Raw genomic sequence first — 118,003 nt, 5'->3', positions numbered from 1 at the left:
ATAAAAAAATACAATGGTTATGTCATTAAAAAACAGAAAAATGAAAAAGGAGATCGAATGGAACCTAAGCAGACATGAGTAATTTGCTCAGGAGATCTTCAGGGAGATCAATGCAATGCAGACAACCAAACGAGTAATGACATGCCAAATCCAAACAAAATCCCGACTGCTGCCGGAATTTTGTGTGGCAAAACACAACACAAAGATTGAGAAACAAAGCCTCAACCATTGAGCTACGGCCCAACACTCGCGGATGTCAAGCTTAGAGAACAAAACCCCGACAAATTGAGCTAAGGCTAAAATTCCTATAATAAAATATCAATATAAGGTGGACCGCATTTTATAGCCAATCATTGGGCGTCTATTTTTTTTTTTGTAGTCTGACCGTATCTCGTTCCCTCTGGCTACAACGGCTAGTAACCGTTCCTGGCGGGTTGGATAACAAAAGCAGTTCCTCGTTCCACGTGTCAAACAGCCAGAACTCCACGTGGCACTCGACTCTCCTCCTTTTTAACTCACTAAAACAAAAAGTAACTGCTATTTTCAGCTCTAATGGCGCTTCAAGTTGCGAGATTAGGGTTTCCTTGGATCTTTTCTCATCCATCCACACCATTTTCTCAAAGGAATCAACAAAATTTTCCCAAACCCTTCGAATCTAGTCGCCGGAATCTGACAACTCGACGGATTTCGTCACCGTCCGTCGAGGAACAGCAGCCGGCCTTCACTGAACCGGAAAGCATCCTTCTAGAAGGTCTTCTTGGGATCCAGGGAAGAGGCCGCTCTGCTTCTCCCCACCAACTCATGGTACAAATTTTCCATCTTCCCTGTTTGGATTGCAAAAATAAAAAAAATTATTGAAGAAATTATTGAACAATTTAGGTGGAAATGATAAATTGTAAGGATATCCTTACAAATTAAAGGTGCCTGCAAATAAAATTTGAATTCTGGTGGTTCAAATTACTTATTTTCATGTGTAATCAAATCAAACAATGGAAAAGCATGAAAATTTCTTTCCCAAAAAAATTCCTCCAATCTAAACAGGCCCTTTGAGTTATTTACGTATTTACGCAGGATGTAGAACGTGCTGTGCAAAAATTGGAAGATTTGAAAGGTTTACCGGATCCTGTGAGTTATTTATGTATTTTAATTTTCACAGATTTGGTTGCTGAATGTGAAAATATTTAATTATCTGCACTGTGGTTACAGAGTAAGGGAAATTGTGATTCTTGATAAATTCATCACCATTAAATATACAAAAGTCTTTTGATTCAGTGATTTTATGCTTCTTTGTAGGAGCTGCTTACTAACCTCACAAGTGTATAAGAGGTTACACACAGCTGATATGTTTTTTTCCCCTTTTTGAATGATAACAGTTGATAGGGTTTTTACAGCAAATTAAAGTAAACATATTTGCAAACAAGTATCAATTTTTGTGGCATCCAAAGAGGCGAGTGGCTTCTAAGTTCACTGTGATAGATAGATGAAAAATGCTAGTCTTTGCCCACCAGCTTCAAAGAAGTGGGTATCTGTTATCTGTAATTCTGTGTTCGCGGATTAGTGAGTTGGATTCTAATAGTTTTCCTTCTTGTTCTTTTTTTTTTTTTTTACCACTGCTAAGTGCTAATAATCCATGTGTTATCTTTATTAGGTGTGAATTTATCCTATTTGGATGTGCACCTTGCAATGATATATAGTTCATAGACCTAATTTCCAACTTCCATATGGACCCTTTTTTTTTTTTGGATATATATATACTAATACAAGTTCTACAATGCCTACATCCATTTTGAAAGTCTTCAATTGAAAAGGAAAATGGCTTTTATCTGTTTTACTCTATTGGAAACTGATTAGGGAAACAAGAAAACAATTGTTCTTTATCTGGTAGGGCGTGAAATTATAAGGTGTTTTCGGTTTCATGCGCGTAATTATGGTATGACATAGCTGCTGCCCTTGATATTTGATCCGATGACAGACTCTGAAAAAAGTCGGGCTGTCGCTGGATCAAATATCAAGGGCGGCATCCCCATTACGTGCATTCACGCGCGAACACCATATAAATACTCATGGTAGTTCTGGTGTCAGAATTAGGTGGCCTTTGTTGCTGAATTATTTATGAATCTATCTGTGTTTGTACTGACTACTGAACACAAAGCAGATAAGAGGCAAATCAATATTCGTAGTCACAAACTTTTGAACAAAATTGTGGTGAAAATATGCACCAAAAATCTGCATTTTATAGGATAACAAAGCATTTGTGCTCATTATATTTATGAATCTACTGCAGACAAGTTCCAGTTTGATCGAAGGTTGCTGGCAATTAATGTTCACGACAAGACCTGGAACAGCATCACCAATTCAAGTAAGAACCTTGCTATTTTATTAACAAATTCCATTATTTTAGATATCTTACTGATTTTTATTTATTTTTATATGTCTTGCATGAGTCCTCATATTTATCATTACTTTTGAGGGATGCTCATGTTGGGACTTGAGGCCAAATGCAAACCCAAACGATTTCTAGTGTTAAGCATTTCCTTTGAGATAAGGGTACCACATATATTGTAAAAGTATGACCAATTTAGTCCATTCCGATATCACCGAGCTTCCAGGTTCCACATATGTGTGGTGACTTCTTTTAATAGGTCTTGTGGTTCTATCACCAGCACCAGATCATTCTGTGGGGCTCACTTGGTCCCAGTGTGGAGTAGGTGGGGATAACAAAGACAGAAATAAGATGCATGGGGCCCTCCCATTACTTAAAGCTAAACGTGGTGAGTGCAATTAAGAAAATCTGGGGGTGTGACTACATGAGTGATTGTGGTGTTATTTGAAGGTCACATAAAAATCATCATTTTGCACAAAGATTTCTTTGTGGGTTGAAGAGTTGCACCCACAAAATCTTTTTGTGGGTAGATCCCATAGTCTAAGTCTCTTTTCCTATGTTAACTGTGGGTAGAAATGTGGAATAGTTCCATCAAACGACATATACTGGTTAATATTTAAGCATCTTCATAATGTTTTACAGTCTACATTGCATTTTTTCTAGAATTCTGATTAATTAGCCCGGTGTCTTTTTCCTTTTATATGTAATAGAAGGGAAATGTTATGTTAAGTTGTCCCGTGTTTATCTCTATAGGGGTGTTTTCTCTTAAAAACGGTCAGTAATGCATTGTTGGGTTAGTGGCATAACTGGGAAGATGTAAGCAAGCTCCCTGTAATGGGTGCCTTCCTAGCCGCTTTCATAATACATTTTCTTTTTCATGGTAAAAAGTAAATTAAACAACAGTTGGATAGCTTAACTGAGTTTTTCGACTTTTTTTCTCTTTGATTGTGTGGGAATATGAGCTAATATTTGTTCCCCTTGTATTGACATAGGCAACCCTGTCTTTATTAAGGTTCTCTCATTTGCTGTTGACAGCTTGTTGAGAATAGTAACAATTAATAAGATAAATTTCAAATAAATAAAGGATTCCGATATCAGAGAAAGGGAGAAGTTTCAAATAAATAAAGGATTGTGATATCAGAGAAAAGGGGTTACAAATATATGTTTCAATTGTATAATTACATTATACTTACATGATATGATGGGATGCTGCCTTTCATAGTTCAAGCAAGAAGTTTAGGATGTTTTTCGTTTGCATGTTGACAAGCTTGTCATTTTCACCTCCTAAATCTTCTTTTTTTTTTTGAATGGTCACCTAAATCTTATTTTACTTACCCATTTGTGTATTAAGATGATGTTTGCTTCACTGTTTTACATGTGTTCACAGAGAACATTCGTAGGAATTGATTTTTTCAATGTCTTTCAAGAGGTCTGTCTAAGGACAGATGATCCAAGGGTATCCAACATTGTGAGATTCTCAGATGCAGTAGGTGAGCTAAAAGTAGAGGTATGCCGTGGCTATCTCAAACTCTTATGTTAATCAGTTTTTTTCTAACTACTCCATCTGCTTACAGATGGACATGTTTCTCAACTTCCAATTTACATATAATATGATTTGAGCTTTGACAATATTATTTGGAGTTGAACAAGCATGTCTTTATTTCTCCCATCATGTAAATAATTTTCATATCCTCTACAGACTACAGAGTAGCTAAACTCAGTAGATCCACATTGTCTCACACTAGTATTGTTTGTTTCTACAGAGACTAACACAATTTTCTACTCCATAAAAAATAAGAAAAGCAAAAGAAATTTCTAGAAGAGATCCCAAGCTTCATTCTAGGGATTCGATTATCCAATTATAAATAGGCATTCCTAAATGTCTGCAAGATTGATTTGTGTCATGCAGTTATATCAATAACGCTCATCATTTGCCACCTTGCATTTCAGCATTGAGTTTTCTTAGGGACACAATTAGTGTTTGTAATGTTTTTTAAGTCAACGGGCTTGTCAGCTGGAGAACTGCTCAGAAAAGCATCGAAATGGACCGGCTTTTCAACATCCATGGAGTCTTGGAAGAGAAGAAAGAGAAGAGATAAGAGAGAGAAAAGGGGAAACTCAAAATTCCATGGTCTTCACCCTTTCACAAACTGATTGCCTGGATCACCTTTGGCTCTAATACCATGCAAAATCTATAGTCTCGGAAGTGAGAAGAAAGAGGAGAAAAGAGAGAAAAGGGAGAAAAAACCAACCACATGAATTCTGGAATTGGAGTTCAAGTCTTGCGCACGATTTATCTCCTCCCATATTTATATCAATGTAGATTACTAACATGGCCTTAAGTAAGATACAAGCTTACAAAGTGATACAAGGGCATAATAGGAAATATATCCCAACATTTAAGAGATAATGACAAATAACTTAAAGTTACATGATATACAAAGTCTACTATCTTGCACAGGCCTATCAGCTAGACAATGGTCGTGTGGGCTGGAGAATGGTCTAGAATGGCTCTGTAAGCTTGATAATGGTGCATAATGGACTCATAACATGCAAAAAAACCACTGAAGTCCTTACATATGCACATCCTTCTATCGGCATGTGCATACCGAAGGAATGGAACAGTTCGATTCAGCAATTCAATATCTCAGGCTTACAAAAAAACGCACAGTTCCTTGGTGGTTGGCGCATATTCTACATGGAATTTGGTATTCATATAGTAGTTAAAGGTGTCTTTCCTTTATGTTATGAGGGAGACAAATGAATTAGTGAATCCTTTAGCTAGGTATTAGTTTAGGGAAGTGGGTATCCCAATTGGTATTTAGCTATATCTGCCCCTTCTATAGCTTCTTCTCTTTCCATATTTTAATGTAAGGTATATTTATTCATAAAAAAGAAAGAGAAAAGTTTTCAAGTATCAGAATTTTATTTTTTTGTTTCATGCCTAGTTGATGGGGACCATCCTAAGGTCCAAATTTTAATTTTAGGTGTCTTCTATGTCCCTTAGTGCAATTTGTTCCTTTAGTAAAAGGCACCCACCTCTTTTTTTTATAAAGATTTATGTTCTCTCACATGATGCATCTTTATTTTCTATCCAGGCAGCTGCAACAATCAAGGATGGAAAACGCATTCTTTTCCAGTTTGATAGAGCGGCCTTCTCTTTCAAATTTTTTCCATTTAAGGTTCCATATCCAGTGCCATTCAGGCTTCTTGGAGATGAAGCAAAGGGTTGGTTGGACACCACATATTTGTCTCCTACTGGCAATATCCGTATTTCGAGAGGAAATAAGGTATATGCAATAATTTTATGTATGCTCACTTACCTTGGTATACCCACACATTAGTGTCTTGGGGAGCAACATAAGAATTATTGTGACTCTTAAGAAATATAATAATACTTAATTGCTGCTAAATTTTCTGTCCTGTTCCATATTCAACTTTTCACTCCTAAGAAATCTCGGTGCTCAATGCCCCAACAATGAGGTCATGGGTTCAATCCCAGTTTACCTATCAAAAAACAAAAGGTTGTCACTGGCTAAGGACAAACAGAAACTTCTCTATAGTGCAGGGCACCACATTTGTGCTACAAAAGAAAACTGAACCAAGACAAAGATTACTATCTGCCATTTCAGTTGGGACGGGAGTAAGAGAGGTTAGGTTCTTTAAAAAAACATTATGCATATACTTTTCATTTAATGATGAGTTCCCCCTCTGACATGCTTTCTGTGATATCAACAGGTTATAGATGAGATCATCTCCCTAAATCAGAGTGAAGTAAAAAGAGAACCAGAAATTTTAATCGGGGAATGGAAATTACTGTGGAGTTCACAGGTACTTTTTACTTGAATGAGAACCATTTTATTATGTTGTGATGTTGAAAAATAAAATTATATTTACTCAAGTCAATGATGTTGATGTTTAAAGAATTACAGATAGGTTAGTTTCTTGTTGCGCTAATTAGAATTGGGTATTGAGAATGTTTAGTAAATAATTTCTTCTCCATCTTCTTTGCTGTTTACTTAAACAGAGGTATTGTCTTGTTCATTTTGTTTGTTCACATGCATATTTTTCTGCCCCAGCTAAAATGTTGCTTATTTCTGAAAATTATAAGAATTTAGAATTGACATGAACATTAGACCATAAAAATATCAATTATATGTAAAATGGAATTACCATTCCCTCATAATGAATGAATCATTTCTTTTTTGGTCAGATATGGTTAGATATGTATTACTCCGATTCTCTAATGAAGTTTTCTTCGTTGGAGACTCCTTCCGTATAATGATTTGTCACTGACAGCTTCCATTCTTTTACTTATCTTAAATAGTTTTTTTTTTCGGGTATACCAAGCCATTTTTTTTCTTCTTTTGCATTTGTATTTCCTTTGTCATTGACTGTAGAAAGTACCCTATCTTTGTAAGCTGTGTCAATTTTACATTCATATGGAAGGCATGCATGCCTCTTGGGAGATTACTTACTTTTTATGTGTTATTTTATATTATACTTATAGCTTTATGAAAGATTATCTGACTAGAGTATTTTTATGTTTCAGTCAGAGGCTGAAAGTTGGTTAGACGTAGCATCTAATGGCCTTGAAGGTTTGCAGGTAAAATCTAGGAATCAAACTGATATTAACCTCCCATCAGTAATCTGCAAACCTCATGTCTTTCTTGTTTTAAAAAACTATGTTTCTCTTCTCTTAATGATCCATGTTGATTTAGTTTCTCATTGGATCAATGTTGCTCTTTTAGATAGTGAAAGAAAATGGACGACTGGAGAATCTGGTTGACTTCTTGCCAGGGCTCAGTCTTAGTGTGTTGGGACGTTTGACGTGAGTCTTCTATATCTTTGTGTTCTATATTTCCTATCAGGGCGATGATATTTTCAACCCCCCCACCCCCCCGCATTATGCATGCCCCCCCTTATAATGTGATTTGACATCAAAAAGTGTTAAAGTTGCCCACTTTTCACGTCAAATCACATTATAAGGGGAGCGCATGCATAATGCAGGGGGAGTGAAAATATCATCTCCCTTCCTATAAATTGGTTTTCATAACCGGAAAAGAAGAGCCACTAATATCTGATAAACAGATGACCTTTCTTTTGTGTAGTTTGCACATCATAAAAAATAAGATACCCCTCCAGTGGTATTTTCTGTCTGGAGGACAGTGATTATTATTTTCATGTTGATCTTCTTGTGTTAATAATACAAGAAATCTTTCGCCGGGCTTGTGGATGTCACACTTTTAAGTTAAAGTTTGGTTCCATTTCCACGAGGCTTGCTCCATTTGGCTGTTATATTGTACCTACCATATAATTACATGATACTTTAACTTACTTACCAGAAAAAACACAAAAATGATACAATAATGGCTATATCTTCTCATCCAAGCTTGTAAGAGTACAATTCATGGTTCTACATTCAGGCACATATGAAGCCATTTAGTTATATAATTTGAACCAAAACCACTTGAACACTAGGTTTGATATATCAAGATTCCTCTGTTCTTCAAGGTTTGGCTTCTCTATCTTAAATGTCAGGGTAGTGAATGTGTGTTTCTCAAAAGTGACACGAGGCTACCTTGAAGCGACAATTTTTCACCTGGGCTTTCCAATGTGTGGTTAGAAAATGGTTTACTGTTTTTATTGTACTTGTTATACCAGGTAAGTTGGTTTTCTACTTGGATAGAGTGATTTTCCGTGTGATCATGCAAATCATGGGTCCTTTCATATTAATGAAATGGAGTATACTAACTCTTGGCAGTCACAATTAAATCTCCAATTGTAACCATGATTGGTTCTGGAAGATTTCTCTTGATTGCTTCCAATCTGTGTATATCAATAGAGAAACTTTGCGATTCAATCAATTTTATCCATTGTTAGTTTTTATCCTTTCGCTTTGATTTTGACTGAACCCATGTAGCACTTAATAATTTCCATATTCAGCATATGCTTTTGTCTTAACCACAATCTTACTGTTAAAGTACAAAAAATTAAATAACGCCTTCTCCAATAGCTTAAGCTTTTGGAGTCATCGGTTGTTTCACATGGTATCAGAGCCCAAGAGCCAATGGTCCTGAGTTCAAACCTCCTTGATAGCAAAAATCCACATGCAATGGACAAACCTCAAAAAGAGGGGCCACATGTGCCACGTGTAGGCCAGCCTAAAAAGAGGGGGCCTCACGTGAGGGGGAGTGTTAAAGTACAAAAGATTAAATAACGCCTTCTCCAATAGCTTATGACCTGTTCATTTAAGATTGTGACAACCTATGGTGAGTGCCAAACTGATTATTGGACTCAAATTTAAATGTAATTTTGATTACAATAATCGGTTGGCAGTCACAATCGGTTGCCATAATCTTAAACGAACAGGGCCTTATGCTTTTGGGGTAACTGGTTGTTTCACACTTACCTCAATGAGTTACATTAAATACAATGGGATCAATGCAATATAACTACTCAACGCATGTTTCTGACTAGTTTATGTGTTCAACTCAAAATTATGGCTGTACTTCGAAAGTTGGATTAACATCATCTTTTTCTGTGGACTATCACTTGGTATCTCCTGTCCAAAGAATGAGTTAGAGTTTCACTTCTTAGCTTTCTAATGACATGTTTTGTAGTTTCTACTGATACTGCATTTGTGTATATTGCATTTTGGCAGAGAGTCTGATAATAACATCTACGATGTTACAATGAATGACGCGGCTTTCCTGATTGGTATATTCGCAGTTCCCGTTGAGATCGTAAGCAAGTTCAGTCTGGAACTGCTGTAAGTCCTCTGCAAATGAAATCTGCATCTTTGCAAATTTATTAGAACACGCTGTTGAAGTATAAATGATTAAATAACAAGATCTAACAGGTTAAGCTTTTGGAGTAATTGGTTGTTTCACATGGTATCAGAGCTACTGTCTCACGGCAGGTCAACAACTCCTTGATATTAAAAATCCATGTGTGCGTACGGCCTACCCAAAAGAGGAGACATGTACCGTGTGTACTGCCAACCCAAAAAAGTGGGGCCACACGAGAGGGCGAGTGTTGAAGTATTAATGATTAAATAACACCAACTCCAATAGCTTAAGCTTTTGGAGTAATTGGTTGTTTCACCCACCTTTTCCAAGTAAATTGTCATCCTCATACATTCAAGCTTTGTTTTTACTGTAACTATCCTGATACTAGACTTTGAATTATAGCACAACTTAAATTCCTTGAACCCATTGCAGGTATGTAGATAACAAGATCAGAATAACCAGAGGTTTTCGAGGGATAATATTTGTCCATTTGCGCGTTGGCCAGCCCAAAAAGAAATAGAAGATGAGAAATCAACCAGAGATCAGGAAAATGAATCCAGCAAAACTTGTTTCCTGTTAGTCACACATGTCCACATGCACAACAAATTGCTTATTGATTGATTTGCATGTGATCATATGTATTACGGTTATATTTCATGAAATTGGTCTGCTTTAAGTTACAAAGTACAATATTCCAGTGATGCTTGACCTTCACTGTAATACAACCAGGTATGCCTCAGTCACCCACTATTGTATAGAGGGTTCCACCTTTGGTCAATGTGGATTCTAGACCGTCGATCTGAGGAGCCCCAGGATCTCAGTTGGACGAAAAGGATCTGATCAGATGATTCTAATTGTTCAATCAAGGGCCGACAAATGGAGGATCGAAAACTATAATCAAGTCACAGAGCATATTCAATAGCCAAAAATACAATCAATTGGATGGTTAAGATTGTCTAATCAAGTCCGCATCTTCTCCGAGCAAATAAAAAAAGAAACCAAAAAGAGCTCATCCACCCTGGATAACCTTCAATGCTTGTAGCAAGCTGATACTGATATAAGCCCCATTTGTTTTGATATTGAACTGTTTTATTTAGGATACTGATATTGGCACTATCATGTTTTGATATTTGCAGTAACTCCTCTTATCTTTTCTTTCTTAATTTGGTTGTGCGGCATATGCTCGGAGAGTAGGGAATAAGTAGGTGCTGTCATTACCAATAAAGAGAGGATAGAGAGAAAAAGAAAAACATCCAAATGCCAAGCAAAATCCTGGCTTTTGTGCAACAAAACACATCCCCACTGAGCACAGAAGAGCAGATTAACACAATTCTAACAGCTAAACTTCTGGCTAGCAGAGGGAGTTGGAATCATATAAATTTGTCCAATTTCAAGGGATGGGAAATCCAGTGTGGGTCCAAAATTTTAAGGGTAATGGATCAACAAAGACCAAATTTAACATAATAGCTCTTCTATAAATCCCAGCAAGTTACAGTACTAATCATAACACAGTTTGATAATAGTTGTAGCAAATTCAACAGAGACTAACTAGTAATAAAAGAGAAACAGAATGTATAGCGACTAAAGTTCAAGCTAAAACAACCCAAGAAACAATTGGTTTTTCAAGGGAGCTGAGCAGAGAAGTCCAAAAACGAAATGGCCTAAGGACGCGCCCCCCTTGCCGAGAAAAATGATTTTAAGCAACAGCGTTTAAAAACGCACTTCCTGCCGGACGTGCAGAGAGTCGACCATGGCATCCGAGAAGCTGTATCAAAAGGCAAAGTATATCATGAGAATTTTTACATAAAGGCCATGTTTGACAAACATGATTTTTTTTTCGAGAAATCTTAGTTTGCCAATTGGAGAGAAGAGGGTAGAAAGAGTAGGAGGGGGAAAGAATTTTGAGTAAAGAGATGGTGCTAAGTGGCTGAAAAATAGGAAAAATAAAACTCTTTTGATTAGAGTTTTTCTGTTCTTTGCTTTTTCAGCTACTTCTCACCCTCCGCCTCACCTCATACCCTCTCAATTCTCACCCTCACTGACCCCCCTCTCCCCACGCTGGGTAAACTAATATTCTGTTGAAAAATTTTCCATGGCTTCCAAACATGGCCAAAAAAAACTCTAGAATCAAGGATATGAGAAATCATATGTAAGAGGGAACAGAACAAGAAGGCAACACTGCAAAGAGAACAAACCTTGGCATTCACTCCATCTGGGACAATACGGTTCTCTTCCTTCCATTTCAGATAATCGGTGCGGTTGTATTTAGTAAAGCCCCTGAAAGGAATTACAAGACAATGAGGTTCAGCAACATTCAAGATGAGTTCCAACACAAGGGAAGTTACAATGAGAATTACCATCCTACAGGTTCTCCACTGAAGTCCATCTTTTGATTTTATAAAGATTAAGAAGAGTTACTGAATAACCTAGACAATAAATTTTGGAAAATGATATCAGCACAACCACTCTTTTATAATTGCACAGACTTAGCATGTCTTTTCCTTTGTAATTGGCTTGTCAGAGCTTTTTGGAAACTGTAATAACCTTTGACAACTCGTTAACTAATAAAAGACAACAAGAGTCAGTGCAATTATTTAAACAAGGTTGTGCTGATATCATTTCCTTAAGTTTATAAAATAGTTTTTTCATTCACTGTTGTTCTGCCTCAGAAATCAAGAGACCAATTCCCAAATTTAGTCTCAGTTCCCAAATGCATTACCAAAGCACAAAAAATCTCTATCTTTTTCAGTCTCAAAGAAAGTTTTTATCTTTTTAATTTAAAGAATGAGTTTAAAGACGAGGAGGAAATGTTCATCATACCACTTCCTGCTGACTATGATCTTTTGGCGGCCAGGGAACTTGAACTTGGCACGACGAAGGGCCTCTTGAGCGTGAACTCCGTTGTTATCCTTGCAGCGAACGGATAACAGAACTTGACCAATGCTGACCCTAGCACAAGTCCCTTGAGGCTTTCCGAAAGCTCCCCTCATACCAGTCTGGAGCCTATCAGCTCCGGCACATGATAACATCTTGTTGATTCGGAGGACATGGAATGGATGAACCCTAACTCTCAGATGGAAGGCATCCTTTCCGGCAAACTTGGTCATGTACTTGTTGCAGGCAATACGAGCAGCTTCCAGAGCCTCACTTGAGACATTCTCCTTCTCCCAACTGACAAGGTGAACACAATATGGGAACTCATCAACTCCCTTCCTCTTCATCCCCACATCATAGATCCTGATCTTTGAGTCGGGGACACCACGACAGTAACGTGATTTTGGGTACGGCTTGTTCTTAATCTGCCGATAACACCTAGCCGGCCCTGCAATTAGAAGGGAAATGGAACCATGTCAAAACACATATTATATCATGTATGAAGGAACAAATTATTGTCTGAATAAGTTCTTCATTAAATAAAAAAATGCTCAGTAAGCTGGTAGTTAAGGAGCCAGGAGTAATAGTAACCTAAACAAAATCATATTGGGTTATAATTTTTGAACTAATCAGTTCAAATTAAGTCAACCATTACATTGTAAATAATAGAAGTGTTGATAAGTTTTTAAGAAAACCCACATAAATTTTTTAAAAATATATAAAATGGACTAAAAAGACAAAATAAGTTTTAAAATGCTATGATCAGATGATCATATTAAAAAATCGGAATGTAGAATTTAAAAGAGTTTTCAAAACTTTAATAAATTAAAAACAGGCAAATATGAGAAAATAGAGATGAGGCTACATCAATATATTGTAACATTCCAAAGGAATAAATACTAACTGATTACAATATTTAATGCACTTCCTCTATTGCACTGCATATATAGGCATATAGCATCCAGAGTCCAGATTAATCAGACTTTGGGCAAAAATCTAAGACAACATGCAATCACAATACCCAACACCATTCTTACTCTGCACCATAAAATTCAGGTACAATTTTCACCAAAAAGGTTTCTAGCTGAACCGTGTATCATTTTGTACGTTATCAACACAGGGAATGAATGCCAAACCGTCAGAGATCAACAGTCAATAGCCCATCTCCACAACTAATCACAACTATCGGTGATTTAACTACTATTGATGTTTTTCACCAGTATTTTCACTAGAATTAAGCAATATATAATTAGATTTATAGTGTAGAAGTTTTTGAAAACCTACAGCCAGTCTCTAGACTCCTCCGCTAATATCTAAAACAATAATTCCATGTAATTGGTTTTTGTAGTCAAAATATGTTCACAAGCAAAACAATAGCACAAAAGAATATGTAAAATCCGAAGACATCAACACTACAACCAAAAACAAATGCTCTTGGGAACAACACACTCAGAGCAGATATGAACATAAGCCCATTTTGCTCAACAGATCTTTCTTGTATTGAAAATTATGAACATAACATAGCATATGATTTGTAGTTCCAGCTTGTCAACAAAACCTAGCTGTATTGAAAAGCTCAACTCAGCAAGCATGCAGCAACTTATATCATGCATACAAGCGCCAAGTCAGCTTCAAACTGTAGCAGTAAATCAATATCTGTTTTTTTATTTTTGTTTAGGGTCGGTTTATAACTAGATATGTTCCAAGATCTGTTTATACCTAGATCTGTTAATTAGGGTTTCTCATCTTGAATGGTATCTCCTTGCCAGTTGTCTTTCCTGATTTAGTTCTTTTATTATTAATTATTTTGTTGGTTCTCTGTTTATACCTAGATTTATTTTTTATTAGGGTTTGATTTGGTAACAGCTTTGGGATTACGATGCTGGATTTGTGGTTCATGACTGATCCAATTTATTCACTGCCTAATATTTATGTAATGATGCATTTAATATCAGCATAACACTTAGACATTTTGGTGTTTCCAAAAAAAAACATACCTTCAAACAAATATTGTCACATGCAGAATCGAGATAAAAAAGAAACACGGTTCAAGGAAATAAACCAAATTATTAGAAACCTAAAACCTAATCATCAAAACAAACTAATTAAAAAAATATTCATTTGCAGTCATTTTCTGAATCGGGATCAACAACAAATATAAAAGCATCGGAAACTAATAAATATCGGGAAATGATATTCCCCCTGCCCCCTAAACAGATAAAATCCTCCCCTTTTAATGGTTTCTGTGAGAATGGTTCACTGCTTGAGGATAAATTCACCCCCTTTGAGGTTTTTCTTTGTCTTTAAAACTTAACGAATAACGTTAAAGGGGGGATTTTATCCTTCAGAGGAGTGGGGTATCATTCCCCTAAATATAAATACAGAGATCTCATCGTGTTTTCTCCCTTGTTCTATACCAAACGAATGCAACAAACAATCAAAGCTCATTGAGATTGAGATACGACAGATAAAATGGTTCAAAGATAAAATCAAATCAAATCAAACTAATATCCTCACACAATGAAATCATTCATATCTAAAAGATGTTATTTCAAACCTAAAACTTAATCATCAAAACGTACTGATAAAAAGATATTCCTTCTCAGTCATTTTCCAAATCAAGATCAACAACACAACAAAAATAAAAGCATCGGAAACTAATAAATATAAACACAGATATATGAACAATCCAAGCACTTTCAGATCATAATAAGACAAAGAAAACGGTTCGGAGATAAAATCAAATCACATCAAGCTAATATCCTCACTCGAAATTAGAAATCTAATAAAAATAAAGAGATCTCATCGTTGTTTTCTCCCTTATTCTATATCAAAAGACTGAAACAAAAAATCAAAGCACTTTAAGGACGAAATGCAGCAGAGAAAACGATTTGAAGATAAAATCAAATCACATCAAGCTAATATCCTCATCCGATGAAATCAAGTGAGGATATTAGAGAGCGATTAACAGGATTTAAAATGAAGAGGATCTAAGTTCTACGAGACAACAAATCGAAGAGAGAGAGAGAGAGAGAGAGAGAGAGAGAGAGAGATCCTTACTTCTTCCCATGGCGTTCTTCTTGGGGTGACAAATTAGGGATTTGGAGAAGAATAAAACGGAACCCTAGATATGAGAATTGGGGGTATGGGGGTTTATATATATATAGGGGGAGATGAGAAACAGACCTAATTCGGTACGCATCATCAATTATCAATACAGCAAGAAATGATGTCATTGAATGCGTATAGGGTCGGTGTCCAATTGTCAATCCTGACCGTTGAATCTATTGGTTTGATGAGAAATTATATGGTGGCCGGCCGTGCATGCACGTGCAGCCCCAAAATACTATTGGGACTACATTGTTTGGGTGACCTAAACCATTCATTTCATGGGCCCATGACATCTGACATAGATAGTGTGTGCCCAAAATAATCTTCTCCTATGGATCATCCTAACCCTCCGAATCGATCTAGGTTTCTATATCGTGCCGTCTGTTTTCAAACTCCACAAATCATAAGGTTAGGATGATCCTACAGAGGAGATTTTTTGGGCACACCCTATCTCTGTCAAGGCCCATCAAATGAATGGTTTGGGTCACCCAAACAATGTTAGCCCCACAGTTTTTAGGCTGCAAGTGAATGCACGTGCCCTCTCTTCTTCTTTTTTGAAAGATTACATTTTTATTGATAATATGGGAATTACAATGGGGACCAGAAGTCCCAACCTGCAATACATAGAATCAATTAAGGAAGGCCAGGAGCATACTCCTAGGCCAACTGAAAACAAGAAGAAAATCTACAAGAACGTTCGCTCCGAGAAGGACCATGCTTCCATTCGCCACCATCATGCCAAGGAACTTTTCTACTTCCCTGTCAAGTATTCTCCTAAAATCACAAACTGGAATGTCCTCACCCACCCCTCCCTCAAAAGCCAAGACACCACCCCCAAACCTTGATTAAGTAGAGTCCAACATGAATACCATATTGGAGAGCCTCTCCTGCAAGGCTTTCCTCAAAATAGACTTGTCATCGCCATTTAAATAGTCATTTAATTTGGTCTTCTAGAAAGCCATCAAATCCGGAAGAGACTCCTCCATTCTATGTTGGGTCTAAGTTCCTAGTAGATATACAACCCCAGAACATAGGACTAAGAATTCCAGAGAAACGCTAATCAACGACCACTCCTCCAACAGACGGCCACCCCCACCGAGATCTGGAACTGTTTTTTATTCCAACCAAACTTTAACACAGAAGATGTCTACAAGAGGAGGGAGGGGCAGTATTAATAACAAAATGAAAGTCTTAGAAGCCTTGAGACCTCCGCACCTAGGAAGGAGAGCTAGGAGCCAGATTGTATGATTCCCCAGCAACCAACAACATATTATGACAAAAAGCTTTGAAGCCAAAGGCTTTACAATCCTAGGGGCCCCAGCTGTAGCTTCAGCTATTTATAGGGCCAAAACCATGGGGTCTAGAATAGAACTTTAGGAGCCTAAACAATCTGCTAAATTTCTTTTTAGCGCCCAGCTTGGAACCCAAGATATAACTCAATTTGTTCATAATGAATTGATCTTGGGAACTTAACCCCCTGACTAGGGAACCTTTGTGATAACTGCCAGGGGGCGTGATTGGCGAGATTCTTTCTAGCAGATGGAACATGCTTTTGCCGATTGTCAGGGGTAGGTTTCTTGGGGCTCGTCACCAAACCCAAAAAACCTACATTTCTCTCTCCAGGTCCCTTCACATCAATATCGAGAGTAGCTAACGGCTCAATTTCTGACTTTCCAACGAAGAAGTTTGAATTTGAATTCCTAGAAGGCCCCAACGGCTCACCGGATAAGGGCCTTGATGTTGTCGGAGGCCGGTCCGACGCTAAAGGGGAACCCGAGACTTGGATGGCCGACTCAGGGATTTCCTCCAAGAGCTCAACCCCAATGGGATAGAACTGGTCAAAACTTTTGAGCTTTACACCAAAATTAGGGAAGAGCCATCGGGGGGCTAAGATCTTAGCCGAGACAAAGCTCATACAGTTCTGATGGCTGCCCTCCATTTTGGTTTCTACAACTTTACCAAAGAGGCTCCCTAACGCCTCCACAGTAGAAATAGCCCAGGCATGCAAGGGGATGCCATAAAAACGAACCCATAGCGCCTCCTCTCCTTGTACAAAGTCCCATTTCCTTGGTGAAAAGGACAGAAGATGGTTATCCAAGGCCGCTGATCCCTTAGCGAGGACCTATGAGGCCTGCAATTCTAAATCAAACATAAACAGGACTTCGTCTCTTGCCAGTGCAGATGGGCAGTGTAACGAAGGGATTTCCCAGGACAGTTGTGCCCAATCCCACAACTTCTGCAATGGCTCATTATGATATTTCTTTTTTCCAATGAGGCAGGATCTGAGAAAGCCTAATCGCACATCTAATTCCATACCTGAGATAGATAAAAACTGGGATCGCTGAGTTTTTTTTGTGATAGATATTACCCGCGTCAGGCCAAGGGTTATCTGCGACATCCTTAGATTGAGCCCTAAAAGATCAAGGAACCCATTTTAATGAAGGTCTGGTCGAATGGCACCAGCGGCAATCAACCTGCCATTTAAAATGTAGGTATTGACAAGGGGAGCAAAACCATGCCCCGAACCTTTTATCTCGGACATGATTGGTTTCTCTTAAAGGTACACATTCCCCATCCCAAGGAGGCAAAGGGGAGGGAGACAATCTGGCCTGTGAGCACCTCCTGCATCTAAAACGCCATCCAAAGTTCTGATAACGACAATCGGGGCATTGCCAATCCTTCTTCATCCTTTCTTACCTATGCATTTTGTGTTGAGACATTGCGATATAATTGTAATGTTCTCATTTTCTTTCTATTCTTAGGTTTTTTTCGTAGATCTTCTTGATGTGGTTTCGGGCTTACGATAACTTAAAAACAACAAAACAGTTTCGAACAACTGATTTTTTGACAGTATCAAAACAGTCGTGCAATAGCTCTGAAACATTAATCTTTCAAATACTCACATGCACTCTTTGTTTTCTTTTCTAGCTTTTTTTAAGGAAATGATTTCAGCACTCCAATGTTTTGATAAACATGTGCTCACTTGTTTCTCGTGTAGTATTTAAAGGGCTTTAAGAGCTTTTTGAGAACCGTAATATCCTCCGACATCCCTTTTAAATACTATATGACAAACAAGTGGAGCGCATGTTTATACTCAAGCTCAGAAATCATTTCCCTTTTTTTAATCTCCATCTTATTCGTTAAAAAAAAGGGCAATGATATTTTCACTCCCCCTAGAGTACCCATTCGCTCCCCTTTTAACATGATTTGACGTCAAAAAGCGCTAATGAGGGTAGCGAATGCGTACTGTAGGGGGAGTGAAAATATAATCGCCCATTTACTAGGGGGGAAAAGGAACATCAACGATGAAAAAATGGAAATAAAGAAACACATTTGCAAATCAGTTAGATTTGTCAAATTTTGGAAAAATTATTTAAAAAATCATCAAAATTTGAAATTGCCTGTAAAAAAAAAATGGTGAATATGACAAAAAATCACATTGACTCAATAAAATGTAGTTGAGCTGAAATAATAATGTCAAAGCAAAAAAATTAGGGGTGCAACCCTTAAAAACTTAGGGGTCTGATTGGGTTGAGCTTTTGCTAAAAAAATGAATAAGAACCAACCTGACCCAATTTTAAAGTAAAAGGTCAGCCCGAAAAAATGGGGATAGTGATGGGACCATCCATCCAATGGCCAAATGAATATCTCTATTGTCATCCCTTTGTCTCTCCCTTTTAACTCTAAGCGCTTGTGTACAACGTAACGAGTATCTAAGACACTTCAATTCAATGGACCGGACTTACCAGTGGATGGTCCACGGATTGTGACCCAAACTCAAAAAGCTAATTCAAAAATAAAATAGTTTCCAAGACATAATGAATTCGCTCAGCCCCTATCCACAAGGTGAACGACTTCCTTGAATTCAACATATGACACTACTAAATTAGGCATCTTTTAGAAATATATAAATGCGCCCCTTTTCATTACTTCGAACACCCAGATGCAGTGTATGTGGCAATCAGGTCGGTCGAATCCCTCCTTCCCATGTGAAGTACATCAGCCCCTCCAGAGTCATAGATACACTGGAGCTAGGTGTCCCAAGTAATGAATAGGGGCGCATTTATCACTTCCCTTTTATTTATTTATTTATTTATTTATTTTGTTGGGCAAGGTGACCCTGATGAGGGTGTCTTTGGAGAATAAAAAATAGGAATTGACAGTTTAGTAAGAAAACCAAATAAAATAGTTAGAACTTGCAATATGTTTTTAAGAGTAATGGTAGGGAGACCGAGAGTACGACCAGCAGGAGACCGAAGAAATGAGTTCTTGCCACATTACCACAAGTTTGCTTTCATGTCTTATGTGCCAGATGACGCTTTTATCCGAGAAGCATTAAGGAACATTTATATAGAACATGTACTCAAGGGGATAAAGACAAGATTTAGGAAAATAATCATAGTCAACTAGACAAGATTTGGGGAGATAATCCCAATCAAAGCTAGCTACTTAATATACCATAATTGCCTAATCTACACCCAAAACAATCCAAGGATCAGATCTTATTTTAACAGTGTAAGCATTTGGATGTACACCCAACTTGTAATTTGGGGCTTCCATATTGCAGTTTAGCACTTCATTGTACATTCAAATCTGCAATTTGGGTGTACATGCTCCACATGTAGATAGTTGTTCATTGACTATCCTTATGGTGAAATGTTCTAAATGCAAGGAGATTGGGTTGTTGATATATAAGAGGGCCAAGTGAGGCGGCCACTCCAAGAATGAAATAGAACCGGTGCTTTTGTATCACTGTTAGGGTGTGCAATGGATTGGGTTTCTTTCCCGTCCATGTAAAAGTGCCTCTAAAAGTAATCTTATGTTCACTACATCAGAAATTTTCATAATTAATCATGATTAAAGTAACATGCATATTGCCAACCTTTATTTTAAGGGTGCCTATATCGGGTGTTATATTAGAATTTCTATCATTGTTCCCCACTAAACAAGTTTTACTGCTAAAGTTAATTTTAAAAAGGGTTCTTGCTATAAGAAAATTATTTTTAAGGAGAGGAATGACCTAAGAATGTTTATGCTACTTAAAACCTCCAATGATGAACAACTATGTGCAATTACTAGTAGACCTGGCAAATGGGACCCGGAAATTTTTACGGGTCACTATGCTTGGACCCGGGCCGACCCACGGGTCACTTTTTTTTAATAGGGATTCGCTAGCCACCTTTCCCGAGTCTACTTTTCGGCTTGTCTGCATCCTTTGCTGCAAAGATCCGACAGAAGTACGAGTTGCCCAAAGGTGGCTAGCAATAAAATAATAGCAATTTATAATAATCATATGGTTACTAAGTCTTAAATGAAAAATTACCGAAAAAGGGAAGCAAAGTAGAAAAATTATCAAAAAAATACCAAAAGAATGTAATAAAATATGACAATTACCAAAAAAACTGCAAAGAAAATTAAAAAAATATGACAATTACGGGAAAAAAGGCCAAAATAAAACTTTTGTAATTCTCTACGGGCACCCGCGGGTCCTCCCGGCCTGGCCCAGTTTTGACGGGCCGGGTGGACCCGCGGGTCAATTTTAAACAGGTCACAAATTGGTGGCCCGGACCCTGAATTTACAGGCGGGCCGGGTGGACCCGCGGGTCCGGGTCACTTTTTGCTAGGTCTAATTACTAGGGCGTACCACACACCCTACATACCAACTTGAGTGGGTCCCAAATCTATCCAACGGCCATTGACGCCTGTCATCATCACCGTGTAACCGTGATCAGATGATCCCCAATTTGTCATTTTTTCGGATTTTTTGGTTCTTTGCTGTTGTACTTTCCTTATTTATGATTTATTTTGGCTAATTGCATCTTACCATATTTAATCTCAATGTAAATTATGGAGGCAAAGAAGGAATTAAAATAAAAATTTTAATTCAAATAATTCAATTTCCATTGGGGTGGAATCCATTCTATTTTTTTCCTTCCACAATTTAGAAGGGAATGATATCATTAATTTCGAAGGATATTATTATAAATTGAAGATCACTCTAAGTAAAAATTGAATAAGGTTGGCTCTCAAGCTATCATGTTTATTATGTAAAAAAAGTAGGAATTTTTTTTTTACCGCAATCCAAAATGGCGCAAGGGCATGTTTGGATTTACATTTTTTTTTTTTTTACCTTAGAAAATACTTTTCCTAAAAATAGAAAATCCAAGGTCATCGGATTCTAGGATAAATAAATCCATGTGAGGAAAGGATATACCTGACCTGTTAATGATGTGCATTAGGGGTAAATTAGTCTTTTTGAGAAGTTATAAATCCGCCTCTTTTGATTACTTGGGACACCCACCAGCAGCAGTGTACGTGGCAATCAGCCCCGTTGAGGTGAAGTACATCAGGCCCCTCTACTCCTCTAGAGTCATTGATATACTACTGCTGCTGGGTGAGTAATCAGAAGGAAGGGGCGGATTTATTTTCTTTTTTATTTCTCTTTTATAATGGTAAGGTGATGGGGTGTAAGTAAACGTAATAATTTGGAGGAATGATGGAAAGGAAAATGGCAGCTAAAGTTCCAACAACCTGAAGATCCTCATGTGGACTGTTTCATGTCACGTGCCAAAACGACCTCCAGCAAGTGCGGAGGGCCCCTCGATCTTTAGCAAAGACTCCCCCTTAATTAATTTTTAAGGCGAGATTTCATTTTCTAAACAAAATTAGATAGAGAGGGAAAAAAGAGATTCTCAAGAAGTTTAGGGCACGGCCTTCGCAGATCGATCCGTGGAAGAACCTACGGATCGGTTTTTTCTTTGTATTTTAGGGTTTAGAATGAGGAGGATTCTGGAGGTAATTTAGGTGTTAGATTGAGGAGGATTTCAAGACAAAATCTAAATCTAGGATTTGAAAGGTATCTGATCTCTCTGATTTTTAGGTTTTTGTTCTGTTTTGTGTTGATTATGAAATACGGATTTGCGTCTAAATTTAGGTCTTAAATCATTATCTATGCTTTAGGTTTTCCATTACTCTGATTTGTTTTGCGATCTGGTGTAGGATTTATGATTAAAAATTGAGTCTAAGATCTGATGAGTTAAAATGTATATGAAATACCAATCAAATTTGTTTGATAGGATTATATATTTATGATTTTATGCCTTTGCTTCTCTTAAGGAGAGATTTTCTCTCTGATTACTAGTTCCGCTTTACCTGCTCTCTGTCTCATATTTATTGGTATGAATTTCTTTTTTTTTTTTTGCCAATTCAAATATTTTAATAGTTTAGAAAAATGTTTTCACTAATTATTAATTTGTTAAAAAATTGTAATCACCCTAAAAATATTTTCAATTCAGACCAATATCCTTTTTTTATTGTAATTTTTTTTCGTTTAAAAGGACTATATAGCTTTTCAATATATTTTCACAACCACTTACTCATGGTTTTAAATTTCGACCGAAATCTGAAGACCGACACCGAAATCAATAAAAACCGAAACGGTATTTTATTTCGGTTTTTCCAAAATTTGAGCCAAAAAATCTGTTTTTTTTTTTAATTAATTAAATATTTCAACGAAATTTCAGTAATTTCGGCCGAAATTTAATATTGAAAAAAAATATTGATTTCTGTTTTTGTACCAGATTTCGACCGAAAATTTGAAATTTAGGTCGAAATTTCAAAATTTCAGGGTCCAAAACCGGTACCGAAACTGAAATTTTAAACCTTGCTCTTACTTACCTCTTTTAACTGTTTGACATATTTGTGTTGTATTGTAGCCATTATGGTTTTCTCTGTTCTTTGTAATACTTCATTTTTTGCTAGATTTCTTGGATGCTTGGCATGAGTAAAATGAAACTGAATCGACTGATATTGAAAATTAATTGTAGAAACTGGCCATATTGTTGCTTCATATCCAAAAACAAGATATTTCTGATGGATAGTCATCAAATGTTTTCTTCTCAGTGAGTGATGCTTGGTCAGCTGTATCAAATTTGTGACTGTTACTCAGCAAATTCCATAATGGCCGAGTAATTTCTAATAATTTGGTTGCTAATGAAATTTGTAATTTGTATATTTAGGACCAGAAGAGGCTATTTTTTTTCTCATTTTCCCTTCATCTGCTTATTGCTCTATTCTCAACTTCATATTTTTTTTTCCTGCAAGGTGCTAGAAGATGGCAGACACTGAGGATATTCAGCCTCTCGTTTGTGATAATGGAACAGGAATGGTTAAGGTAATATTATGAGATTCTGTTACCGAGAATTAAAACTTCTCCTTGAGCCATATTTCACATGAGATGCGATAACAGTAATGGCCAAATAGTTATGTTGTTTGGCATTCTGTTACGTTGTGTCCTGCTTTGTCCCCATTATTTCACTCTCCCCTATATTACCCACTTTTAGGTAACAATTGCCTAAACATTTGATTATAATGCTAAATTTGTTTTTTCCAGGCTGGATTTGCTGGAGATGATGCTCCAAGGGCTGTGTTTCCTAGCATTGTGGGCCGCCCGCGTCACACAGGTGTGATGGTTGGCATGGGCCAGAAAGATGCATATGTTGGTGATGAAGCTCAGTCCAAGCGTGGTATTTTAACTCTGAAATACCCAATTGAGCATGGTATTGTGAGCAATTGGGATGACATGGAGAAGATCTGGCATCACACCTTCTACAATGAGCTGCGAGTGGCCCCAGAAGAACACCCAGTTCTTCTCACCGAGGCACCTCTCAACCCGAAGGCTAATCGTGAGAAGATGACTCAAATCATGTTTGAGACCTTCAACACTCCTGCTATGTATGTTGCTATTCAGGCTGTTCTCTCCCTTTATGCCAGCGGCCGTACGACTGGTAAGCACACACAGTAATGCCTATTTTGATCTCTCTATTATAATCCCACAACAATTAGTCAGCACTGGAAAAGTTTGATTCATTTTAATACATAAATATACCAGCAGTGATGATTACAGCATTTCCGTAGACATGTTTTATGCTCTTTCGTTCAAATTTTCACAGTTTTGCTTATTTATCTATTAAAGTGTGTACATGTGTGTGCTTCTCTAGGTATCGTGCTGGACTCTGGGGATGGTGTCAGTCACACAGTTCCCATTTACGAAGGCTATGCCCTCCCACATGCAATCCTGCGTCTTGACCTTGCAGGCCGTGATCTGACCGACGCTCTAATGAAAATCCTGACAGAACGTGGCTACTCTTTCACCACCACTGCCGAGCGTGAAATTGTAAGAGACATGAAGGAGAAGCTGGCCTACATTGCCCTTGACTACGAGCAGGAGCTCGAGACAGCCAATACCTCTTCTTCTGTGGAGAAGAGCTATGAGCTGCCCGACGGGCAGGTGATCACCATTGGGGCCGAGCGTTTCCGTTGCCCTGAGGTGCTCTTCCAACCATCTATGATTGGGATGGAGGCTGCAGGAATTCACGAGACTACTTACAATTCTATTATGAAGTGTGATGTGGATATTAGGAAGGATTTATACGGGAACATTGTTCTTAGTGGTGGGTCCACCATGTTCCCTGGTATTGCTGATAGGATGAGCAAGGAGATCACAGCATTAGCGCCGAGCAGCATGAAGATCAAGGTTGTGGCTCCCCCTGAGAGGAAGTACAGTGTTTGGATTGGAGGCTCCATCTTGGCATCCCTCAGCACTTTCCAGCAGGTACTCTGTTACCTAAATCCTTTCTTTTCATCTATTAAATACATGCGTTCATAAGTGATACACCTTCCTATTTGGAAACGCAGACACACTGGCTTGACTGATGCATTCACCAAAGATCTAACCTGTATTCATTCTGTTATAGCAAAACATTACAAACTTTCTTTCTTTTTTTAATGGAACATTCCAAACATTTCCTCATTATTGTTTGCCTGACTTCAAGAACATCCTTCCAACGGACTTTTTTTTGCAATTGCTTTATGATTGTCTCAATTTTCAGTTTGTATCACTGTTACTTATTGCTTTCTGTACTATTGCTTTGCTGTATGATACACGGATCCTCCAGAAACCCCTGAGTATCCAAGTATCGGATAAGGATAGTTGGGTAAGGATAAGATATAACCATGGTTTAAAATTTCGGTTACGGTAACCGTTTCGGACCCCACCGAAAACCGAAATTTCAATCTGAAATTTGGTATTCTGGTTCGAAATTCCCGACCGAATTTTCAATTTCGGCCGAAATTTTGTAACACTTTTTAAATAAAATAAAATGATGGCTTTTAATCGAAATTTCGGACCAAAATTACCGAAATTTCGGTCCGGCGAAAAATGAAATTTCGGCAAATTTCGGTTTCGGTCCCCACCGGTCGAAATTTAAAACCATGTATCTAAGTACCATAAGTTTTCCTTTTAAAGATTCCGTGGTCTTAATATGACGAGAGATTTTGTATGTTGCGCAGATGTGGATTGCAAAGGCAGAGTATGATGAATCTGGTCCGTCAATTGTTCATAGGAAATGCTTCTAATCTTGTGAGGGTGAGAAGTACTAGTTTTTCATCTGGAAATGCTGCTGCTTGTTTTTTTTTTTTTTTCTTTAATTTGTTTCCGACAATGACCTCGATGTGCCTGTAAACCTGTACCCATTTTTTCATTATTATTCTTGTGAAGTTGTGGAACTGTGTAATCTGAGGCGCAGCCTATTAACACTGCTTTTGATTTGGGTTATATTGGATTTACTTTGTGTTTAGTGATGTTGTAATGGAAGGCAATAAGAATATTTGTTGCATATTTGAAATCCTCTGATATCATATTTTTCACTGGAATGTTACGTCTTATCTACTGATGGTGAAATTTGAAAGAGACCCTATTTGGAATTCAGCTTTGTTATCATCAGATTCAATCTGAAAGACCCTATTTGAAAGAACCACATCTGTTTCCACTGTAAGTTTCACATAACTAAGCAATTCTCAAATTTATGTCTGTTTTTCTTCTGCTTGTTAGCTTTCCCCCTTTCCTGCCCGCTTTCAATAGATTTTGTTGGATTGTAGAAAGCAAAACCTAAGGTTTTGATCAGCGGTGTTAATGTGCTAATGGACTTAAATGTTGTCTAAAGTCTGATGATCCAAACCATTCATTCAAGAGGCTATTGTCTATGGATCGACTGCATCCTAAAACTCCCCTCTTCCTGACCTGGTGATTATATGATTTTATCCATCCGTTTAAAACAGGTAGAATGCCCAAATCTGTTTTACACCCAAGAGGTGGTATTCTGATTCCATCGAGCTCGGAATGAAATTTTTATTGAAATTGTTTTTTAATTAATTTTTTTTAAAACAGGTAGAATGCATTCCATCGGGCCTGAGACCCATTTGAATGTGGCGGCCAACAGCGGTGCTCGAGAATTTATGTGTATTCGAATCATCAGATCTAGTAATCGCCAAGAATTTATGTGTATTCGAATCATCAGATCTAGTAATCGCCAATATACTCATATCGGTGATGTTATTGTTGCTGTAATCAAAGACTAAAATTTCTACAGGTAATTTCTGTTCACGAACCAGCGAAGTTCACAGTAAGTACTTTGGATGTTAAAACAAAGCAATAAATAACAGAGGATACTCTGCTCTGGGTTCGCTAATGGTGTTGAAAACGAATGTAGCAGAAAATTAAGAGTGAGACCCCATCAAAATTTCATAGTTAATAATGCCATCATAACTCCACAAGTATGCTTAGGCAAGCGGTATTTGCAGGGATGGATTTCTCCTGGGTAATTGTTGTGTTCATCTCTTGGGAGAAATCCAACAAAATTAGAACAAACAGAGAAGATAGACATGGTCAATATGCAAAGGATGACATGAACATTCAAGGAAATAGTAGTTTTTTTACAAAAAAATTTAAAAAAAATGGCTTTCTGATTTTGTTTTGTGCTCTGGGTTTCATCATTTTGTGTTTGTTGTTGGATAAGACTAAAGGTGTTTTTCTTCTTTGTATATCACTTGGGCCCTGTTAGGATTGCAGGAATTTTCTGGAAAAAAAATTTTATTCCAAAATATAATGCTTTTCCATTATTAGATTACACATGAAAAAATAACTAGAACCGCTGCAGTTCAAGTTTTATTTACAGCAGCCTTTAATTGATAATGATATCTGTAAAATTTATCATTTGCCCCCAAATTGTGAAATCAAAAAGATCCTAGGGAAACTTTTTCCTAAAGAAATGTTCCTCCTGCGATCCAAACATGGCCTTTCGCGATCTTCATTGCAGAGATTTTAATCCAGCCATGATTTGTGGTTTCTAGGACACTATGTTAGGTTTGTCTGTCTGCATAGAAAGCTCCTTTGGTTATACAAGAGTTTCAAAACACAGATGCGGGTGAAAATACAGACTTGGGTAAGAACGCGGCCAAGGTAAAAGAAAGTTCACGATGACATGGGGGAGTTTCGAAACTATGGGTCATACAAGATATTTAAACAATGGTTGGTTGTATGCATTATCATGTCATATATATTAGAATTATCAGCAGCTGGATGAACTCAGTAGTGTAAGGTGAGAGAGATCTGTACTCAAAACTCAAAACTGAAATGAAATGGTTAAGAAAGCTAAAGGCCTCTGCTGAAAGATATGAGATTTATAGAAACACTTCTGAGTACACACTTCTGTTCATAAATTATCAGACTATTGCTAACAAAATCAAAAGAGAAGACATCCATAGAGATAGATGTCTTCTCACAGTCATAACTTTTACAACTGGTTTGCAATGTCTATATATACGAACAGATATGGTAGAAACATTGAATGAAGCAATCTGACAATTAGACAACAAATGTGGATAATAAAGCATTTTGGGGGGCTAATTTTACTCTTGGTTGCTGGACAAACGATCCTTCTTTTGCCCACCAAGAATACGTCGAATCTGTAGACCTCTGCTGAAGGCCTGGTTGAAAAGCATACGGGTTTGAAACTCTGAAACAAACGGAAACCACGCCAGGAACGCAACTGGGGTGAACAAAAGCAGGCCCATTATAATTTCATAACCTCGAGCCAGCGTGCGGACTGATCCCCAGAACCCAGCTTTTTGAACAACAGGCTTACAAGCTTGTGCAATCTGAAAGATAAAAATCATGAATAAGAACTAAAAGAGAAGGGAAAATATTATCATGATTTAAAATTTCCACATCATTTTGGCTGAAATATTTCAGTTTCAGCCAAGACCGAAATAAAATACACATTGAATAGTATTTTTTTCTAAAATTTCACCAAAATTTCGTTTTCATGCATTTTTACAAGATTTCCACCGAAATACCGAAATTTTAAAAATAACAAAATTTTTCGCTGAATTCTACAAGATTTCAGCCAAAATTTCAAGGGAAACCGAAATATTTCGATTTCGGTGGTGGTCGAGACCGAAATTTAAAACCTTGCATATTATAGATGATTTTGAATGCTGGTATTAATTAGAGAGCTGGAATGAATTTACTGACCAGAAGCAACCCCCATCCACTTGGCAGGAACGCGAGAAAGCATACTACGATGTCTTGAATTGTCATATGGGCAAGTGCTATCAAGGTGATCAGAATGGCGACAAACAGCAGGAAAAGAAGACCCTTGAATAGCCTAAATACAAGCTGAAACTCTGCGCTTAATTTTAGCCTCCCCATGGACACAACCTAAAGAAGGCCAAAATACCCCATCAAAACAAGCACATTGCACAAGATATTAGCCATAAAGAAATTGGCAAGAAAGGAAACCATAAAACGAACAGCCAAAACAAGTTTGTTTCTTGTTTAAAACATCTAAGAAAACCATCCAAAATCATATCTTTATATCTCTTGAGATTATCTGCTATCTGTCGCCAAACAAGAAAATGGTCATCTAGTCTACCAACATTAATTAGTCAGCTTTGCTAGGGACGAGTTTCAGAATAGGTACTTGCAAAAACATCTCACACCTCTTCTTCTTTTTTTTGAATGGCCATCTCACACCCTTGTTCCTATTATTTCAGGATATAATAGTTTCGGAATCAAACCCATGTTCCTGTTATTTCTGGAATCTGGATATAACAGCTGGGGAATTGCAAATTATTAATTTACCTTCATCACAAGCAATACCGCAAAGATCACAAGCCATGAAATGCCATAAACCTGCAACGCAGCAAGCAAATGCTATTATCATTGTAACACATCCCATGTCATGGTAAATACAACAGAAAACAAGAGGAAACATACTAGAATACTTTTGTTCTGGTTTGATATATTCAAGTGATAGACAAGCCCATATTGATAGATGAAGAAGCGGAACGCTAATAATATCTCGACAATGGTCCCACGTGTTCCAGAAAAATGTAGATGCTCTTGCTCTTTCTCCCACCATGATTCCCAACTTTTCACTGGGGGCACACCAATCCCTCCGTGGTTGTTGATCCATTTATGCCAATCAGTCCAATCATCCACAATCTTTTGCCACTCAAAGCCTGAAGGATTGAAAAGGAAAGGAGCAAAAAGCCATGTGCCCACCAGGAACCACATAGAAACCGTGATCAAGATGTACGCAACAGGGTCTCTATATTTATGACCAAAAATATGATACACAATAAGAAGGATCATAAGTTCAATTCCCTTAACAAAGTGACTCCGGGAGTATAACCTATAGTTTTCGGCAAACTTGGCATGGAAGACAACAAATCCACGACCAGTAGCTCTATATTCTGCACCACCATGAAGCAATGTCCTTCCATAGTAATGGGTCTTGGTCCCAAGAGAAAACGTAAAAAACACAGGTGCCAATTGTAGTTGCATTAGTATGAAATCACTTAGTGCAGTGCGAAATCCTCTTTCTAAGCCAATTTCCATCATCATAGGCAGTGCCATAAGAAATCCAAGTTGCACAAAAGACTGAGAAGCAAGAGCCACTTGAAGAGACTTGTTGTGTTTAAGTTGCTTAGCCAGTCCTTCTTCAAGTCCACTAAGAACAAGATAGAGACGCCCATATAGAAATACATATACAGTGAGCACAGTCACCTGAGAGATGAAAATAAAACAATTCAACATCAAACGGGATAATCAGGCCCATAGTTGTCAACCTGTGACTTGATTTCTTAATTTTGACTCGTGTGACTCGAAAGAGTTTTTGACAAGAACAAAAAATTAGTTGAAAAAAAAGCATAATTATATATCAAAATATAAAGGATGCAGAAAATATAACCCAATAGCATATAGATAAAGCACTAAGCAAAAAATATAAATGAATACATGCTTGTAACTAGCATGCACAAAAATAATTAAGTTGTAAGTTCCAACTTCCAAGTTTTCAACCATCAAAACAAGAAAGCTCAAGCCCAGCAACTCGACTCGACTAGTAAGAGTCTTATTTTTTCGAGTTGACTCCCAGCGACTCGAACGAGTCTTCAACAGAGGCAAGTCGCTCATGCAACTCGCCTCGAAAGCCCAGCAAGTCGACTTGGCTCGGGAGTTGACTCGTACGAGTCGTAAGAGTTTGTCAACTATGATCAGGCCCATAAAGCATTACAGGGTAGTGTTTGTATAATACCATGGTGCTGAAATAAAAGCCCACGGTGGTGAAATAGCACGATAACATCCGGAAGAAATCAAAACGATGTCCAAGCCTGTAAATGTCACGACTCAATGTCTGTTCCCCATTGCCATTAGCTATCTTTGCCTCAAATTGTGAGATCTGGTTAAGACCCACATCCCTCCCTTTGCCAACTTGCATGTATTCATGATGAGTAACATTTCCTTCCCGAAGTGTAGAATTGAAACCTGTCATATCGTTGGCACACAGAAGGATATAAATGAGAACGAGTTTCATGAGAAATCCAATGACCAGGAAATTTAAGTATCAAACATGCCTGCAAATATATCCTCGCTTAAATTGATGATTTTGGAAGCTTTACTCACGCCACCTCTCGTGAGATGAAATAGTCTATCAAACACGTCTGGATGGCCATAGTGAAAGCGGACCCTTGGTGGGAGAAAAAAAATGGAGGTAACATAATTAAAAAAAAATATTTCACTACATTGATCATCCTTAAAATTAACAAACGGTAACAACAGAAAGACATGAAACACAAAATAAATGGTGAAAATAATAAATATTATATCATCATATTGAGAAGTTAATAGTCAACAACAAACAGGCATTAGCTATGCAATAAGACAAATTTCATGGGAGAGCATCAATGACACACAAGGCTCATGGTTTCAGAGCTATGTAGGATCACCATTAGTTACCTCGCCTAAAATTTAAGAGAACATAGAGTTGTGACTTGTGACCTTTGGGTATGAATATAAACTAAAAAAAATGCTTGGAAATATTATGATATCAATGTTCCAATTCTGAAAACTAGAATACTCACTTCAATGGGTTGGCCAACAATCTCTGTCCAATAGTCACAAAACTATTCTCTTGATTTGACATAAACCACGCAAGAGAAGAAATACTGCACAGATAATGAATAGGATGAAAGACCCTATATAAATGTCCAGAAATAATAAAATCAAAATGCACTAATTATCTATTACAATCAACTTATTTCCAATTTAAATCCAAGTGAAGAACAACAGCATCAAGTTACCTTCCAGTAAATATATGTTCCCTAAGCCCAAGAATTGTTGGATACCTCACGCCATCATGTTTTTTAAGAAATTCCTCCAGCAAATTCCTCATTTTGAAGGCTTCTTCCATGTAATTATCCTGTAAAAATGGATCCACTCAACACGGTAACATTATCCTAAGAGCTATGATTTGGCCGACACTTCAAATTTGTTGCTGACACACGTGTCGAGGCATGTCCGACACGACACGACACCCGTGTCCACACATGTCGACACTCCTTTAGACACTTTTAGATGTACTGCTAGAAATGTTAGCAACTTTATATGTATGTATATGTATGAGTGTGACACTACTCCTAGTTTTTTAGGGGTTTCCATGTCAGATACCTCGTATCTGTGTCGAAACTTGGTTGAAACTCGGCACACGAATCCGTGTCCACAAATCATGAGTATATGTACTCTCTATTTTAGCTGTGCCCCCGTTTCTAAATTTTGGGAGTTTGCCGTGTCCGACACCCCGTGTCCGAATACACAAATCATAGCCTAAGAGAATGGGATCAACATGGCAACCAAGCAAACATCCATAATTTACCTGATTCATGTCAATGGTCTGCAATCCTTCCCCACGAGTGAAAATAATGGCATGATTTTGATTTTCTGGTTTTCCTCCACCCAAAGTAGCAGGACCTGGAAGCTTTATTCGATAAATAACCTGTTCACAGAAACCGAAGAAAATGAAAAAGCAGTAAAATTTTATAACAGGAAGATAAAATTTCTGCTCACGTAGATCAAAGAGAAAGAAAAAGGAGTAAATTTCATAACGGGCAGATAAATCAAAGGAAGCTAATGAACGTAGTGAGAGGCTAGCCTTGGTCATGTTATGGGGTGCAAGAAAACTATTAAGAACCCACCAAAGTAGAAAACTTGCAAGTGAGTTGAACGGATAACAAATTTTTAGAAGAATACAAGGAAAATTACAAGGTAATATCAGATAGCAGCAACTATCCAAAATACATTTCATATCTTCCTACACCCAACTTTCTTGAGCTTATTAGCCAGCTCATTAGCAATCCTTCGGATGTGATCCAAATCCATATTCTGACCCCTACATGCCTCCAAAATCTCGCTCAAATATGGGTGAGTCCCCATGGACCCAGGTTCTCATCCTTCACCCATGATATCATGTTTGATGTTCCCATTCCACCACCAAGTTCCTATTCAGCTCTCTAAGGAACACAAGCAACCCAATGTGAAAAGTGAGAGCCTCCGCATGAGTAAGCATGACCAATGGGGCCTGAAAACGACATCAGAACAGTCCCAATCTCATCATGAACGACTCCAATTCCAACCGGACTGGGGTTGCCAATGGAGCAACAATTGAAGTGAACCAGAAAACCAACTACTAGACTTATATAACTACTAAAATTAGACTCCTTGCTTGCTAATAAAATTAAGAACTTCCAATATACAAGCTACTAATCCCAGCCTCAAAATACCACTCCCCCATCTAGAAACTTTTTCAAATTGGAATGAATTCAAGGTCTGATAGACAAATACTGACAACAATTTCCATTCACAGAGCGTCCAAATTAAACAAAAACTGCTAGCCCTCATAAATCATACCCCAACTTGCCAATTTGCATGACGAATGGAGTCATGTAGGGCCCAACACTAACGTTAACATTGTTTCGGTGTCCACAGGGCCTACTTTCAGATCATGGGTAACCTTATTCCTTGCTTGAATCATCTTTGCTGGAATCAGAGGGGAGGGATCGGGTGAACAAAGTTAATATAAAGGCGTTTTTGTCATTTAATAGAGAAGATGGAGATGACTAATTTTAAGGGTGGCAATACCAGTCCCCTCATTCATCTTTTCTTTAGCATTTTATTTGTTTCTTCAACTTCTTTTTCCTGTTGTTTTTTTAGAACCAACGGTGATTTATTAGAATGGGCAAGGAATACAAAAGGGGGGGGGGTCAGTTGACCCCAAAAGAAGAACAAAGAAGAAAGATGAAAAAAAGAAGAAGAAAACAATAACATTATTATATGAAGTCATATTCAGACCGATCCGATATTAAAAAAAAACATTATTATATGTCCAAACCATTTTGTATGGACAAATCCAAATGCTCATTACCTGATCTAGATTTTGTACTTTATCAGCAGGATCACCCTTTGCTATATTAGCCCTCACCAAAGCAGAATAATAGACCTTCTCATTCATCTTTTTGGACTTATCTTTGCTTGGTTCTTCAACTTCATCAATATAAGCCACACGAAGAGAAGGATATCTGCGACATGAAAGTAGTTTCACAAAGTTTAATCTACGATGGAAAAAGTGATCAAATGCATATTTCATTTGGTACTTTGGAGACATACGTTGTCATAAGCTGCAAAATGTCTTGTGCACGGGGATGGCCAGATCGTTTGTCAATCCCATATTGCTGACATGACACCACATATGAGAACTTCATATCGGCTACAGCTTGCCCTTGGGCCCACAAGGATCTTTCCATCTTTGCATTCACTTCTGATGATAATTCAGCTGCCTTATAGCCATCCAGTAGATCTGAAAGAAAGCATTAAAAAAAAAATCATTACCGTACAACTGGTGAACCAAAGACAATCAAGAAAATTTTGGGCAAGGAATTCTAGTCACCTTCCTCTTTGGCCATATCAAGGAAAGCCTGAAGTTCCAAAGCTTTCCGGTAATACATCATACCTCTGACTAGCGTAAGTCAAGGAGGAGAAGAATATTAAGGGTAAAGTTAATAAATGCAATTAACAGTGTGCCATGTGTGTGTGTGTGGTCAGGTCGTGTACCAGTTCTGCTCAAGGTTTGGCCTCTATATGATGCCCAAAGACGTAGTTTATCTTCCAGATCCTCTCTTGCTCTCAGTTCATCCTCTGTTTTGCACTTCATCCGCTCAAGAAAATTGGTCCATTCATCTGCACATTGGGAAGAGGATTAAAGTAACTTTCAAATTTTTTAAAATCAAAAGTAACTTTCAAATTATAATCAAGAAATTCTCCTTGTTACTAGACATTGGAAGACAATATTATTCAGATCCACATCCTTATATTCGTAAATCGTAATAAATAATGTTTTTTTTGTGGTTTTTTTGGGGGGGAAGGGTTTCTATTGTTATATTTTTTTTTTTTGTAACTGGATGGGTTAGAGGCAAGGTTCTATGTACTCCTCTTGTAATTTCATTTCCTATTAGTAAAGTTTGAGGTGCCACCCTAGGTTCTTAGATAAATTGCGGGTTTAAAAAAATTTTTATTCAGATCCACATTGGCTTGTAAATTCTGTGCAGCAAGAGGAAACAAAAACCTGGGTAGATATTTTTTCTTTTTCTATTTTTTTTTTTTTTTGGAATGGTACCTGGGTAGATTTTCTGTAAGTAGAAAAGAATAGAAACACCATCTTCATTCTGCTCTTCTAGATCACTTAGGGAGAAAACAACCTCTTCCGTGTAGTAGGGGGTCAAAACACTGCAACAAAAAAGGGATTCTGCATTAAGCAATAGCTTAAATCACATAATAACATACTGCAAGGAAACATGACACTACATTATCTCGATAAAAAAATAAATAGATTAACTGAACGAGAAAGAAACCAATAACGGAACCAGAATACGAAGCAAATCGGTTACTAATGGCACAATGTTAATAATACATGTAGCTTCCAGATCAAATGTGATAGAATTGTCATTTACTATATGATTTTTTTTTAAAAAAAACAGACAATTTCATTGATGCTATGAAGATTACATTGGGGACCAGGGGTCCCTACTTGCATTACATAGAATCAATTAAGGGTGGCCAGGACAATACTCCTAGGCCAGTAAAAAACCAAAAGAAATTATCTTCTGGGTCAACCGCTACAGTGAGGTCTACACTTCCATGCGTTGCCGCATGTCGAAAAACTATTTCATTTCCCTTTCGAATTATTCATCTACTACCGCAGTCGAGAGTGCCTTCACCATTCCCCCTTCCTTTACATTGCCCAGTGGTCTCAATTGAATCGAATCCAACAAAAAGTGCCATATTTGTGGGCCTCATCAAGTCATATGTGTGACCTGACACGTCACACGGACTTCTCCGCCACTTTCTAGATGGCGAATTCGATTTTCAAAAATCCCGCTCAAAGGCCTGAAGCTATTATGCGCCCCTAACCGTGCACGATAGCCAACCCATCGAATCCGATCTTCGGCGGCCTCCACCTTGCGCCACCGCCTGTCCCGGAGGATCCACATTAAACCACCAAGCCAAAAAACCCTAGTCTAACCCTAGACACCACCATTGTTCACCCTAACTTCTTCCTCTTCACCTCCACCATAACCTAAAACCCTAACCCTACCCTTCCTTTCACCTAACCTAAGAGACCACCACTGTTCACCCTAGCATTCTTCCTCTTCACTTCCACCAAACCCTAAATCCCTAACCCTATCCTACCTTGCACCTAACCCTAGTCTTACCTTCTTCCTCCACCACTACCTCTCTAGCCACCGCCTTCCACCACTCCAGCTAACTACCTGCAGCCCAAAACACCTATCCTAACTTAACACCCCGGCCCTTCTAGCCCCAACCTCGCACCTCAATCAAACCTATCTTTCCCCCCAATCTCCAGACAGCAACCCCAATGCTATCTCCGGCTATCCATCGCCTACGCCACTCAACATGGCCCCCAAATCCGGCTTCCCAAAGCCCTTTGCCGGTCCTCCGCCGCATCATTTACGACAACTCACGTGCCTTCCGCGTTTCACGAGGGAGACGTGGGTTTGGAATAACCGGCCGTCTCAATACTGCCGTCTTCATCCTCCATACTTTTTCTCCACCACCACCATCACCTCCACATCCAACCTCCTCCTTTTTCCCCCTGAATCCGGCCACCCTTTTTCATACTCCTGCCACGTCCACCATTTCCGACGACTCATCAGCCCACTTTCTCTATCCACCCTACCCAGTTCCGATCCTTTCCCCATTAAATCCAGCCCACTCGACCCAATTCCGGCCATTCCGCACCTCCAGCCGCCATTGTTGCATCCCCTGCGAGATCTGCCCAACTCCGTACATCATCCGACCACCAACACCTCCCTTGCCCATCAAGGGAGAGAGGGAGAGATCAGAAACTAGGAGAGATAGATCTAAGAGAAAGAGAGACCAGAGAGAAAGAAAGAGGAGGATCAGAAAAAGCAGAAAGAGAGATCAGAAAGATGAAAGAAAAGGAGATAGGGGGAGAGAAAGAGAGATCAGGAAAGGAGAGAGGGAGAGAGGGAGAGATCGGAGAGAGGGAGAGAGAGAAAGGGGAGAAAAAACGCTAAAAATGAGAGAGAGAGAGATGAGATCGCCTCCCTCCCTCGAGTTTCCATCGACCTAGGGAGGGAGCCCCCATTTTTTGGCCCTTTTTTTCTCCCACAGTTGAGTTAAATTCAAATTAATTCTTGAATAATCATTTACTATATGAATAACTTTTAGCTTTCACGAATAGAACCTTATAAAAGAACTTTAAACAAAAACACCCGAGTGTCCACATTGGAAACCATACATGATTTTGGTAAGACGGATGATATTCTTTCATTAGGTCAGTAGGAAATGAAGTAACATTTTGAGCGCACACCAAATTTATATAATTTTGGCAAGACAGATGATATTCTCTTATTAGGTCTGTAGAAAATGAAGTAATATTTTGAGGAGTGCACACAAAATCCAGTCATTATTTTGGCTATATGCCAATATTCTCTCACGGGTCAGCATATACAAAATGACGTAAATGCTTCGCTCGAAATGTTGTCAAATTAGCGTGCTTATAGCACCATTGCGAGAATTTGGGACATCCCTCTCCCAAAGAATGCTTAAGCATCCAAACAGAGCCTAAAAGTGAAATTGAATACCTTCCAAAGGATTAAACTCCATCGGGGAAATGAAATACCAATATAAGTCCCTCGAGTAAATGACTGAAAAACATTTAAGGTCAGAATACATGGAGGTGATAGTGGTCGGCCGTTTAAAGGTTTACTCCCAAAATGAGCGATGTGTCTTTATTTAGTGAAAGGTCCAAAGTTGATTCCGTGGGTACACATCCATCCACATGGATCTGATAGAATTCCCTTCAATAGTGGAGGATTGGTTAAAATTTCTACAAAAATAAATTCGAAGGTATATGGCTATATGCACCCCAAAGCAAAACAAGTAATTGACAGCAAAAAAGGGTGGTTCGGAATTTGGAAACCATATTTTAAAGAGATTCTACCTCGTTTTTAGGTGCGGAGAATTAGAAAAGCAAAAAGATCTTACAAATCCCGTTCGGCTACACGAATCACAAGGCCCGTTTCCAAATTTTCACCTTATTTTTCGACTAAATAATGAGATTTTTCGGAGCTACTTGGAGTCGCTTCCGAAGATTGTTATTAATCCGTTTCCACCCATTTGATACAGCGAGAATAAGAAGCCTTACCGAACACGCTGAAGTTTATGAAGCGAGGTTTTGGGCTAATGGTCTTGAGGAGACATAAATGAAAGGCTTGCTGCAAGTAATGGACACGAGCAAGGAATAGAATATGATGAGAAATGTGACTGTGGACAATTACTTTGCAGAAGATGTCATTTCTTTAGTTTTGTGAGTTGTCCTGCCTTTTCAGGCTTCTTGTTCAAAATTGGGTAATTTCAAAAAATTATTCGTCCAAATTGATTCCTCTTATCAAGAGCATGAACAGCATGGAAAGGAGTTTGCCCATGTCATATGTTTTCTACATTAAATAAGCCAACCATTATAAACAGCTGCCAGCATATATGCAAATTTGACAAACAGAAAATATATTCATTTTCCCCTAAAACTACAAGCGAACCCAACCATAGATGCATTTTGAACCTACATATACAAAATAAAAAGAACTTTGGGATTCTAAATATGAGTTATAGATTGGGAAAACTTACGAGAATGAAAGCATGTTACGAACTTTGGGGGCAGGTGGCATACTCATGAACAAGGAATTTGTGAAGAAAGAAATCCGCCTTCTGGCTTCTAGATTGGATGGTACATCCATCGCAGATTCCTTCACAGTGAGCAATAGATAGAGCCTTTTGATCTGTGGGACCAAAAAAATTCAACGAATCAGCAAGTGGCCAAATTTGATGCATGAAACTACCATTATGATAATCAGCTTCACAAATGTAATTAACCTTCTCTTGCCAAGCGTCCGTGAATTCTTCTTGTGGTAATGGAAACTTGATTGCTCCAGACGAAGCAAATAGGATAGGTTGATCAGCAAGAGGTATCATAACCTCAGGCCTTCTATAAGAGCCTCCACCATGGCTTGAATCTAATAGGCTGCCCAAGAAAAAGTTTAGTGCATTAGAATAGTGACAATAATACCATTAAAAAAAGAACAGTAACAAAATAATATACATAAGTAGAGAATCACATCAAAATGCTTCACCTAGAAAACTGTTCGTCCATTATATCTCTAGTCACAACCTCCAACATGTCCTGTAAAAGAATGACGACCTGATCCCTGTCTTCAGGTTTATTGTTCATCTGTAATGATTAAACACACAGATAGTTTTAAAAACTTACCCCCAAACTTTTCTATATTGCTCTGTTTGGTTGCTTGTAGATGGCTGGGAGATTAGGTGAAGAAGTAGTCAAAGAGAAAAAGACAAGCATGGAAGATGGGGAGAAGATTAGGAGGAAGATTTGTGAGTAGTGTTTGGTTGCGCGAGAAAATTAGCGGAAGATGTAGGGTGTCGTTATCAAAATATAGGGAGGAAGAGAGAGAAAGGGAAGAGAGAGAAAGGGAGAAAAAGAATAAGACAAGAATCTTCTCCTACTTCCCCACACAAATTTCTCCATTTTGGTGAAAAAAGGGGAGAAAATTATGGGGGGAAACATCTCCGCCACGTAGGCGCCACCTAGGATAAAATGCAATAATGATGTCTAAAAGTTGTCTAGTGGTCAAAGGTCTAAATGACAACCAAACATACTTTGGGGAGATCTTTGGAAGATCTCAAGCATTTGAAACTCCTACAATGCCCCCAAAATGAGCAACCAAACAGAGCATAAGAGAAATAGAAATATGAATCTTTCTGCTGGATACCTACCAAATAATTCATCAGATTAACAAAATGGTCGTAAAGGATGGGGAGAGCACTCATCTTCAGTTCGCTTATCAAAGTGTCCTCGCTTATATGTTTGTCAACTTCTTCAAATATTTTATTTATAACCCTGAAAATTAAGTGCAATTAACAAGAATTATCAAATTATGGCAAAATGCATAGAAAAGATAGAGGGAAACAATCATATCAGAAGGCACACGCCGCCATATTTGTTTATATACAATAAAAATAAACATTCAAATCTTGTAATTAGACGCATTAATTACTCTTTCTCATGCGGTCCGTCAACTAAGTGCTTAATAACGTTTCTAAATGATGCATAACACTCGCAGACAGCACAAAACATGTAACTCTCAGCACTGATTCTCTTTTTCAGCTCACTGTCCTTTCCTTTGCTGTCTTTGGCCATATCCAATGCAATTGGGATCTAAACAACAAACAAAGACCAAACATGCGAGTAGATGGGTTTAATAGTTTATGACTAAACCAGGGACAAAAGAAAAGAAAGACCCACAAACCATGCTAGCCAGTAAGAATGGAGGCCATTGGATGAGATCCAAATCCCGATCTGCCGAGTATGGAACAAGCAACAAGTCCCTCTCCCTGAAGTTTCAAGTGAACATAGCAACTATGACAGCCCAGCAAAAAAAAGAAAGAACCAATTGCCACCACGTACCCAAAGCATAAATATTTGCTGCTCAGTATATAAAAATACCTGTCATTTATTAGATCTTCATCTCTGAAACTACTAATAATTTGGTTCCATAATTGAGCAAATTTTGCAGCCTCCTTCCCTTTACTAGCAGGGATCTGAGATAATTAATAATCTCCATGTCATTTCAACTTCAAAATTACAACTGGAGTTCTTGATCAATCCATAACAAATAGTTGCATGCACATCATAATAATAAAAAAGAATGTCAAAGTCTAATAGTTCAGAAAAAACAAGAGAAAACTTCAACCTCCTCAAACTTGCGAGAAAAAGTGGCCTTCAATCCTTTCTTCTTAGTCTCAGTCTTGTCAGCGGGAATCAAGCGAGCATTAAAAGCACCGGGCAACGATTGAAATCGGGACCTGAGCATTTCTAGTGTCCGTATCTGGAACCAGTAGTATCACAATAATATTAACAAAGCATCAAGTGATGACTACTTGTACAAAACCATCTAAAAAAATCCAATTTATTGAAGATATATAGTATTTGAAAGAATAAAAAGTCTAAGAAACACCAACAGTGGCAACAAAGAGGAGAACCCACCAGCAAAATGACAAAATGCATGGATCCATTATGAGTAAGTTGCATAAACGAAAGCATGCAAGGACATGAAAAAACAAATGCGAGCGAGACACAACAAAGTGCCAGTATGGTGACAGAGGACATAATTATACATATGCATGCTGGTGACCTGTCACAAATATCATTCTCGGGAATTTCTCAGAAAGGGAAAATATTGGGATATATTAAAAAAATTTATTTTTTCGGGTCTATAACGGGGAAAACGATAAGAATAAAATTATTTAAAAATATATAAATATATTAAATTTAAGAAAAAAAATATCAGGATAACATCCTAATATTTTATAAAAGTGAAAATATCGCCATATTTTTAAAATCTCAGGATTTTTTTCGGGATTTTGTCCTGTTATCAAAATGTCGCGATAAAAATGCAATATTTGAAAATATTGGAGATATTTGTGACATAGATGGTGACAGAGGACATAATTATACAGATGCATGCACATTATGTAATCATATATGTTTTTATATTTACATAATTGTAATATATTTAGAAAATTATGATATAACTGCATGGATGTTGAATATAATGTTTCCCAGCATCAACACAATGGCCGTCAAACATCCAACAAAGGTAAAAGGGGAATAGTAAACATTATAGCATTTCCGCTACAAAGGTTAGTGAAAGAGGCTTCACCAACCTCTCCAAGACGACGAAATGCCCCATAAATACCTCCAAACAATGTGGAGAAAATTGCATACCAAATCTGGGTATCCATGAAATAGACCTAGAAAACACCACAGCATTAGAACCGAATATAAAAAGAAAACCCAGGCAGAGATGAGACAGATAAGGCATAAAGGTGATCATGAAGCATACCATAATTATTGGAGCCCAAAGCGCAATCACAACCCCAATATTGTTTTTGGCTGCAAACAGCAAACCGTAGCATTTAAAACAACTTTTCAACTGGTGTACTTCATATATATTATTTTAATTTTATCACGTGATTACCTTGTGGAAAGAATTCATGCCACTCATAAGTTCTTATTCCAGTATTCATGATAGTTCGTGTTGGACTCACAAGAGGCTTTATCTGTAATGAGAAATGATGAGTGCACTGAAATACCCCAAAATACCCCTTACCAAAATTCGTCCCCACAAGAGGCTTTATCTGTAATGAGAAATGATGAGTGCAGTGAAATACCCCAAAATACCCCTTACCAATATTCGCCCGCCACATATTAGTTAGGGGCATTTTTGTCTGATAGAGTTAGATTTAGGGCTATTTTAGAAGCCTGTAAATACAACTTTACGAGTTTTGGGAGACTAATCAAACCCTAAAACACGTTTCTGCAGCCCAAGAGAAAGGTTTTCATGTGGAAGGAGGAGAAAACCAAGATCTAGAATTGGAAAACGCAGATCGAGGTAAGATCTTCACTCGATTATGATTTTTAAGTGTTAAAGAACTCTAAAAGTAGAATAGAGTAATTACAAGGTGTAACGACCACTATTTTCATTTTTATTTTCTTATTGGTAATGGCATCCTACTTAAATCACTTCATCACATTGGTAAAGCCACCCCTTGTTGAAACACTAAAAGCTGTTACTATTGACACCCCCTTTAGTTATTTGAAATTTTAAGAAATAAACAAGGGCTTTTAGGTAATATCTCAAGAGATTAAATAGGAAGTGATGAGGATAAATTTTTAGAAAAACCAAAACCCAAATCTCCAAGAAAAAATTGCCGTACACACACTTCCACTTTTGGGAGTGCGTGCACATAAGGTGGGCCCCACTTCAAGTTAATTATGTTAAGTATAATGGAAACCCAAATTTACTTGTACACCACTTTTTAAGAGTCTCATTAGATTAGCAATTTCTATTTTAACCTAGGGCTAGATTAAGAAACAAATAAAAGAAAGAGTTTTACTTAAACTCAAATTAAGAAACAAGCTAATAGGCGTCTCTAAATAAAAAGAAACCCAATCGTGGGTTTTGCAAACCCACATCTCGCCTTCCCCTCCCCAAAAATCAAAATCGAGAGAGAGAGAGAGAGAGAGAGAGAGAGAGAGAGAGAGAGTAGAAAAAGAAGAAAAAGAAGAGAAGCTTGATCTAGGGCTTTGCCTTGTTGGTTCAATTTGAAGGAGTACTTCTCGACTGATACATAGAGTTTTCACCTCCTTCCACACGCACACGCTAAGGCAAGTGATGGTGACTCACATAGTAATGGTTTCTAGAATGTTTTCGATATTATAGTTTCATTTCCTATGATGATATTTCCTCGTTTTCTATGCACTTACATCATAGAACTATTAGATGGATAGGGGTATCGTAGAATTGTTATTTGGATATCTATTACTTTCATCGGAAATGAATGTTGTGGCAATGCCAATCACTAACCATGCAGACAAAAACAAAGACGGAAAACAAAGACCCTTCCTGGCAAAGAGGGAAAAAGGTGATGTATTGAAATCATTCGTATGTATAAAAGTACGATGAGTACGATGATCTGAGCCGTATATCAAGGTATTACGATATACGAGGGTTGGTAGCCTTATATATATATATATATATATATATATATATATATATATATATATATATATAGAGAGAGAGAGAGAGAGAGGAAAATGATTGTGAGCTTGAAGCTCATATAGCTTATATGAGCTTGAGGGCCCAAACACATGTGGGCCCATATTGTTAGGATGGTCCAAAGCATTCATTTGAAAGGCCCTTACATAGATAGGGTGTGTACAAAAAATCAGCTCCATAGGATCATCCTAACCCATCCAAAAGTGGAGGGCAAAATGGAAAGACACCGTTGGCCACAAATTTGCCCATTTTTGCCCTCCGCTTTTGGAGGGGTTAGGATGATCCAATGGAGCTGATTTTTGGTACACACCCTATCTATGATGGGGCCTTGCAAATGAATGGTTTGGATCATCACAAAAAATGTGGGACCCATGTGTTTGGGCCCTCAAGCTCATATAAGCTATATGAGCTTCAAGCTCAAAATCATTTTCCTCATATATATATATATATATATATATATATATATATATATATATATATATATATATAGAGAGAGAGAGAGAGAGAGAGAAAAGTGTTTCTAGTCCGGCCGACTAGAGATCATTCTCTAGTCCGCCACCCAAAAACACATGGGTCCCACATATTTGGGTGATCTAAAGCATTCATTTGATAGGCCTCATCATAGATAGGATGTCCACAAAAATTCAGCTTCATAGGATCTTCTTAACCCTTCGATTTGTGGAGTTAAAAAATGGACAGATTTGTGGCAGTTTATAGCCGTCCATTTTAAGCTCCACAAATCATAGGGTTGGGATGATCCTATGAAGCTAATTTCTTGTGGACACCGTCTCTATGTCAGGGCCCATCAAATGAATGCTTTGCATCACCCAAATATGTGGGACCCATGTGTTTTTGGGTGGCGGACTAGAGAATGATCTCTAGTCGGCCGGACTAGAAACATTTTTCTCATATATATATATATATAAGATGGTTAGAGTTGTATGCTGCGCTATACAAGATATGTTTGACCATACACACATACGAGACTTTGGACTTTTGTTAGTTGTATATACATATCTAGAGATGTATATACAACGATTTGGATATAGAACATTTATGCTGTTTCTTCTAGATATGCCATGATGGCATGATAGTTACTTTACTTGTTCTCTTATACATATTATTGTCCTTAATCTTCTTTCCTGTTAATTGACATGCCTTTACTAGTACGTTATTCATAGAGATGCTATTATAGTATGATTTCATTCTTGTTGCACTTATTATGTGAGCCATCGTGTGATTTTGCTCAGTGCATCTGACCCCATTGTCCCCCCCCCCCCCCCCCCCCCCTCCTAACAGGTTTTGAGAGGAACGATGAAGGAGCCTTTGCGAGCGAAAACATCTAAACAACACTTTAGGATGGGGAAAGAGCAATCGGGCAGTTGGAGTGTCAGTCGTTTTATCCAGTAGTTGGATATTTCATTTGCTTTGGTTTATAGACTTTAAGTTATATAGTTTAGTTTATCTTAGCTTGTGGTCAGTATAATGGTAGTTGGTTTAATGATGTAAGGAACCTTTAGTTTATGGAATAAGATTGCTCAGTTAATTTAATTATGGATGGATGATGGATCTATCTTGAAAAGAAAAAAATTAAGTTTCTACTTGTTTTTTTTTTTCCGTAGCAACTCGGTGCTGATCCGGGTCGTTACAGAAGGGGGAGATTTGATGTCTAATCGTGTTTGAAAAGATCTACGTGTTTGTTATTGGGTTTCTTGAAGATCACTTAGTCGCTTGTTCCCCAATGAATTCAAGATCAATCCGTTTTTGCTTTGGAAATTGAGATTTTACCAATTTTGACCTAGATCTTAAGTATTGTCTTGATCTTCGTTTGATGAGTTTCAACACGCGAAAGCGGGTTTGATGGATTCCTCTCATGAAACGGAGTACGTCGGATCCAACCTTACCGGAAACGGAGGTCAGACGAGGGAGTTATGACTCCCCAAAGTTTTGTGAAATTGGGTAAAAAACTATATTTCTCACGGAAAACCCAGCCCGCGATTCGGACACCCGAATAGGCGTATTTGAACGCCCAAAGGGGTGTTCGGACGCCCGAGTCAGGCACCCAAACGGGTATGCTTAAGAAACCTGAGAGCTCAGATTTCTTCGGAAGTTCTCAGAGACACCCAAGGGGTCTTCCAAAGAGGTGCTCGGACGCCCAAGGACCTAGGTCGGGCGTCCGAACACACTGAAATCTGTGAGGTTTAGTTTGAGATTTTTGGATTTTGAATCAATTGTTTCGGACGTATTCCTAAAGGACCCACTTCTAAAGAACCCACTACACAGATTCTACCCAATATGACCCGAAAATAACTGAACCAAATATAGATGTCCTAATGATGCTATGAAAGATCGAATACGAATTGATTGTGAACCCTTATATTGTTTATTGTAGGTGACAGAGGAACAATCATGAGACCGACAACGGACTTTGATCGAGATGAGTAATAAGGGATTACTCTAATGGGTTATTCTCAAGACCCTCTTTGATGATTCCAATATGAAATATGATTTCCTTCCCTAAGTAAATTATTACTATATGAATTCTGAACCCCAACTAGCCTGGGACAAAGGCTTTGTTGACTTGAGTTGAGTATGAATTCTGAACCCCGTAGAACTTCCAAGGTTTAAGGGTATAACCCCTTTATTGATTCTTCTGATTCGTTAGTGTATCGAACTCAATTATTGACATCCTTGGGAAGCTTAAGTTTATTTCTAGACCCCGCCAGTGGGGAATGCATAATTCAAACTAAAATATTGGCTAATTTTGGACCCAGTCAGTGGGGAATGCATAATTTGGGGACAACTATCGACAATCGAATTTCTGAATAATAATAAACTAAGCTCTTTCTGAACCCAAGATGTATCGAAATCTGTTATTGACACCCTTATCGAAATCTTTTCTGAAATCCGATTCTGACCATCGATATTAAGACACATGTGACTTTGACTTTGTTTATTGTTACTATGGAACCCTAAATTGCTTACATCTAACTCCAACCTTATGATCGAACCCTTTGGTTACTTCATCTTTTGTTGATTATCTTCGTTAATTGTTGTCTAATCTGTTAGTGTAGTTCTTATTACCAAAATTCGTCCCCACAAGAGGCTTTATCTGTAACGAGAAATGATGAGTGCAGTGAAATACCCCAAAATACCCCTTACCAATATTCGCCCCCTCTTATTAGTTAGGGCCATTTTTGTCCGATAGAGTTAGATTTAGGGCTCTTTTAGAAGCCTGTAAATACAACTTTACAAGTTTTGGGAGACTAATCAAACCCTAAAACACGTTTCTGCAGCCCAAGAGAAAGGTTTTCATGTGGAAGGAGGAGAAAACCAAGATCTAGAATTGGAAAATGCGGATCGAGGTAAGATCTTCACTCGATTATGAATTTTAAGTGTTAAAGAACTCTAAAAGTAGAATAGAGTAATTAGAAGGGGGAGATTTGATGTCTAATCGTGTTTGAAAAGATCTATGTGTTTGTTATTGGGTTTCTTGCGGATCGCTTATTCTCTTGTTCCCCAATGAACTCAAGATCAATCTGTTTTGGCTTTGGAAATTGAGATTTTACCAATTTGACCTAGATCTTAAGTACTGTCTTGATCTTCGTTTGATGAGTTTCAACACGCGAAATTGGGTTCAATGGATTCCTCTCATGAAACGGAGTACGTCGGATCCAACCTTATAGGAAACGGAGGTCAGACGAGGGAGTTATGATTCCCCAAAGTTTTGTGAAATCGGGTAAAAAACAAGATTTCCCCCGGAAAACCCAGCAAGCGATTCGGACGCCCGAATAGAGGTATTCGGATGCCTGAGTCGGGCGCCCAAACGTGTATACTTAAGAAACCCGAGAGCTCGGATTTCTTCATAAGTTCTTAGATACGCCCGAGGGGTCTTCCAAACAGGTGCTCCGACGCCCAAAGACCTAGGTCGGGCGTCCGAACACATTGAAATCCATGAAGTTTAGTTTGAGATTGTCGGATTTTGAATCAATTGTTTCTGACATATTCCTAAAGGACCCACTTCTAAAGAACCCACTACGCATAGATTCTACCCAATATGACCCGAAAATAACTGAACCAAATATAGATTTCCTAATGATGCTATGAAAGATCGAATACGAATTGATTGTGAACCCTTATATTGTTTACCGTAGTTGACAGAGGAACAATCGTGAGACTGACAACGGACTTTGATCGAGGTGAGTAATAAGGGATTACTCTAACCCTTATATTGTTTACTGTAGGTGACAGAGGAACAATCGTGAGACCGACAATGGACTTTGATCGAGGTGAGTAATAAGGGATTACTCTAATGGGTTATTCTCAAAACCCTCTTCGATGATTCCAATATGAAATATGATTTCCATCCCTATGTAAATTATTACTATATGAATTCTGAACCCCGTAGAACTTCCAATGTTTAAGGGGTTATGGATTACTCTAATGGGTTATTCTCAAAACCCTCTTTGATGATTCCAATATGAAATATGATTTCCATCCCTAAGTAAATTATTACTATATGAATTCGGAACCCCATAGAACTTCCAATGTTTAAGGGTATAACCCCTTCATTGATTCTTCTAATTCATTAGTGTATCGGACTCAGTATTTCCAATTATTGAAACCCATATTGATTATTGAACTATTTGATTATAGACATCCTTGGGAAGCTTAAGTTTATTTCTAGACCCCGCCAGTGGGGAATGCATAATTCAAACTAAAATATTGGCCAATTTTGGACCCAGTCAGTGGGGAATGCATAATTTGGTGACAACTATCGACAATCGAATTTCTGAATAATAATAAACTAAGCTCTTTCTAAACCCAACCCAAGATGTATCGAAATCTGTTATTGACACCTGTATCGAAATATTTTCTGAAATCTGATTCTGACCATCGATATTAAGACACCTGTGACTTTGACTTTGTTTATTGTTACTATGGAACCCTAAATTGCTTACATCTGACTCCAACCTTATGATCGAACCCTTTGGTTGCTTCATATTTGTTGATTATCTTCACTAATTGTTAGCTAATCTGTTAGCATAGTTCTTATTACTTCACATGAGCATTTGCTCACCCGAGGTTTACAATTACAGATCCTGAGGCTTGATTCTAGCAAGGAGTTGGAGTAGCAAGGAAATTACCACGAGGAGGAAGACTTTTAATTAATTGTAGCTTATTAAGTGAGTACGAGGTAGACATGGTTTAATTCATTCTTTTGTCATTGGGTTCAAGGGTGAGAGATTGATACTCATAATTTATTCAATAAATTTGTGGTGGATGGTTATGGATTTGATTATTTAGTAATTGAGCATGGTTCTGTTACTCTGTCCCCTTGCATGCTTGTATAGTTTTCTTTACAGGTATGTGGCACTGTTATGTTCCAAGCCATGGTGGTGGTTTGGGGTGTGACATGCATAATACTTAAAAAATCAGAAACAAGTCTCATCTAACGAAAGCTAAAAGATAATTATTGCAAAAATGACAATTCAAAGCTTTAAGCTTAGTTAATAATAATATATGTGATACAGAAAGAAATTGCATGCTAACCTGAGACTACAAAAAAAGCTATCAAGGTGAGTATTGTAAAACTACCGATTTCTTAAAATTTGCAAATAAATTGGAGAAACTCACTCCATTAAACCAATATCACAATTCTGTTAACTCCTTCAAAAAACAATGATGAGCATAGTTTCTTCCATTTATCGTAGCTGAAAAATAAATATAAGCTAATAGAGGAACTAGAATTTTATAGATGAAATATAATGCTGTAGCCTTTAAAATGATCCAACATACCCTCAATTACTTTACCATAACCATTTTGATTATTAAAGCAAAGTAGTACAAGATTCCGAACTCAGTTTAATAATCATTTAAATTATGTAGCCATTCAAAAAAATCACTTAAATTATGTCAGATTAACATATTTAAGTAACAATCCCATTTTTTCAGGTGAAAATATTGTTTAATATGTTAGTCATATTAACAAAAATGTACCTTTTACTTAGTCAAGTTACTAGATAATTATGTTCATCTCTGAATTTCTAGTCACAAAAGAAGGCACTTCTTCTAGAACATCTATAAAATTGGGTTAGATAATGTTTAAAAGTGATTGTGCTCGCAGTCTCACTGACAGATCAGCCGTCAATCTAACATAATACATGAGGGTTTTATATGTCCTTTATTATCAACATTCGTTTCCTATATTTGGTGCCTTTAGATTCACCATTGCACCGAAAAAATTCATCAAAATTTAATGGAATAACAGAAAACATTTTAGCATCATACAGTGACTCATGCCTTTATGGATTTCGAGACATTTTCAAGATTCAACTACTTTAAAAAAAACATTATGACGAGTACGAATTCTTTCTAAACGACATACATGCATAATCCTTTCTCTCCCACTTGGGCATTTGAGCCTCAATGCAATTACATAACTATGTGCTAATATCATAGTTTAAAGTTAGCACATGAAAGGCTTGTGGCCTTGAAAGGTTGTCAAGAGCAGTACCTCAATGTAATAACTAAATGCCAATTTAGTTATTATAAGGAGAACCCAAAACATTGTGTACCTGAAAGTGGGAAAGCAAAAAACAAATCATTAATAGAGATATACTTGGGTAATTCGTGCTATTGAAGATTCCCAATCAACATCCCTGACATTGTAACCTTACATGAAAAGTGAGAATGTACTTTCGTGCATTCCCCTTCCTACATAGAGACGAGGCTGCCATTATGAAAACAATGTATTTTAGCTGAAGAATATAAACAGAACCATAATGCAGGATATAACTAAATCAAATATGTGGAGAGTCGAATACCCAGAGATACTTACAGTTCAGAACAAGTTTCACAAACATTACTCTTCAATATAAAAAAATAGGGCGACCCAGTGCACGAGGCTCCCGCCATTGCGGGGTCTGGGGAGGGCTAGATGTACGCAGCCTTACCCCTGCTTTGCAGAGAGGCTGTTTCCATGACTCGAAACCATGACCGCCAGGTCACAATGGAGCAACCTTACCTTTGCGCCAAGGCTGCAATATATATACATAGATTTATATAATGTGTGGCCTTATAAACCCATATCTTTCAAAAAGCAAGGAACAGCCCACACCATAGGATGATCCAAACCATCCATTTGTTGGGCCACGACGTAAATAGGTTGCACCTGAAAAATTATTTCCATAGGATGATCCTAACTCTCCTCACTATAGAAGATTCCATAATGCACAGTCCCTCTATAGATCGAAGGGTTAGGATCATCCTACCGAAATGATTTTTGGGGCACAACCGATTTACTTTGTGCCCCAACAAATGGACAGCTTGGATCATCCTAAAGTGAGGGCCATACCATACGGACTTATACGGCCACACATCATACAAACTCTCTCTCTCTCTCTCTCTCTCTCTCTCTCTCTCTCTCTCTCTCTCTCTCTCTATCTATCTATATATATATATATATATATATATATATATATATATATATAGGGGTTGATGTTTCTAGTCGGCCGACTAGAAAAGTTTTCTAGTCCGTCCGCCAAAAAATCAGTGCGGGCCCACAGTTTTTGTGTGATTCGAAGCATTCATTTAATAGGCCCTGACATGGATAGGGTGTGCCCAAAAAATCAGCTCCATAGGATCATCCCAACCCTACGATTTGTGGAGGTTAAAATGGATGGGTATAAAACTTCACTAATTTGCCCAATTTTTAGCTCCACAAATCGAAGGGTTAAGATGGTCCTATGGAACTGATTTTTTGGGCACACCCTATCTATGTCAGGGCCTATCAAATGAATGCTTTGGATCATCAAAACATTGTGGGCCCACTGTGTTTTGGGTGGGCGGACTAGAGAAGGTTCTCATATATATATATATATATATATATATATATATATATATATATATATGTGTGAGAATAGAGTTCCTGAGGGTGCCCTCATATAGCTTATATGAGGTGGCTCTCACAAAACATAAGGGGCCCACATTGTTAGGATGATCCGAAGCATTCATTGGAAAGGCCCCATCATAGATAGGGGTTGTAAAAAAAATCAGCTCCATTGGATCATCCTAACCCCTCCAAAAGTGGGGGCAAAAATGGATAGACACGTTTTGTCCACAAATCTGCCCATTTTTGCCCCCACTTTTGGAGGGGTTAGGATGATCCAATGGAGCTGAATTTTTGTACACAACCTATCTATGATGGGACGTTTCAAATGAATGCTTCGGATCATCCTAACAATGTGGGCCCCTTATGTTTTGTGAGAGCCACCTCATTTAAGCTTATATGAGGGCACCCTCAGGAACTCTATTCTCATATATATATATGAGACAAATAATTCTTTTTCAAAAAAATTGACAAATAATTGTTCTGTGTACCTGAGACCACCACATCATGAATGTTATAATCCTATAGTGCGAGCTTTCAAGAAACCGTCTGAGGAAAGGGACGAAAAACAACAAAACGCCGAGCATATTTGGTGACAAATATATAACAACAGCTAAAACATATAATGAAGGATGATTTTGGCCATTTCCGACCAAGCTTTTTATGGCCTTTGCCAGTCCAGAAGGATTCTCCCATGAGTAAGCATAAGATACTGGTAGAATTATCACCCAAGCAGCAGCTGACAAAACCTTTAAGATATATCTCAGCTTAACCTGAAATGACATATTCCGCCTAGCTTTCCAGCTCAGAATAATATCAAGGACAGCTGCAAAAGTGAAACAATGAACATCAAACAAATTTCATAGCACTTGAAAAAAAAAAAAAACAAATTGACAAAGCAGTATGCTATTAAAAATCTAAATGAAAATTCCATACCGCGTGAACAGAAAAAAGAAACAAATTCACAAAGCAAAAGAGTATTAAAAATAAATAAATGATAAACTGATTTCCCCAATCTTCTCCCCAACAAAGATTGCACCGGAATGAAAGAACAATTACACGTAATTCCCAATATTACACAGCAGCAAATAACCTAAAGATTAAATATAACTCAAGAAACATGACAATGCATAAATGCAACTATATATGCTTGGAACATTACCCAAACATGTTATTTTGAACGGTCTGTACAATTACTAAGTACAAGACTTGAAAAATTTTGAAAAAAAAATAATGATAGCCAACTGGGTTTTGTGAATACAACGATGCCATGAAAGAACGCAAGAAAGTGAAAGAAGCATGCATATTCTACAAAAGCTGTTTTATTAAGCCACTAAACATAAGATACAAATGACAAGAGCCATTGAAAAGTGAAACATTCCATAATGGCAAAAATACCTCGAATGAACGAATAAAAAAAAGGAAAACAATCTTAAAGTACCTATCACTGCTAAAAGGGCAAACATATAGCAAGAGTCAAGGAGGGGAACGGGAATCATATGGAATATGTGTGTGAAACAATTATTAATTACAAAAATGAAAAAAGCCACGCACTGGATGCTAGAAAAAGATCCTATCTTTGTAGGTGTTTGTACCCTTACAAACGCCGGTCTTTTGGCCAATCCTCAAGACGAACAACCCTAGATGCCGGAAAGGCATCTTCCAAGGATCGAAACCCGTTAAAACACGGTATCACCTCTAAACCAAGTCGCCTATCCAAATCCAAGAGTAGATGATGATCATGCATCTGCTCTACTCAAACAAAACTCGTGCACGATCCGTCGTATCAAGCACAAAATTCTTTTATAACAGAAAGAGATTAGAAACTAAGGGTGTGTCCCTTGTATAGTGGATATTAAGATGGGTATTGATTTGGACTGTTATGCTGGTTATCAGCCTTCAAAAAACTTGTAATTGTATTGGTAGTCCTATTAAAATATGTGTCAAAATACTTGGGAGTTTGGAATCTATAACTTTAAGGGTACTGTGAGTCAAACAGAAAAGGAAGATTTATGTAATTCCACACCCATACCAACCATTAAACAAATAAGAAAAAGGGGAAGCTAATGTAATCACATCACCCAAGAACTAGACAGTATTACAGAAAGGTAGGTATTTGACAGAAAAGGGGCGTGGGAGGGCACGATGTTTAAGTGGGGCAAAAGAAAAAAAATTGTCATTCAAGGTTCTAGCTGATGGGAAGAAAATGAAGTGAAAAATACGGGTATGAGATCAGTGGAGAGTTCGGAAGAGACAAATGTCTTTATCTGTGTACAGACAAGTTACTTTCTCTTGTAATGTCAATCAGAGGAGGATGCCATCCATCTAATGACAAAGGATGTTTGGAGTTGGTAACCGCTACCTATTTCTGAGGAAATGGGAAGATAATCAATCTCGAGTTCCATCTCCACTACCTAAACGGGTGAAGGTAATCAAAGTATGTGGACTGCCTCTCCATGCTGGACGTCGGCAATACTATCCAACCTGGCAAGCAAGATAGGATGGCTGGTCGTCATCCTTCAAGCAACAGCATTGGTCCGTATGATGGATGTTGCATGGATCCGAATCGTACATTACCTAGATGCTCCTGGGGAGATGAAGCTGGTTACTGGAATAAATTGGTCAGTCTTTTTGGGTGACCCTTCAAGTGTTCGGATATTCCATTGAAAATGTGATGCCTAAGTCTTTGGCTCTGCTAACTTCAAATGGTGACAGCATCAAAGGAAAATTCCACGGGGGAGGTTCCGACTCATAGGTGAAACCTATTCATGGCTTCAATGCAGGAAGCTAATCATCAGTTGTATCAGAAGCTTAAATGAAATTCTTCTAAAGTTTTCATTAAAGAAAAATGGCAATGGACTTTAGAGGGTCATTCTCTACCTCTTGATGACCTCTGATGTTGAATTCCGAAATTTTGAGCGTAGCCGATGTAGCTGTGGGTAGCCCGTTGGCTGAAATAATGATGAAGGATCTTGTAGAGGAGAGATTGATGGTTGTTGAGAACATGGTTCGAACAAGGTCAGAAATTTCAGCCTAAGTCTGACACCGAAAGTACCCAGTTTCGGTGTCAATCCTGGATTCAGCTGAAATTTCGAAATTTAGGCCAAATTTACTTTTTCTGATTTTCATATTTTTGGCCGAAATTACCGAAATTTCAGCCAAAACATCTTTTTTTTTTTCAGAATTTTTTCGGCATTTTGGCCTAAATTCCGATTTCAGCCAAGGTCGAAACTGGCACCAAAACCGAAATTTCAAACCTTGGTTGAGAAGACTGGATTCCAATGTGAATCATCGTCTCTAGTGGATTTTGTGGTTTCTTCTTTTTCGACTGTTGGATCATCCCAAAAATGGCTAGTAATATCACAGCCTTGAGTAGAATCAGTGTATGATCTGTGGGAAGGATGGAGGAAGTGTGAATGAGCATGGAGAAGAAGCAATCAGCAGCACTAAAATGGGAATCCCCGCCTGTAGGATGCCTTAAGCTCAATTATGATGGATCTATTTTTGGAATTCCCAGAGATAGAGAGAGGGGGAGAGGGCGTATTGTCTGGGTGTTTGCGGGGCCCTAGCGGATGCATTGGAAGCGGAGGTCCGGGCTGCTGATAGGGGCATCAAATGGTTTGGATCGTGTGGTGATTGAAGGCGGTTCCTTAAACGTTATCAAATGGCTTAAAGGACCCATAAAAACCCTTGGAGGTTGGATAGATTTTTTGACGAGATCTCAGACTGTAAAAGAAGTATGGCTTTATCCTTCAGGGATGTTCGGCAAATGAGGTGGCCGATCGTTTGGCTAGACCAGGAGTCTCGCAAGAAGAGTTGGATTTTTTTTTATTCTCTTAGCTTTTTTGTATCTAGCTTTATTGTATCTCTCTTTCTTGTTTGTACTTTGACCATCTCGGTCCCTCTTTTTTCAATAAAATTGGCAATCATTCAAAAAAAATATCACAGCCTTGAGAAGAGTGTAGAGGTCAGAAGTGTGCACCAAAGAAGATTATAGGGATTAAGCTTAAAGGGCAGGTTAGAAAGTCTAACCTACCATTGAGCACTACTTCCTGCCCTAGGTTGAAAGAGAATGACCGATCATCATTATCTTTTGGGGGACAGTTGCCACGTAGGAGAAACTAGTCAATGTCAGTTTGCCTGGCATTCTTGATCATCAAATGGCATCATGGAGCCAAATGCAGTGGACTACAAGTTTTATGGTAAGCTTTTTGGGACAAAAAATGGTCTGGGCTATTTTTCGGGATCAGTCTAGTCAGGGCACATCGAGCCCAGGGAGCTCTACGAGCCATGCAGAGGTCCTTACATGGATCCTAGCCCATCTTATGGGAGTTTATGCAGCATTTCCAGGCGTGGATCCTGCATGCGCCACTTAATGCTAAAGCCCATGGCATCCAACTGAGATCATGGCAGATCTCGTCATAGTGATAGTGAAGTATCCTATCAGGCATGCTGTGGCAGGTGAATTGAGTGGATTATCCTTATGGCCTCTGCGCGGGAAAAGGAAGGTATCTTCGGATGCCCCCCATTGTTTGGAATCTGGTTTAGAATAGGATGATCCAAATTATCCAAATTGTCTCGTGAACATTTTTCTAGATCTTTCCATTTAACTTTATCCCCAACCAATATTTGAGGCATCGAAATGAAATTTATTACACACACTTCATACTATTCCTATTGATGCAAGTGCCCAAAAACATTATGACAAAAATTTCATAAACACATAGAAACCAAATTTGAGATGGTTAATTAAAGCTAATTAAATCACAATCCTTCCATATGGTACAAGAAAATACATGCTAACTCAGAGAAAATCAGGGCAATGCCAACCAAGAAGTCTAATAAAAAAAAAAAAAACTAAATACATCTATGAAATAAATAGTACTAATGAATGTGATGATAATGACAAGACAACTTATTGTTTTAACCTACCCTGTCCAAGCTTCAAAATTGCAGCAGTAATAAAGATGCTCAACACCTTTTTAAAAACATCACCATCAAAGATTGCACTTAGACTCGACCCGTTCCAAGCAATTATGGTCATAGCCTTAGAAAAATGTAAAGTTAATGTCAGCATCAACTAACAAAGATTAAGGAAGAAGAAACTAAAGGTCATAGCCTCAGAAAAATGGAAAGATGAAGAATTACCTGTAAACACAAGATCAAGAAGCTCCACATCCGATCGAAACTTCTGAAAATATGCCAAAATGATCGCACCTCGACAAAATTTATCTTCCCTACCCATCGATCCCTAGAAGTTGGTCTGCCCTCCTGAGCCATTATCATGCATATTTGCTTTAAACACATTGTTTTAAACCAGCATAAAGCTTTTTATAAGGCTAGAAGAATATGCAACTTATAATAGGGTAATTTTTAAGGAAAATATAAAATATCATACTTGGGCATGAACCAGTTGTAAAAATGAGCATCTATGTAATTATGTACACTTACGCGATGGAGGAATTACCAAGTTTGAGAGGATCGGCATCTATGTAATTATGTACATTTACACGATAGAGGAATTACTAAGTTTTCCCCCTTGTATATTACTCATGTTGCCCTTATATGTAACTGCAAGAAAGGAGTGTCTTTTTCTGGAGGTTTCATGGTATAAAAGCCTCTTCAAAACCTTTAGCCTCAAATGAGAGATATGGAATGCAAGTGGACCCATGAGGTAAAATTTTATCATGTCATTGTTTAGAAAGATTGAACATGAGAACTACTAATGTTCTATTTTTAAACATCATTCTGCATTTGTACATCCCTGTGATGGGGGACCATACAAGATGATATGAAGAATCACGTAGTTAAGAAGATATGGGCCCATTATTAATGTCAAAAGAGTTATTTAGTTTTTAGAGTGTTATTTGAGTCTTTTTAAGTTGCAGAGAGGGGCAATATTAGAGTCTTTAATCAAAATAACTTAAGTAGTTTAAGTTATGGCTGTTTTCAATAGGCCCACACATGTATTAAAAGAATTTAAGTGTGAGCAAGTCTTTAAGTCCTTAGAAAGGCGTAGTTTAGTCCTTAGGGTTTTTTATTTGCTTGATATATATACTTTATGTTGGGTTTTGAAGAAAGACTATTACATTCATTTGTTATTTGATATTGAGAGCTTCTTCGAGAAAAAAGGCTTCATCTACTTGTTCTTCTCCTTCTTTGGTGAGATGCTAAGGATTATTTCGCGAGATGCCAAAAAAACTAATGGTGTGAAGCTTTGAAATAAGTAGATTACCACTTATTACCTGTCATTTATTGTTTCTACCACAGTTATCAATTTCGTTTCGTTCGGAAAACCGGAAAGGAACACCCCTCTGTACCGTTTCGTCTGGCGCTTCGACCAAAACGGGTTGTTTCATCCCGTTTCAGACGAAACAATTATTTTTTTTCTCTTCTAGTCTTTTTGCCACTTCTTAGTTCTCTTCTCTTCTTCGAGCCTCTTCTAAGAATTGGGTATTTACACTTAATTTTTTCTCTTCTCTTCTTTTTACCATTTACTTAAGATTTACGTGTAAATAAGGGAATACCCCACATTTGGATTTATTTAAAATAGTTTTAAGACTCAAATTCTAAAATGATAAAAAGTCAACTTTCTAGTTCTAGTACAAAATTTGACATTTTTCGATCATTTCGGACCAAGTCAAAACCTTAACTTCCAAAAGGTGGGATATTTTTCTAACTTTAAAAATTCATCAATTCTATCATGCAAAACATTATTAAAATTCCATAAGTCTTATAAAAAAAATCTCATAATTTGCTCTCTATAAATTTTTCAACTAATCAGGCACTGGTAAACCCTACACTAAAGTGGAACATGACTTGGAAAGTAAACTAAAAACTCACGCATGACTCTTTATAATAAAGATCAAAACTTTCGGTGTGCATCCAATCAAGCCCTAAGATTGTAATAATAACAATAATAAAAATAAAAATCAATGCCTCCACTTGCTTACTCCATTTTTGTCACCACGAAGCACTTCCAGAGGCTGAGAAAAGAAATCAGCATCAGCACGCATTGGCCAACCAAGGCGAAAACAATCGACTGACCTGAAATTGAAGGCATGAGGATATGTCATGGACAATGACCACGATATGGAAATGCATATCAAACTAAAGAGAACATACTCCAGTACATACCAAAAGTATTCATTTAAATCATCATAGTTCCTCCATTGTGAATGCTTTGAATTTCCTCTCTTGCTCCTTGCAGCTTCCTATCAAGTAAGGGCATTGGGGTTAAGACACACAAGTTACGGACTTAAAGGCTCCAAAGAAAATCTGATTTAACTAGTATAGAAAATCAAATGAAGAAAAGAGGCATGATGCAACACCTTGGCTATTGTTTGATAAATTGGCGTCACTACTTTTCTTAAGAATGCTTCTTCATCACCTCCATAGGCTGGCTTGATGTTCTCACCTGTCATTGGACTAACATTTCCAGCCAACCTACCATAGAGTTCAAATGCCATCTAAAAATAGACAACACAAAGAAGCAAATAAGTAATAAATTACCAAACCTATGTACATGTGTTTATACGTTAATCTATATAACGCATGCATGCACGCACATTTATACGTAAATATAAATAACACCAGGACACATGTACGCACGCGCGCATATCAATTTATATGACACACGCAAGACACATGCATGAGCACGCGCGCGCACTCACACATATAGATATGAGATTTTATATGCTGTGTGCGCGTGAAGTCCGGTTGTTTTCAAAAAGTACAGTGGGGCCCACCTCATAGGATGATCCAAACCATTCATTTGTTGGGCCACAACGTAAATACGATCTCAGCTCAACTCTCAACTCAACAAAGCCTTTGTCCAAACTAGTTGGGGTAGGCTAAATGAATCCTTTAGAAAAAATTCATGAAGAGGGTGAAAGGAATCTACCCGGCTCTAATCAAGGCACTAGTTGGGTTGGTCTACGTTGATCATTTTCTTCCATTCTGTCCTATCCAAGGTAAATACGATATATCCCGAAAATCATCTCCATACGATGATCCTAACCCTCTGATCTATAGAAGTTTCTATAATGTTCGGTCCCTCTACATATCGAAGGGTTAAGATCATCCTATGGATGACACAAAAACACTAATAATTCATATAAGATTTTCAATTTATTCGTAGAAATACATGCAAAATTCTATGCTCAAGAGTAAAATTAATAGATTAAAAGAAACATATAATAGATTTGTGAAATATAGGAAGCAATTTAGAAACATCCAAAGCATATTCAAACAAAGTAGATCAAGTGGTGCATTTTAGTATTATAAACAGTTAAGACATTTGGAATTATCAAGTTGTAGCAAGCTAAAGTTCTAAAATGGGACGCCCAAATTTTAGGGCGAATACTTTTCTGTTTCTTTGGGCTTTTGGCAGCCTTTATTGTATCTCTTTATCTCTATAAATAAAATTTTACTTGTTCAAAAAAAAAATGTGCTATCTACATCAATACAAATAAATTCAGAATCATGAAAATGAATGAGAATAACTAACCCAGAATGTGACAATAGAGGGTTAAATGCCACAAACATGAGCTTCAGTTAAAGCAATTATTCCATGATGACTAAGACAAGGTGAACCCTATTTCTCTGGAAAGAAACATAAATATTTTGAGCAACTAATGAAGAGTTGTCAAAAATAATGACAAGAATCAAACCACGGTATCCCAAGACATACATGATGATAGATGTAGCAAAGGCACTCTGGCATGAATCTCAAATTTGCGGCTTCGCCCCATATAAGTAGATATAGACCCATATACAACAGTTTACGTTGCTGCACTTCCTGCTGGATATTTGGCAACCTGCAATTCCAAACGAATCACGAAACCAGAAAAACATGATGAGAAAAAACAAAAAACTCATCCGTAACTAACTTGTAGTCGGTTTCCCAAAAAAAAAAAAAAAATTCTTGTAGTCGGCCAAAAGAGAATGCTTAAGAAAGATAAGAGAGAGTAATGAACTCAGGCCAAAACTAAAAATAATATACCACCAGAGGTAAAGGTCAGGGTAGCACTATTGCAGAGAAAGTTACAATCACAATTGAAAAACATGAGAAATATAAATGTGAAAATACTCACCAAAGACTACTTTTGCGATCCAAGTACTTGCACCATTTCTTGTAGTTTTTAAAGAGCTTCTTCATGACTTCAGTCAGTGCACGATCATCCAACTAATCAAGAAATAATATCCAATACTAAGAACAACAACATAAACAATTAAAAGTAACCTCAAGTACTCTGTGAGTCTGTGACTGAAGACAGCACAAGCAAAAAATGAAACCTTTGGTTGTTGATCAGGCTTTGGAAATTGCCTTATATGAACATTAGCAAGTAGCAAAATTAGCTGTTCCCTTTGATTAGCCACATTATCTTTCTGCAAATCGCAACAAAAGATATGATCAAGATTCTCAATCAAGCAATAAAACCAGGAGTGATCCCAATGGCAATTGACTGTGCTCATGGCAAAGTATATCAAATCCCCGTAAGAATAGATCATATTTGGCTGCAATTTCAGGTTCAATTAAAAAAAAAGTTCAGGTTTGTGCACTATTATGTTTACCTGAAATCCAAACATGAACTGAAGCCAGTCGAGAATGTCTTCATCTTCCTTCTTCTTGTATTCTTTAGGCCATGGCAGACCCCTAGTGTTACGAAGTGCATAAACAGCAGCTTGAATCTGCGAGTTTGGAATGAGCAAAGTACCTCAGCAGCACTCATAGACATGGTTTTAAATTTCGGCCGAAATTCCGAAATTTCGGATTTGGGTTGGGGCCGACACCGAAACAACCTATATCCGAAATTTCGACCAGAATCCAATTTCGGCACAATAATGAAATTTTCTTTTTTTAACCGAATTTCATCCGAAATTTCGGTTTCTGCTATGTCTGAAACCGAAACCGAAACTGAAATTTTAAACCTAGCTCTAAGAAACAAAAGATAAATTTGGAAAATGATGAGGCATCCAATAGATGAGTGGGCAAGGTTTTAAATTTTGGCCGAAATCCGAAATTACTGAATCTGAAATGTTCTAAAACCGAAATTGCCGAAATTTACCAAATTTCAGTCAAAATTTTGGAAATTTTGGCGAAATTTTTGATAAAATATTAATTTTTTATTCCTTTACGGAATTTCAACCGAAATTACCAAAATTTCTTCGGCCCAAAAAAACGACATTTCGAGCGCCTTTATCGAATTTCAGGATTTCAGCTAAACTTTCGGTTTCGGTGAGGACCGAAATTACCCCCGAAACCGAAATTTAAAACCATGTGAGTGGGTATGGCACAAACCTCAGGAAACCGCATGATAGCTTGATTTGCACTATCAGGATCAAGGGGAAGTATGTTGTAAGGTACGTAGATCTCTGATTTTTCAGCAACTTTATTGTGAACTTCCAAAATCTAAATGAAAGGACGACCATTATGTAATCAGAAATATATACAAGCAGGATGACAGGTTTTATACAAGCAGATGTATATCCAAATATCACATTTGCATAAAGGCCATTTGAATAGTGTACTGCTCAGTCCAATGAAATGCTACGCCATAAAAAAATCTCTACTGATTAGAAAGTGAGTTTTGCCTCTACCTCAGTATCAACTTCAACCGCCTCTGTCAGGTTGACGGCCTTCAACACTTCAAATAAGACAGCAGCAGTCTGATACGCTTTTGTAAGTTGAGCACTGAACGAATGAAGAAAATTGTAAAAGTAATCCAACATAAAATAATAGAACTATACTCGAAACGAAAATGTTCCTAATGTCCAGCCACCTAGAAAATGATTAGTCTCTCAGGAAAACCAAGGTTTGAAATTTTCATTTTCGGTTTCATCCTCATCCGAAACCAAAATTTCGGTGAAATTTTAAAATTTTGGAATTTCGGCAGAAATTTAAAACCATGAGGAAAACTTACCGGTCAGCTTTATCAGCAGCATTCTGCAATGCCTGAATATATTTTTTATAATAATGTTGATAGAAAGTCGACATTTCTCGTGCATCACTCTTTTTCACCCTTCCCATCAAAGTTGGATCATTTTCCTGAAAAAGCATAGAAGAAACTCTCATGTCTGAGCATAATGAATGAGCAGGTGTAGAGCGATTATAAACATTTACATATGTTACTTAAAATCATATGACATTATAATCAAGCTTAAAGTCATAGGACAATATAATCAACATTTCTTCAAAAAAAGGGATAAAATTCAACAGAAAATCCAAGCAATTTAAATTGACAATTAGGTTCAACTTACGCAATTTTAAACAACAGAAGAGGCCAGGTCATTCTATAATCAAACAATATATTGTGCTCACACATAATAGTGTGCCGGCACATGGCTGTGAAATATTTTAATTCAGTGCAGATATCCGAATTCTTCAAAATAATAAATTATTTTCATGAAACCAAAAGAAGGTGATGCAGATCTTTGATTACTAAACCAATACCAATTTTCTTCTCCATGTACACCTCTTGGTGCAGCCAAAAAATAAAGAGAGCATCAACTTATCATCCAATTTGATCATTTTTTTCTAGATTCCACAATTAAATCATAACCAACAATAAAATTGATTTTCGTTGCTGCTTGATACATAGGGTGTCAGGACCCGGGTAGAACTCACCCTAAAAAGCTGTTAAGGGGAGGGAGCCCATTCCCTTATAAGTTATAACCCATCCACGACCATTTCACTATTCCGATGTGAGAGAAATGCTTTTGTGCGGAACCCCTAACATAGGGCATTCAAAATCACCCAATTAGAACGCTTTTGCAATGCATGTTTGTTCCTCAATTTGCAGTTTGCTCGACATTGGTGCAAATGATTTGAATCAGCATTGATGGAAGCCATGTATGTAATAAAAAAAATTGAATGGTAAATAATTTCATTAGAAACAGACGGAGATGGTCAAATACAAAGGAGACAAAAACCAAAAGAACAACATGAAAAGAAATTTAAGGAGGTAAAATATTGTATAGCTCCGTATCATCCTTTTCAACCCCTTCTCTAGGCGACCCCGTTAGCGGACCGGCACACATGCTGAAATCCAATAGAGGAGGATCAAACCAAATCTTGAATTCCATCAAAGAAACGAGCAAATCTCCAAGGAATAGGATGAAAGCCTTTGAGCCAATGAATTACATTCAAAGAATCTCCTTCAAAAACCACATTGTCTAAACAGTTTTTTATCCAACAACTTAAATCCTTGGTGCACCGCTCAAATCTCAGCTTCATTTTTTTTGAATGATAGGTAGAATATATATTAAGAAAAAGACCGAGGCGGTCTTGGAAAAAAATACAAGAGAGACTACAATACAATATAAAGAATGAAGGAAATATCAAGGGGGCAAATAGTCAGACTGCTCCAATCTATCCCTGGATACCCAACCTTTGGCTAGCTTATCCGCCATGCCATTTGCGGATCTTTTCACATGAATAAGCATTTATGTGTGCCCCTCCAACTCTATCCTGGATTTCATCGAAGAAAGCGGCGAATCTCCACGGTGCAAAATGTGTCCCATTGATCCAACTTATCACCTTCTTTGAGTCTCCTTCTATCTTTGTGTCCCATTGGTGCACCGTTCAAACCTCAGCTTCATTAGAATCCGCAATACCAATAGGACCGGCAAAGGCCCACTCCCCTAATTCGTTTCTAAGAACAAACAACCACCCCCACCCCCCCCACCCCCCTTCCAAAAAGAGAGAGAGAGAGAGAGAGAGAGAGAGAGAGAGAGAGTGTGTGTGTGTGTGTGAGAGAAGAAGAAAAAATCCCAGCTGGACCAGGATTCCCAAAACTCAATCCATCAAAGTTAGATTTCAATATGTCCTGAGATGGAGGCTCCCACTCCTGCACAAACTTGGTCCGTACCTCCTCACTACAGAATACCTCCCTCCATGATCTCCATCCATGCCACAAGTCATAAGCAGACACAAATCTAAAGCTATGTATGGTTTTGACCCAAGAGATATGTCATGTATGGTTTTGACCCAAGCCATGTATTTAATAAAATTCTCTTTACTCGTTCAAAAAGAAAGATTCTAAGGTCAAAAAATAACAAAGACTCTTTTAGATTAAGTAGAACATGAAAGTTTCATCGTGTTTTTCAAGGTGATTGACACTAAAGTAAAATAATTTTTCAATTTGATGTACTTCTCTCTTCTAATTTAGAAGAGGATATACAATTAAGATAAAGTATAATCCAATAGTCCTTCGAAGACGGTCAAATGAAATAAGAAACCAAAGTATATATGTAGACAAATTACATGAAATAAGATGCTAAAGGAGGTATATATACAAACTTGCATACCAATGCTTAAGCAACAAGACCTAATAATATTTTGCCATATGGAACAAATATATAAATCGCTTCAAAACAATGAAAACATGTTATCGATGACCAGCGAATCAAAGAGAACAATGGTCTCTAAAAAAGTGAAACGATAGCATTTACAGCTACACTTAGGATAGTAAGTTTCACATGCCACGCTTCAAGCATTCTTAACAAAAGAGAATCACATGAAGAAGTAAGAACACATGAAGAAGTAAGAACACGTAAAGTTAGCAAACCCTACCAATAAAATATAATGCATACCCTTTCGAGACGTTGTAGAAGTGCAGTTTTAAATTGACGGACACCACGCCCGCTGGACGTGGGATCCAACCTGTGAGCTTTCTCAAAGGCATAAAATCGACCTAGATTCATCAACAACATTGATACACATTAGATTCAACAACTATGAAAGCTTCATATTAGGAGGTGTTACACTGAACTTTTAGACAAATAACATCTAGCGAAAAATAGAGTAGGAACAAATCATTGATAAACAAAAATACAAGCAACTGGACACAACAAAGGCAAGGATGCGAAGATAACATAGATATATCATCCCCAAGAACGAGAAACTAGTCTTTTGCACGATGAAAGTGTTAGACAAACACAGCAATCTCCAAGAGTTGATAATAGTATACAAGAGCTAAACGAGAACACCAGCGCTTGTCTATCTCTAAAGTGTTCCAAACTATAGTCCACAACCATTGTTTAATAACTGAAACTCATATATAAACTCTCCAAGTTAAATTGAGTCAGCTCGGGTGATTCAATTACCAACATGGCAACTTTTTATTACTCAGACGAGTAGGAGTTTTGGGTAGACTCAATAAGGTAAAAAACCGAGTCAACTCACATGAATCAGCAACTAACATGGGAAGTTTCTAGACATTGTCCATAGCTACATTTGATCCTACATTCTTGAGAATCGTAATCAATGAGTTTTGAGTAAAATGTTTTTCACTAATAGATCGAAATTTTCACTTTCGTAAGGATTTGCCATAACAATGCCAAGACAATGACATATCACATGGTATTATGCATTTATGGCAAGCCAAGCAATAAAATGCAATTTACATGTTAACGCTATGGGAAGAAATTCTTGCTGCATAAGCCACCTAAATTATTACTCGGTAACCATTAGATGGAATGTCATACGAAGAGATAAGTTCACGTAAACAAATTTAAAAGCAAACATAATAACCGATGTTGAGTACAGATCTAAGTGACAAGCATTCATGAGGAAAATATTTTAAAAAGAAGAGAACATTAAGGCATTATTTCTGCATGGAAGGAAACAATTTAAAAGCAAACATAATAACCGATGTTGAGTAGCCTAAGTGACAACCACTCATTACAGAAAATATTTGAAAAAAAGGAGTGAAGATTAAGGCATTATTTCTTCGTGAAAGGAAACCTGACGAGGGCTTTAAGCAATAGAAATGATCGAGCAGTACTTTCAAATGATTTTGATCCAAAGAATGTTGTATATATTGTCTAAATAAATGCCAATAAAAAATGAAGTAATCAGATATTCTAGTTTTAAAATCCTCTACAAATAGAAAAAAAAACTCAAACAAAAGAAATTAATAAAGAAAAATTAATAGCAAGAGATTACACATACTCTTGCCATCCCGGTCATATAATTGTTTTTGTTTTGTTTTTTTAATGATCCCGGTTATATAATTGTTGACCTTGGTATAAACAATAATATTACAAACGTATATTTGTTTGATTGTTTGAGGATAGATGACATGGAAATGGATCCAAAGGACCAGGTCTTGGTTTGAAATTGGCTGAGAGCAAAGAGATTGTCCCCATTTTCTCTTCTGCACTGCAAGAAGCTTTTGGAAACCCTCTCGTGAGAGGGAAAAAAAGACAAAGAAGGAGGAGTTCGAATGAATCAAACTATTTTGAACCAATCACGCACAGTGCAGTGTATGTGCTTGAGGGTATTACTTACATCAATGAGACTGACGACTATACAGGACAACATCGATGAATTGCTATTTTTTTATAGGGATTTACCAGGGACATCGATGAGTTACTATAATCAGGACAACATCAATGGTCCCTAGCAAATCCCTTTTTTATAATAGAGATTTTTCATTAAATGTTTGGGACTTGGAGAATTGATATGAACTTTGGTTTTTATTATTTTTAAAATTAATAACTAATATGCATGGGTTTGGATGAAACATAGATTATTAGTATGTGACTGGTTTGTTAACAAACAATTCATATTGAGATATGAATAACTAATAATGATAGTTTCTATTTAAATTAATTGATTTGGATAAAAATAAATAATTGAGTATTTTATTATTCTCATATTTGTTTATGATTTTATACACACACACATGTGTGTGTGTGTGTCTGAATAAATATTACAATTTAAGATATGATTTATGATCCGATATGATCCAACCCCTGTTAAGATTTACAATTCGCTCCGATACGATCCAACCCCTTTGCACACAAATTGCATTCACAGTCCAATTAAACTGCACATCCAAACTAGCCCAAACTAATTCTTTAGTAGTGAAATTGTGATTCATTCTCTAGTAGTAACACCGATCTTTTTTATTTTATTTTTTACCTTTCCGGAGTTTTCATCCCTTCTAAAGCAATTAACGAGTTAAATATGGGGCATTATATAGTTAACTTTAACAAAACCAGCAAGCTTGAGTTTTATACGGATGTCATTGAAATAGAATCCACACACCGTATGTTTAATTCTTTTGTCCATCTTCACTCAATTGTCCAAACATGGTTTTCTTGTGATATCCATTGAACTTGCACAATTAAAGTCTTTCAAATGTAATGAATGATGCACCTCCTAACTAGCAAACTATGATACAAACTATAAAGTTACGTATGAGAAAAGCTCATGTTATTCTAAATAATTCAAAAGGCATCTCAGAGACTTTTACCTCATGTCATACTAAATAATTCAAATAGCATTTGCGAAAACACCAATTACTCTAAAAGCTTGAGCTATTGGGGAAGGCATCGTTTAATCTTTTAAGTTTTAACTTTAACACTCATGTGTGGTCCCTCTTTTTAGGGTTGGCCTACGTGGTCGCACATGTGGCCCCTCTTTCGAGTTGGCCATTAGATATGGATTTTTAATATCAAGGAGTTTTGAACTTAGGACCTTTGCTCTTATACCATGTGAAATGCCAATTACTCTAGAAGCTTAAGCTATTGGCAAAGGCATTATTTAATCTTTTAAACTTTAACAGTAATGAAGAGAATTTTACAATACTGAAATCAAATGATAAGATAATGTAAGTGAATGATCGCGAGTAGAATTTACAGAGGTAAGAAACCCTAGGGTTGCTAGACTCGACTTCATTGGCGACCCGGAGAATCGGAGCAATCTCAACAAGCGACGAGGGCACGATCTCACTGTCAAAGGATGACTCCCCTAAACTCCCCACAGTTTGAGTCCGCTGGAGCCGTCTCTGCGGTTGCGGCTCTGGACCCCTCCTTGATGACATTTTTCTCCTCCAAAACAGATAAAATTAAAAATACTTCTTCTCCCTGCATAAAATCAAAAACAAAACAAGAAAAAGGAAACATTACTTAAAAAAATCTATAGTGAGTACATAAAGATGCCTTAGATGCGTATAAGTAATCAACTGAACTCTCCCCCAAAACAGATAAAATTAAAAATACTACTTCTCCCTGCCTTAGAAAAAAACAGATAAAACATTACTTAAAATAAATCTAAACTGAGTACAAAAAGATGCAAATAAGTAATCAGATGAACTCTCAAAAACAAAAACAAAAAAGAAAATTACTTTAAAAAATCTAAACTGAGTACATAAAGATGCATACAGTAATCAAATGAGCAATAAGAAAACGGAGATCTAATGTTTCACAGTTATCTGAAAAATAAACAAAAATAAATAAATAAATATCAGTTCAAACAAGAATAATCTAAACCGAATACAATTTCCATGGAAAAAGATTAAAAGAAGAAAACAAAATAAAAGGAGAAAAAATTAGTTAAAAAATCTAAACTAAGTACATAAAGATGTGCAAATAAGTAATCAAATGAACAGTAAGAAAAATGGAGATCTAGTGCTCCACAGTTATCAGAAAAAAAAAATAAAAAAATCAGTTCAAGCAGAAAAATCTAAGCCGAATACAAAGTTTATGGAAAACGATTAAAAGAAGAAAACAAAATAATATCCACTAGAAAAAGTAAAAATCTGAGAGAGAGTAGAAAGAGAAAGATAGAAATAAATAAAAATAAAAAAACTAATCACCTGCTCAGTTGCTCCAGCTTACTAATCTAGAATATTCAACATAGAGCAAAAAAGGGGAAAAAATCGTCATTTTGATCTGAAAATCTGAGAGAAATGAGTACTGAGAAATGAAACCCTCGAAATTGGAAAATGAGGAGATAAAAAGAGATTGCTGCTGCTTTAATCTACCTACACAGAAATAAGGGGGGCTGTCCTGGGTAAAATAGAGGGGGAAATTAATATAAAACCTGGTTTTTTAACTGGTAGGCGGGACAGGCAGGTCGAGTGAGTTTTTTGCTTTCCCCAAAAGGCGCTACAATTTGCTGATATAACGAAAGTGCCATTCCCAATCGGAAGTTACGTTCACGTTTTAAGTAATAAAAAGGGCGCTTGGGAGCAAATTTCGCATTTTCGACAGCGAAAGAAAACTGATTGCCGCGCTCCTCCGTTTTGATATCCGCGCTCCTATTTGTTTTAAGCTTCTCGCAATAATTATTCATAATTCCATTTGTTTAATGGGAAATGATTTCTGCCCTCCCATGTTTTGATAAACATGCGCTCCTTTTTTTTATCATGTAGTATTTAAAGGGCTGTCAGTGGAATATTACGATTCTCAAAAAGCTCTTAAAGCCCTTTAAATGCTACACGACAAACATGTGGAGCGCATGTTTATCAAAACGTTGGAGCGCTTAAATCATTTCCCTTTTTATCTTTACAAAATTCTATTCATGCTAAAGTTTCTAAAGTTGAAGATGATACTTGCAAAAAATGGTTATGCTGCTTTTAGAAATGACAAATGCCTTTTGCGATGGACGCTAGCAATTCCCATATAATAATATTAGAAAAAACCATGTGTGATGCACGGGCCGAGAAAGAATTGTATATATCACAGCATAGGTTGATATAAACCGTCCATGTGATAGAACACAACATAAATAGGTTGTGCCCGTAAAATAATTTCCATAGGCTGATCCTAGCCCTCTAATCTATAGAGGTTTCGATAATTGTTGTTCCTCTTAAGGTGCTCAGAATTCGTCAATATTTTTACAGGTGTCCTGCATTCGTAATATCAAACTTTCCGTAATTTGACCCACACATAGTGAATAAGGGAAAGTAGTTCCCGATTTCCAACCCGACTGGGTTCAACCCGACCCAACCCGATTTGCAATATCCTCAACCCGACCCAACCTTATTTCCAATTCGGGTTGGGTTGGGTCGGGTTGACTCGATTTGATATGGTACCAATTGTTGACCACCTCAACTCGAGCCTGGTTGTTTTGGATTTTGAGAACCAATAGTGAGTCACCAATAATCAGTTTTTAACTCACAATCGGTTCTCAAAATCCAAACCAAACAGGGACTAACAATTAACAGAGGAAATGTTATCCGCACTACTATATTTTGATGATCACACTCCTCACTTTATTAAAGTACGGTATAGCCCGCATCATAGGATTATCCAAACAGTCCATTGTGGACTGTGGAGACTATTTCAATGTTGAAAAAGAAAAACACATATACAGAACTTCTTCAGATGGACCCAAATTTGAGTTTCGGGTCGGGTCGGGTTGCCCTACAGCCCAACTCGACCCGACATGATTTCCAATTCGGTTGATTTTTCCCAACCCAACCCAATCCGATTTGCTAAAAAGCTTAACCCGACCCAACCCAAATTCGGGTTGAACCCGACCGGCGTGGGAACATCCAAGGAACAACGATGGTTTCAAATTATATATAGTGCTAATGTCCTCACTACCATATTTTATAATGGCACTACTCACCGTATTTTGATGATCGCACTCCTCACTTTATTAAAATGTACGGTATGGCCCGTACCATAGGATGATCCAAACCGTCCATTAGATGAGCCACTGCCTACATAGGTTGTGCCCCAAAAATAATTTTCATAGGTTAATCCGAAACCTCCGATCTATAGCGGGTTATAGATTGATCCAAACCGTCAATGGAACACATCATCAATAGGTTGTGCCCGTAAAATAATTTACATAGGTTGATCCTAGCCCTCCAATCGATATAGGCTGATCCTAGCAATCCAATCAATAGAGGTTTTCATAATTGTTGTTCCTCTTCAGGTGCCTGGAATCTGTCAATATTTTGCAAGTGTCCTGCATGAGTAATATAAAGTAGCTCTTTCGTTATTGTCATATGTCTTTACCTCTTCTTGGTAGTTTTTTTTTCTTAGTTGTCATAGAGAGGTACCCTGAGTCGGTACTTTTTGTATGCAGATTATGATTTTACCCTCAAATAATTTCTCATAGAGATAGATGTTAGATATCAGCAAATGAGTTAATGGTAAAAGAGTAATGTTGATGTGTAAATCTCACAGAAAAGAAAAGAAATTCCTTTTCTCTCTAGCTATATCCTAGTAGATTCCGTTTCAAATAAGATTAAATTAAAATAGAGGAATGATAGATGCAAGGCCGTCCTTGCATAAAGAGCCAGAAAAATGGCCCTTAATTGAATCCACATCATTTTCAGTAACCTTTTTAAAATCTGTAGACAAAATAAATTCAGTTGCACTGAATGATGTGATCCATTTACGGGCCCTTTTCCTGCTCTTTATGCAAGGGCGTCCTTGCATCTATCACTCCTCATTAAAATAACCATATTTATGTATTTTTTTTTTATAATTGAAAAATACTTGAATGTTGTATGCCTAGTTTTAAACTTTAAAGATAATAAAATAATTCAAAATTATATTCCTCACATTTTTAGAAATAAATCTGAATTTTTGAATTAAACCTAAACTCGCCAAATTAAATGTGAAGCTAATGAATAACTCATCCATATATATATATATATATATATATATATATATATATATATATATATATATATTTGAAGAGGAATGCTAAACTGAAGGGAGCCTTTGCAAAAACCAACCGCCTCCCATTGGATCCACACCATCGAGTTGCATTCATAATACAGCACATAAAAATGTAAAAGTGAAGGAATAATAAATGCAATTTGATGACGTGAATCTAATGAGGCGTCCTTCAGTCTAGTGTTCCTAATATTTATATATTCTGTAAGAAATTCAAAATGGGTTTTGCTGACGACTGCTCAGTAATATGGGTGCATTGGAAAAGAGATTTTCCAATCATTTTACACTTACTTCCATACTTTTATACCAATTTTGAGATTTCTTTAAAAAAATATGTGTAAAACCTCTTTCCCCAAAACCCATTCAAAATTACTACAAAAAAAAAATAAAAAAATATCGTGAAAACTAAACTCACGAACTGATCTAATAAAAACATGCATTTAACCATCTTACTTTGGGAAGTGATATATTAGCCCCTTTTTCTTACTTGGGAGTGTATTTATGACTACTCTTTTACACTAGAGAGGGCTGTCCCGAGAAAAAAAGAAAAGAAAAGGGGGCGAATATATCATTTTTCTTCTTTTTTTTTGTCTTCTAGAAAGTGTGTGTGTTTGGTATTTCCTTGTTTTTTTCTCAAACTCTTCCCAAACATTTATTGAATTTTTTAAATATTTGCCTTACAAAATTGTTCTAAAGCTCTAAATTTTCTAACCATGGTGCTATAAAACATACAAGTCAGTGGAGAATTTGAGCAATCATACTCACTTGTTGGGCTTTAGCAACTCTCTAAATAAAATAACGAGATGAATTTAACTATGTCTATACTAAATATATGACTTGCTAGAGAACCCATAACCTTTCCCTAGTCAAGTTTTGGCCACATTTTTTATAGTTTCTGGGGGTGCCATTATCAATCAATTGGGTTGCGTGCTCCAACATATACACTGGTATTTTGTTTCGAAAAGCGTGGGCACTTACTTTTGTCACATTCTTATCTAAATCTCAGAAAAAAACAAAAACCTTAAAAACTGACGTTTAATGACTATTGTACCCTTAAAAATTCAAAAACATTCCTCAGAACATACCGGTCAAAAGTAGTAAAAACAATTCTAGTTTGGTCAATTCACATAGAACAGTAAAATGTACTGGTCCCGAGTTTTTCGCCAAGTAGGGAGGGGTAGTTTAGATATATTTAATATAACGTCAGGGGCATTTAATACATCACAGTCTTAAGTCCGTCACAGTCTGAGTCTTGCTGTATTCACAAGTTAGTCGAGAAATTGTCGAGATTTCGTAGCACGATTTAAAACTTAAAAAACACGAGAAACAAGCAATTTATCGCGGTATATGGAAAGAGCACTAGGGTGATCCTAGCCCTCCGATCAACGGAGGTTTGATTATACGAAGTTTCTCTATAGATTGGAGGGCTAGGATCAGCCTAGGGAAGTGAATTTTGAGGCACAACCTATTTACATTGTGGCCTATCAAATGAACGCATTGGATCATCCTATGGCGTGCTACAGTCCATTTTGAAAAATAGGGGTGAATAATGTAGTAGAAGGGGGTGAATTTATCACCGCCTTATGTGCGAAAAGATCCCAACATTTGAAGGCCGAGGATTGGACGGCCATTATTGATCTAAATGGTGTGCTCATCTATCCACTCAAGATTTGTAACGTGTCCATTGGTGGTTGTTATAGTGGGCCCCAAAATAGTGTTAAGAGCTCTTCTCATTATTAGTGTTTGGACTAGTAATATTTTTGAGGTAAAGACAAAAGTGAGAGGACATCAGAAATGTCACTTCAGTCTCTATCAGTTTGGATGATTAAGAATTGGAAAATGATAAATTTTACAAGCCAAAACCAGGATTTATAAGCTAAATAAATCGAGGTTTTTGCTTGTAAAATTCCTGGATTATAAAATCCATGTATTCAAATGGCCCATTGGGCCTCATACATCAGCGTCAATGATACTTTTCTACATCTTTCACTTCATTTTTTTTTGTCTTTTGTATTGCATGTATTTGTAAAACTGATACTCCGTGATCAAATATTTGAAATAGAAGAAATTGAAAACACTATTACAAAATGAAATAGAAGAAGCTGGAAATCAAGCTTCTAATCTTCAATTTCCATGAAAAAATCCTTTTCAAAAACCTCCTCTTTTGCAAGAGGATTTTCCCTTCAAATTCTCAAATGTGAGATTCCTTTCCAAATTTCAAATTTCAAATTCAAATCCCAAAGCTATTACAAAATGAAAGGGAAAAGCCTTTTATAAGCTCCTCATCCAATGTAAAATACAAGTGTACCCCTACTAGAGTTAAAATGACCAAAATGTACAAGAAATGCACAAAATAACCAATCTACCCCTACCAATGGAATAGATCACTAAAGACACAAGAAATGTACAAACACGCCACTAAATGAAAAAAAAAAAAAAAAAAAACTACTCTAAGGAGATATAAAGGCCGATGTAGAAAATCAAGGGGATGCTTCGATCCCTTGTGAAACAAAGCAAGTAATTTCTAAGCAGCGATTAACTACCTTAGTTTGTTCATCAATTTTGGGGTGGTAGGCCGTACTATGTTCAGATTTGTCTATTGAAAGCGAAAAATTCCTTCCAAAACTTGTTAATGCACATTGGCTCGCGATTAATAATGATAGATTGAGACATCCCGTGTAATTTAAAGATGTCATCAATGAATACTTTACATTCTTCTACAAAATTTTTGACTTCTCGTTGCATTGTAGATACCTCATTTTATACGGTCGCGATCGAATGTCGTAATATCTACAATATGCTTTGAGGGCATTGACCCAATACTAGCACTTGACCTCACCATCATCACATGCATCATAACCAAAGATATAAAGAACAAATGGTGGTTCCATACCAAAATGGGATACTTACAAATAAAGAAAAGTATACAAAGGAGTTAATGAAGAAGTATAGGATGGATAGCAGCAAGACATCAAGAATTCCAATGAGTACATCTGCTAAGTTAAAAAAGATGAATTTAGCAAGTCAGTGGACCAAAAGATGTATAGGGGTATGATAGGTAGTCTCCTCTATTTGACAGCCAGTAGACCAGACATTATGTTCAGTGTCTGCCTCTGTGCTCAGTTTCAATCGGATCCAAATGAGTCTCATCTATTGTAGACACATGTTGTTGCAAAGTACTCTCGTTTAAGCCCCCTCTCCCCCTCTCCCCCAAGAGTTGATCCAGAGCTTCAAGATAGATTTAGGTTTGTTGGATAACACGATCTCGTAGTAGACCCGGCCAGTTACCGTTAGTTCTGTAAATTGTTGTCAATTTGGCAAGTCAGTGGACCAAAAGATGTATAAGGGTATGATAGGTAGTCACCTCTAATTGACAGCCAGTAGACCAGACATTATGTTCAGTGTCTGCCTCTGTGCTCAGTTTCAATCGGATCCAAATGAGTCTCATCTATTGTAGACACATGTTGTTGCAAAGTGCTCTCGTTTAAGCCCCCTCTCCCCTCTCCCCCCTCCCCCAAGAGTTGATCCAGAGCTTCAAGATAGATTTAGGTTTGTTGAATAACACAATCTCGTAGTAGACCCAGTTGCCGTTAGTTCCGTAAATTGTTGTCAATTTGGCAAGTCAGTGGACCAAAAGATGTATAGGGATATGATAGGTAGTCACCTCTACTTGACAGCCAGTAGACCAAACATTATGTTCAGTGTCTGCCTCTGTGCTCAGTTTCAATCGGATCCAAATGAGTCTCATCTATTGTAGACACATGTTGTTGCAAAGTGCTCTCGTTTAAGCCCCCTCTCCCCCTCTCCCCCAAGAGTTGATCCAGAGCTTCAAGATAGATTTAGGTTTGTTGAATAACACAATCTCGTAGTAGACCCAGTTGCCGTTAGTTCCGTAAATTGTTGTCAATTTGTAACCACAAAATAGAAGATTCATTAGTTGTTGTCCATGTGCAACCAAGAGCAAGAGCCAAAAGTTCAACAGCTGCACACCCTGGTACTATATGGATCAGCTATAAAAATTTGGATGCAATCTGTTGAAGATCCAGGCCAGACTAATCGAGTGTGAGTTGATGTTTCAAATTTGGACTCCAAACCAGAAATTAGTATGAGATTGGTACTCAGAACTTGTTTAGGTGATAGAGAACTCGATGACTGGGAGGTATTTTTAGAGAATGAAATTCGGCTAGTCCTTTACTAAATTTCAAATATGAAAGTGTGAAATTCTATTGTCAATATAACCAAGGCCGCAACAAGCTCAATAGTTATGATTGTGTGCTCTCCAACTAACTTCAAGGGTACTGGATTCAGTTATTTGATCTAGCTAAGTAGGAGTTCCTTTTCATTACAAGAATGAGCATAAACCAACAACGGCCAACAACTTTTAGAAGCTGAAGGTTATTGATTCTCGATGTGATTGGTTTTAGGTAGGATGCTAGAATTGGAATTTCCAACGACGAACAATAGTGACTATATGAAATATCCTCAGTTGCTGCTCATAAGGAATTCATTCACAAATCTTAGCCAAAGTTGTATCCCATTGCATAAAGACTAGTAATAGCAATCCAGCACCTTAGCTGCTACACTCGAATCCAAGCTGATTCATTCAGTGAACCAAGAGTGGCCTTTAGTACGAATCATATACCAATTCCAATTTAGATTCAGAATCGAAAACTCCAACCAGCAAAGCAATAAAGGTTTAGATCTTATTTAGATTTGATAACTTCTAACTGAAATCGAGCAGCAAATTCACCTGCAAATCAGAATGCTTAGCGATTTATAACAGCACTTTTCCTAGAATGTTTTCTGCTTAGAAATAATTTCAGCTACCTGATCGTTACTCTCAATAGTATCTTGTCATAAATGTGCTGGTTGTGGTTGAATCTCAATTCCTCAATGACCAGTCAATGATTCTTCTCTCAATGGATGTTGGAATTCGGTCAAGATAACACGAATTCCAGAGATACAGTGTCTCAAACAATCACTAGATTCGAAGTTCAACAATGGAGCTAACACAACCTAAACGTCAGCTTCAATCCCAATTGTTGAATGCAATTTTCTGAAGTAGAGGCTAGAAAATAGGCACAACTTGATCTGATACCACTTGATGTAGAGAAAATTCTATAAGGAGGGGATTCAAATTGTAGGAAGGGTGACTGGTTCACAATGTTTGAGACTTTAAGTTACGATGAATATGACTTTTATGAGGAACTCATGAACAACAATTAAGGATTTCAACCACATCATACTTAAGAATGTAAAGGAACTAGAATTTGTGAGAGGAAAGGATTCAAAATGTTAAGATGTAGCTCTAATCGCAAATTGAAACACTGCAGATTTCATATTGATGAAAACAGATATCTAATTAGATTGGAACTTGATAATCTTTCTCAAATCTGGATTTCTCTACAAAGATCTTCTATTTATGATTTGGACAACAATCATGAAATGAAAGGAGGATCAACGAATGATGGAAACATTCAACAGCCTTGGAGTAGCTCTAACTGAGAACTAGACCAAAAATTGCTGAAATCTACTTCAAGTTGAACTTCTAATGGATCTAGCTAGACGATCGCATTGAAAACTAGAAGGATACTTGCCTAGATCTTTAGCTTAGAGTCTAGAGATTAATTAGGATTCCAGAAAATTTGCATTTATATTTTTTTTGATAAATAGCATGGAGTTTAGGGTTTTTTTTAGCTAACTGATGTTCATCAAATTCAAGATAGTTGAAAATTTAAGGTGTATAACCTCTTCAGAGATGAAGGATCTCTTTTGGATCTAAGATAGCAGTTCTAAAAGTTTCTTAGGAGGTTAAGGATCTCAATTAGACAAGGGGTTAACAATTGAATCTTGCTGGACTAGAGGAAACTGAGAGTCAATAGTTCTTAATTCTAACCAAAATTTAGGTTGAAATTTGTTAGCAAATGATTTGTAATCCCCGGCACAAATCTATGCAATTTTTAATAGGTTTATCTTGATTAATCGTAATTTCAAAATCTTAATGGTTTTGATTTTTTTTTTGTATTTTTTTGCTTCTGCCATGGACAAACCCGAATCCAACCTGACTCAATTTGGGAAATTAGGTTATAGGGGTCCGGTTAGGGTTGAGATATTCAAAGGCGGGTTGAATTAGCTAGGGTTGACACTCCTCGGCCCAAGGCTCAGTTTGGGTCGGGTTAGGATTATGGTTTTGGGTCCTCGGGTAGGGCTAGGTTGGCCTCAACCTTAATTAGCCAGCTCAGCCCGAATTGCACCGTTGAAAGGATCAAAGCTAAGAGCGAGAAACATTAGAAAAGTGCACATGCTTTTGAGTGTCCTTTAGTTTAGCATTCCTCGATCTATAGTACAAAGCAACATTTTGACCTAATCCAAATTCGTAAATTTTTTTTGAAATGAAAGTGATGTCAAATGATTTTCAGTATCATTGAGGATGTCTGGTGCCAATCAGTGGCTAAAAAAGAAAGAAAAAACTCTATTTCGAGTCGAGTTTTTCCCGCCTTATTTTTTCACCACTTCTCAGCCTCTTTTAAATCATGCCCTCTGTATTCCCTCGCCTCCCATAGTCCCACCTGTCTTTCTCCCACAACTTAGATAAACTTATACATGGAAAAAAAGGTTCATGGAGCCAAACATGTCCTACACAGATTCCTCGAATTTCATATTTTTCTTAACATTCTTAACTCCCCCCACACACACCAACGATGGCTATAAGACAAATATCAAACTGATGAAATGGTCTTAACTATTTGATTAGTAGCCTGCGAATCATCACTTGCAATGTGAGAAACCCATTAATTTGAGATGATCAGAAACATATGAGCCGTGCAATTTTTTTGCCGCCATGTGCATGATGGAGATTGCATCGCTCCAAGCCAGATTCATACTAATATATGAAAACCCAGATGAGATTAGATAATATTATTTCATTATGATGGTGAAAATTAAGAAGGTAGAAGAACTCAGTGAATATATTAATTAACCCCACATTAAATCTCCTCAACACAAACATGACTGAACTATATTCACTGATTTTTTCCCTTATAATATATCACATTAATATAAACCAAGCATTGAATAATAATAATAATAATGCAGAAAGCTATCTTGTGGCTCACTTGCATGAGAGGAGCAACTTTAGATGAGTTAAATCAATACGACAAAATCTACTAAAAAGTGAAATTTTGTCTTATTCAATGAATAACCACATGCTCACTTTCTAGCAGATTTTGTCATATTAATTCATATGAAGTGGCTCTTCTCTTGTGCAAAAGTTGGCCGCGAAATGGCTTTCCATGAAATTGCATAGCAAATCCCATAATAATAATAATGATTATGATGATGATGACGGCGACGACGATGATTAACGAGTCGCGGGACCTTGGAACATCATGGCGTAATCCACTGGGAATCACGAGTCTCTGATTCATCGCGCTTGTAGAGCATCACCTTCAATCCATATTTCATGTACATGGTTAGTGATACCTTCGGCTCTACTGGAAAATTTTTGAGTACTCTGATCCGATAATGATAAATGATGGAGGCGGCAACAAATTTCATTTGATAATAAGCAAAATCCTTCCCTAAACATAGCCTTGGCCCCCCATTAAATGCCGTAAATTTATACGCAGATTCGCTCATGTAACGCCCGTCTCGAAGCCATCTATCCGGCTTAAACTCCTTGCAATCTTTTCCCCATATGCTCTCCATCCGCCCCATTGCGTAGATGGCGTAGATCACCTTCATTCCTTTCTTCAATACGGTCCCGTCAGGGAATACATCTTCTTCTACCACCTGATGGAGGAAAAATAAACAGGGATGAAGTTCTTTGTTATCTCTTCATTAGGTTGTCACTATCAACTAAGTTGAATTATTTTTAAGTGTTCCTTTTTGAGATAATTAGCAAAGGAATTTTGTAATTTGCAAACAAGATAAGATACATATGGATGCATTTATACAGTTATTTACATAGGTATCTTACATGCATGCTTGCTTCATGAACATGCATAAACACATACTTGTAAGGATGCATGCAACACCCTTGTATTTTCACCCTGTGTGGCTGCTCTCTCATCCAACAGTCTGCAGCAAAATTCCCTTGCAAATCTCTTATAATATGTACTAACAGTACTATTTCTTTCCATTGTCATTCTTGTTCTTCTCAAGAAAGATTTTTCAATGCTTCGATCTTGACAACCGTCTACAACCGTTTTCTTTCTCATAATCACCCAACATTTGAGTAATTTGATTCAACCGCTCATAGCCATTGTCCAAGCCCTCGAATAACAAACATGTTTTAGTCCATTTGACATTCGCATAGCTTATTGCCTTGGGGAATATTTTTCACTTAAAAGTCATATTTAATCGGAATATGACCTCATGATTCTCGGTAAATAATCATGGGTTTTGGTTTTTCTATTAAAAGATCCGTAAAATTTCTTTTCCAAAGCACCTTAACATGTTTTTCCATTTTTCGGGCACTCGTTAGCAAAACCCAATAATCATATATCCGTGAGACTTAATCGTTATTGGTAGGCTTTAAAGTCACTTGTCGCCTTAAAGTTTGTACCATTAGCCTATCTTTTCAAATTTTAAATTTAAGGGTATAAACAGGTTCAATTCAAATGGATTCATCCAAAGAATGTAGACCCCGAGAGACACAATCGTACACGCACAATTATACATGATAGAAAATATATACATCTATCCATATATCTACATACATACATACATACATATATATATATATATATATATATATACATGGAGAGTAAATGAGCATACCTCCTTCAAATCCACTGGCACTGAAGGATACAATCTTAGAGCCTCAGATAAAGCCGCTTGCAAGTAATCCATTCTCTTCACTTCCTCCGGCTGAAATATAACCGGAATATTCCCCTCTTTCTTCAAAGAATCCCTCTCACCGAGTAAAGAACAAATTTCCAACATAATTCGTTCCTCGACTGTTGGATTCTGATCGAGCAGCCAAAAAAACCATGCCATTGCCAATGCCGAAGTATCCCTCCCGGCGAGTATGAAACTTACACAAATGTCCCTCAAATACTTGTCCGAGAACGGCTTCCCGTTATCATCCTTTAATCTCATGAAGACCGTTAAGAGATCAGATCTCGGCTTCTTTGAATCCAAAGTCAACTCCTCCTTCCTCTTACATATCACATCGTCCACGAATTTGTGGACGGTTGCGATCGACCTCTTAAGCTTCCTCTCGGACCCCACATTGAGAAATCGCATCAATTTCCATATATTTATGGGCTTCACAAAACGCATAATCGACACCTCCATTGCGTCCTCGAATGATCTCGCGAAGGGTATCACTGGTAGGCCCTGCCCCAAACAACTGGGGTCCACACCAAACGCGATCATACACACATTATCAAATGTTAGCCTCAAGAGCACATCTTGTAAGTCTATAGGCACTCGCCTTTCGAAAAAATCTTCTAACACGGGCAATAATCGCGAGTGAACGAGCTCGATCAAAGATTCAAAGGTCATTTGCCGGAATCCGGCGGAGTGGAATTCGAGACTCGCCGTTTTCCTCTGCTGCCGCCATGTGTCATCATCGGCATTGAAGATTCCGTCTCCTAGGAGGTCCCCGGTGGCATTTTTGAAATACCCGCCTTTGGGAAAATTGGGGAATTTGGTCTTTAACAAGTGTTCAATGTTACGTGGGTCCGCCGTCACAGTAGCATTGATGTTAGTTAGCCATGGACCCTTGAATATGAATGTCCCGTTTTGGCGATCAAGCACAGTAGTGAGCCACTCGTAGATGTTTGATCGTATGGCTATGATCAAGGAAGGTAACATACCCAAAAATGGCCAAATGGGTACGCCATAGGTCTTTTTTTGCCATAGGGAGTGTATTGACACGAATAAGGCGAAGACGAGGACGAGGAAAAGCTCGAGGGCTTGGATCGCCGATAAGAACTGATTGGAGATGAAATGAACGGCGGTGACTTGGCCGGAGAAAAGGGCTGTGTGGTTGCCGGAATTCATGATGGGGAGATGAGGAGTGCACGTTGTTGGTGCACTTTAGGTGTTATAAAGAGTGGGGTTTGAGTTTATTCTTCGGTCATGTCTTTTTGGCTCTCCACATGAAAATGAGTGTAAAATTTGTTTTACGTCCGTTTAGTAGAAAGAAACAGAGCCTTCATGAAAAGATAATGCTTTTCAAATTATATTATTCACACTCCCTTCTTTTAATAGTGGCACCCATATTGAAAGATGTAAAAAGACCCATGGCGATTTGGCTGTTTCCTAGCAACCACTTTTTGGACCGCAAGTGTGACAAGTAGATGCATCTGATCCATTGATCCGATTAGGGGCGCAAATGGGGTCGGGTTCAACCCCAACAAAAGTGTGGTTGGGTTTGGTATATTTCGGGTTGAGGGCTCGGGTAACCCAACCCGAGTGAAGCCCAGCATTTTTTTTTAGTTTTTCGTTTGAACATTTAAAGCTTTAAAACTCAAATTGGGTCGGGCTGGAACTCGGTTCTGGTTCAAGGTGGCAAACGGGCCGAGCGGGCCGGCACAACACGGAAAAATCAGGCCCCGAAGGGCCCGCGGGCCGGGCACGGCAGGGCATGGAAAGGTTCACGGGCCGTGCCGTGTCGGTGTAGGGCCGGGCCGGCCCGTTCAATCACATTTTTCAACCAAAGGAATTACATATCCAAAAATAAATAAATTCTTGGATCTTAGCCCTACAATCTATAGTGGAACTGCATACTATGGAAACCTCTATAGATCTGAGGGTTCGGGTCATCCAATGAAAATGAATTTTGGGGTAAATATGCAGCCCATCAAATGGATGGCTTGGATCATCCTATGGGGTAAGCCTTATACTTTTTGAAAAATACTTTACTATACGGGCTTACACCATATTACATGTATATCGTGTAAACTGTTGAGTTTTATATGGGAAAGTGATATATATATATATATATATATATATATATATATATATATATATATATATATATATATATATGAGAATAGAGTTCCTAAGGTGTCACCTCATATAGCTTTTTAAGTAATTATCTAATGGGAAAGTGATTATCTAACAATTATTTAATCTAATGTGACAGGTTTACACTAACCCATCCATATCTTAACTAAGGTAGGTGTAGACACCGTTGAACCAATATTATAATCACGATGGGTTCACATGGGAAAGAATACCCAAACTAGCCATTTGAAACACCTTTTGGCGGGTATTCTCGTTTTTTTTTTTAAAAACACATTTTTTAAAGGGGGCATCCGGGCTCGTGGGCCGTGCCAGGCCACCCAACCAAGCCCGGCACGGCAAGCATCACTGTAGCTATCCGTGCCGTGCCGTTCCTCGCCGGGCCGCTGGCCGGCACGGCCCGTTTGCCACCTTGAATTCTGGTCGGGTTCGAGTTGAAAACAAATAGTTGTTCAGGTTGGGTCGGGTTGAACCTCATCAGGATGGAACTCGGGTCAGACTTGGGTTGAGTAAATACTTCCCTGGGTTGCGTTCGGGTTGGCCTCAACGCGACCCAATCCGAGCTGAGTTGCACCCCTAGATCAGATCGGCAATCACAAGTTTGGCCTATTGCTGTTGATTACATCTTGATCGGATTATCCTAGCTCCTTGGTTTATCAATTATCTTTTACACCTTGTTTGGATTGTAAGAAATTGTGGTAACCACGAAGGTGAAAAGATTGTTGCGCCTAGATGGGCCCCACCGGCCATTGGGTGGTTGAAGTTGAATTTTGACAAGTAAAGCTTGGGGAATCCGGGGCCGTAAGGTATAGGTGGTGTTCTTAGAGATAAGAAAAGCTTTACAAAGTGGGGTTTTTCTAGGCTGATAGGGACAACAAACTTGATATTTGATCCAACAGCAGCTTCTTAAAAAGTGGTATGCTGTTAGATCAAATATCTTGGTACTGCTCTGACCGTCCTTCACGGTCGGGCACCATATAAAAAACTATCAGAGAAATTGAGGTTTTATATGATGTGTGTACGTGAAGTCAAGTGTTTTTCAGAATGTACAGTGGGGCCCACTTCTTATGATGATCCAACCGGTTCATTCAACGTAAACAGGCTTTACCCAATAAATCATCTCCATAGGATGATCCTAACCCTATGATCTGTAGAGGTTTCTACAATGTCCGGTCACTTTTCTGATCGGAGGGTCAGGTTCATCCTATGGAGATGATTTACGGCTGTTACCGGTTCAAATCGTTCTACCTGTTTGTTTGGTTCGGAGAGTGCGCAGAGGGTTAGGATCATCCTATGGAGATGATTTATTGGGTAAAACCTATTTACGTTGCAAATGAACGGGTTGGATCATCCTAAAAAGTGGGCCCCACTGTACATTATGGAAAATACTGGAATTCACGTGCACACAACATAGAAAAATCTCTATCTAATTTGTGCGATCTCCATTACGCATGGGACAAAGACCATGTGATCAGCACACTTTGTGGATCCAAAATTAATAGTTAGAATTGATGTCACAGTGATTAATAGTACTTTTCTGATTTGATGGTTATTAATAGCACATGGGAAAAAAGTGATTAATTAATGTAGTGAGGAATGTCATTAAGAAAACAAGGGAGCGTATATATCAGTTTTCCCTGATGGGAATGCTTGGTGGATAGAAACGAAGAAGTTGTTGAGGGGGATTTAAGACGTGTCAAATTGTGGGCATAGGTTTGGGCAGATATGGTGGGCCCCGTCCATCAATAAGAATAGAGGTAAATGGTGGGCCCTACCCCATAATATAAATGTAAAGCAGTGGTCTCATCTAGACCTGGCAAAAGCGACCCGTGCCCGTGTGTCAACCCGACCCACCCGCAAATTTGCGGGCACGGGTCTGAGTTTTAGTGACCCGTCAAAACTAACCCGCGGGTGACCCAACCCGCAAAAACATGGGTCGGGTCGGGTCAACCCGCGGGCACCCGCAAGTTACTTGGCTTTTTTAAGGGTGGTGATTTTGTTATGCTAATCTAGTTAGATGGCTTTTTTTTCTAATGCAAAGGATGGTGATTTTGTCATGCTAATCTATTTTTTAAGGGTTTGATGCCTGAATAGGTTATGGCTAGCACCATAGGTTGATCCCAACCCTCCGATTTGAATGTTAGAGGGTTGATCACTTGATCCTAACCCTCTATAGATCGGAGGGTTGGGATCAACCTATTGAAATGATTTTTGGGGCACAACCTGTTTAGGCTGTGGGCCATCTAATGGACGGTTTGGATCATCCCACGGTGCCGGCCATACCCTACTTTTAAGTTTTAACATTTTCCTAAATTAAAAAAATCGTTTGAATTTGCGGGTGACCCGCGGGTTGACCCGGCCCACCCGCGGGCCGCGCGGGTCACGTAAATTCTGACCTGCAAAAATGCAGGTCATTTCCTGACCCGACCCGTGTGACCCGCACCCACATCACCCGCGGGTTGACCCGGCCCGGCTCACCCGTTTGCCAGGTCTAGTCTCATCTCAATATCCCATCAATTTGTGAAATGGTGGGCTCCACCCTATCCATGGGTTTGGGTGGAGATGGTGGGTTATGAGGTGCAAAATGGTGAGCCCCACCCATGTTAAGCATGGTTATAAATTACCGGGCCCCACACATCATAGCCCCACACATCATAGCATAGAGTCTAAAATAGTTGGCCCACCATGTGGTGTTACATTAGACCTGGCAAACGGGTAACCCGCGCGGGTACGGGTACTGGCGGGTACGGGTAAGAAATACCGGCGCGGGTACGGGTAGCCTTTCATGAACCCGGAACCCACCCGGGCAGATACGGGTAACCCGGCAAATTTAAAGAATAAATTATATATATATTTACCAAAAGAAATTAAATGATTAATGGGTGTATGAACACATAAAGGTGGTACGATGGATGTACAAGCCTTGATATTTAATCCAACAACAGCTTCTTAACAAGTCAGCTGCTGTTGGATCAAATATCAAGGATGGGATGATGAGTACATGTTTATACGCCCATTCATCATACAAATTCTCATTTTCTTTAACAAATGTTTGTTTTGGTACAACCAAAGATACCAGTCACATAGTCTAATTGCTTTGACTTGTTTTGTTGGCCCACCCACATAGTCTATTTTTTACTGTTTAGTGTTTAGGCATTAAGAATAAAAAGTTGAAAACCGAATGGCGGGTAACCCTCGGGCACCAACGTCAGACCCAGACCCACCCGCGGGTCACGGGTATGGGTTGGGTGCAGGTATTTCTTTTCGTGGGTAATGAAATTGGTACCCGTACCCCTGCGGGCTGGGTGTACCCGCGGGTACGGGTCCCATTTTGCTAGGTCTATGTTACATAAGTTCGCAATGAGAGAGAGAGAGAGAGAGAGAGAGAGAGAGAGAGAGAGAGAGAGAGAGAGATTTTTCCTGGAAAGAAAACGAAACGACAATGGAAAGAAACATGGTTAGTATATATACTAGATTAGAATTCCTCTAAGCCGTTGCAAAGATGACTTCCATTTGAGTTATAATTTTATTGGCCGCTTGTCATGGTTGGAAAATGTTTCAACTTGATGTTAAGAACGAATTTTAATATGGTGAGATTGACAAAGACATCTATATAGAGCAACCGTTGGGTTACAACTAAAGTGATCGTCCAACCCATTGCAAGCTCTCTATGGGTTGAACCAAGCTCCAAGGGTGTGGTATAGTAAGATTGCTGAATACTAACTCCGATTCTAGTTTATTTGTGAACAAAAGAGAAATGGTTGCTTGTCATTGCGTTTCTTTATGTCGATAATATGATAGTTATCAGAAACAATAACGTTGAGGTTGCAAAGCTAAGGGATGAGCTATTTATTCATTTTGAAATGAAGGACTTGGGAGAGCTAAGTCACTTTCTTGGCTTGGAGGTGAAAACCTTGATGGATGGCATATTTGTTATCCAGAAAGGTTATGCGGAGAAATTAGTTGGAAGATTTGGGATAAACCAAAGTAAAAGATCTTCTACTCCTCTTGATCCCAACATAAAGATAAGGCGCGAAGAAGGCAAGCTTCTCCCGTATCCGCAGCCATATCGTGCTCTTATGGGTAGTCTCATATACTCAACTATCACAAGACCCGATATTTCATTTTCCGTTGGGCTTATTAGTTGTTATGTGCAAGCGCCACGGAAACTACACTAAGAAGTGACAAATAGAATTTTGAAGTACGTGAATTCTACCCTTGACTTTGGTTTGCTTTATAAGAGAGGAGTTGATTTTGTGTTGAATGGATTTACCGATGCCGATTATGGAGGGGACTTGGATGATCGAAGATCTACTTCCGGTTATGTGTTTTTGTATGGATCGGCATGTATTTCTTGGCGTAGCAAGAAACAAGACTCGGTGTTTCTTTCAACAACGGAAGCAGAATATAAGGTTGCCGCTCTTGCATCTCAAGAATTTGTTTGGTTGTGGGGGTCGATTGATGTTCATTTACTTATTCACAAGGCAACGACTATTTTTGGTGACAACCAAAGTGAAATCAAACTTACCACAAATCCGATTTGTCATGCAAAAAGAAAGCATCTTGAGATAGAACATCATTTCATTTGTGAATAGGCGTTAGATGATACAATTAGTATGGCGGAAGTAAGAAGCAAATATGACATTGCCGATATCTTTACCATGTGACTTTCCAAAGGACCGTTTGAGCCACTAAGAGGTAAACTTGGACTAGTTTCTAAAAAATCACTTTAAGGGGAGTGCTAAATTTTAAAGTGTATTTTTTGGAACCCCATTTTGCTTAGCTTAGTTTATTTTATTTTATTTTATTTTTGAAAGATGTAGTGAGGGCAAATATGTATTTTTATATCCTTTGGCATGTTGGTCATTTTCCCTAGCTTGCACATGTGTGAGCCACACATGTTTGCTCTATCTTTTCCTACTACCTCATATTTCAAATTCAAACCCTACTTGAAACTCTAAACTCATCATCACTTCCCTAATCATTATAGTCCTCACTTTTCCATACCCACTAGCACTTACTAAAGCCATTACTTTTTATTTCCTATTGACTAAGCCTAATCTCATTAACTCCATTTTTGTAGAGATTCTCTACTATCTACCTAGATCTCCATTGAAGCTCCTTGTGTACAATCTTGAGATTTGAAGGAAAGTTCAACTTCTCCATATTTTCTCTATGTATCGAAGCTTTATTCTCTCCTTTTTATTCTTATCTTGTATGTTGTGCTCTTCTTTCATATATTGAAGCACATCTCTTTTAGTCATTATTATTTTTCTAATTTGGTTATTGATCTTGGGCTAGTGTAAACGTCGGTTGCACTAATTGAGAAGAGAGTATTCCGATGTTGCGAAATCCGCCTTTCTCTATACATCATGCCCATGTTATGTATATGTGGCTAACATAGATCCCTTCAAAAAATGCACGGACACTATCAACATCTTTTAAGGGCATTGATTGAAATGAAAGGTTGGCAATGTGAACATCTCCCCGCTCTTTGCGTACATTGTAACAAGAGCATTTAGCTACGGGAACGGACGAATCATATCCAATCTTGATTGTATAAGCATGAAACTGAATCCCAAGTAGACCCAACTTCTTTTTACTCGAGCACGCCCCTAATATAGTGGCAAGAGTGAATATTGATCTGAACAAACAGGTTTAAACAACACCATGGCTTCTTCCTCGAGCCCGGACTGTGCTTAGCCAGATATTATAGAAGTCCATGACACCGTGTTGCGAATGGGTAACCGATCAAAGACCCGCAGAAACCTGCCTCGCAGTCACATTTTGCATACATATCAATACTCGATTCGGATCAAACAATTTGAGCGTGCACATGTTCACACCATTCGAGATCATGTACTCCAGTACAAGCACTAAGAACAGTAGCGTAGGTCATGGAATTCGGTTTGAATTCTTGATTACTCATCTCTACAAACATGGAAAGGCTTTTGATCCCACACCCATGTTGCCAAAAAAATTGAAATCATAGTGTTCCCAAGAAACAATGCGAAGCCTACACCAAATGATTTCGAGTAACCCAAGATCATACTATTCCAACAGAAGAGACATGGATTAACTATCCTCTTAAATTCCCATATGGCTGAATCCATGGCTTAATTCCCATATGGCTGAATCCATGGCTTAGCATTTAATGTACTCATCAACATGGACGTTCTAACAATTGGGTCTTTTCCAACATCAAATTTCATGGATAAACAGTGTAATTGAAACCCCAATCCAAGACACTGAAGTGTTCCACAAGCCTTCATCACAAATCTGGCATACAATTAGAAACCCGAATCATCGGAACAAAAATCTTTACACTTTCCTCGCCAATCATAAGTGTTTAATAAAGTATGGAGTGCCATTATCAAAATAAGTTGTAGATATAATTTAGCAATATTTATTGATGATTTTTCTGCATTTTGAGCAAGCAAATGGGGATATCCTTCTGTCATGGGAATGTGGCACATTGTATATTCTCGTGGTGGTGGAGAACTTGATCAACGGACATGATAGCAAAAGCACATTTTGATGGACCCTCTGATCAACGGTCATGATCACAAAATAAGTGTTTGAAAGGCCATCTCACTCACACTAATCAATCTAATCCCCTCAACAAAGCTCTATTGCAAAAATGTATATAATCTGGGCTGTTATGGCTAGGAGATTAAGTTTCACCCATCTCTTTGATTAGCCAAGCCGTCCATCTGGTCGGACCCCACTATGAATGGGCCACAACTGAGAACTCGCCCCAAATTAGATGGTCAGGATACATTGATAGAATAGGGTTAAGATCATCCTTTGGAGAAATTTAGGAAGAGAGAGAGAGAGATTTTAGGTATTTTAGGGATAGATTCTAGCAGATGTAGTGGTCTCATTAGGAGTCTTTGTTTTAAGGGAATTGCTAGCATCCATCGCAAAAGGGTTTTTGCGGCTGGTCTGTTGCACATCAGACCAGCCACCTCGTTAATGAAGACAACAGCTTTTGTCTCCATTCACGAGGTGGCTGGTCTGACGTGCAACAGACTAGCCGCAAAAAAGCCTTTTGCGATGGAGCTTAGCAAATCCCTTGTTTAAATAGTCCACTTATTTTAGTAAGAGTTGATTTGAGTTTGTATATCTTTCGGTATATTTAGTTGCTACTTTTAGGAGTCCTAGTATCTTAAAAGTTGGCTTGTAGTTAGGATTTAGTAGGTCTATAAAAAGGAAAGGAAAGATTTTAATGAGTTATATGAGGGTTTCTCCCCATAAGTGTTTCATTGTCTGATTCTTTTGAGGATTGTTTACATCTTTGATTCCTGATTGGGGTCTTCTGATTCTTGGCAACAGCAAACAGGTGACCCCTCTCTCTGCAAGACTGCAAAAACTAGTTTGATTTTTATTTTGAAACAGAAAGCTCTTTTTATCTGTTATATTTGACTTCTAGAAAGAGCATGAAGAAGCAGAAAATCAACCGTAGTGAATTGATTGATACTAGTAGCAGTTCTACTTTTGGTGATGATCTAGTGATGGAGATTTTCTCTAGATTACCTGCAAAGTCTCTCTTCAGATTCAAGTGTGTATCAAAAGCAAGGTGTGATTTAATTTCCAATGACTTCTTTCAGAAAAGTTTACTGTTGAATAGGTCTGGCCTCTTTTACCGAACCAGTCCAATCTATCCCACAGCCCAATATGAGCTGAGAGAACCTGTATTTGCTCAGATATCAGATGACAAGGCCAGATATGATAGTATTTCAGACATGAGTCTTAGTTTCTTACCATTCTATCCTAATTTCAGAATCATAGATTGTTGCAATGGGTTGATTCTTTGCCTTTGTAGAGAGACTTATTATGTATGTAATCCTGTTACAAAGGAATGGGTTTCTCTGCCTAAGCTCCATAAAAGAGCTTTTTGCGTGGATGCTAATCTGGCTTATGACCCTGTGGTCTCCCCTCACTACAAAGTCGTTTGCTTACGGGAGGGGCGAAACCAATTAAACAACAATAATATATCACTTGAAATCTTCTTCTCTCTTTCGGGTAAGTGGGTCGAATCTAAGATGCTTATTCGCAATGTTACTTCACGCGGTGCTGTTTTCTTAAATGGAATTTTGCATATGATACCTTTGGATTTCTCCCATTATCACATAGTCGGTATTAATCTAAAAGAAGATAATTGTCAAAGGATTGAGTTGCCGGAGAGCGAAAACTTCCTGGGATTGTTAGGAAAGTGTAGAGGAAGTCTCCATTACGCCATCCATGATAAATCCCGGATTAGAATATGGATGCTCAAAGATTGTCATAGTAACGAATGGGTTTTGAAGCATGAAACCAGTATCCAGACATTAGTAGAGAAACTTACTCAACCCATTTATCTTCACAAACCTCTTTGTGTCTTTCCATTCCGTCCCGTGGCTTTTCATCCACAATTCGAGCTTATTTTTCTGGCTTCATGCTGTAAGATGTATTCATATCATCTTGATAACTCAAGGTTGGAGGAGATTTGCAGTGTAGACAGTGAGAAAGATTCTAACAGTTGTCAAAGGTTCAACATCTTCCCCCTTCAAGCCATGCCTGAACTCCTTGAAGAAGGCCACAAGATGATCCAGTGACAGTTAGATTGCCTATTTTTCTTACTATTGTCTTGGCGTTTATCACTAATTTGAATGTTTTGCCCTGAAATTAATCAAGTGATTTTATGAATTCATGTTTCTATTTATGTACCGAATGTCGTCGCTATACTATGGGTAGGGTCATATAAAGCTCTGAAGCTTGTCTCAAGTGCACAAGTTCTTGAATAAATAAAGATTGGCACAATGAAGCAATCACAATTAGAAATCTGATTTTAAATGTAGAATGTATATGGGTTTGGATCCAATTTAACCTTGTAGTCCCCACTTTGAAAATCCGTGACCTAAAATTCACCTTGATTAGGCAATCTTAACCACCTGCTATTGAATATGCCCTGTTACTTTGTCATAGTCTTCAATCCTCCATTTGTAGGCTCTTTATTGAACAGCTAGCATCATCTGATCAGGCATGATTTCACTATTATATAGGTGGAACACTAAATATAATAGTTGGTGACGGGGGCATACCTGGTTGCATTATAGTGAGATAAAAATCACTGGAATATTCTTCTTTGATACTTAAAGCAGAGAAATTTCATGAAATATCACCTTCTAATGCATATCATGCCAGCACATTCAAATTCCCTTGGAGAAAGAAACCTACTCTAGCCAAGATCCATGCCCTCCTTTCATCTTTGACATCCTGGAGTATTTCTCACACATGGAGAGAGCACATCAAGCAGCAGACTTTCTCTGGAAAGAGGCCAATCAAGCAGCAGAAACCTACTCTAGCCAAGATCCATGCCCTCCTTTCATCTTTGACATCCTGGAGTATTTCTCACACATGGAGAGAGGCCAATAAAGCAGCAGACTTTCTCTGGAGAGAGGCCAATCAAGCAGCAGACTTTCTCTCTAAGTTTGAATGTCCATGTAAAGGGGACAGTATCCCTCCCTCTTCTATACCTCCTCCTCTTAGAGAAATTGTTCTTAATGACTCACTTGGACTCATATTCCCAAGATTGAAACTTTATATATATATTTTTGAAAGGTAATAGAAACTTTATTTCAATAACAGAGTAGCATTACAGAGTAAAGGGACAAGATGTCCCCATTCACATGAAAAAAAACATGTATGCCGCACACTCCCTTAGGAAGGAGAGGCCAAGGGATAATGGATCGACAGAAGCACTTGAGGCCGATCAACCCCTGATTTTGCCAGTTCATCCGCCATGGTATTTGCGGATCTACGTCTATGCGATATCCTCGGTTGGAGGATGCGGACAAGATCCCGGATCTCGTCAATAATATTGCTTAAACACCACGGCCCGCCACTCCTATTCGAAGCCCACACAATAGTATTAGTCGAATCGCCTTCCATGATTAAGGGTCCCAAATTGTGCTTCTCATACCAATGCAAACCAAACAATATGGCTGGGCCTGAGGCTTTGTTGACGTCGCATATCCCGGCCGGACCAGAGTAGGACATGATGACATTGCAATTTTCATCTCCGATACCTGCCAGCCCAGGATTGCCAAGGGAGCTTGCATCTAAGTCAAGTTTAAACCACCCCGCTGGTGCGGGATCCATGTCGGACAGATCCTACATTGAGATCTCCTCTCATTAATCACCGATTGCCAATGGCGTAAGATGTCACCAACTGAGGATGGAATCCCGCTTTTTTATTTAAACCAAGATATGATTTTCAGTTTAATGTCAAGGGCGATATGGTGCCGGGATCTTCTGCGTCCATTGAAAATTCTATTATTTCTCTCTAACCAGATGTGTCATAAAAAACGTAGGGGATTGACAACCACATCGATTGTCCCAACCTTCCGTGAAACGCACCGTCCTAGTCAAGTATAACCCTATTAATTATTTTTTGCAGTACCCACGACATGCCGAAAAATTTAAGGGTGTCCATCCATAACAGGAAGGAAAAAGGGCAGTGGAGAAATAGATGATCCAATGTCTCGCAGTCCTGTAAGCATATTACACACCTACTAGCAAGTTGAGAGCCACGCTTTTGCAGCCGTTCGTAAGCATTGATAGAGCGATGTGCAACTGTCCAAGCAAAGGCAGTTATGCGTGGTGGCGCAGCTCGTCGCCACACCCGAGCCCTCCTAGAAATCAAACCCCGTCCTTCGATACCCCAAAAATTTTAAGGGTGTCCATCCATAACAGGAAGGAAAAAGGGCAGTGGAGAAATAGATGATCCAATGTCTCGCAGGTACACACCTACTAGCAAGTTGAGAGCCATGCTTTTGCAGCCATTCACAAGCATTGATAGAGCGATGTGCAACTGTCCAAGCAAAGGCAATTATGCGTGGTGGCGCAGCTCGTCGCCACACCCGAGCCCTCCTAGAAATCAAACCTCGTTCTTTGTTGAGTTTGGCAAAGAACGACCTGACCAAGAACCCCCCTTGCGAGTCCGAGTCCATACCCAATAGTCATTGACATTTGGTGATAAATAAACAGCAAATAACACTTGAAGTAGACCGACGAACTGTTCAATTTCAGATCCTTTAAATCCCACCGGAGTCGGATGTCCCAAAAAAACATGCCCAAAGCTGCTACCCCTCGACATATATATAGAAATGTGAGTTTCAAGATCAGTTGCAAGATGAAAACGATTCTGCATCCAAAATCGAATATTTTCCCCCTTTCCCGCCTGAAATCGAACCAAGGGGCGAAAAACCTCATGAGTAGACTAAATTGGTTTCCATACCCCCGAGCCTCTTCCCACCGATAAGTGCCTGCATTCCCAATCTCCCCGACCAAGTCCATATTTATCTCCGATAACTTTATTTTTTTTTCTTCAGTGAATTCTGCTAAGGGTCTGCCTAACCCTGGCTTACCCAACAAAAAAAAAAGAAGCAAGCCAGCATTACATTCAACTAACATATGATCACATGCAAATCGATCAATAAACAATTTGTTATGTGAACATGTTTAAAATGCCATAAAATCACAATAATATACTCCATAGGTTTTTTTTTGGTACATATTGTTGCCTTTGCTGGAGTGTTGAGGAGCATCGGCTTGTAACTATTAAAGAACTCTCGCCCGGTCACCAGTAATCCCCGCAAGAACAAGACCCACCTCCGAAATGGTGAAAACGATTAGCATCTCTCACAATCAACTCTCTTGTGGTAACAAGCGATATGAATTTAATCACAGTGTGACAATCGCCACAGATCCGAAGGTTCTTCATGACATGGATAGGCATCCAATCGGGCAAGCTAATCAACCCGAAAGCAACAGCCAACTTCTCACTATGATGGCCCCTAGATCCATAACCAGTCTTTTCCACATACCCCTTATCTTTTATCTTCTCAATTATCTCGTCCAACTTTCTCTGCACATCATCAATTTGCGGGTGACTTGTATCATCCACAGTAAAAACGTGTATCCTATTATCAACCTCAATCCAACTACAACCTGGGTTCTTCTTAACTCCCCTTTCTCTCATCAGTTTCCTCACTTCTGCCACATCATCCGATTTTCCCGCGTCTGTGTATATATTAGCCATCAACACATAACTTCCAGAATCCTTTGAATCCAACTCAAACAGATGTTTCACTGCACACTCTGCAAGTTCTGTATTGCCATGAATTCGGCAAGCTCCGAGTAGAGCTCCCCAAACACTAGCGTTTGGTTCGATTGGCATTTCATCTATCATCATTTTAGCAGTCTCTAACAATCCAGCCCTACCAAGAAGATCCACCATACAAGCAAAATGCTCGGGAAGTGGAGAAATGTAATGATCTTTTGTCATGGATTTGAAGTAAAATTGCCCTTCTGATATTAGCCCTGAATGGCTACACCCTGATAGAACAGCAATATAGCTTATATGATCTGGTTTTGTACCACTCGATAGCATGTTTTCAAAAATCTCAACTCCTTTCCTCCCTTGCCCATTTTGGGCATACCCAGTGATCATGGAATTCCAAGAAACCAAATCCTTATCATGAATAGACTCGAAAACATCTCGTGCTTCTTCAATCCTTCCACATTTTGAGTACATTGTCACAATCCCATTTGCTATCGGAACCTCGGAATCAAGCCCGATTTTTTTGCTCTGACAAATAATTTGGTTTCCAAGTCTCAAGGCCGATGAATCAGCACAAGCACTTAGCAATGTCGCGAGTGTAACCCAGTCTGCTTTCACACTTGCCTCTCTTAGCATCAAAATGTACATTTTGAGACCCTCTTCCCCTCGCCCATGTTGTGTATACGCAGCCAAAATCGAGTTCCAAGTAACGATATTCCGTTCAGGCATCTGGTCAAAAAATTCACGGGCTTTATCAACATCGCCCATTTGAGAGAATGCTGTTATCATCATTGTCCACGAAATTATGTCTTTAAAAGGCATTGATTGAAATACAAGGTTGGCAATCTGCACATCTCCGCTCTTTGCATACATTGTAACAAGGGCATTAGCTACAGGAACGGACGAATCATATCCGATCTTGATCGTATAAGCATGAAACTGAATTCCAAGTCGACCCAACTTATTTTTACTCGAACAAGCCCCTAATACAGTGGCAAGAGTGAACTGATCTGAACCAACATTCACTCTTCTCATTTGATTAAACAACATCATAGCTTCTTCTTCAAGCCCGGATTGTACATATCCAGATATTATAGAAGTCCATGACACCGCATTACGAATGGGTAACCGATCAAAGACCTGTTTTGCAGCCTCTAAGCAGCCACATTTTGCATACATATCAATCAGAGCACTACCCACAAAGACGTCAATATTCGATTCGGATCGAACAATTTGAGCGTGCAAATGTTTACCCCATTCTAGATCAAGTACTCCCGCACAAGCACTAAGACCACTAGCATAAGTCATGGAATTCGGTTTGAATTCTTGATTCCTCATCTCTACAAACATAGAAAGGCTTTTGACCCCACTTCCATGTTGTGACAATATCGAAATTATAGTGTTCCAAGAAACAACATCGCGTTCAGGCATTCGATCGAACAATTCAAGTGCGGGTCCTACACCAAATGATTTCGAGTAGCCCGAGATCATACTATTCCAACAGAAGAGACATGGATCAACAATCCTCTCAAATTCGCGTATAGCTAAATCTATGGCTTCACATTTAACGTACATATCAAGTATAGAAGTTCTAACAATTGGGTCTTTTCCAAAATCAAATTTCATGGATAAACAGTGTAATTGAAACCCAGATTCAAGACATTGAAGACTTCCAGAAGCCTTCATGGCACAAGTGAAAGTGAACAGATCTGGCTTGCAATTAGAAACCCGGATCATCAAAACAAAAATCCTTAGACATTCCTCGCAATTCCCATTTCGAAAATATCCAGTCATCATGGCATTCCAAGAAACAGAATCCCTTTCAGGCATTTCATCAAACAGATTGCGTGCGTCACTCAACCGCCCCGAATTCGAACACCCAGTTATCAAATTATTCCAAGAAAAAACATTGGGATTCGTTATCCAACGGAACGCTTTAAGAGCATCATTAATTGAATTGCAATTCGAGTACATATTCAATAAATGGTTTTGGAGGAAAATTGATGATTCTAAACCTGTGGAGATCAAATGGGCATGGATTTTTCGGGCGTTGGTTATTGATTTGAGATTCCCACATGCGGTCATGGCTTGGGAGAATTTTTGGGACAAATCCATGTAGGATTTTTCCGTGGAAGTATTGGTGTAGAGAGAATCCATGGTTTTCTTCAGGAGGTTTTGTTCGTGGGGGTTGTGGAGAGGGAGTTTTAGGGGGAGAGATAAGATGGGTTTTGAGGGCTGCCATGAAAGCTTGACCATCCAAGATCTCAGTTTCAAAACACAAAGATTTCATTTCATTTCAGTTTGGAGTTTGGGAAGATGGAACAAAAGAAGGAGGTGGGAAAAACGATTCAAAACGGGGAAAATCCAGGGTTTAGATCACGGGTCATCCAAATTGGAGGTCTGCAAAATAGTTAGGGAGATGATTTTTTCGCCTACACTGTAGGATAATACACCCCACTGTTAACGTGAGTTGACGTCAAAAAACGTTAAAGCCTGGGGATATGATAAATTCGCACCTCTTGTAGGACGATTCACACCACCTTTAACGTGAATTGACATCAAAAAACGTCAAAACGCATAAAAGCGGCGTCAGACTTTACGCTTTTTGACGTCAATTCACACTAGAGTGGTGTGAATCATCCTACAGGGTGTGCGAATTTTCCCACAATTCACTTTAAAAGTGGGGTGTATTATCCCACAGTGGGGGCGAAAAACTCATGCCCAATATTTATTCTACACGTCGCCTCTCTATGTAAATCTTCACCATTCATCCCGTGGGACCCATTTCAAACAGGCTGGGGCCCACATACGGAAGTGATATATCCACACCCCGGGCCTCTTTAATTTGGGCAGCAAAGCAGTCATGAATGCACCAAATGCTAATCCTTCAGATCATTTTTGAACGTTTTGAGCCGTTCACTTTCCCGCAAATTTATTGGAAGGTTAGGATCATCCTATGGAGAAGATTTTTGCGGAACGGTAGATAAGGCCTATCTACAGCACGGAACAACTAATGAATGGTTTCGATTGACCAATTAGTGGGCCCCACTATACTATTTGTTGCACGCCCACTGTTATAAGTAATGGGTCACAACTAATCCAGGCCGTCAATACAGCTTCGATAGTGAATGTACTATCCTAGCACTTTAATTCATAAAGAAATGGAGAAAATATTTTAAGGAATTGATAACCATACCCGCTTGTTTTAATAATGGCACTCCAGTCTTCATTTTATATTTTTCTAAGGCCACTGATATTTGCAGTACCATGTTTTGATAATGGCACGAACCCATCTTGTCTTTTCCTCTTTAATTGGCTTTTGAGAATTGAGAGCATACTGGGAATTGCCATTGTCAGCTAGTTAAATAATAAAAGAGAACGCTAGTTTGTCTCATTATTAAAACATGTAAGTGGGAATATCAGGAGCCTTTTCTATTCTACTTTTAAAAGCTGTTATGATTCCCAAAATGACCTCAATTGTGTGGAGTGCCATTATCAGATAACCATACCCGCTTGTTTTAATAATGGCACTCCAATCTTCATTTTATATATTTCTAAGGATACTGATATTTGCAGTACCATGTTTTGATAATGACACGGACCCATCTTGTCTTTTCCTCTTTAATTGGCTTTTGAGAGCACACTCAGAAGTCAGAATTGTAATAGCCTTTCACAGCTAGTTAAATAATAATAGAGAAGGTTAGTTTGTCCCATTATTAAAACATGTTAGAGGGAATATCAGTAGCCTTTTCTAATCTACTTTCAAAAGCTGTTACTTATGATCCCCAAAAGGCCCTCAATAATGTGGGGTGCCATTATCAGAACAAAGAGCGTGAATATCAACATTTACAGTTGATTTTTTTTTGTTTTGAAATATTTAACAAGCGGATGGAATAACCATCTGGCATGGGGATGTGGCCCATTGTACAGTCTGTAGTGGCCCACCCCTGATCAACGGTCATGATTGCAAAACAGTTTTTAATGGCCCACCTGATCAGCAGTCAGGGTTGATGGGCCATCTTACTCCTGCTCAATCAAGACTACTCAATTCCCTCTGTTTAGGGGTGGCAATGGTTCGGTTTCGGTTCGGTTCCGCCAATTTTACCACCCCTTACTCATAATTATTGGAGATATTCGGTTTGGTTCGGTTTGATCCCCAAAACAAACCAAACCGAAATTTGAATCGGTTTGGTTTAACCAAACCAAAACTGAATTTTCGGTTTGGTGTCGGCTCGGTTCCGGTTCGGTTCGGCCAATTTTGCCACCCCCACCTCTGTTGCAAATATGTATATAAATATCTAAGCTGCTCATCGACCACAGATAAGATCGACGGTCTCAATCACCTGGCATATGTCTTGAGTACTGAAAGTTCAATTCATTCACTGTACTTTCACACATGCTTTTCAGTAAACTTCTATTAGCAAATACCCCCCATTGGAAGACTTCATAATTCATACAAAATCAGCCGAATATACACAAATTCATCACTGTAATCTGTACATCAAGCGCTTAACATAGACCCAAATGCCACTGGAAGGCTTCATAATTCATACAAAATCAGCTGCGTACAGACGTATATACACACCACTGCTATCTGCAAATAATGAAGCATATAGACCCAAATGGCATTGGAAGGCTTCATAATTCATAAAAAACAGCTAAATCCATACTATATACATAACTGTACTCTGCAAATTATGAAGCCCTTAACATAGAGCCTACTTACTTTTACTTCATATAGATTTCATTCTTCAAGCTCCCACGAATCACAACAAAGTATCTTAACCATAGGAAAGTCATTACCCATGCAAAAATACGAATTTGACAAATAAAAATATAAATCTCATATAACACCTGTAATTTCCAACAAAACCAGGCAGTTTCTTGAAGCTAAACAAACAGAAAAGCTGTAAAATGCAGTTTGGAAAATGGTGGCAATGAAGGAGGTGTTGGGAAAGATGATTATAATTAATTGTGGAGGTGAACAGTTAGTTCTTTTCAATGAAGGTTTTTTATTTACTTCTATATTTAGCTTAAGGGTGTTGGCCATCTTTTCTTCAGAAGGGTGATGGTATTCCTGGTGTAGCAAGATTCAAAGGGGTGGAATGTTAGACCTTCAACACAATGGCATTGATTTCTTCATTGGAAAATTCCTTTCATCTCATTTTTAGGGTCTTCAGATTAACTTGTAATCTTGGCTTCCTCCAAATAATTGTCAATGCCTCCACTTGATGGCCTGAAATACATAAAATGCAAAACTTGTTAATTCTCTTTAGGGTGTTGACTGTAAACGGATGTAAAACAAATGGGGCCATAAAAGTTTAGAGAGGTAATATTGTCCATTGTAAAATTTTATGTTATCGTGCAAAGGTAAAATAAGGCAATGAAAAAACTCGGACGGCATTAGTCAGTTCAATTTTGGATATTTCTATCCAAGAGGTTGGGCTGTACAATATTAATATGGTCCTAAGCTGGTTTAGACATCAATATTTTATATACATATACCAACATCAATCTAAGCTCAGCAAGAAGATGAAGGCCTTCTTGAGCATGAATTCTCTTCTAACATCAATCTAAGCTCCTCTTACAAGTGTCTCTCTCTCCCAAGGCAAGAGTACAAGCTCCCCAATTCAAATCTCAGCAAAAAATTTCTCCAAAATTAAAAAAAGGGCTATTTATAGGGGCCCAAGCCTAGACTACTCACATTACAAGAATGTGCCGGCTACATCTCTCAATTACTTGAATGCCCTCCTATTGAAGGATTATACATACACCACCCCCACAACAATACAAATGAAACCACTACTAATGTCTTATTATAATTATAACCAACCCCCCCCCCCCCCCCCCCCCCCCCCCCCACCCTCAACAATTTCCTTCACTTCCTTTCACTTCTTGCCAGAAGCCTCAAACCTGGTCCTCAATAGTGATCCACAAATGAGGGGATCTCCCACTTTGACAGGCATGAGGGGCACTCTCTAGAACCCTTTATACACACTTCTAGATCCAGAGAATTCTAAGAACATTCCAAGTACATTCTCTACAAAATATCCAAACTACTTCTAAAATATTCACAAGCCTCAACGTATCTACACTTCTAGTCTTTCTACACTTCTATACATATCTACAAGGTTCTAGGATTCTCACCATAATTCTAGACAGTTCAAATGAACCTATAGCACAAACAATAGAGGGTACGTGGAGGAATTAGGCAATTATTTCCAAATCTTGCCAGACACTGGTATGAAGCTGCATTCCTAATCATTCTAAGTGCCTCTTCCAACCTTCTGGCCCATCCAAGCAAAACAAAATTTGTGGAAGCAATAAAATTCCCAATTGAATTCTTCAACAGAAGGCATATAGATGATCTGAATCTGAAGATTGCACAAGAGTTTTTTTTTTTTGAATCGTAGATTGCATGAGAGATGAACATAAAGATAAACTAAAAATTACAAGTACAACAAATAGAAACCAAATGAAATATCAATCTTTGCACCCACTTAAAACAACACTCATTCGAGGAAAACAAGGAATATATACCCTTCCCAATAACTCATTGAAAATCCCTAAACAAGCAATAAAGCATGTGTGCAATAAAAATGGAAAAGAAGAAGCAGAAACATAGAATCCCAAATTCTTGAAACCGACCCCCAATAGCGAAAACAAGAACGTCTTTCAACACGTATGATGAAATAGGGCAAAGTTCTCTGGAAAGGGATAGAATCGAGCTTCTATGAAAGCTATCACTTGAACTTCAACCCTTCAACACCAACAACGTTTTCGAGGCCTGTTTGAAGATCTCGATTCGGCATTCCACTGCAAGTTTGTAGCCTTGCCACACTCAAAAAGGATTTGATGCTTTCTAGAGTCTTGTTGCAGGTGGTCATGGTAGGGGTGACAAAGGAAGGAGATGAGGGAAGGAGGGTGGGCATGCTAGGAAATGAAGAGGTCACAAGGGTCGTAAGTCAAGCATAAAATTTACACTAAAAAATTATGGGAAAAACCTCTTGAAGGTTGGTTAGCAAATGTGGCCATAGCAGCAAAGTTTTTCCAAACGAATTGGGCAATCATAAGGGTGCTAGTTTCGAGAGGGTATTCTTTGATCCTAATGACAGTGATTTCAGGTTTGAAGGCCCAGGTGGAGAAGGTCAAGTGATGGATGCGGAAGAGAAGCATAAAGTCCTCATGGACGTTGGGTTGCTCCAAAGCTTTAGGTTGAAAGTGATTCTGATAATTTGTCAATTGGTTAAAGAAAGCCACTCAGATTTTCATGCTTGCTCAGAGAGATGGAGGTTAGATGTAGCGTTTTCCGAATGTATATCCTTCAATATTCCTTCAGAAGGAATCATGAAGGCCAATAATATAGCCAATGTTGGTGCCCCGTATAGAGTTGTAGCTTCTTGGCAATATATATCCACCTTGTAAATTTGTATCTATTTTTTTACTTTTGCTTGGGTCCACTCCAAGGCCCTCGCATACCCCCTTTTCTATTCTCCTGTTTTAATTTAATACATTTACTTATTTAAAAAATAAGAGAAATGACCTTCCCACTCTCAGTAGAGGGTCATTCAGTGTTCTTTCATCATGTGTGGCACTCAGCTAATTCTGATATAGATCATCTTGCCAACTCTGGGTTTCCTAGATGGAGAATGAGATCTTCAAATACCTTCCTCCCTGACAGAGGGCAACATTTCTTTGTTCCTTTTATTTGCTTCTTTACTGATTTGTTTGTTTAGATCACCTCGGTCGCCTTACTGCATTTTATGCGAATAAATTTGCCAATAAAAAAAGTGATCCTCCCACTCTTTTAAACAATAGATTGACCATAGTTTTAGAAATCGCCTGCTTCATCATGGACTTCCCCAAGTCGACTCCCTTTACCCTAGTCCGTGTTCCTCATTTTGCCACCGCATTCCGCATTTTGCCCTAGAGAAACTCTCCCGAGTTATGACTGCGTCAACCGAGTACTCAATCGCGTCAACGATGTTCTTAGCCACGTCCGTGCTGAGTCGACAAGGATTTTTGTTGGACGCATTTTGACCCGCATCCATGTTTTTAAACACTGAGATTGACAAAATCTGCATAAGTTGAACCAAGTGAGTATCTTTACATAAGCATGAATGGAAAGCATCCTCAACATCTTAAGGTACAATGTTTGATCAAGTAAATGATTCAACAAAACTTTGATCGTTGGTTCTTGAAGTAAGACTGCTTTCGGGTGTTGACTTCCTAACAACACTACTCTCCCATCAAATAATTATCTTGTCCAGCTGTTGAGCCATATCAAATCAATCAATCAATCAATCAATCACTCACTCACTCACGCACGCACCAACAAAAAAAATCACCGTTCCTTCCTAACCCAACCCATTATTGGTTGTTAAATTGAGCCCACCCAGTCACTCACCATACTTCTTTCTTTTCCTTTTTCTTTCCGACTACTTCACCTTCATTTTCTATGACGACAAGCTGTTTAGTTCTATTTTGTTGGCTTTACCATGTCTCTGTAGGAACTTTCGGTGTTTTCAAATGCACTAACGACTTTGAAGTATAATATTTGCCACTGCCATTCTTAACCTTCAGCCTGAATCCATCAAGAGCATTCCCATCTCTTCATCTAGCCCTTAAGGTTGCCTGGTAGCCACATACATCACCATCAAAAGGTTTATCGAAACACTAGAACCAATTTGATAGGTTTGAAAGTATAACCAAAATTCCATCTCTCCCATCTGAATCAACTCCTAGAAGTTCATTCCTCCTCTCCATGGAAATCACCTTCCTGCCAAGACAGTCCCCTAAGGAAGAGGTCTCATCAACTGAAGCATTGAAGTTCCTCCTTGAACAAAGAAGGCCAGTGCGGCTACCAGGTAACTTGAAACCTCAAAAAAAGGTGGTAATCTCAGAAATTTGCTTGGCATCCTAGAAAATTATGTGTTGAGTAAATTGAAACCTCAAAAAAAAAGTGGTAATATCAGAAATTTGTTTGGCATCCTAGAAAATTATGCGTTGATAAACACAAGTACGTCATTTTGAACTAACATTTCCTTCCAGCTCCAAGTGGCCACATAATGCTAAAAGCTTAGGAACTTCAATCACTCGAGAATTTAATGAAGAGTGTAAGACAATCATACAAATCACAACTATGACAATGACTCAACAAAGTCTCTAACCTAATTTAATGCACAAATATATCAAGTAAACCAGAAGCTATGAAGTCTGCCCTACAGGTAATTTCAAGTGAAAAGACAGAACTGTTGAGTAATTCAGAAGCTACTAAATATATCCCTAAAGACAAGCAAGCAAGATGAACTTACAATCCAGTTAACAATTTAATGCTGTCATAGAAAAACCATTGCATGGTGATAACAGGTCCCACAACCGTGAATCGAATAGGAAGACTTCTAGTAAACAAATTGAAGAGTCCAATGTTCTTCACAGCCTGCAAACAAGGATGTGGGCACACTGATCATATAAATTTCTTTGTGATCCAATATTAGCATATGAAGTTAAAATAAACCAAGAAAAGTTTAATAAACTGACATTACCTGCAAGACATTATCAGCCTTTTTATTATAAAGAGCAGAGACAATGTTGTCAGCAGGATTTGAAATAACAGTGCCAATGGCTCCAGAGACATAGCCAGCCAGACATGTCACCCCAAGTTGCTGAGCTATTGAGCAATCGTCTTTTCTTCTTTGAATAACGTCACGGTACATAAAATCCGCAGAATGCTCAAATGTCGAAAACATAAAAATAGAAACTGCCAACATAAGGTTTAGAAGTGTTAACATGCGATAACTAATATAATGTGGCCAAAAGTGACTAAAAATATGTGGTTATATAGATGAGATGGAAAACATTAATGGAATTTCGTGAAAAGGAATGTACTACAAACAATTAAAAAAACATGGTATTGACAAAAGAAAATTAAAACATGAAAAGGTATAGAGCTGTGGGCAAAACTGACTTTGGAGTCTAGGGAATATGTATGAGAGTGTCTAAACCACTAGTTAACTACTTTGGAACCAAGATTTGTATAGTCAGAATGTCAACCAGTCCAGCATGCTAACATGTGTTAGCTGTATAGTTTTAAGTTACCAATGAAACTGACGTGAAAAGATCAAAATGTTTCTGTTTTCATCCCTACCAAAACAAATACCTAAACTGAAAAGCAGGGTGAAGAGCAAAACCATAAGTGTATTAGTGGTATATTATATCAGTATATATTACATAATTAGATTTATATGAATTGCATGAGAAATGTAATGTATATATTATGGATAAATATTTATATAAATTACATGTGAATTGTATTATGTACTGAATTATCAGACATGCATAGGAACAAATGTCACTAGGTTTTGGATGTTGTTAAATCATTACAAGTGGTTTTTTTGTTTATATGATGAGTTTTTAGTATGTATTTGTGCTTATTCCAGAGGGACTGGGTACAGTCATGGGATGCAGTCACTCGCAAACGATTGTTGAAAACTTTCACCTAGTAGGTGTATGCACATGGAGGTAGTATTTCTTTCATCTAATAAAGGCATACAATTAGCAACTATGCAAAATCCACAGCAACTAAATCAATACAAACCAAGGTCAGAAGCTGAAGGAATAGACAAAGTAAAGAAACATCACAATAGATAATCCATTTAAGAGGGTTTAATAACATATTAGATAGAATAAACTAAAATATCAACAATAGACAGGAATCAGGATTGTATAGATTTCTAAATGGAAATAAATCAGAACTCTTTCCTGACAGTATTCAAGCATTCCTACTTAAATTTGCTGACAGAAAGCATTGAATCAAAAATGAAATGTGGCAAGAATATACAGATCCATGGAATGCCAAGATAATAATTGCATGTCTGGTGATGTGGCGTCACTTCTTTTTCCATATGAAATATCTCAAAAAAGACATGATATCATAGGTAATCCTCCTCCTCCTCTCTCTCTCTCTCTCTCTCTCTCTCTCCCAGTTAACTTGCATCCAAAAATAATAAAGCTCATGGTTTTCCCAAGGTTTACATGACATCCAAAATCCTGCCCCCTTCCAAAGACTTTACTTCCCTAAAGAATGCATAGGCATCCATACAGAGCCTTAGATTATACGTAAGATAATCTTCAAATATCATGAAAAACAGAGAAATTTTACGAAATGGAGAAAAGGTGATTACATGGAAGGTTCCGACACCAAAGTGGACCAAGTCCCTTGTAGAAGCTGCAATCAAAGAGAAGATAGGAATATATTTAACCTAAAGTCAAACAAAAGTTAACAGAAATGAAAAGAACTTGGGATCAGATTCTATACCCAGACAACCCGTCGCTTGCGTACAGCTTTGGGAAGCCATCAACTAAGCCTTTCCCAAACTTGGGCTGTGTCTGGACACGAACTTTGACGGCTTCAAATGGGCAAAGTGCAACGTCTGCAAATACTTGAGCAGATGCACTGCTGAGAAAGAAGATTAGACTCCTATTATGTCCTCCCAATACATCAGAATAGAGCTTTTTGAAGTACTCATAGAGGCCAAACTTGCATCCCCCTTGAGCACCATATCCAAAGAACTTGCCACCCCACCCTCTCCAGAGGGCTGAAGGGCCCTGTTCTTTCAAAAGGATATTCAAGCCTGAGAAAATGCTGTTGTACTTGACAGGGTTCACCTAGAATGATAAACTTACTAATTAATTCTCCATCTAAGAAACATTCTAAACAAAGCAAAAACTATGAGAGACTAACCAAGGCTGAATGTCAAGTTTTACTAATTAACCCATTATCTGAAAAATAAGTTTAACCTGGTTGACAAATAATAACACCTAAGATTTTTCTAAGAAAGCAAAATCTAGAGAAATAAATCAAGCACATAAAAAGAACATCACATAATAAAGAATGAATAATCAAACGAGATGCCAGAATGACAAATTAATTACGCAGATAACAACTAAATTGCTCCCAATTACCCAAAAACTATAACAATTGCAAACTCAATAAAAATAAATAAAGAAGAAAAGATCCAGTCACCCACTACACAAAAAACATTCCTATGTAAAGTCACATTACTGTTTTGTTAGATAAAAAATGTGATCTCGCGCGTAAAGGCGTACCAATGACTCCTCAAATAAGTCACAATTCAGACAAACTCACCAAATCCACAAGAAAAATTAAACGAAAAATACCAAGGCTTCTCTCATTACCTCATAAAAGTGTATTAAGAAAAAATCAAGCACACCAAAGAAATTAAAAGAAAAGGCAAAATTGGTTGTAGAAAATACAGAAAGATTCCCAAGCAAAGGACCCACTAAATTTTCTTGAAGCAACAAAAATAAAGGAGAAATTTACCACACCAAATTAAAAAGATAACTTGAACCGACCCAATTCAACTTTTGCTTAGAAGGACCTTCAAGTTATGATAATTTCCCTCTAAATTGAAGAAAGGAAAAAAATTCCAAGAAAAATATTTCCGCAAGAAATGATTTTCTTGCAATCCAAACAGGGCCTAAAGAAAGGAGAAAAAGGGAAAGAAAAAGAAAGAAAACACCCGTTCTTTGCAATCCAAATCAATCTATTAAAAAAGCAAAAAACTCAAAAAATTGAGTCGTTTCAAATCCACTATTGTCCGAAAAGTCTAAAGAAACGTCTAATTATCAACCATTAACCAAATCAGACTCTTCCTAACAAAATATGAAGTGGCGTTTAACCTAAAGAATCTAATCAAACCTATTAGATTGGATTAGAACACTCAATTACATAATTATATTATTCTCTTGATATGTTTAACATTTGAGTCTTCTATATAAACATTCTTTAAGCACATTGTAAACCATTCACGATTAGCAGAAATCCAAAATTTATCAAGACCCACCAAATAATTAAAACATCAAAGGAAATAAGACTCAATTCTTCTTTCTAAAACCCATCACCATACAAATCAAACCATGCCAAAACCATACCAAAAAGACCAAATAAAAAAAACCCAAAAACAGGCTCATTTTGAAATAAAAAATCACCTGCATGTTTACTTTCAAGACATCCAAAGGTGTAACAGCAAGATGTGTAGTTCCTGCGCTAAGCATTCCTCCAATCGCACAAACCGCATAATACTCAGGAGAAAAAACCCTTAATCCTTTCTTTTCTTTCCCATTTCTCTCATCAATTCCAATCATTTTTCTTCTTTTTTCTTTAATTCCTCCTTGAGAAAACTTTCATTTATACATAGAACTCAATCTCAGAAGATTTCTGAAGAATATAACAACGAAGAAGAATCTTAGTTTCCTCCTTTCTGAAGCGAGTGTAGAATAAAATGGCAAGTCATGTTTAAACATTGATGCCATGGACTGGGATTTTACTCGCTCCTCATTCATCCACGTCTGCCAGAGAGAAATATAAGGCCTCGACGAGGACCAAAGCTTGGACTGAAAGACTAAAACCCTAAACCCTTAGAGATGTAAATTACTATATTACCCTTACATGTGCATTCTGGGGCTTATGTATATTTTGTAATATCTGACATTTTGAAGGATAATTTTGTGGAGAAAATATTGGCACAACCATGTTTAGGTCTATACCCGTGTTTCCAAGCTAAAGCCACAAAAAGGTACGTAACTGATATTGGCACTACTGCGTTTTGATAAATACACTTACTCAGCTTGCCTTCTATTACTTAAAAAGCTGTCAAAAGTATAGAGTCCCAAAAAGCTCTCGGAAGTCAAATAAAAAGGAAAAGACAAGCGGAGTTTGTGCAATGATTAAAACATGGAACATACTGTGTGTGGTACACGTGTTATGCATATATAGGTTTATCCAATCTAGATGATCTAAGGATGGAGGACATTGTGGAGTAGGACCCACTGTGAACAAAATCAACGGTGTATATCAATCTGATACATTGATCTTGTGGGCCACACAACTCTGGTTGAAGGCTCCGATGATCCTACTAGAACACTGATCAAGGGTGACAAGAGAGAGACATCTTCTTGTGGAAAAGTTTAACTATTGATCTTTTGAAGTCATTGATCTAAGGGATGGGATCTCATTCATCTGTGTTGCCTAGTGGAACCTTCAAGATCAACGGTTTAGATCATCCGAAAAGAAGTGGGAATCACCATGCTAGAACTTGAAAAGGAAGCAAGGAAAAGAAGGTTCCAAAAGAGAGACAAGGAAAGATGTAAAAGAAGATTGGAAGGGAAGAATCTCGAGCATAAGAAACCTTTCCTTTTTGACACCGTGTTCATTAAACTTCTTCTTTGGCCCCAAATTAAACAGATTGTGACAACCGATGGAGAGGACCGCAGCCGATTATTGGCCCAAAATGGAGACCCTGTTTGTTTAAGATTATGACAACCGATTGTGAGAGCCAAACCGATTATTGGACTCAACATTACATTTAAATTTGAGTCCGATAATCAGTTTAGCACTCACAATCGGTTGCCATAATCTTAAACAAACAGGGCCTTAACATAATTTTGGGCCAATAATCAGTTGGAGCCCTCAGCATCGGTTGTCATAATCTGAAACGAATAAGGCCTAATCCTATCCGATTTTGAATGACTAGGGATCCAGCATGGATCCTATGAGATGGACCATCAGAATGAGTAGTAGGTGGGGCCTATTATGTAATAGTGAGCGTGACTCGATTGTAAACGGGTTGCAGAGTATTGTAGTTATTTTCTCCCTTTTTTTTAATCATTTTTATATGCTTCCACACTCTTTCTTATTAACAAATTAATCATTAGCATTTAAGTTGCTTTTGGATTACCAGAATTACGAATCGGAATCGATATACTAGTGTGATTCCTACTCCTATTAGCTTGGAAACCGAATGGAAAAAAATAATAATTAATAATTAATTTTTTTTGAAACAATGGAATTTTATTAATAATAGAGCACACACATCTAAGCGAGAAGGTTGAGAGAACAAATAGAGAAGGAAAAGGAAACAGATGATGCACCAAACACAATCAAATAGGTGAGAAGTTGAAAGCCTCTAGCGAAACACGGTCAACTCCCACTCCAGCCAGACGATCGACCTCTTCATTAGTTGACCTTTGAGTATGCTGGAATCAAATCGAGAGGCACTCCACTCTATCCAGAATCTCATCTACTATCTCGGAGAATCTCCACAGGTTAGGACCACCTTCTAGCCACCCAATTACATTAAAGGAGTCTCCTTCAACAATAATATTGGCCAACTCACTTCTAGCCACCAATATGATGCCTTGAAGAACAGCCCTCATGTCTCCCTCGATAGAATCCTTGATGCCAGTAGGACCAAAGAATGCCTACTTGGTTACACCAAACTCATCTCTAAAAATGCCTCAAATGCCAGCTGGACCCGTGTTACCTAAGCTAGCTAGAACAAACGAAGTTAAGCTTCAACCAACCAGGTTCGGGAGGGATCCAGCTTGGCGATGGAGCCTCCACTCGAGCCCTCATCGCACAAATCTCCCTCCAATAACGTCTTATGTCCGATGCTGAGTACATTTTGAAGCAACGGAGGATCTTAGCCCAAGAAAGCAATAGTGATGAAATCCTCGAATAAGATAAAGAAGCATCTCTGACTAAGTGCTTGAAGGTGCGAGAATTTTGCTCTTTTCATAAAACCTAAATGGTAGCCAACAGAACGAGTTCCTAGAGAATCATGCCTTTACAATAAATTTTTTATTCCTATCACAGTGGAATCAGAATGCCACCTATTGGGCTAGAAACAAATTCAAGCATTTCCCCGGCTTTAATCTCATCCATATCATTCAGTTCATTTTTTTAACTAAATGATAGAATCATAATAGGATACCAATTCAGAATGTTGGGCCACGACTCCTACTCTCTATGTGTGCTGCATTTCTGAGGCGCCCTCAAAATCATTTTCCTTAATTTATGAATATATGTGTACGCATGCCCAATGAAGTGTATGTTCATGGACCACTTGTGGGCCATAGTTATTGAAGCTAACTTACCTCCAAATTAGTATTCTCTAATGTCAATTAGCTATGATAAGTACTTCGAAGGTATCGAAGTCTAGTTTGCAACTGAAGAAACAGAGATGAAAAACTCCAAGTATTTTGAGAGTTATGATGGAAATAGTTAGACTCACGCTTTGGTCTAGCAGTTTGCAGACCTACCTCCGATTGAATGACCATAACTCACTCAATTCAACTCGGAATTCATTGAAATTTATGCCATTTCAAAGGTGCCGAAGTGTAGTTTAAAATGGAAAAAACGGAGATGAAAAACTTCAAGTATTTTGAGAGTTAAGATGGAAATAGTTAGACTCGCGCTTTGGTCTAGAAGTTTTGCAGACCTACCTCCGATTGAATGACCACAACTCACTCAATTCAACTCAGAAATAATTGAAATTTGTGCCATTTCGAAGGTATCGAAGTCTAGTTTACAACGGAAGAAACGGAGATGAAAAACTCAAAGTATTTTGAGAGTTGCGATGAAAATAGTTAGACTCGCGCTTTGGTCTAGCAGTTTACAGACCTACCTCCGATTGAATGACCATAACTCACTCAATTCAACTCGGAATTCAATGAAATTTGTGCCATTTCGAAGGTGTCGAAGTGTAGTTAAAATCAGAAGACACAGAGATGAAAAACTCTAAGTATTTTTAGAGTTACGGTGGAAATAGTTAGACTCGCGCTTTGTTCTAGCAGTTTACAGACCTACCTCCGATTGAATGACCATTAATCACTCAATTCAACTCGGAATTCATTAAAATTTGTGCCATTTCGAAGGTATCAAAATCTAGTTTACAACGAAAGAAACGAAGATGAAAAACTCCAAGTATTTTGAGAGTTATGATGGAAATAGTTAGACTCACGCTTTGGTCACGCAGTTTACAGACCCAATCCGATTGAATGGCCATACTCACTAAATTCAACTCGGAATTCATTGAAATTTGTGCCATTTCGAAGGTGCCGAAGTGTAGTTTGATATTGAAGAAACGAAGATGAAAAACTCTAATTATTTTGAGTTATGGTGGAAATAGTTAGATTCGCTCTTTGGTCAAGCAGTTTACAAACCTACTGTGGACCCCGATCCGAGAGAGAGGCGGCGGCGGTGAGGGACGAGCCTCACACATGCTAGCAGTCTCACTGGATCATCCACGTGAATGGAGAGCTCTACCAAGGAACTCTCGAAAGAATGTGCCTCTCACAGCATGTCCTCAGGCGCCATTTTGATCTGGTTATACCCTGAGAATCCATCCATAAAGGATAAGAGTGCATGTCCAGCGGTATTGTCAACCAGGAGATCAATGTTCGGAAGCGGAAAATCATCTTTCGGACTGGCCTTGTTCAGATCTCTGAAATCGACACACATCCTGACTTTCCCATCCTTCTTGGGCACCGGTACAATATTTGCAAGCCATTCGGGGTATTCAACTACTTCGATGAATTTCACTTCAAGTAATTTTTTTAACCTCATCATGCACTTTCAACTCCCATTGTGTTTTAAGTTTCCGGAGTTTTTGCTTCTTCGGCTTGATGCCCGGGATTAAAGGTAATTTGTGTTGGACAATGTCCTCACTCAATCCTGGCATGTCATCGTAAGACCAAGCAAAAACCTCCTTAAACTCTTTTAGCAAGGTGATTAATTCTTCGCGCCCCCCCTCTCGGATAAATTCGCCCCCTTTTCTGATTTACACAACGGTCCTTTCTCGGCTCGTTCGCTGGGTAAACGCACTCGGAATTCAATGAAATTTTGCAGGGGCCTTGGCGGAACCCTAAGCTAGCTCGGGGTAAAATTTGGGACCCTAGTTGATTGATTTGGTTGGGTTTTTTGCTCAAACATGGGAGGCTCAAGGTACGGTCAAAATGGGGTGTCTACAGATGCCCCTCTTTGGCAGAGCGTGCTTGTCACGTGAATGTCAAAGCCGAACAGATAAACCATTTTGGCCGACCCGAAAAAGAATCAAATTAAATTTTGATTTTTGGTTTTTGAAAATGATATTCACAAAGATAACACGGTGAAATAGCCTTTCACCGAACTTTGACTCTGCAAACGCTGGTGAGATAGCCTCTCTCCAACTCGTAACTCAACAATTGATATATGGGCGAGATAACCTATCTTACAAACTTTAAAGGATTGATTTGATTATGAATGATCTTGAAATTTGAAAATAAAAAAGAATCTGGATGCCATGTGAAAATGGTTTTGAATGCCGTGTGAAAACGGACTTTGAATGCCGTGTGAAAACGGACTTAGAGTGCCGAGGTGAAAACATTTTTTTTTTTTAAATCTTTCAAATGGTGAAAGAAATGACCAAACTCCAAATCGCGGAGCCATTGGCGAAAACAGCTTTTAAAATCTTTCAAATGGTGAAAGAAAAGACCAAACTCCAAATCGCAGAGCCATTGGCGAAAACAGCTTTTAAAATCTTTCAAATGGTGAAAGCAAGGACCAAACTCCAAATCACGGAGCCATTGGCAAAAACAGCTTTTAAAATCTCTCGAATGGTGAAATAAATGACCAAACTCCAAATTGTGGAGCCATTGGCGTAAACAGCTTTTAAAATCTTTCAAATGGTGAAAGAAATAACCAAACTCCAAATCGCGGAGCAATTGGCGAAAACAGCTTTTAAAATCTTTCAAATGGTGAAAGAAAAGACCAAACTCCAAATCGCGGAGCCATTGGCGAAAACAGCTTTTAAAATCTTTCAAATGGTGAAAGAAAAGACCAAACTCCAAATCGCGGAGCCATTGGCGAAAACAGCTTTTAAAATCTTTCAAATGGTGAAAGAAATGACCAAACTCCAAATCGCGGAGCCATTGACGAAAACAGTTTTAAAATCTTTCAAATGGTGAAAGAAATGACCAAACTTTGATCGATTTCACAAGGTGAATAAGTCATTCTTTGCCAAGAATGATTGAAAATGCATGATCTTTGCTGAAGATAAAACTCAAGAAACTTGAAGAAAATTTCAGGTATTAACCCTTTTAAAATGAGTGAAAAGCATTTTGCTGAGGGTTTGACGATTGCAGGAGCAAATTCTAGATTCCGCTAGGGATAAGATTTTCTGAAAACTGGACTTCAAAAGAAAACAATTTGATTGAAAAGACTGACTCAAAGATTGTGCTCAAGCTTCTCTGGTTTTCATTTGCTGAGAATAGTTATCCCAGTTATCATCACGTTTGATATCTTTTATGACGTAAGTCATAAAAGATGCCCCTAGTATGAAATACTTCCATGACAGATTCGTAAGAGAGCAAAACACAGGGAAATGGTCAAAAATTTTCATTTCATTGAATACTTGAGGTTACAATGCTTTCAGGTTTATAACAGACTGTAACTGCCCGACAATTGCCTTTCAATTCTGACGATCTCTGCCATTTCATATGGGCTTGAAAGCCTGCCATATGGACTTGAGAATCAATCATCTTCTGAACTTCACTCTGCTGCGCATCACCCTTGAGGGGATACAAATTCATCATTTTTTTTTCATCACCCCAGCCTTGGGAGGAATACTAACCACACAGGACTCTGGAATTTGACCTTGACTCAACATAGAAAAAGATTTGGACAACCAGCAAATGAGGACTTCGACGGGCACAATGACTTAAACTCTAAGAGAGACTGAATCTGCTTCTTAGTCTGATAAGTATTTTTAAAATGGTACAGTCCATCACTCTTAGAATCTTTTGAAAACCGTATTTAAAGGTGTTTCATTCCTTTTTCCGGTATTTCCATCATGGTTATTATTCCCTTGGATTGCTTAGTCTTAACCCCCCTGGCTTAGAGAGTGTCAGAAGAATTTCTGCCGGCGCTTACTCAGACTTTGGAGTAGTGCCGCCGAAGAAATGAAAGTTTTGCTAGCTTTCAGAGGTTTTGTCCTTTATGAAGTCACTGCCATGACCAAATCGCCTTTTCAGGTTTTCGATTTAGCGGACCGTATGCCTTAATTTTTGCCTGGACTGTCTGCCCTTGCAGATTTTCCATCCAGCAGGTTCAGCACCCTAATTTTTGCCTAAGCCGCCCTTTCAGGTTTTCAGCTTAGCGGGTGAATTGACCCTAACTTTTGCCTAGACCGCCCTTGCGGGTTTTCAGTCTAGCGGGTCTAAGACTCCATTATTTTTTTAATTTCTTTCTGTTTCTCTACAAACTTAGGACTAAGTATACCAGAAGGACTTTTAGGTAGGCTTGGATTCAAACAGGTTAACATTTGGTAAGTTTTCATGTATTTAACCGAATCTGGCCCTCCAGACTGCCTACGTATCCCCAAAGAAATGGGAATCAGGTCCGCGTAGTTCGCCCATTTGGGTTTCAAAAATTGTTTGTTTGTTTCTTTTCTTTTTTTTTTGAAGATTTGAAAGATTTGAAAGATTTGACCGAACCCGAATTGATCAGGCTACCTACGTACCCTGTAGAGAGGGATCAGGTCATGACGTAGTTCAAGCTCAATATCTTTTATGACGCAAGTCATAAAAGATGCCCCTGGTTTGAATTTATCAAAGAAATAAGGTTTTTTCTCTTTTTAGGCTCAAAGGGTTTGCAAATGGTTTTTGACTTTGAGGATGTTGGTAGGGGTGGCAACGGGGCGGGTCGGGGCCGGATGTTGGGGTCCCCTTCCCCTTCCCCTCTGCGGGGAATTTTCCCCCTCCCCTTCCCCTTCCCCTCTGCGGGGATGGTGGGGAATCCCCCTCCCCTCCCCGCGGGGAATATCTAATCCCCTTCCCCTTCCCCTCCCTGCATCCTTCGGGGACAAAATCCCCGCCCCGCCCCCTCTTTGGAACCCAATCAAACCAGCAAACAGAGCTTCTTTCTTCTACGTCCATTACAGACAATATTGTGATGAATGCTATGATTCTATTCATGTGATCAACAAACAGATGGACAAAATCAGAAATGCATGGATGAGACAACAAACATAAATAACAACAGGACCTCATCTTTCAGCAATTTTCTGCATAAATTATGGAATGATAAATAGGAAATGAGCACCAGGATTACCTTCATTAACAGACAGCCAATGTGCAAAAAGTAACTATTTCAGTAGTCACAATGAACTTTAAAAGTCCATAAGTGGGCGCTCACACACGCAAAATAATGTTCATTAGTTCATTCTGTATAGCATGTTAACCCCCAGATGAGCATGAGAAATGAGAATGGAGAAGAGAACAAAATCAACAAATGACTTATTTCTTTAACTGCAATTCAGTCTAGTGCTGACATGAAACAAATTTCTAGTAGCTAAATTTTTCTTGTTGAAAATTAAAACCTGCAATCCAACCCTAAAATTTTGTTGGCACTACGATTTTTTGATAATTGCATACACTCAGCGTCTCAGGCTCTCAGCTTGTCTTTATTATTTCAACATCTGTGAAAAGGTTATTATAGTTCCCAAAATGCTCTCAAAAGCTAATTAAAAGGAAAAGACAAGCTAAGTTTATGTTTGGGGGAATCTTGTAGCCGATCCACAGAGTTTCTAGTAGTTTTCCTTAAAAAAAACACTTAAAAATTTACAAAAAAATGGCATTGATTAGCGGGGCGGGTCGGGGTGGGGCGGGGCGGGGACAACTCCATCCCCTTCCCCTTCCCCTCCCCGCACCGGGGAATTTTTATAATCCCCTTCCCCTTCCCCTTCCCCTTTCAAATCGGGGAATCCCCTCCCCAAACGGGGCGGGGCGGGGCGGATCCCCGCTTTTTCGGGTGAAATTGCCAGCCCTAGATGTTGGCTTTTAAGCTCTGATCGATCAAGGACGGCCTCCTGGTGTATTTAAGCATAGTACTTCTTTAGTTGGTCCAGGTTTGTAGGTTCTGTTAATTTTTCTCCATTTTCATTAAGGAGTCTTACGGCTTTTCCAGGCAGGACTTCATCAACAATGTAAGGACCAGACCAATTTGGCCTGAACTTCCCTCTGGGATCAAATACCGGTGCCCTGTAAGACTTCAAGACGAGATCTCCTGGCTTCAACTCTCGGACCTTGATTTTCTTGTTGAAGGCTCTTTCAATTCTTCTCTGATACCCTTGGATGTGATACAAGGCTCTCAGCCTCTTTTCATCAATCATCTGTAATTCTTGATGTCTGGCTCTTGCCCACTCAGACTCTGACAGATTCGCTTCCATCATAACTCTTAGGGACGGGATTTTCACTTCAACAGGGAGGACTGCTTCCATTCCATACACTAGAGAGTATGGAGTTACACCTGTAGAGGATCTGATCGATGTCCTGTAAGCCCATAAAGCAAAAGGAAGCTTGTTCGACCAGTCCTTATAAGTCTCGGTCATCTTACTGATTATGACCTTGATATTCTTATTCGCTGCCTCTACAGCCCCGTTTGTCTGCGGTCTGTAAGGAGATGACTTATGATGCTTGATTTTAAACTCTTCGCACAGGTGCACTACTTCTTTCTTGAAATGAGATCCATTATCAGAAATCAGTTCATGAGGTACTCCATATCTGCAAATGATATTCGCACGGATGAACTTCGCAACTGTATTGGAAGTTATGGAAGCATATGAAGCAGCTTCTATCCATTTTGTGAAATAATCAATGGCCACCAAGATGTACTCGTGTCCACTTGACGATTTGGGATAGACTTTGCCAATGATATCAATTCCCCATACTGAGAATGGCCATGGCGAGGTCATAGAATGCAGCTCTGACGGAGGCACATGAATAAGATTCGCATAGACTTGGCATTTATGACATTTCTTCACAAATGCGAAACAATCTGTTTCCATTGAGGGCCAATAGAAACCGAGTCTAAGGATCTTCCTTGATAGCATTTTACCATTCATGTGAGGACCGCAAACACCTTCATGTGTTTGTTCTATGAGCTCTGCAGCCTGATATTCATCAACACACAGAAGTTGAATACCGTCAAATGACCTTCTGTACAACTCTTCACCACAAATGATGAAGTTGGCAGCGAACTTCTGAAGAGTTTTCCTCTCTTTGCTGGAAGCTTCAGGCGGATGCCCCTTGCCTGAAATGAAATTTCTGATATCTGTATACCATGGCTTTTCGTCTGGACACCTGGCGGATATTTCAATGGCATTCACATGTGCTGGAGCCCATTGCAA

The 118,003-nt window shown here is 38.2% G+C and overlaps 8 protein-coding genes, 1 non-coding gene and 1 pseudogene across 11 annotated transcripts; 4 read left to right on the top strand and 6 right to left on the bottom strand.

Annotated features, from left to right (window-relative positions):
* The first annotated feature begins 529 nt into the window (after window positions 1–529).
* Window positions 530–10,270, top strand: LOC143864303 (Plastid-lipid associated protein PAP / fibrillin family protein). 2 transcript variants are annotated; one of them, XR_013241130.1, is made up of 12 exons: window positions 530–804; window positions 1,072–1,125; window positions 2,285–2,359; window positions 3,771–3,890; window positions 5,482–5,673; window positions 5,952–6,035; window positions 6,122–6,214; window positions 6,936–6,989; window positions 7,135–7,214; window positions 9,048–9,155; window positions 9,607–9,749; window positions 9,904–10,270. XR_013241130.1 is itself a non-coding variant. In XM_077375218.1 (11 exons), exons 1-11 carry the CDS (start codon window positions 553–555, stop codon window positions 9,692–9,694), a joined length of 1,200 nt encoding a protein of 399 aa, XP_077231333.1. In that variant the 5' UTR covers window positions 530–552; the 3' UTR covers window positions 9,695–9,858. The 2 variants fall into 2 exon arrangements, 1 of the variants encoding a protein (XP_077231333.1); XM_077375218.1 differs by lacking the exon at window positions 9,904–10,270 and having other exon boundaries at window positions 9,607–9,858.
* Window positions 10,271–10,628: 358 nt separating this feature from the next.
* Window positions 10,629–15,243, bottom strand: LOC143864304 (large ribosomal subunit protein uL16-like). Its single transcript, XM_077375219.1, has 4 exons — window positions 15,109–15,243; window positions 11,995–12,496; window positions 11,370–11,451; window positions 10,629–10,939 (listed from the first exon to the last, which is right to left on the bottom strand). Exons 1-4 carry the CDS (start codon window positions 15,116–15,118, stop codon window positions 10,871–10,873), a joined length of 663 nt encoding a protein of 220 aa, XP_077231334.1. The 5' UTR covers window positions 15,119–15,243; the 3' UTR covers window positions 10,629–10,870.
* A 6,387-nt stretch (window positions 15,244–21,630) lies between these two features.
* LOC143864277 (actin-like) lies at window positions 21,631–26,600 on the top strand. 2 transcript variants are annotated; one of them, XM_077375190.1, is made up of 5 exons: window positions 21,631–22,015; window positions 23,263–23,332; window positions 23,552–23,945; window positions 24,159–24,772; window positions 26,387–26,600. In XM_077375190.1, exons 2-5 carry the CDS (start codon window positions 23,273–23,275, stop codon window positions 26,420–26,422), a joined length of 1,104 nt encoding a protein of 367 aa, XP_077231305.1. In that variant the 5' UTR covers window positions 21,631–22,015; window positions 23,263–23,272; the 3' UTR covers window positions 26,423–26,600. The 2 variants fall into 2 exon arrangements, with proteins under 2 accessions (XP_077231305.1, XP_077231304.1); XM_077375189.1 differs by lacking the exon at window positions 26,387–26,600 and adding an exon at window positions 25,510–25,844 and having other exon boundaries at window positions 21,632–22,015.
* A 231-nt stretch (window positions 26,601–26,831) lies between these two features.
* Window positions 26,832–26,933, top strand: LOC143864485 (U6 spliceosomal RNA). The gene has a single exon (XR_013241162.1). It is a non-coding gene; the product is annotated as a U6 spliceosomal RNA (small nuclear RNA).
* A 725-nt stretch (window positions 26,934–27,658) lies between these two features.
* Window positions 27,659–69,226, bottom strand: LOC143864106 (callose synthase 3-like). The gene is made up of 43 exons (XM_077374901.1): window positions 69,070–69,226; window positions 68,112–68,338; window positions 65,057–65,157; window positions 62,386–62,510; window positions 62,063–62,156; window positions 61,764–61,874; window positions 61,037–61,153; window positions 60,758–60,850; window positions 60,556–60,647; window positions 60,153–60,279; window positions 58,792–58,929; window positions 58,598–58,674; window positions 58,414–58,507; window positions 56,609–56,731; window positions 56,393–56,507; window positions 51,952–52,286; window positions 50,250–50,302; window positions 50,087–50,147; window positions 41,989–42,070; window positions 41,854–41,903; window positions 41,675–41,761; window positions 40,702–40,836; window positions 40,455–40,549; window positions 40,258–40,342; window positions 40,006–40,166; window positions 39,725–39,848; window positions 39,064–39,161; window positions 38,807–38,954; window positions 38,561–38,712; window positions 35,007–35,116; window positions 34,445–34,570; window positions 34,281–34,349; window positions 34,001–34,190; window positions 33,759–33,912; window positions 32,214–32,333; window positions 31,642–31,760; window positions 31,423–31,506; window positions 30,916–31,028; window positions 30,597–30,826; window positions 29,276–30,067; window positions 29,141–29,191; window positions 28,532–28,717; window positions 27,659–28,155 (listed from the first exon to the last, which is right to left on the bottom strand). The coding sequence occupies exons 2-43, from the start codon at window positions 68,293–68,295 to the stop codon at window positions 27,907–27,909; spliced, it is 5,850 nt and encodes a 1,949-aa protein (XP_077231016.1). The 5' UTR covers window positions 68,296–68,338; window positions 69,070–69,226; the 3' UTR covers window positions 27,659–27,906.
* A 9,575-nt stretch (window positions 69,227–78,801) lies between these two features.
* LOC143864285 (cytochrome P450 86B1-like) lies at window positions 78,802–81,942 on the bottom strand. Its single transcript, XM_077375200.1, has 2 exons — window positions 80,675–81,942; window positions 78,802–79,684 (listed from the first exon to the last, which is right to left on the bottom strand). Exons 1-2 carry the CDS (start codon window positions 81,902–81,904, stop codon window positions 79,280–79,282), a joined length of 1,635 nt encoding a protein of 544 aa, XP_077231315.1. The 5' UTR covers window positions 81,905–81,942; the 3' UTR covers window positions 78,802–79,279.
* Window positions 81,943–90,309: 8,367 nt separating this feature from the next.
* Window positions 90,310–91,467, top strand: LOC143864465 (F-box protein At5g07610-like). The gene has a single exon (XM_077375389.1). The coding sequence runs from the start codon at window positions 90,310–90,312 to the stop codon at window positions 91,465–91,467; it is 1,158 nt and encodes a 385-aa protein (XP_077231504.1).
* Window positions 91,468–92,572: 1,105 nt separating this feature from the next.
* On the bottom strand, window positions 92,573–93,013 carry LOC143864464 (uncharacterized). The gene has a single exon (XM_077375388.1). It carries the CDS (start codon window positions 93,011–93,013, stop codon window positions 92,573–92,575), a length of 441 nt encoding a protein of 146 aa, XP_077231503.1.
* A 158-nt stretch (window positions 93,014–93,171) lies between these two features.
* On the bottom strand, window positions 93,172–97,421 carry LOC143864298 (pentatricopeptide repeat-containing protein At2g03880, mitochondrial pseudogene; annotated as a pseudogene).
* Window positions 97,422–99,376: 1,955 nt separating this feature from the next.
* PHT3;3 (phosphate transporter 3;3) lies at window positions 99,377–108,361 on the bottom strand. The gene is made up of 6 exons (XM_077375159.1): window positions 107,988–108,361; window positions 106,294–106,643; window positions 106,160–106,203; window positions 104,522–104,736; window positions 104,291–104,415; window positions 99,377–100,212 (listed from the first exon to the last, which is right to left on the bottom strand). Exons 1-6 carry the CDS (start codon window positions 108,141–108,143, stop codon window positions 100,158–100,160), a joined length of 945 nt encoding a protein of 314 aa, XP_077231274.1. The 5' UTR covers window positions 108,144–108,361; the 3' UTR covers window positions 99,377–100,157.
* Window positions 108,362–118,003: the final 9,642 nt, after the last annotated feature.

This window comes from Tasmannia lanceolata, unplaced genomic scaffold, assembly GCF_043159265.1.
Source record: "Tasmannia lanceolata isolate RefF3 unplaced genomic scaffold, GAP_Taslan_0.1 ptg000048l, whole genome shotgun sequence".
In the NCBI taxonomy this organism is placed as follows: Eukaryota; Viridiplantae; Streptophyta; class Magnoliopsida; order Canellales; family Winteraceae; genus Tasmannia; species Tasmannia lanceolata.
Note: the sequence above shows the minus strand (reverse complement) of the source record. Positions and strands in the feature narration are given on the sequence as shown.

Bases quoted from the DNA above. Each gene is read 5' to 3' on its own strand.
- LOC143864303 (XM_077375218.1), top strand. From the start codon at position 553: ATGGCGCTTCAAGTTGCGAGATTAGGGTTTCCTTGGATCTTTTCTCAT. The intron at 805-1,071 runs GTACAAATTTTC...GTATTTACGCAG, and splicing joins CTTCTCCCCACCAACTCATG to GATGTAGAACGTGCTGTGCA. The intron at 3,891-5,481 runs GTATGCCGTGGC...TTTTCTATCCAG, and splicing joins TAGGTGAGCTAAAAGTAGAG to GCAGCTGCAACAATCAAGGA.
- LOC143864304 (XM_077375219.1), bottom strand. The intron at 11,452-11,994 runs GTATGATGAACA...AATTCCTTTCAG, and splicing joins ATCATAGTCAGCAGGAAGTG to GGGCTTTACTAAATACAACC. The intron at 10,940-11,369 runs GTTTGTTCTCTT...CTTTTGATACAG, and splicing joins CAGATGGAGTGAATGCCAAG to CTTCTCGGATGCCATGGTCG.
- LOC143864277 (XM_077375189.1), top strand. From the start codon at position 23,273: ATGGCAGACACTGAGGATATTCAGCCTCTCGTTTGTGATAATGGAACA. The intron at 23,333-23,551 runs GTAATATTATGA...TGTTTTTTCCAG, and splicing joins ATGGAACAGGAATGGTTAAG to GCTGGATTTGCTGGAGATGA. The intron at 24,773-25,509 runs GTACTCTGTTAC...TATGTTGCGCAG, and splicing joins CCCTCAGCACTTTCCAGCAG to ATGTGGATTGCAAAGGCAGA.
- LOC143864106 (XM_077374901.1), bottom strand. From the start codon at position 68,295: ATGTCATCAAGGAGGGGTCCAGAGCCGCAACCGCAGAGACGGCTCCAG. The intron at 62,511-65,056 runs GTATGCATTATA...ATGCTTTTTCAG, and splicing joins TTCTACAACGTCTCGAAAGG to GAAAATGATCCAACTTTGAT. The intron at 60,648-60,757 runs GTTTCATTTTTT...TTTCTTGATTAG, and splicing joins AGCCTGATCAACAACCAAAG to TTGGATGATCGTGCACTGAC.
- LOC143864285 (XM_077375200.1), bottom strand. From the start codon at position 81,904: ATGAATTCCGGCAACCACACAGCCCTTTTCTCCGGCCAAGTCACCGCC. The intron at 79,685-80,674 runs GTATGCTCATTT...TTCCTCCATCAG, and splicing joins TGCCAGTGGATTTGAAGGAG to GTGGTAGAAGAAGATGTATT.
- LOC143864465 (XM_077375389.1), top strand. From the start codon at position 90,310: ATGAAGAAGCAGAAAATCAACCGTAGTGAATTGATTGATACTAGTAGC.
- LOC143864464 (XM_077375388.1), bottom strand. From the start codon at position 93,013: ATGGATCCCGCACCAGCGGGGTGGTTTAAACTTGACTTAGATGCAAGC.